This window comes from Trichosurus vulpecula, chromosome 3 (genome assembly GCF_011100635.1).
Source record: "Trichosurus vulpecula isolate mTriVul1 chromosome 3, mTriVul1.pri, whole genome shotgun sequence".
Classification (NCBI taxonomy): Eukaryota; Metazoa; Chordata; class Mammalia; order Diprotodontia; family Phalangeridae; genus Trichosurus; species Trichosurus vulpecula.
This window is the reverse complement of record NC_050575.1, coordinates 171069438-171213616: the sequence shown is the minus strand read 5'-3', so window position 1 is coordinate 171213616 and position 144179 is coordinate 171069438. Positions and strand designations below refer to the sequence as shown.

The 144179-nt window shown below is 41.3% G+C and overlaps 4 protein-coding genes, 1 long non-coding RNA gene and 3 other non-coding genes across 14 annotated transcripts; 2 read left to right on the top strand and 6 right to left on the bottom strand.

Moving 5' to 3' along the window:
- The first annotated feature begins 29470 nt into the window (after positions 1-29470).
- On the top strand, positions 29471-75928 carry DIPK1B (divergent protein kinase domain 1B). Of its 2 annotated transcripts, XM_036748037.1 has the most exons (5): positions 29471-30195; positions 37414-37548; positions 70346-70453; positions 71382-71558; positions 74160-75928. In XM_036748037.1, exons 1-5 carry the CDS (start codon positions 30133-30135, stop codon positions 74970-74972), a joined length of 1296 nt encoding a protein of 431 aa, XP_036603932.1. In that variant the 5' UTR covers positions 29471-30132; the 3' UTR covers positions 74973-75928. The 2 variants fall into 2 exon arrangements, with proteins under 2 accessions (XP_036603932.1, XP_036603933.1); XM_036748038.1 differs by lacking the exon at positions 37414-37548 and having other exon boundaries at positions 29886-30195.
- A 6756-nt stretch (positions 75929-82684) lies between these two features.
- Positions 82685-91675, bottom strand: LOC118840665. 6 transcript variants are annotated; one of them, XR_005009808.1, is made up of 7 exons: positions 91647-91674; positions 90797-90828; positions 89447-89496; positions 88580-88675; positions 87878-87992; positions 84906-84987; positions 82685-82930 (listed from the first exon to the last, which is right to left on the bottom strand). It is a non-coding gene; the product is annotated as an uncharacterized LOC118840665 (long non-coding RNA). The 6 variants fall into 6 exon arrangements; XR_005009811.1 differs by having other exon boundaries at positions 89447-89499; positions 91642-91672; XR_005009807.1 differs by having other exon boundaries at positions 89447-89499; positions 91647-91672.
- Positions 87714-87842, bottom strand: LOC118845191. The gene has a single exon (XR_005010056.1). It is a non-coding gene; the product is annotated as a small nucleolar RNA SNORA17 (small nucleolar RNA).
- On the bottom strand, positions 88215-88363 carry LOC118845189. Its single transcript, XR_005010054.1, has one exon. It is a non-coding gene; the product is annotated as a small nucleolar RNA SNORA43 (small nucleolar RNA).
- On the bottom strand, positions 88754-88886 carry LOC118845190. Its single transcript, XR_005010055.1, has one exon. It is a non-coding gene; the product is annotated as a small nucleolar RNA SNORA17 (small nucleolar RNA).
- Positions 91676-95718: 4043 nt separating the features above from the next.
- MRPS2 (mitochondrial ribosomal protein S2) lies at positions 95719-99949 on the bottom strand. The gene is made up of 4 exons (XM_036749391.1): positions 99852-99949; positions 99098-99220; positions 97620-97749; positions 95719-96399 (listed from the first exon to the last, which is right to left on the bottom strand). The coding sequence occupies exons 1-4, from the start codon at positions 99889-99891 to the stop codon at positions 95790-95792; spliced, it is 903 nt and encodes a 300-aa protein (XP_036605286.1). The 5' UTR covers positions 99892-99949; the 3' UTR covers positions 95719-95789.
- Positions 99950-106959: 7010 nt separating this feature from the next.
- On the top strand, positions 106960-110295 carry C3H9orf116 (chromosome 3 C9orf116 homolog). Its single transcript, XM_036749390.1, has 3 exons — positions 106960-107102; positions 107952-108030; positions 110107-110295. Exons 1-3 carry the CDS (start codon positions 106960-106962, stop codon positions 110293-110295), a joined length of 411 nt encoding a protein of 136 aa, XP_036605285.1.
- A 5109-nt stretch (positions 110296-115404) lies between these two features.
- On the bottom strand, positions 115405-127329 carry PPP1R26 (protein phosphatase 1 regulatory subunit 26). Its single transcript, XM_036749389.1, has 2 exons — positions 126970-127329; positions 115405-121760 (listed from the first exon to the last, which is right to left on the bottom strand). Exon 2 carries the CDS (start codon positions 121691-121693, stop codon positions 117896-117898), a length of 3798 nt encoding a protein of 1265 aa, XP_036605284.1. The 5' UTR covers positions 121694-121760; positions 126970-127329; the 3' UTR covers positions 115405-117895.
- Positions 127330-144179: the final 16850 nt, after the last annotated feature.

The following is a 144179-nucleotide window of genomic DNA, read 5'->3' as shown; positions in this document are numbered from 1 at the left end:
ATGTCTGGAGGATGCAGATTTAAGAAAGATTAACCAGATACCATTGTCTAAATGCCTACAGAGAAATGAAAATACATTAATTGGGGGCAAGGTTAGTCAGTTGAAAAGCAATGTAGTAAGTGGGCAGGGCTCTATGAAGAATAAACTGCCTTTAGACCTCTGAAACTACCATTCAGGGCCCTGTGGGAAGAAGCGCAAAGGCCAGGTTTAGGAGGCCCTGCTGATGATATGGGCACAGGATAAACCTAAATGTCTTAATTAACATGGGGCTTAAAACAATGTCATTTAGCATAAACAACAATATCCATCAAGTGTCTTCTAGGAAAGTGCCTTCTAAGAACCCAGCACCTAGCTATATTCTCTCTGAGATACAAAGCTTCACCAGCACAGGACCTCTAATCTCAGGGAACTCACAATATAAGAGTGGGTGTGATATACATGACATTTTAAAAAATAGTCAAATCAGTTGTTTGGGGTTCACCCAATCATGGGTTGACAGCTGGCTACTCTCTGCCTCCCAAGACACAACTGTGTGTTCTATTATCTCTTAAATTCCTCTCTTTCCAGTAAACATTTAATCTAATAAGCATTTATTAAGTACCCACTATATGCCAAGCACTGTGCTAAGCTCTGGGCTCTGGGGATGCAATTAATAAAAAGGGGGTCCCTGCCCTCAAGGAGCTTACAGTCTAACGGGGAGTGGGGTGGGGGTGGGGGTGGAGGTGGGGGTAGAGAAACAGTACACAAAAGGAAGTAGGCAAAGGAACAGTGTCCCTGGGCAAGAGCATCTTGCTCCATAGAGTTGAAACCAGGCGGAGCAGCAAAAGCAAAGTGAGTGAGTTGAGTCCAGTTTCTGTTTCTTTGAAAGGAAGTTATTGGGAGGAGTTTGGTATTCCATTCTCCATCCCTCCAGCCAAAGGGGAGAGGAGGCTGATGGAGGTGGTGTCCATCAAGACTTTGCCTGGAACAAGCTCCCATTTTTTTTGCCTGCTGAATTCCTACCTTTGTACAATTTTACTTAAAAAAATTATTTTATTGATGTTCTTTTTAAAAAATATCAGTTTCCACTAGCTTCCTTCTGACCCCCACAGAGCTCTACCTTGTAACAAAATATAGTGAAAGGGGAAAAAAATCAGCACATTGACCATGTCTGAAAATGTGTGCCTCATTCTATACCTCCTGTCTGCCACCTCTTGGCAAGATTCAGAAGGTAAGGGTTGAGTGTTCTGAAGTCATGATTTCTACCTATGCTTTAAAGCCCAATCCCTAATTTACCCTATCCTCAAAGCCTTCCCGGACCTCACATGACACTTTCTTTTCCACTTGTCTAGACACAAATCTGGCAGCTAGGTGGTTCAGTGGATCTTGGAGCCAAGAAGACTCATCTTCCTGAGTTTACACCTGGCCTCAGGTACTTACTAGCTGTGTGACCCTGGCCAAGTTGCTTAACCCTGTTTGCCCCAGGTTCCACATCTATAAAATGATCTGGAGAAGGAAATGGCAAATCACTCCAGTACCTTTGCCAAGAAAACCCCAAATGGCATCATGAAGAATCTAATGCAACTGAAAAGCAACTCAACAACAACAACAGGACAGAAATCACACAATATTTTGTATTATATTTCACAAAATCCCAAAATTTCACAGGTGGAAGGAACCTCAGTGACCATCTAGCCCAACCCAAATCTGAAAAAGGATCCCCTTCACAACATATATGATAAGTGGCCACTTCAGGCTTTGCCTGAGTCCCTTCAATCGTTGCGGTAGTGGTTAACACACTACCAACAGCCCATTTTATTTTAGGATAGCTCCAAATTGTAGTAAAGTCTACCTTCTTGCAGCTTCTATTCATTGTTCATAGCTCAAGCAGAATAAAAATAGTTAATAGAAATAGTTAATAGTTAATAGAAAGGACCCCAGAGGATACCAAGTCAAAGCTCTCAACTTATATGTAATTCAGCTATGGGATATGGTCAGATCGCCCATGATGGAGCCACCCATGTGAGAGACACCAGGGATACATTTCTGGGAGAAGATATTCTGTATTCACTTTATTTTGTGGGTAGGAGCAGCCTCTTTCCATTGGCTACATAGCCTGCATAGGCTATGTCTTTAAATTACCAAACTGGTACAGTTTCAGTTTCTCTTCCTGGTCTTGTCTGAGTTCGAAGGCCTCATTTTCTTACGGAGTAGGCACCATGTCCTAAACTGGGTGGGGGGGAAGGGCCACTTCCACTTTTCTTTCCCTTAATCCCTGTGGCCTCAGAAATGGGCTTGGAGTTTTTAGTCTGTTTTGGTCTGTATCAATTGTTCTTTTCAGTTCTGAGTGCATGTGGTAGAGTTTGAGACCTGGAAGCTCCAGCCATGGAGACCTTGGAGCCAGGATCTCAGACCAGATGTTTCTGCCAGCCCAGCAGGGAAGCCTTAAAAGGGAGGGAGTAGGGGGCAGGGAAAAGGAACTTTCTATTTAGAATTTGATGGGACTATCCTATACGGGAACTGAGTTAAGTTTTGATCCTAATTTCTCTCCCCTCCTTGGAAATTGAGGTGATGTAGGTGGAAATATGCCCCCTAGGTGTTGGGGGGTGGTGGTGGAGAAATGTATGTTTCTTCTTGCTTTGCCTTTGAAGTAAAAATTCCTTTGTAAAAGCTAATCTGATTTTTAAGTGGTTAAAAAGAACTAGGGTGTTTTCTAGTAATTTTACAGTTTTGTCCAACTCTTTGTGACCCCATTTAGGGGTTTCTTGGCAAGGATACTGGAGTAATTTGTCATTTCTTTCTCCAACTCATTTTACAGATGAGGAAACTGAGGCAAACCAGGTTAAGTGACTTGCCCAGGGTCACATAGCTAGTAAGTAGCCAAGGCTAGATTTGAATTCTGGTCTTCCTGACTCCAGGCCCCGCACTCTGTCCACTGTGTCACCTAGCTGTAGAACCAAGGTGCTAGATGACGAGGTCAGAGTTGGGAGAGCTGCTTCAAATGTGAAAGAATTCACTTAGACCTTCTCTGTAGCCATTGGGAGCTTTATTGATGGAAAAGCAGCAGGCTAGCCCTGGAAAAAGGACTAGCAATTAACAGAGGGACAGGGGCTTGTTTCTATAAGGACAGGATGAGGGAGAGGGGGAAATTTTATGACCCAGGATGCGGGGAAGACAAGGAATTTTATGGTCCAGGATAAGGAGGAAGTTTTATGAGAATTCAAGATAAGGGGAAGAGACTCCAGGACTCCTTCAGGTTAGGAAATAAACTAGGGGTTTCACAAAATCAACCCTTAATATTATTTTTAACTCTTAGGGCCACTGTTTGAGCCACATCATAGGGAGGCCTAAATTGAGGGCACATAATCAGTGGGGTCTTGAGTCAATGGCAGAGACTAGCTATCCCCTCCAACCCCCTTGAGGGTACCTAAGAATAGTGGAGGAGGGTTGAAATGTAACACACCAGGCCTTCAGGGCCAGAGTAGTCACTGAGAAGAATATAGCTATATATCTCTATTTAGCTATAGCTAATATAGCTGAGAAGAATGAAGTCCAGAGTGGTTTTAAAAAGGTACCCAAAGTCACAGATAATAAGAAACAAAGCTGAGATTAGAGTTCAGGCCCTCTGCTCATAAATGCTTCTTCCATTATGCCAAAGTGAAGACTGATATTGTATCCCCCTAAATCTACTTTTCAGGCTATTCATCTTTAGGTCTATCCCTCCTAGACTCTAATTTCCATGACGGCAATGTGTTGTCTAATAACTCACTTATTAATAACTCACTATCTAATAGCACCTTAAGGCTATCAAAGCATTTGCCTCCCAACTACCCTGAGAGCTGGGTCATTCAAGCATTATCATCTTTCTTTTACAGATAAGAACACTCATGCATGGAAAAGATAAGCGATTTGCCCAAGGTCACACAACTAGTAACTATTAGAGGCAGGATTCAAACCTAGGTCTGGTTCTGGAGTCAGAGAACTTGGGTTCAAATCCTACCCCTGTCACTCACTATCGGTGTGGTGTGATCTTAGATAAATCACTTAGCCTCTCTAGGCATCAGTTTCCTTATTTGTCAAAAGAGGAGTCTGGATTAGGTGATCTCTCAAACCCATTATACTCCAGATCAATGATTCTATGATTCATTGTGGTATCAGAGAAGGAACAATGATCCTGAAATTAGACAGCCTCATCTGTAAAATGAGAGGGGTGGACTAGATGGTCTCTGAGGCCCTTTCTAGCTCTAAGTCTATGTTCCTAGGACTCCAAGTCTAACACTGCTGCCTGATTCTCAATTTTCCCATTTGATTATCTACTGCACAATAGTGCTTGATAAATATTTGTGAAAGCAAATTGAATTTGGCATTGAAGAAATAATAGTTGACCTAAAGCCCAGCAGCCTTCCCACATGGCAAAGCCCTCTATACTGAGAGCAAAAGATTCTTCCAGCCTATGATGGCATCTGAGGACTCCCTGAAGGAAAAAAATGGACTCAAAGTGCAACAGCAAAGCTGCCCACAAGCCCCAAGCCTTGAGCAATGTTGCCTGTGTTGCCAGGGTAGGGAATAAGGAGAAATTGCTACAGGCTCTTAAATATAGAAATATTGTTGAGTCTGACTCTTTGTGAGTCCATTTAGGGAGTTCATTTGGGATTTTCTTGGCAAAGATACCGAATTGGTTTACCATTTCCTTCTCCAGCTCATTTTACAGATGAGGAAACTGAGGCAAACAGGGTTAGTGACTTGCCCAGGGTTACAGAGCTAGTAAGTGTGTGGGATCAGATTTGAACTCAGGAAGAGGAGTCTTCCTGACTTCAGGACCGGCGCTCTATCCCCTGCACCACCTGGCTGCCTAAGACTTCTCTCTTGGTGAGTTACTTGACCTCAAGTCTCCAGAATATTGAGTCCAGGAAAGAAGCCAAAATGGAACTTCCCAATCCCACCACCAGGAGATGATCAGAAATATTCCTGTTGGCCTTTGTATAATCTGCATTTTTTTTCTTGGAGAATATTCAGGTACTGGTCTCCCTCCTTTTTACTGTATTTCACTGCATTACTGTCACAGATTTTATGACAAATTTTTTTTTGCAAAAAAGCGAGGTGCTACCATTATGTGAAGCTTTTAAACATTTGTGCAGGTATTACTTAAAAATCATTTATTACTAAGCTGTCTGGTGCAAGATTAGAATACATAGAATACTTATGAATTATACCTTAAAATTGGGAAGATGCAAGTCTTACGATTATCACATGACTTACTCATGGCAGTGTCACCTGCCTGCCCATTCTCCTTGCCCCTATGGCTCTTCATCGGGTTGATGAACCCAAGTTCTCATCAACTAACAATGGTTAGTACTCCAGCATCTAAACAAACCACCAAATCACCTTTCAGAAATATACAGACAAGGCACGTGGACTGAGAATTCTAGGCTCCAGGACCGCAATACAAGAGAGATAAATGTGTTTCCATAGGCCACTGGTGAATACATTGCTGCTCTATTTACCTTTTAGGGGGAGTGAGGAACAGAATTATATCCTGTGACAATTATGTGATGAAAGGTTATAAACCAATTTTGGGACTGGAAAAAAACAACAAAACAGGTGTGATGATTATGCAGTGAAATATGTTACCTCCCTGCTTCTCTCCTTAATCCCCTCTTTCTTCCTTTCTTTTCTTCCTCCCTCCTTCTCTCCCTGCCTCCCTCCTTCCTTTCTTTTATTTCTTTTTTCTTTTCTTCTCTCCCTCCTTTTCCTTTATTTCTTTTTTTCTTCTCTCCCTCCTTCTTTTCCTTCTCTCTTTCCTTTCTTCCCTCTCTTCCTCCCTCTGAGACCTCAGGTCTTGCTTTCAGCCTGGCCCTGACTGCCATCATCTAGGGAGGCAGCTCCAATGGCCAAGCAATCGCCATGCCCAGGGCCATCAAGCCACCCTAGCAGTTTTCCTAAGGGAGAGGCAGGAGGCAGCATGTACCAGACAAATCAAACCATCACCACCAGCACCTTCCTCACTCAGACTGTAAGCCTAAGAGCCTTGGGAATAGCAATGCTTCTGACCCACTGGCTACAGCTGTCATCCTGGGAAACAATCCCTGGGGAGATGCAATCTGGCAGCTGCTCCTGCAGGTGTTATAGCTGCAGCTATTGAGGACCCAGAAAAGAATGTTTTTACACCCAATTCCTTTGGCTCTGTCAAATGGTTCTACATCAGATACCGATATCATTTTATTAGTGGACACAACCACTGCACCTTAAGGACCATATGATGTTGACATGTGACTTGCAGCTGAAAACTTTCATAAATGTCTTCTCCATTAGAATGTGGCCTCCTTGAGAGCCTGGGTGTCTTACTTTTCTATTTGTTTCTCCAGGGCTTAGCATACTACTTTACTCATAATAAACACTTAATAAATACTTCCCTTCTTCCCCTCTCAGTTCCCTTTCCTTTTTCTTCCTCCTTTCCTTCCTCTGTCCCTCCCTCCCTCTTTCCTTCCTTCCTTCCTTCTTCCCTCCTCCCTCTTTCCTCCCCCCTTATATCATTAAGGCAGAATTCATGACTTCACAGACAACCATGAATATGCCTGAATGGTCCAGAATCGCAGGATATAAGGAATTCTCTAAGTAGAAGGCAGAGGAGTTAAAGCATTTGTTGAAACTCAAAAGTAGCAGACCCACGGACCAGTGTCCCCAATTCGACATCCTGCCAAGAACCTTCCAAAACCGGTATGCCCATCTCACAAGAGTGACCAGGAGGCCACAGAAAAACATTATGGCAGCAAGCCAAGCCATACTGGTGCTTCCCTCCCCCCCCACAATGCCAGGGCCCTCCAGCAAGAAGACCACCCACTGGCCTCAAGCCCCTGCTCAGCACTCTCTGGTCTCCATGAGGGTCAGTCCTGTTTTTTTTTGTAGCGCCTGCTGCTGTTGCCGCCTCTTCCGCTGCAACCTCCAAGCTGTGTTCCAGCTAGCTGACTGCTTCCTCTCTCCTTCGGCTCTTAACTGCTCTCACCAACTGCCTCACCAACTGCCTCTTAGCTCTGCTCCAAACGTTCAGCAAGCTCCTCCCACCACAGACTTTATGTCATCACATGGACCAGAACTCAGGCACCTACCATTGGCTCCAGTCCTAGCCACTCCCCCCAGGACCCTGAGAGCCCCGCCCCCGAAGCCCACTCAAATGGGCGGGAAAGATCTTCCCATTCACTGATTGCCTTTACACCCCTTCTTTCCTTCTCTTCCCCCCTTCCCCAATCTCCTGCTTCTTTTCTTTGTTTTCATTTCATACATAGCTTGCTGGGGAAGTACAACATTCTAAGCTCACCCTTCACCTTTTCCCAGCAGTGAAAGCCCCTTTCTGGAAGGCAATTGCAGGGAAAGAGCAACAACAGCCCTCAATTTCTTGGCAATCCTTATCCCAGGATCTTCAATAATGGAGTCACTCAGATAGAAACAAAGGATCCCTGAAGGCCCCATATTGACTTATAAAATCACATATTAACATTATCTATGTTGTTTTGTATTTAATCACATTTTAATCTGGTTGGGGCCCACTATGGCCTTGGGCAATGAGTTTGACTACTCCAATCTTTGGGATTATATTTTTCAAAAGTATATTTTGTTTTAATTCCACTAGATCTGTCTCCCCCCACCATTGAGAACACAAGAAAAACCTAACCCATTACAAACATGTATCAATCAAAATCATGTAATCAATCAAAACAACTTTCCACATTAGCCATGTCCAAATAATTCTTCTTAATCAGTCTTCTCTTTATCAGGAGGTATGCAGCATGTTACATTATTAGTCCTCTGGAATTGTGGTTGGTCATTCCACTGATAAGCGTTCAGTACAATTTTATTCCAAGACATTTATATATTATAATTTGTTCATTGATTCCCTAATTTATGAGTGCCCCATTAGATTCCCATTCTTTGCCACCTCAAAAAGAGCTGCACTTATTTTAATATTTATTTTAATATATTCTTAGAGTTTGTTTGCTTAAAACTAATCTCTCCCTTTATCTACCTTTCCTCTAATTCCCTTTTCCCTCCTATTTCTTTGTTGAGTGAAAAGTATTCCTGTACACAACCATGCATGTGTATGCATTCTCCTTTCTTTTGACCAGTCCAGATGAGAATGAGGTTCAAGTGTCAACCACTCCTTCCCATCCCCTCCTTCTTGTTTGTATAGAGGTCTACTTGCACACATTGATTGTGTGAAATCATTTTCCTTAACTTTCCTTTCCCTTCTTGTCCTCTTCCCATTTCTTTCCATTTTTAAGATCATCAAGACATAACAGAACTACTTCCGGGCCTTGTCTAATTGGACCTCCCTCTATGACCCTTGAGGACGTTAGGATTCAGAGGTGACATATGTGTCGTCATTCTCATATATAAATGTAAGCAGCTTATCCCATTTTAGTCCATTTGTCATTGTTCATTCATGCTTATCTTTTTATGTTTCTCTTTACTCCTGTATTTGAACTTCGAAATTTCTGCACAGCTGTGGTCTTTTCATCAGGAATCCTTGGAAGTCCTCTATTTCATTAAAGATCCCTTCTTCCCCCCTGTAGCATTATACATTTTTTTTGCTGGGTAAGTCATTCTTGGCTGTGACCCAGTATCATTTGCCTTCTGGTATATTGTATTCCAATTACTCCTCTCTTTTATAAGGTTAGCTACCAGATTATGTGTGATTATGACTGTGGCTCCTTAGGATATGAATTCTTTCTTTCTGGCTACTTGCAGATTTTTCCTTTGACCCCAAAACACTGGATTTAGATTATGATTTTATTGGAAATTTTCATTTGGGTGTTTCAGGAGATAACCAGTGGCTTTTTTTTCTATTTCTACTATGTCTTCTGTTATGTTTTAAAATTTCTTTAAATAGATATCTAGGTTCTTTTTATGGTCATAACTTTCAGATAGGCCAATGATTTTCTATTTTTTTTCTCCTTGATCTCCTTTCTAGGTCAGTCATTTTTGCTATGAAATACTTTAGGATTTTTCCTTTTATCCCAGTCTTTTGACTTCATTTTAATATTTCTTGTTGCTACATGGAGTCCTTGGATTCTTTTGGGTATATTCTAATTTTCAAGGAGTTTGTTGCTTGGGCAAGGTTTTGTACCTCTTTTGCCAAGCTGTTAATTCCCTTTCCAATTCTTTCTTTCATAGCTCTCATTTTTTCCATTTTTTCCCTCAAGTGCTCTCATTTATAAAAACATTTTAAAACTTTTTCTTTTAAAACTCTTGCCTCATCTCTTCCAGGAATTCAAGTTAAGTTTGTGCCCAAGCTGTGTTTTTCTCTGAGGTTTTGCTTGTAGATGTTTTGGAGTCATTCTCTTCTTTTGAGCTTGTGTCTTGAATTTAAAGAACCATAATAGCTCTTTATGATGGAACTCTTTTTTGTTTGCTCACTCTTCTAGCCTCCTGCCTGATGTTAGACTTGAGGTTAGGACTGTGCTCTGTGGCACTTCTGGAAGGAAGGTCTGGGAAAGTTCTGTTGCTGCTTTTTTTGCAGTATTGGATGTAGTGTTATTCCAGAATCTCAGTGACAGGCTGAGCAAGGTTTCAGTGCTCCTAAAGTGGTCTGATCCGGGGCAAGGTCTGATTGCTGGCTCCCTGATCTAAACATTTCAAGTGCTTTTTAAAAAAAATTAATATTTAATTTTCCCCTCAATTACATGTAAAAACAATTTTTAACATTTGCTTTTAAAAATTTTAAGTTCCAAATTCTCTCCCTCCTTTCCCTCTCTGTTCAAAGACAGTAAGCAATTTGATATAGGTTATATATGTGCAATCACGCAAAACACATTTTCATATTAGTCATGTTGTGAAAGAAAACAGACTCTCCCTGCCCCCCCCCCCAAAAAAACACAAGAAAAATAAAGTTTAAAAAAGTATGCTTTGATCTGCATTCAGACTCCATCAGTTCTTTCTCTGGAGATAAACAGCATTTTTCATCATGAATCTTTTGGAATTGTTTTGAATCATTGTATTCCTGAGAATAGCAAAGTCATTCACAGCTGATCATTGTACAATATTACTGTTACTGTGTACGATGTTCTCTTGGTTCTGCTCATTTCACTTTGTATCAGTTCATGTAAGTCTTTCCAGGTTTTCCTGAGAGGATCCTGTACATCATTTCTTGTAGTACAATAGTATTCCATCACAATTACATATCACAACTTGTTCAGCCATTCCCGGATTGATGGACATCTCCTCAATTTCCAATTCTTTGCTACCACTAAAAGAGCTGTTATAAATATTTGTGTACATATAGGTCCTTTTCCTTTTTGCTTTTTATCTCTTGGGGTTACAGACTTAGTAGTGGTATTGCTGGGTCAAAAGGTATGCATGATTTTATAGCCCTTTGGGCCTAGTTGCAAATTGCTCTCTGGAATGCTTGAATCAACTCACAACTCCACAGACAATGGATTAGTGTCTCAATTTCTCCACAACCCCTCCTCTGCAAGTTTTTCACCCGGGTTTAAGTTTAAGGAAGAGTAGTCTGCTGTTGGACTCTGCCCCTATCAACTAACTGAAGCTTAAAGAGTAGCAGAACTGAAGGTTCACTTTTGGTTTTCAGTTCCTGTCCTGGTTATTCCTAACAGACTGGGTTAGATGCAAGAAACAAGCCCCTGCTCTGCATCTGCTCTGCACCTGCCGCCACACCACTGGTAGGGTTGCTATTGCTGGATTCTGAATTTTTTCCTTTCTTGCTACACTACCCAGGGCTCCCCTACTTACTTTGGAAAATCATCCCTATGTACAGGTCCCCTTCTCAGTCTGCTCTGTGACCCAGCACTGGGTAGTGGGCAACAAAACTGTGAATTGGAGCCTGTCCCTCTCACTGTGCCTCGGTACAGGTCTGCTGCTGCCTTGTAGGGGGTCTGAGACCTTCTCCTATATTGATGCAGTCTCCCCCTGGGTGCTGGAGAGCTCTATAAGCAGCAAGTTCCCTGCTTGGCCCATACCAGGTCTACAGACTTCCCTGCCTGTCTATGTCAAGCTTAGCTGGACAGTCATTTATGACTTTTTTCTGGATTTCTCCATCAGGATATCATCTGGTGCATCTCCAAGAACTTTTTTATTTTTATTTTTATTTATTTTTTTAATTAAGATTTTTTATTTTTTAGTTTACAACACTCAGTTCCTCATGTTTTTGAGTTCCAAATTTTCTTCCCCTCCCTTTCCTCCCCCCTCCCCCCCACCAAGATGGAATGGAATCCGATCTATCTTCTACATATAGCTTCGCATTAAACTTATTTGCACAATAGTTAAGTTGTAAAGAAGAATTATGACCAATGAAATGAATCATGAGAAAGAAGAAACAAAATCAAAATAAAAGAGAAAAAAAAGGAGAGCAAATAGAGCATTCAGACCCCATAGTTCTTTCTCTGGATGTAGATAGCTCTCTCCATCATGAATCCTTTGGAGTTGTCTTTGAGCCTTGTATTGCTGAGAAGAACCAAGTCCATCAAAGTTAGTCTTCACAGAATCGATGTATCTGTGGTTGCATATAATATTCTCCTGGTTCTGCTCTGCTCACTCAGCATTATATCATATAGGTCTTTCCAGGTTATTATGAAGTCCGTGTCCTCCCCATTTCTTATAGCACAATAGTATTCCATTACATTCATATACCACAACTTGTTTAGCCATTCCCCAATTGATAGGCATCCCCTTGATTTCCAATTCTTTGCTACCACAAAAAGAGCTGCTATAAATATTTTTGCACATACAGGTCCCTTTCTCACTTGTGTGATCTCTTTGGGATACAGCCCTAGAAGTGGTATTGTTGGGTCAAAGGGTATGCACATTTTTACAGCCCTTTGGGCATAGTTCCAAATTGCTCCCCAGAATGGCTGGACCAGTTCACAATTCCACCAGCAATGTAACAGTGTTCCAATTTTCCCATATCCTCTCCAGCGTTTATCATTTTCCTGTTTTGTCATGTTAGCCAATCTGACAGGAGAGAGTGGTACCTAAGAGTTGTTCTGATTTGCATTTCTCTGATCAATAGCGATTTAGAGCATTTTTTTATATGACTATAGATATCTTTAATTTCTTCCTCTGAAAACTGCCTGTTAATATCTTTTGACCATTTCGCAATTGGGGAATGACTTGTATTCCTATAAATTTGGCTCAGTTCCCTGTATATTTTAGAGATGAGGCCTTTATCAGAGACACTGGTTGTAAAGGTTTTCTCCCAGTTTTCTGCTTCCCTCCTAATCTTTGTTGCATTGGCTTTTTTTTAATACAAAAACTTTCAATTTTACATAATCAAAATGATCCATTTTGCATTTTGTAATGCACTCTGTCTCTTGTTCTGTCATGAATTCTTTCCTTTCCCATAAATCTGATAGGTAAACTATTCCTTGCTCTCCCAAATTGCTTATAGTATCAGCCTTTATTCCTAAATCATGAACCCATTTTGACTCAAGATCTTTTTTAGAGGAGTTTTTTGGTAGGGAGCTCACCACATTGCTTCTTACTACTCCATGACCTTGACTTCACCCCTTATCCACGGGTATTATAGAGAGGAGGAGCTGGACCAACTCTTCTCCATGATCACTGTGGATGAAACAAGAGGAAATGAGGTAGCTGTTCATAGGATCCTAGCATTTGGGTCTGGAAGTGTCCTTAGAAATCACCTACTTTGACTTCCTATTTTGCAGATTAGGGAACTGAGGTTAAGTGAGAAGTAAAGTGACTTGCCCCTGTTCATACATGGTAGTTCTGACAACACCAGGTAGAACTGAAGTCAGACACGAAGAGCTTGCTGAGGATGGAGATTGGAGAAGAACTGTAAGGTCCAGAATTGCCCTGGCTGGGGAACCCTGCACCTCCCCTGTAACCTTTGATACCAAAAGAAGAGGCCACAGAGCTCTAGATTGATTACAGGTAGTAGTTTAATGAGTCATTATGAATACTTACAAACAGGAGCAATCTCCAGCCTGGGGCAGCAGCCAGACAGTTCTATGGATCCTCACTCCAGAACCCCAAAATCCCCATGGTGATTATAGAAAACAAAGGCAAGAGGAGCTAGAGAGTGCATCACGGCTGATTGGTGGATATTTTTGGTTTTCTGCTTAGTAATGAGCTTGGGAGTTAAGCCAATGTTATGCCCAAACATAAGTTTGTGTATTGATCACATTCCAGTCACAATATTCTTGTTTTGGCTTTCATAAGTCGTAGCATCTTAGGCTTTGACTCAGCATCTAAGTTATGGTTTAGTATTTAAGTTATGATTTGTAAACAGGTCACCAGGTTCGGACTTCCACCTTTCATAGCGTTTAAGTTTTTATGGCTTTTCACTTGTTAGCGTATTTTAGGCCTTTTTCCCAATCAGGACCCCATAAGGACCAAAAGGGGCTGTGGAATCTACTTGGACAGTGACCTTGGGCAACCTAGTTTGGGGATGGCTTTGAAGTTTTCTTATGCCTTTGAAATCTATGCTCTTATAATCTCTATACTTCAAAGAGATGTACTTTTTTCAGCTCAAGTGCGTTCTCTCCTGGCACATATGGTTGCCCTCTATGACTTAGTAGATGGACTTTAAGAGTCTTTCAGGCTGAAATATTCATCATTTTGTGACCAACTTTGTGATAAGCCCCTTAGGTCCAGGTGAGTTGCTTCTCTGCTTGACGATCTATTACTGGGGCTCTACTAGCTTCATAGGCTCCAAAAGAACTTATTTTCTCCTGGAACAGCCTTCAAGAACCCAGGAATCATGGAAAGACTTGCACTAAATAATGAAGATTGAAATCAGCAGAAGCGAGAGAACATTATATACAGTAACAGCAATATTGTTTTAAGAATGACTTTGAGTAAGTTATTTTGACTATTAAAAATACCCAAATTAACTATAAAGAACATATGAAGAAAGATGCTATCTGCATCCAGAGAAAACTGATGAATAGAAGTATGTACAGAATAATTTTACATATATACATATACATACATACATATGTATGTGTGTGTATATATATGTATATATACATACAAACACACACACACACACATATAACACACACCTATTCGTGTCTAATGGTAGCCATCTCTTGGGCGGGGGGAGGAGAGAGAAGAAAAAAAGAAATTTACTTGATAATTTTGTTGTTATGTTTGAAAGGAACAGCAAGTTGTGCATAGTAGATTTGCAGTTTCATGTGCAATCATCTTTTTTATTGTACTATGCTATGGAAATGCTTGTTTTATTCCATAAATTAAAATAAAATAATATAAAAAACCCCAGGAGTCACAATAATGCTACAGCTATCTCCTCCTTCATCCCTCTCTTACATGAAAAGGTGGTCCTTCTCCTTGCCATGACAAACCCTCTACATGAATCCTTGATCTCATCCAATCTTTTCCAATACATCTCCCCATTTACCATCCTCACTCCTCTACTCTCTCTGTCTACTACTTGTTGCTTCCCTACTAGCTACAAGCATGCCTGTGTCTTCAGGTTTAAAAAACCCTCATATGATCAGTCCATCTTTGCTATCATCTTATATCTCTCCTCGCTTTCCCTAAACTCCTTGAAAAAGCAGACTATGCTAGGTGCCTCCACTTCTTCTCCTCTCACTCTCTTCTCAGCCTCTGCAATCTGGCTTCCAATCTCATCTTTTAATGCAACTGCTCACTCCAAAGTTACTGATGATCTCTTAACTGCCAAATCATATAGTCTTTTTTCAGTCTTCATCCCTCTTGATCTCTCTACAATCTTTGATACTGCAAACCAACCTCTCCTCCTGGATAATCTCTCCTCCCTGGGTTTTTGATAACATGTCTCACTCCTGGTCCTCTTCCTCTCGTCCAGCCATCCCTCCTTCTCCTTGGATGGATCTTCATCTAGATCATGCCCACTAACCACAGGTGACCCTCAAAGATCTGTTCTGGGTCTTCTTATCTCTATATACTATCTTACTTGGTGATGATATCAGTTCTCATAGATTCAACTATCAAGACTTTGCTGATGATTCTTAGATCCATTCATACAATGCTAACCTCTCTCCTGACCTCCAGCCTCATATCTCTAGCTGTCCATTGAATTCCATCTCAAACTCAAATTCAATGTCAAAAACAGAACTCATCTTTTCCCCCAAACCTTCCTCTCTTCCCAACTTCCTTTTTACTGTGGAGGGCACTGCTGTCTTCCCAGTCTGAGCTCTCAACGTTGTTGTCATTCTGAAGTCTTTACTTGCATTCATTCCACATATCCAGTCTGTTGCCAAGTCTTGTCATCTCACCTTTACAGCACCTCCCCACATATGACCTCTTCTCTCTACCCACACAGCTGACACCCTGGTACAGGCTGTCATCATCCCCTTCTTTATTGCAATAGCCTAATGGATTTTCTCAACTCTACTCAACTGCTGAGGTGATCTTCTTAAAGCACACCTCTGACCGTGTCATTCTCTTACTCAATAAACTCCAATGGTTTCCTGTTACTTCCAGGATCAAATATAAAATCTTCTATTTGACTTTTAGAGCCCTTTATAATCTGTCCCATCTTACCTTTCCGGTTATCCCCTTTACTCCCTTTTATATACTTTCCAGTCTAGTGATATTGGCCTTTCTGCTGTTCCTTGCTGGAGATAACTCTTGCCTTATCATTGGCTGTCTCCTGAGGGAGAAATAAAATAAAACAAACTAGGTAAGGACACAGTAAAGCTAATGAATTCATCCACTGTTGAAAAAACTGTTTGTTGCCCTTGGATGAATGATACCTGTAGCTTTGTAAAAATGGTTACCCTAACCCTGCTATCTTAGATCAGATGGACTTCCTTAACAATTATGAAAGTTTTTATTCATCTATTCCTTCCTGCTCTTGAACAGGAATTTTTTTTATTCTGATAAATACTGCCAGATTCATGGCAAATATTCCTCCAGAAATCTTCCCCTTTCCCTTGACAGATTTCCTCTTTTCTCTGTCTTTCTTATGTAAAAGATATTTTTTTCCTTCTTTTCTTCCTTCTCTCTTCCTTCCTTCCTTCCTTCCTTCCTTCCTTCCTTCCTTCCTTCCTTCCTTCTTTCTTTCCTTCCTTCCTTTCTTTTTTGTAAAGCACTTTGCAAATTTTATTTTTTCTTATAGTGATTTAACTTTTAAAAAATTATTAATTTTAACATTTAAAATTTTTTTTGGATTCCAAATTATTTCCTTTCCTGTGGCTCCTCTCTCACTAATTGAGAAGGCAAATAATATGATATCAATTATATATGTGAAATCAAGCAAAACATATTTCCACATTAGCCGTGTCTCCAAAAAAATCAAGAAAATGAAGGTAAAAAGCAATATTACTTAATATTATTTTAGATCATTTAAAATACACAGATAGTATAAAATATCTGGGTATATACCTGCTAAAACAGACCCAGGAACTATATGAATATAAACATAAAGCACTTTTTAATGCAGATAAACTCAGATCTAAAGAAGTGAAATAATATTTATTGTTCATAGGTAGGTAAAGACAATATAATTTTTAAAATGACAATTTTACCTTAACTAATCTAATTATTCAATGTCATCTCAATTAAAGTACTAAAAATTATTTTACTGAGGTAGAAAAAACAATAACAAAGTTCATTTGGAAGAAAAAAGGTCAGGAACTTCAAAGAGATCGGGGGAAAAAGATGTAAAGGAAGTAAATTCAGCAGTATCATACCTTAAACTACATTATGAGGTGAGAGCACTGTTGAAGTGTAAAAAGGAGAATTTTTATTATTTTAAATTAAAATTTTCTTATATAAATGAAACCTATGTAACTAAGAATAGAAGGAATACAGAAAATTGGGGGTGGGGGGAACTTTCATAGACAACTTCTCAGATAGGAAATGATTGAGTTGGAATATTGCTGCGGTGTAGGAAATGATGACCTGGTTGATTTGGAAAAACATGGAAAGACTTGGACTCAAGAAGGAAGATGCTGTCCACCTTTAGAGAAACAGATGGTGGGAGGAAATAAGCATAGTATGGTCTTACATATATATGGGTACGAGTGTATATTGTGTATATATGTGCATGTTTATAGATATCTATGTATAAGTATACATATCCATGCTTAATTGTAGCTTTCTTGGGGTGGTGGACGGGGGAGGGGAAAGATAAAGTAAAAAGTGCACAGCAGAGTACAAAAGAAGACCAACAAGGAAGCAAAGAAAAACTGGGAAGCTTTGGAAATAAGGTGTAGAACTTTTCATATAGGTTTTCTTGAAATGGAAATGTATTGTTTTATATTGCATCTTCTCTTATGGTCTGCTGTGTACATGGCAATGCTTTTTTAATATTTAATTTATATATATTTTATATATATATATATACACAATGGTTTAATTTTATATTTAAGTTTAAAATAAAAAAAATGCAAGTAAAGAAAAAGAAGGTAAAAAAATATACTTCAATCTGCACTCAGAGCTCATCAGTTGTTTCTCTGGCGATGCATGGCATTTCTGATCACGAGTCCTTGGAAATGTCTTGGTCCATTGTATTGAGCAGAATAGCTAAGGTGTTTCTTATCTATCCTGAATTGCCACAGAATGCTACTGATTGGCTGTATACTCTAAGTGGGCCTGAAAAGTTGTAAAAAACAAAGTAGAACCCTAGGAAGCTGAGCAGCCTTCTTCAATGTGGTGATAAATCTTTTCAGTAGTTGTGTGATCCCTCATCAGCAGATCAAGCTGGTGGGATAGGAACCAAACACCCCATTCCTAGAATGCTCTCCTTCCTTAACCCTGACCTGGCTTCCCTTGCTATCTTCCTTTGACTCAGATCAAACTCCACCTTCTATCTTATCCCCCTGCAGCTAGCGTTTGCCCCGCTGAGATTGCCTCCCATTCACATATTTGTGTGTTCTATCTCTCATTAAAACGTGAACTCCTTAAGGTCAGGAATCATGCTTTTGCTTTTATTTTTTTTATCCCCAGCACTCAGCACAGTGCTTGACACATTTCTATTGTGGCTCAGCTGTTTTTCAGTCTTGTCCGACTCTTCATGACCCCATTTGGGGTTTTCTTGGCAGAAATACTGGAGTGGTTTGCCATTTCCTTCTCCAGCTCATTTTATAGATGAAGAAACCGAGGCAAACAGAGTTGAGTGACTAGATTTGAACTCAGGAAGAGGAGTCTTCCTGACTCCAGGCCTAGCACTCTCTTAGCTGCACCACCTGACTGCCCTCGCTTGACATATAGTGAGTTCTTAAATGCTTATGCAACTGGAAAGGAGAAAAACAATGTTGAATATTGTGTAATTATGATGATCAAGCTTCTCACCTCTCCTAGTTGAGAAAATGCATCTCCCTCCCTTTGGAGAGGAGGACTATGGATGTGAATTACCATGTAGATTGTAAGACTTATTCCATGATGAATCGATCTTTTTCTCTTTTTTTTCATTTTTCTTTACAAGAGAGACAAGGAAGGGATAGATTTGGAAATAAACATGATGTCAAAACAAAAGATATCAAATCTGTAAAGGAAGGGAAGATATAGATACATACATATCTATATGTATATATAGATAAACCTACTAGTCCTGAAAGAGTTAAGTATCTTTTTGCTTTGAAAATAGGGTAGGAAAGCAAAGATTAGGTGATGTAAAATCCTAAGAGTTACAGCTGGAAGGAATTTGAGTGATCCAGTGCAATCCCCTTTTTGCCCAAGCTGAGGTTATGCAGATAAGGTAAAGTGACGAGAAATTAAGTGTGCCCAAAGTTGTATGGAGAGTGAGTGCACAGAGGAGAGAGCTCAGCTCATTATGTCCACTTGGCACACTGTGCTGACTCTAAAAGTGTTAGAGACAATGAGCTCAAGTCTTACAGACTGAAAGCCAGAGGAGAATTTGAGTCAACAGAAGCAATATTTGCCTCTGGTTTCAGGAGGTTCTCAACCCTCACCCCAGGGCATCTTGGCAGAAATCTTTGTGCCAGTTGCACAATCTCTTTTCCTAACCCATGCAAACATTTGCTAAAGTTTAGACTCCCTTAAAAGGACACCAAGTGACTGCCCATTGGTCAAGAAAAGGACGTGACTTGCTTAATGAGCTTGAAGTAGAGATGGTGTGATTATAGTTCACCTATATTAGAGAATATTAGAGAATAGTTCACCTATGCAAGAGAAGACAGAAGTCTTTTTGTTCTGAGGAGCTGATTTTGGGTGCTGATTAACTGGTCAACCTCCAGTTTATCTTCTGGATCTAATGGAGAAAAGTCTGGTTTGAATACAGGGAATGTGGCTTTCTTAATTTATAGGTGTGTAAGAGGCAGTGTGACATTGTGGATAGACAGTCAGCCTTGGAGTTGACAACACTTGAGTTAATTCCTGTGTGACCCTGGGTAAATCATTTAACTTCTCAATGCTCCATGCAATTCTTAGAGAAGTTGCCCACTTGCAATGGGGAATGGAGGGGGAGAGTTTCTTCACAGGTACTTGCCTACAACAATGAAATCATAGATCTGAAATGAAGAAAAAAATCTTGTCTCTGACACCTACTGACTACACAAGTCACTTATTTTCTCAGTGCTCAAAAATTTGTTTTATATATATATTATATACAAAATATTTGTTAGGTGCTAAGCACAGTGCCTGGGACATAATAGGCATTGAATAAATGTTCGTTTCATGTCTCTCTCTCTCTGTCTCTTCCTCACTTTTTCTCTTCTTTTTCCTTCCTTTCCTCCCCTACTTCCTCTCTTGACTATTTCCACTGTACCATACTGTCTCTCAGTACTTTGTTGCTAAGTGGTACAGTATGTAGAGCTGTGGTGTTGGATCCAGGAAGACCTGAGTTCAAATTCTGTTGTACTTGCTAGTTCTGTGAACCCAAGTACTTCAATTGTCTTAGCCTAGGTTGTCTCATTTGTAAAATTGGGGTAATTAATCTCACTACTTCACTTAGTTGTTGTGATGGATCGAATGGCATAATATATATAAGGCACTTTGAAACCCTTATATAAAATATCTATATTATCTATCTATCTAAAAATTTAGCTATTATCTTAAGAGAGGCCTTAGAATCTTTAATAGGCATTTGGGGACTTCATTATTCATGACTGCATTCTGCTAGTTCTGTGTACCCTCAATTATGGCCTGAGGGAAGTAACTATCAAAACTATTCAATTCTTCTTTTGCATCCTCCCCAACTTGGCAAGATACCATACCCTCGCTACTCTGTCAGTCCAATGGAATTGAACTTCAAAGCTTTGTACTTTCTTTTTTTCACTCATAATGGTTAAATGCAGCCATGGCCTGAGGGCCTGGAGACTTCTGGATTGCCTGGCATTATGGAAATCTGACTGCTCTTTCTGGGACCTGGTGAGGCAAGGATTAATTTCTACCATAGGCTGAGGCTCATGAGTGGCCGAAAGTTACTGTTCTAGGTAGGATTAAGTACTGGCAAAGCCCACTGCAGCTTTGATGTGGGAAGACTCCAATGTAAAAATGAGTAACCTTCCTTTTGACCTCAGACCTTCCATCTCCTGCTGACCTGGTCCTTTAGGAAAGAGGAGGAGGAAAGACAGTGAGGACCTGCGATTTCCATCTCCCGTTTTGCAGGTTGGACTGCCATCTACTGCTATACTGTCTCCTAAGTAATCTTTAGCCTTCAGAGGGAAGAGAGAAGAGATAGGGCCTCCCATCTGACTAATCTCCAGGCTTCTTTCTACGTGATGATGAAAATTCTCATATCTGGTCATATCATATGCATGCCAGTAGTTCTGAACCCCGGTAAGTCACCATCCAAAATCCATTCCCTATCCCTTATCATCCAAGTCTTTATTCCTACTTCCCTCAGACCTTCCATTCCAAAGTCCCAGTCAAACATGCCTCCTATTCCTTCCACTATGCTCTATGGAATGCCTGTTCCATAGGCAACAAACCTCTCTTCATCCTAAATCCTTTTCTGTCTCATTCCTTCCATATTCTAGTACTCAGTGGAGGTTTCTCCCCTCTGAGCCTTCCTGGTCACTCTTTCCTCTATTGGCTGCACCTTCTCTTATCCCCCTTGGTGCACTGGTTGGGCAGGGAATACTCCTTGCTCCCATTGCCACTTTCAGGTTCTCTCCCTACTTCTATCACCCAATAATTTCTCCTCCTTTGAGGTTCATTCAAATTATATCAACCACCCAATCAAAATCCTGGTAGCTATTGTCTAAAGACCTCTAAGTCACTCTCTTTCTTTCCTCAGTAAGGTCAGTTCCTGATTCACAATTTTTCTCTCTTTCCCTCGTGCTAGAGGACTTCAGCGTACACACTGACTCTTCCTCAAACACCCTAACCACTCAGTTCCTTAACCTACTCATTTTCCAAAAACCTACTCCTCCGCCTCAGCCACACACAAAGATGGCCATACCCTTGATCTTGTCATCACTCATAAATGTGCCATCTCCATGTACAAGAATTCTGAAATGCCCTCGTCTGACCATAATCTATTGACTTTCCATGTCTTGCGCTGTCTTTCCTTACCAAACTCTATTCTTTGTCTATTCTGTGATCTCCAATCCCTTGACCCCTTAGTTCTCTCATAGGCCATCTCCCCTGCACTAACCACTCTCTCCTTTTCGTCCCATCTTGACTCCTTGGTGAAACAGGTCAACTCTCTACTGCCCTCTTCTCTTGAGTTCCTATCCCCCTTATCATATCACTGATTGTGCCCTGCAAAGTCTCAGCCTTGGATGACTCCCACCATCTTCTGACTTCACTCCTTGTAACCAGAATGGCGGGCTGAATCTAGATGTTGGTAACTATGAATTGTATCGGGTCTGTTTGTTGATATTTGTAATTTGTTTGTATTTGTTCTGAAGTTCAGGATGCTGGATTTTTCCCCTAAACTAAATAAATGTTCTGAACTTCAGGATGCTGGCTTTTTCCCCTGAAGTAAGTGAATGAATCTGTATTTGGTCTGTCTGTTGATGCTTGTAATTTGTTTGTATTTGTTCTGAAGTTCAGGGTGCTGGCTTTTTTCCCCTGAACTAAATGAATGTTGTCTGTGTGCTCCTCTGAACTAACTGAATGCTGGATTAAAGTAAGCTTGTCAACCCCTTCACCGTGCTTTCCTTGTTTAAGCAGATAAAAAGAACCTGTGCTTTTCCGGCATGCCGGCAGCCTCCTGGGTGCTGGCTGTGGGTGGATCTTACGCCCCCACAGAAGCTGCTAGCTGGATTGTTAAAACACTCCTACACATGTGCTTCTGAACAAAGGTAGAGAAAATCATTCAATGGTTCTGAGTCCACTACAAATTTCTGTCACACAATTTTAACTGGGCTCTCACCACTGCTAGGTAATTCTACTACACCTCTCTTATCAACTCACTATCCCACTCTCTACAGTGGCTCTTCTAAACCTTTTCACCCCTTCTCAAATCTACCATGGTTCCCCCCACCCACCCTTAGCTGAGAACCTTGCCTCATATTTTACAGAAAACATTGAGGTCATTCACTGTGAGCTCCCTCTTCTCCATGTCACTCATATGCATTCATTCACTATAGTTTTCACTTCTGTCACACACAAAGAGGGGGCCTTACTCCTTTCCAAGGCCAACCCCTCTACCTGCACAAATGATCCCATTCCATCTGGTCTCCTCCAACATATTGGCCCCTCTGTCATTCCCACTCTATCATTTATCTTCAATCTCTTCTTGTCTACTTGCTCTATAAACATGTTTATGTCTCCCCCATTCTCAAAAAATCTTCCCTTAATCCAGTCATCCCGGCTAACTATCTTTCTATATCTCTAGCTTTTCTGCCTTTTGTGGCCAAACTTTTGTGACCAATAACTACCTCTACTTTCTCTCCTTCTGCTTATTTCTTAATTCCTTACAATCTGGTTTCTGACCTCATCATCCCACTGAAACTGCTCTCTCCAAAGCTACTGCTGATCTCTTAACTGCCAAATCCAACGGCCTTTTCTCAGTCCTCATTGTCCTTGACCTCTCTTCAACTTTTGACATTATTGGTCACTTATCCATGCTCTTTTTCTCTCTAGATTTTTTGAACATCATTCTCTCTTTGTTCTCCTCCCACTTATCAAGCCATTCCTTCTCAGCCTCCTTGTCTGGATCCTCATCTAGGTCATGTCTTCTGACCCTACATGTCTCACAGAGTTCTGTCCTGGACTCTCTTCTCTTCTCTCTTTATGCTATTTAACTTGGTGATCTCATCGGCTCCCAGGGATTTAATGACCATCCCTATGCTGATGATCTACCTGTCCTTCTCCAAACTCTCTGCTGACCTCCAGTCTTACATTTCCAATGGCCTCTTAGACATTTTGAACTGGATGTCCAATAGACATCAACATGTCCAAAACTGAACTTGTTATCTTTGTCTCTAAATCTACACACACCCACCCACACACACCCCACCACCACCACCACCACCATCTTTCCTATTACTGTAGAAGACAATACCATGATCCCAGAAACTCCCCAGAGTTTACTACAGTACCTGGTGCTTAGTAAATGCTTAATGAATGTTTACTGACTCCCTCAGTAACATTAGCTGGTCATTATCAAAGTGCTTGGAAAACACAACCTCATTCTTCACTGGAATATTTCAAGGAAGGAAGTGAGGTACCCCAGAAAACATCCTGAAGACTGACTGGACTTGACTTCTTCATATTGGACTGACAACTTCAATGGAATGCAAACTCCCTGAAGACAGGGACAGTTTTTTCCTTTTGTCTTTATGTTCCAAACAACTAGGCAAAGGACATTCCTTAATCTAGGGAGTTCTTGTCTCTCTGTCCTGTCTGATTTTTAAGATGGGCTCACTCAACTGCTGCCAGTGATTACTATTATGAATTAAATGTCAGGAAAGAATGACACAAGAAGACCTCCTAGAAACATTAGCCTTAGTATTATTGTGAAGAGGCAGACAGACAGCATCCCAGATACCACGTATAGTGAAGGAGAAACTTGTTATAACGACAGCCAGAAGACCAAAAAAAAAAATAAAGTGGTCTGAAAAGACAAAAATCAGCTACAGACAGAAAGAATACCCAGGGAGTAAGAGACCCAGAGTAAAAGTGGCAATGAGTATCAAAGAAGCATAGGGAAAGAGCTATTCTCCCAGGGAGGTACCACCCAGATGTGTGGCCCTAATTGTGGTAGCCAAATTTTTATAGCACTTGTGATTGGATTAATTAATCATTCAGTGATAACTGTTCTTCAGACATTTTAGCATTCAATGCTAATCACTTAATTACTTGGCTTTTTGCTTCTGGAGGAGGTCTGCTTCTCCTAATTAGATTCTTAAACCATGGGTCCAGCAGTCACTGACTCTCCTCATGGTAGTCTGCCGCATGTCAGATCCTGGAGACAGTGATGCCTTCTGACGCCCTTCTGCTTGTTGTCACCTTTCATCATCTCCGTGGCCCTGGAACAACCAATGGTCTAGCCTGTCTTAGGTGGTTCTTGTCTCAGTAATCATGCTATGGGATTTATCTGGGGAGTGGGTCATGTGATAGAATGAGTTCCTATCACAAGCCAAAGGCTAAGAAGGAAAGGTCAGAGTACTATGTGATAGAGAGACAGTGTTGAATTAGGGGAAACAGAACCGGCTTCTGAGCCAGAAAAAACAGGGTTTAAATTCTGCTTCTGACACATGCTGGTTATGTGGGCAAATCATTTAACCTCTAAGTGTTCTAGGAGACTAGACCTGGAGAAGGTGCCATTATCTCAGTAAGGAGGAATATATATCTATACCAATGAAATTAAAGGTCCTGTTCCTCTTTTATTATCTAATGTAACATAGAAGGAAGAGAAACTTGGGTTCTTTTGTCTCCTGGAAGAAGTTACTGTATCTTACTGGCCCCAGCTGAAAATGGGACCATACTACCCCCACTCCCACTTAGAGTTCATAGCTAAATGAACTAAATGCAAAGGGGCTCTAGCTCTCCAGAGGACAGGCATCCACTCATTAGCTATGCAAATGTATGTATGGACTTATTTACCTGGGATGCATGAGTTCATTAGAACTGCAGTAGAAAATTCTTTGGGGGATTCTCAGCTTCTCCTTTGGTGAGAAAGGCTAGCACCTGGCATATTAAAAGATCTTTTGCTACAGGCTAGTCAGGGAGGGGTATCCCCCTTGCTAATTACAAGCTAAATGCAGCCAAGCACATACTGTGGTGCAGAAGGGTCTCCAGCCAGCAAGAACTCAGAGGAGTGTGAAAATAATGATCTTAGCAATTCACAGGTTTTCAATAACATTGCTTGGTAACAGGCTGAGTGTCTTGCCTTGGTGACCCCGTTTCCCTCCCTCCCTCCTCCTATGTAACAAACCAGAGAGCAGACAGACAGCTGAAGGAAAATTGTCTTTGGAGATGTGATGTAGAGAGAAAAGGAGAATGAAAACTTGAGGTTAGCTTTTAGCTTGAGATTAATTCAATTTCCACCACAAAAGAAAAAAAAATGTAGTCTTTAGAATTCAATTTAATGAACAATTAGCAAGCTCCAACTAAAGGGAAAGGCACTGGGGAGACACAAAGATGGAGCCCATGCAGGCCCACAGACTCTCAAAGAGCCTGTGATGTGTGTGTGTGTGTGTGTGTGTGTGTGTGTGTGTGTGTGTGTGTGCTTATCTTCCCTTCTACTGCCCTCCTCATCTTTTCTCACCATTCCTACCAATTAAATCGGTGGGTGATTTTAGCTGGGAGAAAAGACAAAGGGTCTCACATCTCATGAACTTTAAAAGTTTTAGCTCTGGACTTAAGGGAAACTTATCAGCATGATTCTCAGAGTACAGCCAAGTCATTGGGCACTGCCACTAAGCCAGGAACCCAGGTTCAAGATAAGCAGCCTCCTGAACTAAACAGAATGCTCCTACAAAGAGTAAGGAAACATTATGACCATCAAAAAGTCCAGAAACCCTTTCAGATGCTGCTTCTCTTTTCTTGTCAATGTCTTGATTGGAGAAACTATCAGTCTCTACCTAAGTGATCCACATCAGTAGTTTGCTATTGATGGTGTCAAAAAATATTAATATTAATAATGTACTCCATGATTTAGGCTCAAATCTGTCAGGAACAATTTTATTTCATGTGAGTCTATATCCAAGCAATTTTTAGTTCTCAGAAACTTGCAAAGTCCCTCCATACCACTTATGTGACTCTCTGCCCCAAGATTTCAAGTAATAATAGGGATCTTGAACAAGGATCGGATGTTTAAAAATACAGTCTGGGTTAACATTCCAGGATTGAGCAACTGAGTCATAGTCCTGTTCCTACTCCCCTACATTCCTGCTGCTAGGTGGCACAGTGGATAGAGTGCGAGGCATGGAGTTTCATCTTTCTGAGTTCAAATCTGGTCTCAGACACTAGTTATATGACCCCGGGCAAGTCATTTAACCCTGTTTGTCTCAGTTTCCTCATCTGTAAAATGAACTAGAGAAGGAAGTAGCAAACCACTCCAGTATCTTTGCCAAGAAAACCCCAAATGGGGTCATGGAGTCAGACACAACCGAAACCGAACAACAAAAACACATTTCTAGAATTAAATAAAGGGAGCTTCCCCCTTCTTTCTCTACTAATTCTTTCTCAATGGAGAAGGATAGATTCTAGCACTAATAATTTCAGATGCGCAGGGAGGCTCTCAGACGAATGCTACAAGAATTGAATTTGGCTATTACTCTTAATCCATGTCCCTAAGAAAAGCTTTTTATGTCCTGGATCCATCAATCACCTTTCTAAGGATGGAAAAGGCTTTAGAGGAAAATATTATTTCTTAATATTTCTCAAGAAACTAAAAAGGAGGTTTTAAATATGCTTTCACAATGGTCACAGGATTCAGAGCCAGAAGAGGCCTTAAAGATCATCTGTTCCTTCCTCTCTCCATACCTCTTCACTTCTACAAAAGAGGAAGCCAAATCTTAGAGAACTTAAGTAATTGGCCCAAGACCACACAGCTGAGTAAGAAGCAGATTTGTTCGGTCATGTCCTATTCTTTGTGCTCCTATCTGGTTCTGGTTTGTTTGTTTGTTTTTGCAAAGTTACTGGAGTGCTTTGCCATTTCCTTCTCCAGCTCATTTACTGATGAGGAAACTGAGGCAAACAGGGTTAAGCGACTTGCACAGGGTCATACAACTAGTGTCTGAGGCCAGATGTGAACTCATCTTCCTGAGTTCAAATGGCTTCCTGGCTCCAGGGCAGCCCTCTAACCCACCCAGGTGCCCTATAAGTAAGTAGCAGAGCCAGAGTTTGAACCTTTGTCATTCAGTGAATCTTAAGCATTTATTAAGTGCTTACTATGTACCAGACACCTCCCATTATACTGTGCTATGTACATGCTAGAGAATGCTAGGGAATACTATGTGTGACTTTCCCATGGAGAACAGAAAAATACCACCAGCCTTTCTCATGTTACAGACATCGGTGTGCACATAAAGCTAGTGCACTGGTTCTAGACCTGGAAGGGCTCTATCATGTACTCCAGCTATGTGGTATCACCTTCACTGAATCAAACAGTTTGTTGCCAGCAGAAAATAGATTACATAGAATTTTGGGTGGGTGGAGAAAGCAAATGCCCAAATTCTTCACCTCATAAATTCCTTGATCTAAGAAATCAAAAGCTGCTCCAGAACCAAATGGGAATCTTAATGTAAAGGTTTTACAGCACCTCATTACAATGGGAATGGGTCTTAGCCCTTGGGAAAACTGGATTGTTGAAGCAAAGGATGTCAAATTAATCAGACCAGATATCTCTAAGAGATCTTTTGAAAACAAAAGAGAATCTCTAGAACCTCCTTGTTACACGGGGGTTTCCCAAAGGCCTGAAGCAGCACGTCTTTATTTAAACTTTTTCTTCTACCTCTACCCAGCTCTCTTTTTTCATCTTCTTGTCAAATTATGATTTTTATAATAATCGATATGATATGATCCTGTTAACACTCTCAACAGCTCTCTGCCCCCCCCCCCAAATAAATATGGACTGTGGGGTGTGTGTCTGTCTTTAAGATTTTTCTGACCACTTGATTTTTTTAAAAATTGGGCAAAGGGAGTTGGGAGAGGATGTCATCTGTAACTAATGGGCATGAGTTAGGAATAGCAATCTCTTTCTTGGAGACAAGCTAAAACCAAAGAGATGGATAAGGTTGGAGCAAGTCTGCCTGTCACCTCCAGCATTATCATAGAATCCAGACCCCTAGAGGGCACAAGCCCTTGCTGGCCTGTCAGGTGGACCAGGAAGAGATTGAGATGCCCTCCAGAAAGAGAAACTGAAAATTACTGAGGATGGCGGGGTCAGGGAGGGGAGGAGAAGTGACAGAAGCCAGTCTGTGGCCTTGTGGTCTATGATGTAGCCTCTCTTGCCCAAGGACAGAGTCACATCCATTAAGATTTGAACAGCAGGCATAAGGCAACGAAGGAGGAACAAAGATGTACTGTTGCTGGTGCCCCAGCACCTTTGTTGTTGTTTAGTTGTTTCAGTCATGTCTGATTCTGAGTGACTCCATTTGGGGTTTTCTCGGCAAAGATACTGGAGAGGTTTGCCATTGCTGGGCAGCCTACTTGGTCAATTACTGAGTTAGAAAAAATTCTCATCTTTAGAGAGGCCCCTAGAGAGGAAGGGTAGAATGGGGTTTTCCAGAGAAGCTTTTTTGATCCCTTCCTCTTGGGCCCAAACTGATAAACTGCCTCTGGGATTCCCCTTTATCTCCCACTGGGTCCTTCATCCCTGCAGAATCCTTGTGATACGGTGCAGAGATTTCAGGCTCTACTTTGCTCTCTTACAAAGTAAAAGAGCAAATCAGTTACACTTTTGGAGTCTTTTGTTTTCCTATCTGCAAAATGGATCTAATAATACTTGCATTATCTAACTCTGGGGATTGTAGTGAAGATCAAATGAAGTAATCTACCTGGGAGAAAGCACTTAGTAAAAATAAAGGCCTATACAAAGGTAAATCATTACTTGTTTTTCTTTCACCCTAGGCAGAAGAGACACGCTTGTCAGGAAGGGTCATGGGGTAGGTAGCCCAAGAGCCTAAATGGAACTCTGGTCCTTGGACTCCGAATGCTGGGCTCTTTCTTTTGTATCATGCAATAAGCTATTAATGACATTATTAATTGCTTACATTTATGTAGTTCTCTTCCATGATAGTAGCCATTCAAACATACAGGTGGTAGAAGCTGCTCAGGAGAGGGGGTCCGGGGGCCGAAGGAGGGGCGAGGCGGGGCAAGGATCCAATGCTAATGCTGGTCGCTTCACTACTTCCTTAAACCCACCTTCAAACTAGGAAGGAAGGAGGCTATGGCTTATACCATGTGCCTTTGATATGTAAGTGTCCTATGAAAAGGTCAGGGCCATTTGATCTTTCTTGAGGACACCCAGCAAAATCAAAACTTGTGGGGATAGGGGGAGGAAGCCTCAGCAGCCTAGACACCCAAGGGACGATGAGACCTGGTTTAGAAGCAGATAGCCAAATCCCTGCCCCAGGACCCTCCCTCCAGACAGCTCCGCTCATGCCAACCCCACTATCCCTTTTCGGTCGGCAGTCAAAAAGTCCCGGCTGCCAAACTCCCTCCCCTTTAACAGGAGCGCTGCGCCCGGCTCAGGCTGCTGGAAAGCTCCGGGGAGTCGGGGCATCCATCCCCCTGCAGTAGCAGCAGCAGCAGTAGCAGCATCAGCTGCTGCTGCAGCCTCCCCCTCCCCGCTTCTCGCGGCCCGAGCCGGCGGCGTGCGCCCGGTCTAGGGGCCAGCGGGCAGGCTGAACGGCTCGGATGCGGAGGCGGGGAGGGGGCCGGCGTGGCTGAGCCGGTGACAGGCGAGCGGTATTGCAGCAGCGGTGGGGGAGCTGGGGACGCCGCGCCGGGCTGCGGGGCGGCGTTGGCTCTTGCCTCGGCCAGCTCGTGCTCGGTGCCCGCTCTGCGGCCCCGGCGGGCGGCCGGGATGAAGAGGGAGCGGGGGCGCCGGCGGTTGGGGGCTGTCAGCTCCAGCCGGGGCTGAAGGCACCCACCCCTAGCGGGGCTCCCTAGAGCGAGGGGGACTCAGAAAGATAGCAGTCCGGCCAGAAGAAGGGAGGCGAAGTGCACCGAGCCCTCCTCCCGTATCCAAGTCCTCGGGCCGAGCGGAGCCTCCCAGGCCAGCTGTGGGCAGCTCCCGGGGGCTCCGTGCCCTCTTATTGCCTTTTCCCTGCCCCCGCCGTCGGGCATTGCGCCCCAGTCCCTGCCAGGATGAGGAGGTTGCGGCGTCTGGTGCACCTGGTTCTCTTCTGCCCACTCACCAAGGGCTTACAGGTAAGGCCAGGCAAAAAGGGGCACGCTGGTGGCCAGAAGTTTGGGAGGGGTAAGGGTAGTTGGCTGGTTCCCAAGTCAGGGGGTCGGCTCTGGGCATAAGAGGAAGGGTCGCCACAGCTAGGAAAGGACCGTCAGATGGGCTACTTTCCTTTTATTTCTTGGAGCCATTCTGTGGCGTGTATGCTGTGCTAAGGGGAAAGTCATCAATCAACCATAGGATATCCTTAGTTCTCTACCCTCCCAACCCACCCACCCCCTCCCCCAAGTTGGTATCACCCGGGAAATTGGGCACGGCCAAAGTTGTTTGTTCTTATTCTTTCCAGGAAGGGGGAATAAGGAAGGTACATTCTACACTCCCTTCAGCTCCACTCTCCATCCATGGCAAAATCTTCATACCCCCTGCCTTCTTCCAAGCTGTGTAGCTTTGCCAGTCTGCCCAGCCCCACCCCAACCATGATTCTTTCTCAGGCCAAGGAGTGAGGACGGCAAGCCATCACACAGACTAGTTCTGCTGTACCTCACTTAGGAGCTAGATTCTGGATACAAACAGGGAAAGACACCTCAGGCTAAGATGGAAATGCTGCCCCCTGCCAGGTCAAATAACCTTTCCCAGGCTGCATAAAGGGCACAACTATTCATTGGCAGCCTAGAGTCCTCTAGGTTTGCAAGAGATGCTCCCAGCCTCTCACATACTTGCTTTCCTGCCTTCCCTTCTGCCTTGCTTTAGAAAGGGAACCTGTGTTATGTTTCATCCAGGCAGGAGCATGGACCTTTAGCACAGACAAGTACAAGTGGAAGCTTTAACTCTTCCTTTCCCTCTGGCTTAGCTTGTGGGTGGCATTGAAAGAACAGACTCTCTGGAGCAAAGCAGGAGGGAACAGCAAAATAACTGCTGTCATTTGGGCACTTTTGCTCGTAAAGACCGAGTTCAAGTCTATGTTGATGGGTGAGGAAGAAGAGAAAGAAAATGATTTGCGAAAATAATTGTGAGGTATGTAAAGAACAGAAATTGAGGAGGTATCTCCCACTTATCCTAAGTTTGACAGAGAGGTGGATTGTGTGTTGCAGGGATCTGGTGTAGAATATACAATGAGAGAGGACAAACATCCCCTGATATCTAGTGCTTTCCCACAAAAAAGGGTTAAAGCTTTCTGATTTTTACTCTTTGAATCCTTATGATAACTAAATAGCCAGAAATCAACCCAGCTAGGCAGGGTTGGGGGAGGGACATTGTCCAAAAATCAGTTTCAATGAAAAAGCTCAATCTAATATGTTTTATGGACTGTCCCTTTAGGGGCCAGATCATGAGGGAAGTACCCAGTGCAAGAATGATTCTGACCAGCATTCCTTCTGCTTCTCCTGTTAGGGAAGAGAAGAGGGCAGAGGTATAGAGGGATCCAGGGGGCCCTCTTTTGTGCTCCAGATGCCCCAAATACTGGGGAGAGGGCAGATATGGTTGCAGGCTTTAAAATTTTTTTTATTGTTTTTTTATTCTGAACAGCTAACATTAAATAAAGTGTGCATTCTCATATACACTATAGTATAGAAGCAAGAGAAGATTACACATGAAACTCTAAGTCTCTATTATGTAGAGCTTACCTTTCTTTCAAGTATATAATAAATTCAATAAGTAACTTCCAAAGCTGTCCTACTTTTATCAGTGATTCCTTATGACTTTCCTTCTGTTTTCTTTCTACTTTTTTTTTGGTGGGGGAACCTTATCTATACCTTCCCTATCTCTTGTACCACCCCCTAATTGAAGGAAAAGAAAAGTCAAAGGCGTGTAAGAAATATGCGGACAAGCAAAACAAGATTTCATATTGGTCATGTGCAAAATGAATGCCTCATTCTGTACCTCTGTATCTTTGGAGGTTTTCCATTGAAAAAAAAAATGACATGTGTATGTCTATGCTGGGTTCATAAGTCAACAAACATTTATTAAGCACCCATTATGTGTCAGGCACTGTTCTGAGCACTGGGGATATGAAGAAAAAAATAGAAAACAGCCCCTGCTCTCAAGGAGCTCGTATTCTCTCTTTTTTTTTTTTTTTTTGCAGGGGGGAAGGCAGGGCTTGCCCAAGGTCACACAGCTAGTAAGTGTGTCAAGTTTTTGAGGCGGAATTTGAACTCGGGTACTCCTGATTCCAGGGCCGGTGCTCTACTCACTGCACCCCCTACTGCCTCGAAGCTCATATTCTAATGGGGAAAGTAGCATGTACACAACTGGTCTACAAAGGTACATGGCCAGCTAGGTGGCACAATGGATAGAGCACCCAGCCTGGAGTCAGAAAGACCTGAGTTCAAATTTGGCCTCAGTCACTTAATAGCTGTGTGACCCTTGGCAAATCACTTAATCCAGTTTGCCTCAGTTTCATCATCTGTAAAATGGGCTAGAGAAAGAAATGACAAGCCACTGCAGTATCTTTGCCAAGAAACTCCCAGATGGTGTCCCTAAGAGTCAGACACACAAATGACTGAACAGCAATAGCAACACAAGGTACACAGAGAGTCTGTGGAAGGTCACTTTAGAGGGGTAAGCAGCTGGGGGGACCTGGAAAGGCCTGCTACAGGGGGTGATGTAAGAGTCTTGAAGAAAGCCAGGGATTCTAAGAATTGGTTGTGAGGATGGAGATCCAGGCCAGGGCACAGACAATGAAGGCAAAGGCATTGAGTGGAGAGATGAATTGTTATGTGTAAGAACAAGGAGACCATTATAGCTGCTGGCCTTTAGAGCAGGTGGAAGGGAATTACGGGTCAAAAGACTAGATATATAGGAACACTTCACACATACGTAGCACAGGAACCAAAACCCACTCCAGCTCCAGGTTTGAAGAGCAGATGAAACTTCTCTAGGTCAAAGAGGGTGACGAGGGCAACGATGCTGATGGGCATTTAAAGGCCTCCTGCTGTGTCCAGGGCTGAGTAAGCACCAGGACACTTACTTATGCAGATGAAGAGTCTAACAGCTTCCAGGGCCCTGAGAGCCAGTGAGGCAATTTCAGCCTCCCATTTCTGATACCTTTGGTTTCTGTCAGCCTCTGAGTTGCCAACTGTGCAGCCTGAATGGCATGGAGAGGAGCTCTCTTGGTATGTGGGTTGTATGCTTCTTTATCCCTTTGGTATTTCTACCTCTAGTCCCACCCCAGTAGGTTAGGCTACAGGAAGAACAGAGTTCTGTTTGCATTACTCTGAGGAGCTGCCCACTCATCTTGTTTGCTGGGAGGGAAGCTGTATGTAACTGGATATGAATCTGCATAGTCTCAGTCTACCAGTGAAGCAAGGATCTTGGAGGAGTTAAAACCTTGCAATTTTCTGCCACTTTGGACCCTGGCTTCCTGAGCCTCCTGTTTGAGACAACAGGAATGTGTTCCCAGGCTAGTAGTGTCACCTCAGTGATAGTAGGGCTGGGGAGGAGGAAAGAGGCTTGGCAGGCTGATTATCCTAGGCTAAGCCTAATTAACTCAGTCTTTGCCTCCATAATGAAAGACTGAGGGCAAGCTGTCAGGAAGAGGCCTTGGGGATTCAATTGAGTCAGCTAGAGCTACTTGTCTACCAGGAAAAACAAGCAGATAAGGAAAATACACAAGCATCAGACTGGGCAGCACCCTACCCTCTCACCCCTTCCCATGCTCAAGTCCTGCCTTAGCATTTCCAAACTGAGAAGGCAGACAGGTCTGTGCTTAGCCTGACAGGTGGAGTAGAGCTGTGGCAAAAGATAGAGAAGAGACCAGCTGCCAGGAAATACAGTTCAATGGTATGAGAAAACAGCCACACTCCCCCACCCCCATCCCTTTACCCAGTTACAAATGCTCCTTTATGGCTGGCTGCAAACTGAGCACTCACCTAGTGCTAAGTCACTCCACAACACAGGCAAGAGGTACAAGCAGGGGCCCCCAGGAACATCCACATGTGTCTTTGAAGAAGCTACAAACCAAGAATATTAAATTCCCCTCATTTCCTTTAGAGCTCTGACCACCACCAGGGGCTGAATTCCAGGCCTCTCTCTGGCCCACCCAGGAGGAGGGAGTGCAGATCTAAGCTGTGTGAGTCTCTGACCCAGGATAGGTTTTCCTCCTGGCCCCAGTCTGCCCAGTTTTGAATCTCAGCAGCACCGGGGTTCTTGCCACGTTCCTTAGAAGAAAGCCTGCTCTCTAATGAAATGGCTGGCTTTTCTCTGCTCTGTATCATTAGCCACCCCTTCCCATTGCTTGCCTCGTATCATGTTCTTCTCTGGCATTGTTCACAATAACCATAGGCAGGTCAGCTTAGCTCCTTTCTCCTTGGTCAGTTTCCTCAAACCTGAATCTCATTCATTTGTTTAATAGGCATTCATCTGGTGTCTGTGAATGCGCAATGTGGGGTTGGTTTTAGAAGGGGTGGAGCATAAAGATGAGAACTGTCCTAGTCACCTAAAAGCGCTGGCACTCTGATGTCAATCAAACCCTACTTGCCATTGTGCCTGTCCGTAAAGATGCAGCTTCTCTTTGACCCAGGATATTAGTCAGTTTGTCAAGATGCACCGTGCATAGTGGCCCATTTCTCCTGGGTTCTGAAGTAGGACGAGCCACTGAAAACAACAGAAATAAAAGGAACCCTTTCTCCTCCACATAAAATCCTATTAAGCCTCTCTTCCCCCTAGTTTCCCACAGATATTTCCCAGGATTCATTTGACTTCATGGGCAGAGTGTTTTGTCTGCTTTTGTGGACAAAGGGACATAGTGCCCCTTTTGTCCAAAGGGACACTTACCAACTGTGAGTGATAGTTAGTTAATTGGATCCAACCCCCTCATTTTCTAGTCAGGGAAACTGAGGCTCAAAGAAGAAAAATGGCTTCTCCGAGGTCCTATGGGAGGATAATAGTAGAGCTAGGACTAAAACCTATGTCTTCTCTTCCCAGTCAAGGGTTCTTTCCTCCTTTTACCTAAAATGCCAGATAATTTCAGAAAAGTTAAGTGAAGTCACTGAGTATTTATTAAGTACCTAAAGTGCCAGGCGCTTTGCTCAGTACTGAGGATGCCAGGAAAGGCAAAAACAGTATCCCGTTTTCAAGGAGTTCATAGTCTAATGGTGGAGACAATAAGCAAACAGCTATGTGCAAAGAAGATACATACTAGATAAACTGTATATATCCCTCAGTGGGAAGGCACTCAAAGAGGAAATAGCTACTTTGGGCAAATGGAAACTGCTATATTTCTGTCTTCTGATGCAATCGAAGGACTTGATCCTTAACAGAAAATTCTATCTCTTACATAGTGAGAAAGGATAGAAGCAGTGATGTGCTGTAGGCAGCTTATAGAGGCTTTTGAAAGCTGATTATTAAAATTTCAGTGCAAGCATTTTACACTGTGGCAACAGACAAATGCTACAAATCAGGGCTTGATTTATTGGTTTGTTGATTGCTTAGAGTTAAGAAAGCAATGGAGAAAATGTTAAAAATGTAAATTAAATTTAAAAGTGAGTTGAGTATACAATCCTCCACCCTTACTCCCCCACCACCACCCCTGCCCCCAGCCAGTTGTTAAACATTTAGCAGCATACCACTGGATAGAAAGTGTAAATATAACAGCATTCAAGGTTCTTAGACATTGTGAAACTGTGGGCACTTAGCTCCCTGCTCCACCCTATCAGCTCATTGTTTTTAGCCAGTGGGAAGTCAGATTGTGACTCACCAAAAAAATAAAAAAGTGTCACTAACCCCCTAAGCCTCCATATTTCTTGCTTTCCTGTTTTTTGGGAGGACAGAATTGTGGGGAAACAGGAGTAAATGCTCATAGAGATGATGGGGCTGTGGACAACAATTAGCACTGTGCATTGAATCCTAGTGGCATTCTGAGAAGCTTCAAAAGAGGCTGCTCGGCACAGGACACCCTTTGCCATTGCCTGTTGGAGGCACACACTGCCTCTGTTAACCTACACACATCTTTGCCTGTGCTGAGGGGGTGGGTGGGTTTGACTGCTAACATCCTCCCAGAAACTGAAAATAATACAGCTAGGGATTTACCTAGTACCTTTCCCTCAGGGCTCCTGGAGCATACTTCCTGTATCTACAATCTCCTACATCCCCATAGATGTTGATTTTCAACCTCTGGCAGGGATGACTCAGCACCCCCAAAAAGAAGGGGAGGAGGAGGCAGTGACTCAACTTCCCCATAAGACAGACACAGAGAAGGTTAAGGAACTTGTGCAGGGTCACATAGGGCTCAAAGTCAGATCTCTCCTCTCTTTCCCCCAGCTATCTTATTCTGCTTTTGACAGGTAGGCTGGGAGAGGAAATCGAGGGGAAATGAAACTAGAAGCCAGGTTTCAGGCCACCCCATGCTGGCCATCAAGTCCTCCAGGCTTCCTCAGAATGTGATTTGGGGGAGAACCTCATGGTTTGGGTGACATCATCTTGCTGTATTTCTTCCATCTGCCCCTGTCATTTATGCGTCCTTAAGATTTAGAGATCAGGCCAGTGATTGGCAGGGAAGCCAAGCTCTGTGTTTATCAGAACAGGTAGGGCCCGGTGGTAGGTCAAGGAGCTGATGTTCCCTAGCCCTCTGGGGGGAAGCCCAGGCCCCAGGCATCATCAAAACATGATACTTTGGCCAGGTGCTGCTGGGAGAACAGAGGTGGTTTTTCTTTAGGACTTTGAAGTCTTTCAGTCCAAGAAAGTCTGAGGCTTTTCCATTTGACAAGCCCTCTGTGTAATTAGATTCTCCCTTTGGCAGGCGTCAGTGTAGGACACAGTTTCTGGGATAAGGCTGACCCACAATGGCATGTGGTGATTTGCATTTGGAGACTGGAATTAGCTTCCAGTTGGGTCATGATATAATTCCCTCAGGCCTCATGTATTGGGATGAGAGGAGGGAATCTAGTAAGTGAATACCCACTACCTTTACACAGAGAAAAGACTGCTGGGAAGCTCAGTTTGCCCTAGTTACTGCAGCAGGGAGGACCCGAAGCTGATTCCAAATGACAATCCAATCCTGAAGGTCTTTCTTTTTCATTTCCATCAAGGGCAAGCCAATCTTCCTCTCCCCCCAAACAAAAATTTTCCCTAATAGGCAAAGTCCTGCACATTACAGATTATTTCCCTGATGGGCAGGAGTAGTAGTTATCTGGGAGTTTGTGAGGGAGGAGAACTTGGCCCTGATTCTAAATAAGGTATCCATAACTATATAATAAAGAACTGACTGCAGTTTTGTCTATTAAAAATGCCATTTGTTCTTTTTACAGAATCGTCTACCTGGCATCAAGGTGAAATACCTCTTCTTGGCATGGCTGGGCATCTTTGTAGGCAGCTGGGTGGTGTACATGCATTACTCTTCATACTCGGAACTCTGTCGAGGGCATGTCTGTCAAATGATCATTGTAAGTTCTGCTTTCCCCTCACCTTTGCAATTCTCCTGAGCGCTCTCTCTCTCTCTCTCTCTCTCTCTCTTTTTCTCTCTCTGTATCGGGGACAAAGAAAGAGAAGATGGAGTTCTCTCCAGAGAATGGAGCTGTGTTAAAAAAATTATTGGACCCATCTGGTCTATAGACAGCTGCCCTTCCTGGGAGGATAGATGATCTTTGCCAATGATGGTTTGGGGTAAAAATACTGGGCAGGGTCCTTATCATGGCTTTGTCATCGTCTGACCATGTGCTCTTTCCAACACAAGAGATTAAATTGACATCTAGGCACTGATTTCCTCACCTGAAATGAGAAGGTCAAACTAAGGGGTTTTCAGGTACCCAAAACAGGTCATGCTATAGATAGAATATCTGTGGATCTTTCCATAGAATTTAACTATTACATGATATCCTTATGGATAAGATGGAAGGATGTGGGTTACATGATAGTAAAGGGTTTGTTTTCCCCAGACCTATAACTTCATTGATCAAAGAAACTCCTAGGGAGGCAAACTTTCTTTACAAAAACAAATCAGCAACTTGTCTACCATGGATCCTCCTGGTGAGTCGCCTGGGGCATTGAGAGGTTAAGTAACTATTCTCAGTGCTGTGGATCAGGCCTACCTCCAGCCAATCCAGTGATTCCGGCTTGGCATTAGAAACTAATAAGGCAATTGTGGACCATAAAATACAATGAAAATAACTTTACTTGTGATAAGATTAGAAAGGATACAATTCCTAATTAAATTCAAATAAAAAGCCTTTCCCCATAGCAGTCCACAACATTCACTTAGGAAGGCATCCTGCTGAAACCTCTGGAGCACCAATTCACCATAGGCTGGCCTTTTTCTGTCTCTGAGAGGCACATGGAAAAGAGTCATTTGTCAGGGATGTGCCTGCCTGTTCAGATACAGCTTAGACTCAAAGGCCTCCAAGGTCCCTCTGAGGTTGAATAGTCAAGCGATTCTGCTTGTGTGTGCCCTAATGTTGTCCCTCGCCCCCTCCAGGCTCACGTCAGGTTCTGTTTCCTGAAATTGAAGCTTTTCATCCTGCCTTTCTTCTCCTTAGAGTGGGCCAGGCCAACCACTGAGAGAGGGAACAAACATTTACACAGAGCCTATTATGTGCCATCATAATTTGATCCTCATGATTCCCATCTTACAGTTGAAGAAACTGAGGCAGACAGCAGTGAAATGATGATTCTACTAGGGTCACATAGCCAGTAAGTGTCTGAGGTTAAATTTGAACTCATGTCTTCCAGACTCCAGGCCCACTGCTCCATCTTCTGCTCTAGTTAGCTGCTTCTTACTGGATGTTAATGGAAATTGCAGTGTAAAGAGGGTTCCCTAAGCTCCAGGCTCTTGATAAAACCAACTCCCACCGCTTACTTTGTCGACCAGACCAGAACCAGCCTCTGACCTGGAGCTGAAACAGACCAGGCTAGAGACAAGAGAGTCAGGACACAGAAGTTTAATTAATTTCAGAGTGAGGAAAATGACATTTGCACCCTCTCCCCTGCCTCCCCGCCAAGAAAGAGGGCTTAACACGTTGGACCAAAGGCAGGTCTTATAAACATAAAAACCACAAGTGGGCTGGGCCATGACATAAACACTTATTGGTCTTGAATTACTGTTGCCATGGGCTCTATGGAAATAGTGTTGTTTAAAGTCTTGGGGGGTCATGTTTGCTTATGGGGTGTAGAATCAAAGTTCTGTGATGTGAACAGGCATACAGTACCTGTTGGTGACAAGAAACAGGGAACAGGGATTGTGAATATGTGATGATAGATGGCCCTGGGAATTGGCGGGGTTAAATCCATCAGCGAATACCTGGTGCTAGTCCAAGCACTACATTTTGCCGGAGGGTGAGATCATTCCAAGAGCGCAAAGGATTATTGTTATGCCAACCTTAGGGTACAGCCTGCTTGCTGGCCTTAGGTATGGAAAACTAGGTATCTCCGAAGTATTTTGACAAATTAATAAAGCCCAGTCTAGCATGGTCCTTCTAAGCCCCTGCCACTCACACAAGGAAGAGGAGAAATTTCAGGACTGCTTGCCATTGCCCTGGCCCAAAGGAAACTCTAGTTAACATATAGCCTCTCCCTAGAATCTTGCCCAGACTCAGAAAAGTGAGGGAGTTGGAGGTGGGGTGGAAAATGTGTGGAATAAGGTTTAAATGGGCAGCTCTGTGGCTGGGGCAGTGAGGGGGTGGGGCGTGGGGCTGGAATAAGGTCACCTGATGTTAGTGGGTCCATCTAAGGAACACAGAGCAGTACTAGGCTGAGGCACATGCTTACTGCAAGTTTTCTTGGTGTTTATTAATAGACATAATTACAGAGAACACTTTAAAAAAATCTTCCAACCCAGATGCTAACCAGCTCTTCCCATCCCCCCCTCTCTCAGCACTGCAGACTTCCTACCTGCTAAGGACAAACCTACTTAGCATTCACCCCATTGCTGTAATTAGTGGAAAATCAGAGATTTCACATGGCATGGTTAGCATAAAGAAGGCTGGGCAGTAATGTGATGCATCAGGCACAAGCTGAGGGTTTTTGACTGCTTCTCCAACCCCCTTCACTCTCTGCCTGCTTCCAGCAACTATGAGCACCATAGAAATCTCTGTGGGGGACATAATATGATGAGAAAAGGCACTATGAGTACCCAGGGGTGTCGAAGCATGGGGTATGGGGATCTGTGTGTGGGAAAGCTGTGTAGGTGTCAAAATATCAAAATACAGCTTTTATGAGGAAGGTCGGAAAGCCCTTAGAGAAGGTGAGGATCTGACCACAGGAATACCATAGATAACTCATTGTTACTTGGCTGCAATCTTATGAGAACCTGAGTGAGATCAGGGATGCCAGAGGAGGGGAGGGGGGTAGAGAGGAGAAGGATGGAGGAAGGAAACAAGGAAAGAGGAGGGAGGGAGGGTGAGCAGATTTGAGAAAATGTCAGAATCTGTCATCTGGCTGTCAGATGGAATTCTCTGTCTCAGCTGGGCAAGCAGATAAGCCATTTAATATAAAGAGGGATTGATTAAGGGGAAAGAGAAAGAAAATGAAAGGGAAGCTTTCTTTTCATTTAATTTGTCAGTCAATAAACATTTATTAAGTGTCTACTGTGTACCAGGTAGTGTGCTTAGTGCTGAGCATACAAAGAAAACCAAAAGACAGTTCCTGCCCTTGAGGAGCTTATGATAATATGGGAGACCATATATTAACAGCTAGGTACAAACAAGCTATATACAGGATAAATAGGAAATAATCAGCAGAGGGAAGGCACTAGAATTAAGAGGGATTGGGAAAGGCTTCTTGTAGAAGCTGGGACTTGGAGGAAACTAGGGAAGCTAGGCGACAGATTTAATTATTACTAAATGCTAATCCCTGGCTTCTTTCAAGACCCATCTCAATCACCACTTCCTACCTTCCCATCCCACTGCTAGAGCCTTCTCCCCCAGGGTTACCTCCCACCCTGAAACTTGTGTGTGCTTATTTATATACAAGTTATTTCCCTTCTTCGAATATAAACTCTTTGAGGGGAGGCTTTTTTGGCCTTTTCTTTATATCTCCTTCACTTAACACAGGGGATGACACAAAGGCTTGTTGGGTGATTGAGTTAGTGTCAGTAATTGCTTTGGTTCCCTTCAAATTTAGAAATGGCTGCCAGTGAATTACTGCCCAGTCGGTTCAGTGGGTAAGACAAGTGTCTGATCCCCATATCATCATAGCTCTTATGGAATATACTTACAGAACTGATTATACTTATGTATACTTATGATTATGCTTATAAATGTGTAAAATCAAAGTTTTGCTCTGCTCCCTAGCCACAGGCTGAATCCTAATTTTGGTCAGACATCTTGCAAAAGCATGCCAGTGACCATAAGGAGGACCAGTCAATGAGGTATAGATGATTTATAGAGGCAGCATAGAATAATGAACATTTTCTAGCTCTGTGATCATAAGAAAGTAATTTAACCTCTCTGAGCCTTGGCTTCGTCATCTGAAGAGTGGAGAAGAAAGCATTTTGCAAACCTTGCAGCATTTTCTAGAAGAGCAAGTTATGGGTACTATGTATGCAGTACACCCCCATTGCTGGGGATACAGCCTGAAGTGCCATGATGCCCTTGACAGATGCTTGCCCCAGGCCTGTCCCAACTGGCTCCCAGAATGTGAGCTCTACCGGGAATGCTAATTTCTGTGTTCCAGGGCTCAAATTCTACAGGACCACTAAAGACCCGTATCCTCCTGTAGGGCAGGGTACCAACAGGCTATAGGAGGTGAGTGAGTGGTCAAGATAATGGGACTAAGTATTCTTAATTACTCTACTTTAGGTCTAGTGGGACAGATTTTCTGTCAGGAGGTATGTCAGCAACACAGTCAGAAAGTCCTGAGTTCAAATCCAGCCTCAGATACTTGCTAGCTGTGTGACCCCAGGTAAACCACCTAACCTCTTGTCTGCCTCAGTTTCCTCCACTATAAAATGGGGATGATAATAGTACCTTTCCTCTCAGGGTTGTTCCTCCCGGATAAGATAAAATGGTATTTTTAAAGCTCTGTATAAATGTTAGATTTTATTATTTCCAGTTTATATTTTATTCCCCTGCTGTTTATTCTATGGTTCAGTGACTTTGGTCTCCTTATTAACTCCATCTCCCAACACCAGGCATTTTCACTGGCTCTCTCCTTATCTCTGCCCCTGGCTTCCTTCAAATCTCAGCTGAAATCCTGTCTTCTATCAGACGCCTTTCCCATCCCTGAGTGACTTATTTCTGGGATTATCCTCAATATATTCTTGTTTGCATATGGATGTTTGCATTTTGTCTTCCCCCATAGACTTGTGAGCTCCTTGAGGGCAGAGACTGTTTTTTACTTTCATCATATCCCCAGTGCTTAGCACAGTGCTGGGCGCATAGTAGGTGCTAAATAAAATGCTTGTTGACTTGACAATGTCAAACTAGCTAGATTCTGCAGCTAGGAGCTAAAAATTTTCTGGCTACTTGCTGGGAAATTCAGTGCCCTGGAAAGAGAACGAAGGCTTTCTAGGTAGGAGGGGAACGTCATACCCTTCACATCCTTCTCGCCTCCGCCGTACCTGCACTGGCATTACTCCAGCTATCAGACCTGTATCTGTCTCTGCCTGTGCTTCATTCAGCATATGTAATAGATTTGGGTCAGTGTGCCATTATCATGACCACCAGCTTGGCCCTGGCCCTGCTCTATCCCTTACCTGACTTGGGTTGATTTCATAATGAGGATAATAATTAACATTTGCATAGTTTTATATGTGCCAGGCACTATACTAAACAGTTTGCAAACATTACCTTGTTTGATCATTACAACAACTTTGGGGAGTAGCTGCTCCCCAGCTACTGGGGATTAGCTCCATTTTATAGTTGAAGAAACTGAGACAGAGGTTAAGTGATTTGCCTAGGGTTACCCAGCTAGTAAGTGACTGAAGTTGGATTTGAACTCAGATCTTCCTGACTCCAAGCCTTGCCCTCTAATAACTGTGCTGCCTAACTGACCCTGACTTGACTGGAACAGTGCCACACCAAGTAAACTTTCTCACTCAGAAAGAAGGGGCCAAGGGAGAGCCACAGCAAAGTGCAGAAGACACAAATATATAAAAAAGAAAAGAAACAATCCCTTCTCATAATAAGCTGATGTCCTCATAGGGAAGACAAGTCCATACGAAAATATCTGCAGAATACAGTTAATAAATAGAAAAACAAAGCTGTTAAATACAAGGTGATTTGAGAGGGAGGGTACCGGCAGTTGAGGGGATCAAGAAAAGCTTCATGCAGAAGATGGTACTTGAGCTGCATCTCAGGGAATTAAGGGAAGAGGGGCTGTGTGGCAGAGGTGAGGAGGGACCACATTCTAGGCATGGGAAATGTCCAGTGCCAGGCTATGGAAATTGAAGATATAGTGTGGTGAGAAACAGAGGGAAGGTCAGTTTGGCTAGATTAAAAGATGTGAAACAGAGAGTAAAGTCCACTGAAGTTGGGAGGATAGGTTGGGGTCATGTGTAAAGGCATTAAAAGCTAAAGAGAGTAGTCTATGTTTTATCCTAGACACAATAGGAAGCCACTAAAATTGATTGGCAAGGTAAGGCTGAAACTCTTCCCTCTCCAGGCTGGATAAATCCTATAAAGCTTAATTAACTCAGCAAGCTTGTAGGGTAGGGGTTCTTTGCTTGGGATCCATTAACTTATTTTAAAAAATATATATCTTGATAACCATATTTTAATATGGAGCAGCTAGATGGCACAGTGGATAGAGTGCTGGCCCGAGTCAGGAAGACATGAGTTCAAATCCGGCCTCAGGCATTTACTAGCTGCGTGACCCTGGGCAAGTCATTTAACCTTGTTTGCCTCAGTTTTCTTATCTGTAAAATGAGCTGGAGAAGGAAATGGCAAGCCACTCTTGCATTTTTGCCAAGAAAATCCCAAGTGGGGTCATGAAGAGTTGGACATGACTGAACAACAATGAACAACATATTTTAATATAATTTATTTCTTTTGTAATCCTCTCTATTTTAAGCATTTTAAAACACGTTTTTTGAGAAGTGGTCCAGAGGCTTCAACAGACTGCCAGATGAGCTCCATAGCCATAATGAGGGTTAAGAACCTTTGATGTAGAGATTCTTCTGGAATGGGTCAGGGCCCAAGTACCCCATGATCAAGTCTCATTTTGTCTCTAGTGGCCAAGGAGCAAATGTAGGACCTGAGAACAAAGATGATTGGTGGGACAAATAAACTGTTTGGTGGGTTTCCTAATCTCTTCTTCCAAAAGTGTTCAGGGCCCTCCCCTTCCTCCTCTCTGAAATTACTTTTCATTTACTTTGCATATGTTTTGTGTTCACACATCTGTATTACGTTCCATCAGAATGTAAATTCCTGGAAATGAGGGACAAGAGGAACTTGCTTTTATTTTTGTAGAGCTATGTCTTGTATATAGTAGCAGGTGCTTAATAAATGCCTATTAAATTAAATTGCAATCTGTACTGGTAAAGGGGTACTCACATCTATGAGACCACAGATCTATTGGCATACTGGAAGTTTATTAGTTTGTTAGGTCCTTTCCCGAGAGCAGATTTTGATAGGGATTGATTGGGCGAGCTTGGGGAGAGCAGGAAGTCCTTGGGCACCTGAAGAAATGGGGCAGGCTGCTTTGTAGTTTTGCCTAGGTCTAGTCCTGAGGACCTTCTTTAGAAGACTCAGATGATCCTCGTTACATTAAAAAAAAAATCTATGTCTGTCTACGCATACACACACACACACACAGAGCCACTGAACACAAAGAAGACAGGCCATCTGCAATTGAGGGCATTTGGTTGACTGTGTTCTGGACACTGAATTAATCAATCTGTAAACATTTATTAAGCTCCTACTGTGTGTCAGATGCTTTGCTCAATACTGAAGATACAAAGCCAGAAATCAAAATGGTCCCTGCTCTCAAGGAGCTTATGTTCTAAAGGGGGAGAAAGAAATACTTATGCAAATATTGCCATCTGAAGTTGGTTCTTCTGGGATGTGAAATGACATTAAAGGTGAGAGCCATTTTCCTCACCTATGGGTGTTTCTGTGTCATGCATACCAAGGTTATAGAGCCCCTCTTCCATGGCAGCTAAAGGGTTAGGCACACTCATTTTGTTAATCCCTGGCCAGACTATATTGGCTGCATGCTGGCTGGCATAAATGAAGCCTCTGAAGAGAAGGTTTCCTGTATGTTCCATAGCAATGCCAGAAAACTACATTATGAATCATGGTTTCCGTAAACACAGAGAGAATTCACGGCACTGGGAGAAAACATCAAGCCAGCTTAGTTTCCCTTTGCCCAAGTGTCATTTGATGAGGCAGCAATTCAGTGAAGAGTCTCCATTGATGTACTTCTAGATCCAAGGTCTCTTTGGCCCCACTGACACTAACAAGAGAGTCACCAAACCACTGCTGTCATGACATCGACAGACTGGCATGACTGGAAGCAAAATGCATGTATTTAGACTAATGGCCATGTCACAGTGAGGCTGGTACAAAACTACAAGTGAGGTACTCATAACCTAAGTCCCAGAGTGAGAGAATCCCTGGACTTGGATGACTGGCTTGGCCAGACTTTAGATAACTTGTGCCAATCTTAAGTGCCAATACTTTACCCATATGTCCTAGCACCTTCTGAAGATGTATCCTGCTATTTAGTCACTGAAGGCTATGATCTATATAGTGAAGAGTACTCACACCTATGAAACCATGAAGCCTAGAATGATCGAAGTATCAAGTGCCAAGGACTGGTTTTGTTGTTGTTAATTTGTTTTTTTCAGTTGTGTTTTACTCTTTATGACCTCATTTAGGGTTTTCCTGGCAAAGATACCGAAGTGGTTTGCCATTTCCTTCTCTAGCTCATTTTATAGATGAGGGAACTGATGCAAACAGAGTTAAGTGACTTGCTCAGGGTCACACAGCTAATAAGTGTCTGAGGCCAGATTTGAACTCATGAACATAGTCTTCCTGATTCCAAGCCCAATGCTCTATCCACTGCACCACCTACCTACCCTGGACTGGTTTTACTAAGTGGAATTTATGGGCAGGAGAGAATATATGAATTTAATTTATGAGACTTTGATGTAATGAACTAAATTTTTATGCAACTTGATTTGTGTCTAAGGGTAAAATGGTGTAGTGTTTTGTTGGCAGTTGTTATTACAAGCTATTTGAAAGATTGTCTTCAGGTGATCCCCTAGAATGAGTGAAGGACACAATCTGCCTGCTTCTAGAGAATTTAATTTAGCAACAGCTTACTTTCCTTTGAGATCTGGATGGACTGATTTTAAGGGCTTAGGGTCGCTTTGCTGTTTGGCCCCTTGAGCCTAGCCAGGACCTGGCTTTGAAGCCGAGGTCTAATTCCAGAGCTACCTTCTTTTTTGTCAGAGCAGCTGAAGGCTTGGCTCTCTCTCCTGACATTTCTTCCCTTCCTCCTTCCTTAAGTTCTTATTCTTGGAACAGGACATTTCAGTTCCAGAAATACCGTCATAGCAACTGCTGATATCCATTCAAGAATTCACCTAACGCATGCTTTGAACAATGAATGACTTTCACCCAATGGGAGAAAAGGATAGTCGGGTTTTCTCCTAACCCCATCACAACTCAGCCCTCTCTTCTGTGTGTTCAAGAGTCACAGCACAGGCTATGGAGGTGGGGGTGCGGGGGAAGAGGGAGGAGAGGGGTGCAGCTGGGCATAGGGGAAGGCAGATATCGTGGGCTTTCCTTTGCCAGCTGACCCCCATTGGAGGAGAAGCCAGATAGCTGTGTTTCAGCTTGGGGAAGGGGATGCTAATTGTTTTCTACACTTTGATTTGATTACTGTTAAGAGTTTCTTCCTTTGTGCCTAGTTTGGAGAAGGGAGAACAGGGTGACAGCAAAGTAGATGTTCCTAGCGGTTATTCCATATTTTCTGATCTAAATAACTTTGAGACAATAATGAGATAATATTTATAAAGTGCTTTGCAACTAAAATGGTATATAAATGTTAGGTATTACTGTTACTATTTTTGAATATAGCTACCTATCCCATGAGTCAGCTTTGTAAAGAATGCTGAATATGGAGTCATGGGACATGAATTTAAATCTTGATTCTGCCATTTATTACCTTTGCAACCTTGGGCAAGTCACCTAACCCCTCTGGGCCTCAGTTTATCTCATCTGTAAAATGAGGCGATTAGACTAGTTGATTTCCAAGTTCCCTTCTGGCTATGATCCTTATCCAAATCAATTATGAACCTGAACGTATCCCTTTTCCTTCTCTGTGTATGCAGAGAAGTGTTCACTGACTGAAATGTGCTTTATTTGTGTGCTTTGCTGGAGCCTGTGGCCCACACAGGATCTTTTTACTTTGCGGTGTCACCATGTGTCTGTCCTGTCCAGAAATGAAAACAGGGCAATTGTTACAGCCCAGAAGCAGGTCTCTAGGAGATAGGGAGTACCAATCAAAGGAGCCAAGCCTGGGCATCCACCAACCTTGAATTCTCAGAATGGCCAGCAAAACGCAACTCTAAGAGACTGATTCTAGGAATTCTGTGAAGAATCCCAGGTCTGCTCCTTGAATTGGGAGCTATCCGAGAGAGGCTAGGTTGAGGCTAGAAGATCTCTGTAGATGTTTCCTTACCCACCTTTCTGTTTCTAGGCATCCCAGAAAGCCTGATTTATGTCCTTAAAGATTTCTAGCCATCACCTCCTTCTATAACCTGATTTAGTGCCATTTGGTCTCTAAAATGCCTCTAAAAATGTATTACAATGACGATAATATGTAACTCCCACCATCATTAGGGTGAACAGTTCAGTAATGGGGCTGACCTGTACTGAATCATCCATACTCTCACCCAGTTCCCCTTCTGATTGGCAGCCTGCACTTATAGGATGGCCAGTCGTGGTCAGGAGTCGGGCTATGGCTCTGAAGCAGCAAAATGAAGTGGTCCACGTTGGGATAAATCCCATGATCTCAGCCCAAGTCATATATAGTTCCAACTGACTGAGCCAATCTTTACTTTTTTTAACTTAGAAGTTTATACATTTGTCTAATTTACATCTGCCTTGCAGCAACTTGAATAGGGCCAGTTGAGAGTGGGAAATGAGTGAGCTCAAGGTGAGAACAGCACTGCTCTCCATCAGCTTTCCTTTAGCTGTGGAAAACCCATCTTTTCTCTTTTCCTTCTAACTGAAGGGGAGACACAAATCCAAGAAGGTGTGGTGGAGGCTAGCTCGGGATAAGACAGTTTTATAGGATGAAGAGAGAAAGACTAATTTACTTAGATTGAAAGAAGATCATAGAAACTAAGAAAACTTAAGAGAAAACTAAGCAGAAGAGAGAAACCAAAACATGATCAGAGGCCATTTCATAGACAAGAAGCTTCTGAGAGACAACAAGGTGGGGCCGCAGGAGGCCTGGATGAATCTGGTGAGCTGCTCTGCTGGCAGATGGCACTGTCCCTCACCTAGTAAGGAGCTTGTGATAGGACTTGCTGAAGGGATTCCCAGTCTTTGTAGAAGAAGGAATGGAAAAGTATCTGCATGAAGTTGGGTCATGAGAAGAGGAGAGTCTCTTGCTTACAGGAATAAAACCTGAGTTCAGGGTATTCTAAGGGGACCTATCTCCATGGGACCTACCTTGGCAAAATCTGGCTGTCTTAGCAGTCAAGCAGTGATAAGCGTAGGGAGAGTGGGTAGACAGAATGAGAAAACATTATTGAGGAATGTCAGGAGACTTTTTTTGCTCTCTTCTCTGTGCCTTCCCTTGTCAATAGAAGAGCAAACACCACTATCTTCTAGTCTGTTAGCACCTTATAAATCAATGCCTGAAATGTCCAGCTTCTCAGTTTCTCATGCAGTAAGCTAATGGAAAATTTAATGAGCACCTACTATGTGTCAGGCACTGTGCTGAGTGCTGGGGATACAAAGAAAGGCAAAAAATGATTCCTTCTCTCAAGGAGCTCATGGAGTAATGAAGAAGACAAATAGCAAACAATTGTGTACTATATATCTGAATATATGATATAGTATCGCATGCTTAGAAGTTCATACTTTTGTCTAACCTATATCTCTCTTGTACCATTTGAATAGGGAATAGTTGAGTTATACGTGATATAACATATGATGTGACTCTCAATTGTCCCTATATGATAAATTGGAGATAATCAGTAGAGGGAATACACCAGCATTAAGGGGGATCAGAAAAGGCTTCTTTTTTTTTTTGGAGGCAGGAAGGCAGGGCAATTGGGGTTAAGTGACTTGCCCAAGGTCACTCAAGCTAGCAAGTGTGTCAAGTGTCTGAGGCCAGATTTAAACTCAGGTCCTCCTGACTCCAGGGCTGGTGCTCTACTCACTGCACCACCTAGCTACCCCCAGAAAAGGGCTTCTTGTAGACTAGAGGATGGGATTTTATCTGGGACTTGGAGGAAGCCAGGGAAGCCAAAAGACAGAGATAAGAAGGGAAAGCATTTCAGGCATGAGGAATAGCCAGAGAAAATGCCCAGAGCCCAGAGATGGAGTGTTTCATTCAAGAAACTGCCAGGAGGCCATTGTCACTGGATCAGAGACCATAATGGAGAAGCTCTTCTGTCATCTCCACTCCCCTTTCCCATTTGCTCACAGTCCAGTCTTTTCATTTACTGATGAGAAAACAAGCCCAAGGCACTGACTTGCCAAAGGTCATACAGCTTGTTAGTGGCAGACCTGGAACTAAAACCCAGGTTTTCTAACTTCTAGTTCATTGGGGACTTGGGGGGAAGCAAGGTTATTTAAGTATTTTTAATGATAAATCATTTTGGTATATAATTATTTTATGAATATTTAAAAATGTAATTTATTTTTACATCACCCACATTTCCCACCATTTCCATCTTCCCCCTCCCAAAGAGCTGTCTAATATGAGAAAAAGAAACACAGTTTAGCAAAGCTAAGCAATATAATGTTGAACCATGCTCAAGATGATATGCAATATTGCACATCTGTAATGCTCTACTTCTGCTAAGAGGAGGGAGGTGTATTTTCATAGCTCCTTTGGGGGGGCCAAGTTCGGCTTTAATAATCTCAATGTTGGGCTTCCATTATTTTATTGTTTCCATTTATACCATTGTAGTCATTGTGAATATTGTTTTCCTGGTTATCTTTACTTCATTTTGCATCAGTTTATATATATAATATATAATATGTCTTCCTGTTCTCAGCATTCCTCATATTCATTGTTTCTTATAGTACAATCATATTCCATTATGTTCATGTGCCACGGTTTGTTTAGCCATTCTGCAGTCAATGGGCATCCGCTTTGTTTTTAGCTCTTTGTTACTACAAAAAGTGCTGCTGTAAATATTTTAATGTATATGCCACTGACAGTGCATTTTGGCTTTTCTTATTATTATTGGCCTATGTGGGATATATGATTAACAATAGGTTCTTTGTGCAATTCTCATAATTCTGAATAACTTTCCCAAATAATTGTTCTAATTTGCAGTTTCACCAACAGTGTATAAGCACACCTTTCTAACATTGACTATTCCCATATTTTGTCATCTTTGTCAGTTTTCTGGTGTGATGAGAACCAATATTGCTTTCATCTACAACCTGCAAGAAAGTAGAATCTTGTATTTCATGTGTATTTAGGTTTGTGTAGACCAATTCCTCTTAAGAGATTCTCACCCCTGTGAAGTAGAGGAAGGGAAGAAATCATTTCCTCAATCTCCTCTCATTCCTCAGCACCTCCTAAATTTACAATTAAGGACACTGAGTCTTCCCCCTCCCTCAATGACTTGTCCAAGATTACACAGCCTTTTTGTATTTAAGCTGGGGGGTCCTTTTTGACTCATTTGTCTTATTCCAAGCAAATCCCCCCTTTTTTTTACTTAGGCCTCAAGAAGCAAAAGGACACCTAATAGGTTGGGGGAGAGAAATTCCACTTGCCCTGGGACTGACCACCTAAAAAGTAGTGCTTTATTTTTAACTTCAGAATTATTACTGATGTCAGGAGAATAACATCCTAGAAGCATGTCAGAAATGGTTTTCATGTTCGTCATAATATTCAAATTATATTTCTTCCTGCAGCATTTTCCATCCTAAATATTCAGAGAACTTTACTTAACCTTAGGTTTTATTTTTGTTTGAGTTTTCTTTTGGAGGGGAAGGTTGGTGGAATTTGGATCTGTGATTTCACTAATGGAGGGAACTATCAATGTGGAAACAATCTCCAGTGATATAGCTTGTCAACTCTTCTGTAACTTATGGCCTTGGAGAGTTGCCTGGGCACCAGCTGGTTAAGTGGCTTGTGGGTACTTGCACAGCTGGTATGTGCCAAGACTTGAACCTACATCTTTATGACTCTCAGACCAACCCTCTATTCCCTGCATCATACTTCCATCTCAACACTAGGTCCTATAGGCGACAGAGGCACAGTAGTAGAAACACTTGAACCTAATTGGTAGGTATGGGGGTAAGTGGGCAGTGGAGCTTTTCCTTCCCAGGAAATGGTGTTTTCTTGTGTGTGCTAAGGTTGGGGGATGGGGTGGTCAGGGTACATCTCTCTCTCTCAGCACCAGTTGCTATCTTCCACTCCAAAGTTTGAGGACTAAACTAAAGCATAAAAAATGTGCTTGATTATACACCTGCATTTCTCATTTGATCAGTAGACTTCGGAGTTATGGTTCCAACCATCCTGCACGCTCTAGCCCAGTGTGCTGTGGGACAGATGACACATTTTTGTGAAATAGACTACGTATCCCTGGGATAGGGGCACAATCTGTGGCTAGGAAATTGCATGAATTCATTGGCCTGTATGAGAATGGAACCTCTGCCTTTATTCTCACCAGGACCACATGGTAATAAGCCAGGCTTTTGTAGCTCTTATTTGAACACTCCATAGTATCCTTTATTACTCTTTTGAGCTTGCCTAGCCGTCTCATTTGCTGCATCGAGAAAGATGATCTATTCTAGGAATCCCAAATGCCTTCCTACATGATCGTTTTTATCCTGGTAAGTAAATGGCCAGCTAGGGAGCCAAGAACTCATGGAAACAATTGACTCGTGGCCTTTCTCTCACCTTTCTACCAGTTCAGCTTGGTTTTTATCAGGGCTGCCCAGCTCTTGACCTTATGTTTTTGGAAGGAAAAAGAAGAGAGAGAGAGAGAGAGACTGATTTCTCTTTGGTTTAACACTATCTAGAGGGATAGCAAGCTTCCAGTAGCAAGTGCCTGTTAATGTTAGTAAAGTCCCTGGAACAGCTCTTGTATACTGCTAACTTTTGCAAATAGAAATTCCATTCAACAAGCAATTATTAAGCACCTGTTATGTACATGTTGGATACAGTGCTAGGTGCTGGGGACTCCAAGGTAGAAACAAAATAGTCTATGACCTCAAGGAGCTTGCATTCTACAGGAAGGATTACATATACATAAATAGATAAATACAAAGTAATTTGGGGATCATGGAGGAAACTAACAACTGGGGAGATCGGTAAAGGCCTCTTGTAGTAGGTAGCATCTGAATTGAGACCCTGGGAGGAGCTAGGTTTATATGGTTCCTTTTGCTTATGCTCTGGATTTGCTCTGGGAAAAAAGTCTATTTGGAGAATGGCTTTGTAGTTGTGCCACATTAGGACATTGTGCCAACCATCTTGAATGACTTTAGAGCTAAATTGTCCAAGGCTTGGACAGTAAGAACAGCAGATGATTTTTGACTGTTCACCTTGTCTTTTTCCCTCTCTGTGACACCTGCCAGTTTTGGTTCTTGATTTTGCTGTTCTGTGGTCACTTAGGAAAAAGATCTGATAAAGTTTGACTTAATGCTGATTGTGCTTAAAAAACAAACCAACAGCAGGTACAAGGAGAAGCTCAGAGAACTTCGTTTCAAGGAGGAAATCATGCCATATGCCAGAAAATTAGAAGCTACCCTAATTTATAAAAATCTTCAGTCTTTCTTAGTTAAAAAAATATATAATTGGGAGCCTGGTGAGTTCCCTGTGTTTCATCACTTAGCTTTCTTTCTCTTTGTTAAAGAGTGGTAGCTACAGGCAGAAAAGAAAATGAAAAGGTAATTATTTTTTAGATGTGAATTGAAATGCTGATCTACAAAAGTTTCCTTTTAAGACTTTTCCAAACAGACTTTCTTTTCTCTGATTGAGGGGTGATCAGGTTGATCTGCAAAATTTTCCTCCCACAAGAATTAAAATAGCTATGTATGCATCTTACTCGGGATAATGCTGTTTGGGGGGGGATATGTCAAAGATTTTATACTAAATCTAGTAGTGAGATTAATAGAGAAAAATCCCCTCTATAAATGCCAAGGTGAGAGAAATGAATCTACTAAAGTCTAGCAATTTTGTTATAAGCAGATGTATAAAGTGTGTCTGCCATGTCTAGACACCATAATGTTAGAAAAAAATGCTCTTTTGTGCCTAATTTTTAAGCTAAGTTCATTTGTTAATTTAGAAAAAAAATTAAGTTCAGTTATTTTGGTGTCTTTAGTTTGATGAATTTTGATTGAGGCAAACAAATATTTCCCTTAAAAAAATTCCTGCACACCCAAATGAAACGTGCTAGGTATTCTTATTAGTTTTCTTTGTTCTAGCTAAGATAAAGTACTGATAGGTGAGAATTGGGGGAGGGTGGGGGGAGGGCACGGGGTGGTGTGCGTGTATTTGGAGGGGGTGGCCCTTGCCCTTGGTTTGTGGAATTAAATGCTCCTACTTGACTATTGCTGCCTTCATGAGTAAGAGGCTTGTCTTGTCTGCAGCTCCGGTTTGTGTATGACTCGGATATTGCCTCTGTGTTATCCAGATGCAGAAGTAAACCCAGAGACCAATGTTTGGTTTAGATGACCTGATTCTTCTGTCTGGTCTTGGGCTTTTCAGCTGTCAAAGCTTTCACTGTTAGGAGTGATCTAGTCTTCTTTGTTTTAACTATTTCCATTTCCAGAGAGGTTGGACCAGACATCAGGGATCCAGGGTAAAGCTGAGACCTGTCCCTTGATTTCAAGTAATTTTCATTCTGTAGCATAAGGTAGGCAGGCATATGGGAGGGCTGGTGAATAATTATACTAGCAGGAGTCACTCTTGTCATTTGGACCTTTTGCTTTGAATAACAACACCTTCCCTGCACCCCCACTGCCCTTTATAATGAGAGGACGAGTCAGTTTTATAATATGATGTTTAAAGATTCTGCCAAGAGGATCAGCACCACCTTTGTAGCTGCATCAGCGGCTGAAAGTGCTGCCTTTGCCAATCCTAGAGTCCTAGGGTTTGCATCTAATGGCTGCTCACTGTTTATTTTCTCTGATTTTCCTTTTGATCATAAGCAATTATGTTGCCACAGGAGGCTTGGAACTGGAAGATACTTTAGAGATGGGAGCCAGGTCCCCTGGTTTTATTTTAAATTTTATTGATACCTTGGTTCAGGGGTGGGGAACCTGTGCCCTTGAGGCCACATGTGGCCCTCTAAGTCCTCAGGTGTGGCCCTTTAACTTAATGCAAACTTCACAGAACAAATCCCCTTAGTAAAAGGATTTGTTCTGTAAAACTTGGACTCAGTCAAAAGGCCCTAAGGACCTAGAGGCCACAGGTTCCCCACCCCTGCTGGTTGAAGCAAAAATAAGTTTTATAGGGATACGCAGTACCCATAATCCCCCACCTTTGCTGAGAAAAGGGAATTGTTTGCTCGTCTGCTTCTCTGGAACCAGTATTAGACATTGCTATGGTTTTGTTTTCAATTCACATTATTATAGTTGTACAGATTGTTCTCCTGTTTCTGCTTTCTTTGTTCTCCATAAGTCAATAAAGGAGTTCCCATATTTCTCTGAACACATATTTCCATTTCTTATGATTCAACAGTATTTCATTACATTCATATACCACAATTTATGTAGCCATTCCTTAACTGATAGACAACCACTTTGTTTCCAATTATTTGCTACCATAATAAGTGTTATGAATAGTTTGGCATGCACAAGTCCTTTCTTTCTATCATAGACCTTGTAGTATATACCAAGTAGTGAGATTTCTGAGTTGAAGGGTATGAATAGTTTATAACTTTGCTAGCATCATTCTACACTGATTTCCAGAATGGCAGGACCAAGTTAGTACTCCACCAACAAACAGTGCATTAATGTACCTATCTTCCCATGGCATTAGTGGATAGTTTGTTGGACTTCAATTCAGGAAGACTTGAGTTCAAATCCTGTCTCAGACACTACCTGTAAGACTTTGGGCCAGTCACTCAACTGCTCTCAGGCTCAGTTTCCTCATCTGTAAAATTGGGATAATAACAGCCCCTACCTACCTCACGAGATTTTTGTGAGGATAAAATCAGGTATTTGTAAAGCCCTTTACAAACCTTGAAGTTCTATACAAATGCTGCCAAGAAGCAGAAGTGAGCTGAGAAAGAATCCCAGGCTTGGAGGCAGCCTGTATAAAGGCCAAGAGGTAGGAAGTGGCATGTAGCCCAGAGGCTCCAGCAAGTAGGTCATTTTGGTTGGTACATAGAGTTGAAGGGGGGAGTAAAGGGAAATGAGTCTGGAAAGGCAAGTTGGGGTAAGATTATAAAGAATTTAAAATGGCAAGCAGAGGAGTTTCCATTTTATCCTAGAGGCGATAGGAAGCTTCTTGACCAGAGAAGGACATAGCCAGATCTACGTTTTAGGCATTTCAGTTTGGCAGCTTTGTAGTGATGGGTTGGAGAATGAGAGAGGCGGAGACCAGTTGGAAGGCTATTGGCCTGTGACAGTCAAAGAAGGCCTGAACTGGGTGGTAGTATAGCCGTAAAGAAAAAGGGATAGATTTAAGAGAGCTGTGGAAGAAGGCTCCATAAGACAAGGTGTGTTAGGAGTCTCTCTTGGCTTTCCTCCTTCCTGTCTGACCACTCCTCGATTTCCTTTGCTGGATCATTATCCAGGTCATGCCTGCTAACTCTAGGTGTCCCCCAGAGTTCTGTCCTGGATCCTCTTCTCTTCTCCCTCTGTACTGTTTGACTTGGTGATCTCATCAGCTTCTATCAACTCTGTTGTTATCTTTAGGAGGATGACTCTCAGATCTGTTTGTTCAGTGCTATCCAACCTCTCTTCTGATGTCCAGTTTCACCTCTCCAACTGACTGTCTCCTAAATGACTTCAATTCAACGTGTCCAAAACTGAATTATTTTCCCCTAAAACCCTCTCTCTTACTGTTGAGGGCACTCCCATCCTCCCAGTCATCCAAGCTCAAAACCTAGGTGTCATCTTTGACTCATCACTTTCTTTTGCTACCATCCTTCTCCACTCTTTTACCATATCCAATCAGTTAGCAAGTGCTGTTGATTTTTTTAAAAATGTATTTATTTATTTTTAGTTTTCAACATTCACCTTTATAAAATTTTGAGTTCTAAAATTTCTTCCCTCCCCAAGATGGCGTGCAATCTGATATAGGCTGTACATGTATGATCATATTAAACATATTTCCACATTAGTAATGTGAAATAAGAATAAGAACAAAAGGGAGGAACCATGAGAAAGAAAAAGCAAAAAATAACAACAAAAAGAAGAAAATAGTCTGCTTTGATCTGCATTCAGATCCCATCAATTCTTTCTCTAGATGTGGATAGCATTTGCCATCATGAGTTTGTGGCATTGTCTTAGGTCGTTGAATTGCTCAAAAGGATTGAATCTAACAAAGTTGGTCATCTCATGATGTTCTGTTGCTGTGCACAACAATCTCTTGGTTCTCTCACTTCACTCAGCATCAGTTCTTATGAGTCTTTCCAGATTTTTCTGAAATCCACCTGCTCACCATTTCTTACAGAACAATAATATTCCATTACATTCACATACCACAACTTGTTCAGCCATTCCCCGATTGTTGGGCATCTCCTTGCTTTCCAGTTCTTTGTCACCACGAAAAGAGCTGCTATAGATGTTTTGTACATGTGAGTCCTTTCCTTTTTTTTTTTTTAATGATCTCTTTGGGATACAGAGCCAGTAGTGGTTTGATTTTATCTTTGTAACATCTTTTGTATAGGACTCTCCGTTTCCCTTGCCACTGTCACCACCCCACGGCGCAGGTCTTCATCATCTCATATCTGGACTGTTGCAATAGCCTGGAGCTTGTTCTCTGTCTCAAGTCTCTCTTCACTCCAATCCACCCTCCACTCAGCTTTCAAAGTGATCTTCCTAAAATGCATTTCTGACCACATCACTCCCCTTGCCCTCATTTCCAAATCCAGGGGTTCCCTTTGACCTCCAAGATCAAATACAAAATCTTCTGTTTGGTTTCTAAAGCCCTTCTTACCCTGGCCTCTTCCTGCTTTTCCGGTCTTCTTATACGTTAACTCCCTTCCACATAGTCGGTGATCCAGTGACACTGGCCTCCTTTTCTGGTCCTCACATAAGACATTCCGTCCCATTCAGGCATTCTCACTGGCTGTCCCTCATGCCTAGAACTTTATTCCTCTTCATCTCCAACTCCTGGCTTCCTTCGAGTCTCAGCTAAAGTTTCATCTTCTAGCAACAGCAATGATAACAGTAATAAATAACAGTAATGATAGCCAGCATTTGTACGGTAATTATAATGCAGCAGGCATTGTGCTTGGTGCTTTACAGTGATTATCTCATCTGGTCCTCACAACAACCCTGTTATCCCCATTTTACAGATGAGGAAACTGAGGCAAAGGTTAAATGATTTCCCAAGGTCACATAGCTAATAGTGTCTGAGGCTGGATTTGAATTCAAGTCTTCCTGACACTAGGCCCAGCCCTCTATCCACTGCACCAACTAGCCACCTTAGAAGAAGCCCTTCCTGGTGCTTTTTAGTAGTGCCTTTCTCCTGAGATTATCTGTGCATGTATCTCATTTGTACATAGTTGTTTGCATGTCAGCTCCTTGAGGAGGTTCTCTTCTATTCTGTTGTGTTTGGCATTTTTGCCTTTTTGTTTGTTTCTTTTGGCAATGCCAGCGCTTAACACAGTACCTGGCATGTAGCAAGCACTTAATAAATGCTTTTTAACTTGACTTGAGGAGCTGAGGAGAGCAAGATACAGATCTGTGATTACAAATAGCTTACATTTCTTTAGCACTTTAAGGTTAAAGGTAGGTAGTATAAATATTATCACCCCCATTTTAGAGATAAAGAAACTGAGACACAGAGAAGTAAAGTGACTTGCCCATTGTGAGACAGCTAGCATGTGTCAGAATCAGGAACTGAATCCAGATCTTCTAATTCCTACTTCAGTATTTTCTACTGTGCCATCCTGGACTAATCGTGCATTGGGGAGACTTTTCTAATTTGAAGCCTAAAAATCTCACAAATGCCAGCTAAACTAGATTAGGAGGGTGGAGGGTGGGAAAAGAATCTGGACAAAGGAACTCACGCTGCCAAATTTCCAAAATGGCAAATAGATTGGAGGAGAGAGACTGGACACAGGGAAACCAGTTAGGAAGCTATGGTTCCATAAGGAACAGGAGCCAGATTCTGCCGCATCGAAGGGACTGGACAGAGAGGAAAGGGGGGTGGCCTCATCCTTCCCCAGGCAAATAAAGGCCAGCCAGTTGTGACTCTGGATAGGAATTCTATTCCCCTTCTTTCTGTGACTGGGGTAGAAAGGGAGCAGCAGCTGTTTCCTCTGGTTCCAGAGAAGAGAACGTTCTGATTCACAGAACAAGGGTGGGGTTTATGAAGGGGATGCTGAGCAGATTTTCTCCATGATTGTGGAGAACTGAAAAGGAAGAAACAGACTGAAAATGGAAACAAGAGTCAGTAGATGTGAAGAACATTTGACCACGAGCACCACGGAACTGCTATGGTGGCTAGACAGCCAAGGAAGGTGGCTGAGTCTCCGTCCTTGGACCCTAGAGAAAAGAATCAGGTGATTAAGCAGATCCCTGCTTGATGGCAAAGGACTGGAGCAGGTGACTTCAGGGTATCTCTCTCTGCTCTAAATTCATCATCAAAGACAGAAGACTTGCTTTCCAAGCTGCTGCTTTACTGGAACATTGGTTCAGGAACTAGAACCTGTCTGATCTTTTCTCTCTGTCTCTGTCTCTGTCTCTCTCTGTCTCTTTGTCTGTCTTTGTCTCTGTCTCTATCTCTGTCTCTGTCTCTCTGTCTTTCTCTGTATGTGTGTGTGTGTAAGAGTCCAGACTTGTGATTTCATTGACAGCTCAATGGATAGAACCCTGGATTTGGATCAAATCCAGCCTCAGACACTTATTAACTGTGTGACCCTGGCAAATCATTTAACCTCTGTTTGCCTCAGTTTCCTCATCTATAAAATATCTATAAAAATAGCACCTGCCTCCCAGGGTTGTTGTGAGGATCAAATGAGAAAATATTTGTAAAGCACTTTATAAACCTCAAAGTGCTGTATAAATGCTGGTTGTTATCATTAGGTTCATGCGGAATAGAATTCATCTGTAACTTAGAGTTTTAAAGAATTGCTGGAGCATGGAAAGCTTAAGCCACTTGCTTCAGGCCACGCTTAACTATTATGTGCCAGAGGTAAGACCTGAAAAATGGGCGTTCCTTCCAAGCTGGTATGCCTCCTTTCTCCAGTGTGTCATGCACACTGCCTCTCAAAACTCACTTAGAGATGCATAATCACTGGGAGTTTTTAAGCCAATGTGGGGAGGGGAGGAAGAGGAGAAGGGAAAATTTTTCAAAGAAAAAAGTAGTAAACTAGGGGAATAATGAAATATATGGCACTTTTTAAATGTCCTCTAAAGACCATAGGGATTCTTAGCCTTTTATGGTGTCCTGGCTCCCTGTGGCAGTCTGGTAAAGCCTATTACCTCTTCTCACAATAATGCTTTTAAAATAAATTTTTAAAAGGATAAAATAAAATGGGATTACAAAGGAAACTACTTGTATTGAAATGCAGCTATAATTTTTTTTTCCTATTCATAATAATGGAAGCCCTGAAATCTATCCATGGACTCAATGGACCTTAGGTTAGGAACCCATAATCTAAAGTAATTGTTAGTTTAGAAACACAAAACTATATACTGCATAACTTGATTTGCTAATAAAATGTGGCACATGGAATAGAAGGCTGGATTTGGGGTCAGGCAGACCCAAGTTCAAATTCAGCCTCGGATACTTATTAGCTATATGACCCTGGGCAAGTCACCTTCACTCTGCCTCAGTTTCCTCATCTGTAAAATGATGATAATAATAGCCCTACCTGTGTAACATGAGATGATATTGGTAAAGCGCTTCACAATAATTGCTTTATGAACATTCGTTATATGGAAACTTTTTTTAAAAAGAAAGAAAGAAATCTCTCAGTGGGACTTGGAATGACTTTCTTTTTTTCTAAAAGAAAACTGGAAGGGTGAGATATTTCATAAAAAGCTAATCCCTCCCTTCCAACAACCTAGGTTTCTGTTGTTTGTTTGTTTGTTTTGTTTTCCTCCGTGTCTTCACATCTCTCAGCCCAGGGTGCTTGTTTCCTTCTCTTGGGCCCACATGTCCAAGCACTAAGGTCTTTTAGTCGTTTCCCTTTTGGGCATTGTACTTAAGAAATTTCTTTGCCCTATCCCCGTGGACTGGCATATCCAGGTCTAGCCTTCTCCTCAAAGGCTCTTTCCCCCTCTGTCCGGATCTTTCTTTGTTTCCCCCTTTACAAATGTTTTATTGATACTTTCATTTTCTGATGGCTTCCCTACCGGAGCCCTCCCTGGTACCAAAAAAGCCCAGGGCTCTCTTTAAAGCCAATACAGGAAGAGAGGCTAGATACTGGACTTGGTACAGAAGAGCCCTGGTGTCCTCCTACGGTAACACAGGACATTTCATCTAATAGGTCCCAGTGCTTGCCTGGGAACCAAGAACTCCTCCCTTCCTGGTCTGCTTCTGCCCTGGTTGCCTTTGCTTGTCTTGGGTCTCTCACTCACTCTATTACCCTTCTCCCCCCACCCCTTCCCAGTCCACCGTTATTTCCTTTCCCTTGCTCAGAGTAAGGAGACAATCTCCTTCCCTTGAGCCCAGTCGGCCTCAACGAATATTTGGTGATTCCTTGATCTCTCCTAGTTCCTAACCAAATTTGAGAATGGTCATCTCTTTCCTAGCATTTCCACAGCTAGTTCTTTTTTTTTCTTTCAGAATTCTGAACTGAAACACCAAAAAAGAGCCTTTTCATACACAATAGATCATAAAAAGTAAATCCTTTTTAAAAAGTTTATTCACTTTGAGCTTAAATACAAAAAGACAGAAAAGAAAGAACATTTCCATGTACACAGCACAACATAAAAAGATGATTCAATAAGAAAGCATGAATTTCCATTTCACACTATTTACTTGTTTTTGAAAAACTATGTAAGAAATACTATACATTTTTTTAACACGACCCTGCTTTTCTGTGCTTCCAAGTTTCCTATTGTTCTTGCTATGCACTTTTTTTTTCCTTTCTCCCTCCCCACCCTGCTCTAGAGAAGGTTAGCATTAGACACAAATATGTATGTGTGTGTATGTATTTTACATATAGATCTATGTATGTATATGTATATATCTATACATATATATGTATGAGTGTATACATACATATGCATATATGTGTAAAACCATACTGTACATACTTCTATTTACCAATTCTTTCTCTGGCTGTGGATAGCATCTTCTTTCATAGATCTTTGGTAGTTGATTTGAATATTTATAATACTTAAAATCACTTAGTTCTTAAAAAGTAGATCCTATAAAATTGGGAGACCCATTTCATACTAACTACTATTTTAAAAAAAGTATATGATAAATTATACATATTCCTTTCAAAACTGTCCTACTCGTCTGTTCTGCCTTCTTGTGTGTTAAAAAAAAGTTTCAGTGACCCTCTTTTTTTTGACATCACTATTTTCTAACCTTCCCTCCACTTGGCAACTTCTTAATTAAAAAATTAAGAGAAAAGAAGGAGGGAAAATCCTTGTAATAAATAAGCATGGTCCATCAAAACGAATTTATACAACAGCTTTATCTGAAAAAGTGTGTCTCTTTCTGCACCTTGAGTCCTTTACCTCTGTGTCAGGAGGTGACTAGCATGCTTCATCATAGGTCTTCCAGAGACATGGTTGGTCACTCCATTGATCAGAGTCCACAGCTTATCCTAAAAGCTCTTTCAGTTTGCCCTCCCCACTCTCCCTCAAACCAACATCCCTTTGGGACATCTGGTTTCTTTCTCAATTTCACCACAACTTCAGCCAGACACACTAAGCATTGTGGCCCCCTGACTGCACAGAAGCAACATCAGACACTCTGGGGAGAGAGACAAAGGGCCTTGTGTATAACTGTGGGTTACAGGGAGAGGCAGGCGCCATGGGGCAGGGAGCTGTTCTCTTTCATGTTTCCCTTTGGGATTTGCTTCTCACCTTCCCAAATTCTCGTTGACTCCCGATAAAGTTCAAATGGTTGCCCTTCAGTGATCTTTTCCCAAGATCTCCATCCTTTACTCTGGGATTCTCAGACTCTGTTGGGGTTCAGACCACTAGCTAGCCTGGGAGCCAGGATCTGCCTATCTTGGCCAGAGAGGAAAGCCTGGGGATAGCCTGCAAGAGAGCTTCCCTCAGCATTGGTCTTGGGAAGGGGAAGGAACTGCTGGCACACAGTTAGAAGGGTCCTAGGGTGCCAAAAGAACAAGGCAACAGTAAATGGGAGGTATGCACACTGATTTTTTCTCATTCTTCCTTAGGCCCTCCTCCATTTTGCTTTTTCTCTACCTGCAATCAAAAATCTAGATAGCTGAAGCTGTTAGGGTTGAACTGGTGGAAAGAAATGAAGTAAAGGTATGAATGACCAACAAATAGACTTCATCCTCTGAGGGAAGACTAGCTTGTTAACCCAAAGGACTTGCCAACAGGGGAGTGAGAGAGAAGGTATTTGGAAGTCTTCTACCCATGTTTCTGATTTTTTTTTCTGTATCTTCACATCGCTAAGCCCAGGGTGTTGTGTCTCTCTCTCTCGGGCCCAAGTGTCAAAGTAGTGAGGTGTTCTGTAGTTATTAATCACCCTGCACAGGATTTTTAACCTTTTTTGTGTAGCGGACCTCTTTGGGAGTCTAGTGAAGCCTATGGACCCCTTCTGAGAGTGATGCTATTAAATTCATAAAATAAAAGACATTCCATTACAAAGGAAACCAATTATATAAAAAATGAAGTAAGCATATTGATAAAAACATAAAAATATTTTAAAAAATAAATGAAGAAAGATGCTATCTGCATCCAGAGAAAGAACTGATAAATAGAAGTATGTATAAAATGGTTTTCCATATATATATACACCTATTTGTGTCTAATAGTAGCCATCTGTGGGAAGAAAAAAAATAAATTTACGTGATAATTTTGTTGTATATTTGAAAGGAACGGCATGGTGTGCATAGTAGACTTGCAGTTTCATGTACAATCATCTTTTTATTGTATTATCTTATGGAAATGCTTGTTTTATTCCATAAATTAAAAATAAAATAAAATAGTAAGGTAATGAACCTGAGGTTAAGGACCAGGTTCTAAGACTAATGCCAGACTTTCCCTTGCCCACCACCCCAAATAAAAAGGATAAAATACTTGGAATCTGCGTTGTTTAGCAGCATAAAGTTACACACCACTTTCACAGATTTTCACAGTTGCAAGGGAAAAAAAGCTAGAAATTGACTAGTCTCCCCTCCTCATTCCCCCTCTGAAGGCTGACTTGATCCAGGTCTCAAAGCAAGTTAGTGGCAAAGCTTAGGATTAAGGACTTTCAGTCCAGTACTCAACTATCCCGTCCTGTTTTCCTCTCAAGGAAGCTCTCAAATGGTGTCACCTAAGAGAAGATCCTCTGAGTAAAAGCATCTCCCCACCTTTGCTTTGGCTCTGCACCTCTTGGGGTTCAATTAAAACCTTTGGTGGAAGAGAGTATGGGTTGGCACCATAACAGAAAGAAAATGGAGAATGCAAAGATAATGGAGGATTTCCTGAATGCCAGAAGCTCTCGGTCCTGATCCTCATATGGGGAGATTCAGTATAAGGCAGTTGGACTTTGCCTACATGGGTTTGGGTTTAGCTGCCAGCTGGGGTAATCCATGAGGTAATTGACTAGAGGTAGTCTCACATATGAGTTGGTACCACTGCACAGACCCAAGGGACATCATTTCAGTGGTGTTCAATGCTTTTCACATTCTTACTGGTTTTAAGTAAGCACTCTAGGAGCCCAGGGGAGAGAGATGGTCACTGTGGGCTGGAATGGTTAGGAAAGTCTTCCTCAGATGGGCTTACTAGGTAATTCATGGCCGGGTAGAGGAGATTTCCTAGCAGAGGAAATGACCATGAACTAAGTAAGACAACAAATGATGGGAGACAGAAGAGCCTACTTGCTCCTCCTTTCTCTGCTTACTCTCTTAAGCAATTCTGCACCTCGAAATACTATCCTTCCTCCCACCCCCAGTCTTTATCCTTCCCCCCACCCCCAGTCTTTATCCTTCCCCTTCCCACAAGGCAATGGGGTTTTTAACTATCTCTCTCTCTGACCCTAGTGGGTAGTGGGCTCATTAGCACAAGCTCCTTGCAACCACATTTTAATTAAGGTCCTGGCTCCATCTGTCAAATAGAAGCTGTTGGTTGATAACCAAGTATTGACTACCTCCCTGCTGGGACTAATTTATTTATCTTGCTGTTAGATCTTTACTGTTTGTGGCAATGGGGAACCCAGGATGTGCAGCTTTCAGGAGGGTTTAAAGGAGTCACCTGGAGAGACAGTCAGTGGTATCTTTGTTTCTACCCCTCTGCAGAGATTGGAAGCAGGTTGGGAGAAAGGGCAAGGACTTGACCCCTCAGCCCAGAGATGCCTACAGTGTCAGCAGAGGAAGTCTGGATATGATGAATGTGAATGGAAATGTGGGGAATTTGGCTAGTATAATGGGAGCCTGAGATTTGCAGAGATGTTGGGGTCACTTGTGTCCATCAATAAGAATCTGTTAAGTACTTTTTTTTAATGCCAGGCACCATGCTAAGCACTGATGATGATAGAAGGATCAAAAACAAGGTTCCCTCTCTCGAGGAGAAATATTCTAATGAGGGAGACAACAAATCAATACATTCAGCATACACATACACACACATACATGCATGAATATATGGAAAGCAATTGAAAGGGGAGGCATTCACACCTTGGGGGAAGAGGAAAGCCTCTTGCAGGTGAACTATAGGCCGAGTCTTTTTTTTTAAAATTAATTAATCAATTTTTAGTTTACAACACTCAGTTCCACAAGCTTTTGAGTTCTAACTTTTCTCCCCTTCCCTCCTCCCCAAGACAACATGCAATCTGATATAGGTTCTACATATACATTCACATTAAACATATTTTCACAATAGTCATGTTGCAAAGGAGAACTATAACCAATGGAATGAATGAGAAAGAAGAAACAAAACAAAACAAAACAAAAAAGAGAGCAAATTGGATGCTTCAATCTGCTTTCAGACTCCGTAATTCTTTCTCTGAATGTGGATAGCATTTTCCATCATGAATGAGCCTTTTGGAGTTGTCTTAGATCCTTGCGTTGCTGAGAAGAGCCAAGTCTGTCAGTTAGTCATCACACAATGTGGCTGTAACTGTGTACAATGTTCTCCTGGTTCTGCTCCGCTCACACAGCATCAGTTCATATATGTCTTTCCAGGTTTCTCTGAAGTCTGTCTGCTCATTATTTCTTATAGCACAATAGTATTCCGTTACATTCATATACCACAACTTGTTCAGCCATTCTCCAATTGATGGGCATCCCCTCAATTTCCAGTTCTTTGTCACCACAAAAAGAGCTGCTCTAAATATTTTTGTACATGTGGATTCTTTTCCCATTTGTATGATCTCTTTGGGATACAGCCCTAGAAGTGGTATTGCAGGGTCAAAGGGTATGCACATTTTTATATATGCTGAGTCTTTTTTTAAATTTAATTTAATTTAATTTTTTGGTTATATTTTAAGTTCCAAACTGTTTTCCTCCATCCCTCCCCACCCTGCACAAGAGAAGGCCACACAGATTTATAAATATATGTAAACCCCTGCTATGCATAATTCTGTTTATTAGTGTCTTCCTTCATAGGTTCTTTGTAATTGATTCGAGTATTTATATATTCAGAATAACTTGGTTGTTCACAAGTATTCTTCAAACAATATTGCTATTACCGTGTACAACATTCTCTTGGTTCTGCTCATTTCACTTTTCATTATTTCATTCAAGTCTTTCCATGTTTTTCTAAAATAAAGCAGCTTATTTCTTATACACAGTAGTATTCCATCACAATCATATACCACAACTTGTTTAGCCATTCTCCAATTGACTGGGCTGAGTCTTGAAGGAAGACAAGGAAGCTAAAAGGCAGAAGAGAGGAGGGAGGGCATTCCAGGCATGGGGGACAGCTTACGTGGAGGTATGGAGTGTTATATTTGAGGAACTACAAGTCGACCAGTGTCACTAGACCATAGAGAATGAGGGGGAGTAAATCTGTTAAGAAGACTGGAAAGTAGGAAGAGGCCCGGTTGTGAAGAGTTTTAAAGACCAAACGAAAGAGTTTAAATTTCATCCTGGAGGGAATAGGGAGCCACTGGAATTCACTGAGCAGAAGGGGTGACACGGTTATCCCTTCGTATCAGCAAAGGGTATTATTATAACAATGTGGATGATAATTGTCAAAATGCCTATGTGGTTCAGTACCGTAAAATACATAGAAGGTAGAAGAAGTAAACCATTTATTCAGATACCAGAGGTTCATATCCCATAAGCCATCCGCCCAATCCATCCTAGAAGCAAAGAACTAGATACGTAATATCACAGCATGGAGCCTCATCATCGCAAAACCTCTTTACCCCCTGCTGGAGCCTTCCCACAAAACAATCAAAACTTACTGTATAGCTATCACAGGTCGGCTCTCTTTCCCTCAGCTCTCAGTGTCATAACTGCCATAATTGCTCTCTCAGCATTTCCTGTGACACAATTTCCTTTTCCTCTCAGCAAGCTCCTCCCACCACATGTGACTTAGGCTTTCTGTGACGTAAGCATGTCATGTGGCCTATTAATAGGTGGGAAAGATCTTCAAATCTAAATTGAAATTACACTCTTCCTTTAGAAAAATCACTTTGGTAGCTAAGTGAAGGGTGGATTGGAATAGGGAGAAAACTGAGGCAGAGAGACCAATCAGGAGACCCAGGTGATAGTCCAGGTGAGAGGTGATATGGGCTCAAACTAGGCTTAAATGGAGAGAGGGGGGTATATCTGTGAGTGTTGTTGTGATTGGATACATGGAGTGAGTGACAGTTGAGTTATAGATGACCCTGAAGTTGCAAGCCTTGAGTGACTCGGAAAATGATGGTCCCAATAACAGGAAAGTTCAAAGGGGGATTTTGGAGGAAAAATAATGAATTCTGTTTGGGACATGTTGAGTTGGAGATACTTATGGGACATCTGCTTCAAGATGTGCAGGAGGCAGTTGGAAATGCCCAGTCAGTGGTAGAGGATGGTAAGGTTCTGACTCCTCAGGGGTTTCCCTATAACATTATTATAGTATATGATTTGGTATAAAGTGTTTTCCTCTTGCATAATTAATATCTAATATTAGTTTAGCCACTAAAAGGTGCTAACAAAACCTCCTTCTTAAGCACTTTCATATGGGGCATACAGTGCTGTCCACTCCACTTCAAAGGCTCAAACAAGGTTTTCTTCTGAGGCTGATGCTTAGGAAATTTCTCTCTGGAGAAACTAAGTGTCTCCCTCTCCCAGAGTGATTCTTTTGTGAAGGCAAACTAGGCCATCTTTTGCCTCCATTCTCATCTAGCCTTTAATCACTGAATGTGTATTGCTTCCGACAAACTGAGACCTGGGAAAGACCTTAGCTTAAAACGGTCAAGGTCTCCCACTGTGTCGGGGGCCATCTCCAGTTGTCTTGACCTAAGCCTTGTTGCCGGACTCTGATGGTTTTGGAGGAAAGAGTGGGGCTGGTAATTTTGCACTGCCCTGCCTCAATCAGATCCAACACTCTTGGAAGTCAAGAAACTACCCTCCTGCTGTCATTGATCATCTTCGAGAACGAAGGACCACCACCACCACCAACAACAACAGCAACAGCAACAACTAATCTTAGCCACTTTCCTCCCTCTTGAAAGGCTCCCAAGAAGCAAGAACAACCAATTCAGGGACCCATGGTTTATTTTTCCCAAAATAATTCTGACAAGATGCAGTTTTGTCCACTGTACCTATAATCAAATATTTCTAATTAAAAAATTACTTCTGATGAAAGCCCCATTTAACAATGGATGTGAAACTTGAGTTACTTTCTGATATTCTTGGCCAGCAAGTAATTCCACAGAAACAGTCTCATGATGCCTTAAAACAGTCATTTTAACCATCACTCAGCAACCTGAGTGCTTAAGAGAAAGTTAAACAAACTATGTCTACTGCAGAGATGGGAAAACAGAGGAAGAGAAAGCTTGCAGCCCTTGCATATTGTCATATACAGAGCCAGTGGCATAGCTGGACCAAGAATCTCTTACTAGTTCTGCATCAAGGTCTTGACATGAATCTCCCAGGGAACTGGAGAGTGAGGGAGAGTTATCCTCAGAGAGAACAGCAGGATTCAGGACCTGGGGTTGTTGGCCACTGTCTGATGGCACATCCCAGGGACCTCTGCCTAAAGCCCTGTTTCTTTTTGAAACTGCTTTCTCTTTCGACCTTATTAACTTCCCATACCTCTTCTCTTCCTCCTACCATTCCTTTCTCCCTTAACCATCTTTGTCTTGCCTGCTCCAGAATCTTATCCTATTAACCAATTAGTTGATCAGGATGCAGTTGGAACTTAACTCTGCACAAAGTTTTGTTGGGGAGACAAAGAATAACACAACTTGTAGTCAGGAAGATTGGACACACACAACTCACCATAAACAATATGATATAATAAATAAATATTAATATAGAAATATAAATGATAATGATGATAGCTAGCATTTATGTAGCACCTACTGTTAGCCTTCTAAAAGTCTCTCCCTGCTCCAAATCCATCCTCCCCTCTGTCAAGGTAATTTGCCTAACAGGTAGGTCTGATCACTTACCCCATCCCTACCTTGTTCAGTGGCCTCCAGTGATGCTCTCTTACTTTTAGATCAGAAATAGTCTTCTGTTTGGCATTTAATGCTCCTCATAACCCAGCCCCTTGCTTCCTTTCCAATTTTCTTAAACCTCACCACCCTTTACCATTCTATAGTCTAGCTATCCTGGCTTTCTTGAATGGAACTCTCCATCTCTTGTCTCCATACTGGCTATTTCCATACTGATCTGCTCCATCATGTCTAACTCTTGGTTTCCATGCCTTCTTTAAACACTCAGCTCAAATCCCACTTCCTCACAGGAGGCCTTTCTGGTTCCCCCAGCTGCTAATGTTTCCCCTTTAGGATTACTTTGTAGCTTCTCTCTCTCCCTCTCTCTCTCTCTCACACATACACACACACACACACACACACTCCTTTCTCTCTCCTCTCTCCCTCTCCCTCTCTCTCCCTCCCTCCCTCTCTCCCTTGCTCCCTCCCTCTCTCGCATCTACCTATTTACCATATATCTGGAATATGTCTTACTTATTTACATGCTGACTCCCCCCATTAGAATATATGCTCCATGAGGGCATATAGTGGGTTTTTTGTTTCCTTGTTTGTTTCTTTGTATTCCCAGCATTTACTTAGCACTTGCCTGGCACATATAAACACTTAATAAATGTTTGTTGTCTAACTCTTAAGGGCTACCTTGCACATGAGTCCTTTCCTGACTCCTCCTTAGTTGCTAATGCTCCTCACCTCTTTCTCTTTTCTTTAAGTATCTGTACATATCATCTCTCCCAACAGCACAGAAGCTCTTCTGGGGCAGGGGCTATTATGATACTTCTGTCTTTTTATCCCCAGTGCCTACCACAGTAGTGAATTCTCAATAAATGCTTGCTGATTGAGTGGTCTCCAAAGATGTTTGGGAAGGAATGGGAATTGATCTGGGTCTTAAGAGACTGTTAGCTTTTGGAAAGGCAGAGGGGCTGGGGAAGAGTATTACAGGCAGGGAAATGGAAGGGCCAAAGCTTTAGAGGTGGAAGAGACAAAGGTGGATTGCAGATAGTGAGTTGTTCTCCCAGGAAATGTCCTAGGGATCTAGGAGATGTATTCATTTGGGGTAGGAGGTTTGGAATAGTGAGCTTTGTTCCTCCTCCAGTGGTCTTGGCTATAATCCAAATGTGTCTCTATTCTCTACTGCCCTAACCACCCCCCCACCCCCCCCCCCCCCCGCCCCTTCTCTCCTCCCAGTGTGATCAGTACAAGAAGGGGATCATCTCTGGTTCCGCCTGTTCCGACCTGTGTGATGAGCACACCCTGGTGTTCCAGCAGTGTCTCTCTCCATCTCCTACGAAGCAGGTAAGGCAAGATGGGGCCAGTGGAGCTCAGGCTTCTACAAAAAAAAGTTAGCTGCTGATAGCAGGCTTTTGAAACAGGGAAAAGATCAATGCCTGAGGCACAAAAAGTCCTCAATCCCTAACAGATGGGGGTGGTGATGGAAGACTGTGTCAGAACTTGAAAGGATTTCCTTGGCTTTTTGCCCTCAGCTTCTTGGCATGACTAAAGTTAATGGGAATAAGTTTTGAAGGTCATTGATTCAGTCCCCATGTATTTGTACTCCCAATTCCAGAAACAGACTAAGCCCCAAACTCAGATATAGGCTGAGAGTCTTGACTTTGGCCACAAACTAATCCCTAGCTTCAGTCCTATGGATTCTTCACTCTCAGCACAGACTACCTTTCATAATTTTTCTTCATACCACCGACCAAAAGTAGGGTTCTAATTAGAGACCACTGCCAGAAGGAAGTCAAAGCCCATGGCATACTGTCTGATGCTGGATCAAGAGCCTTATTATATTGTAGCCACGATGCCCAACTAATCACAGACTGCTGTTCCAAGAATGAGTCCTGATCCTAGTGGAGTTGGGGACCTAATGCTTTTCACTGGGGATTGCCTCCCACTGTCTTTTTATTTTCCTTACTAGATGCCAGCAGGAGAAAGGAAGGCTGTAGAAGGAGGTTCTTGGGGTCTGAGAGGTTTAGATTTTATACAGTTCCCATATCCTTGCTCAGAGGACAGAAAACTCAGGAGAATCTGTTCTTGATGGCCCCAGCTATCTGTCAATAGTCCTCCTATTACTCTTTATTCAGCTCTGGGGCTGAAAGCTATTAGGAATATATCCAATGATTCTCACAGGTGCTTTTTCTCAAGGCCTACTTTGGTGGGTGTGACGGGAGAAAACTTTTCTACTTGGATGGCTCCTCAACTCTTTTTTACTTTATACCAGGTATACAGTGGGGTTTGGAAGGGGAAAGCGGTGATCATCAAATGTGGCATCACAGAGGCCTTGAAAGCTGAGAACAATCCTGACACAGCCCCCCGAAGAGAACTGGTTCTGTTTGATAAGCCAACAAGAGGCACATCAATGGACGAATTCAGGGAGATGCTTCTGAATTTTCTCAAAGTTAGTGGGTTTGTTGGGGCTGAAGATCTGTCTTTTGCTTTTCTGTTAAGGGCTGAGCACTTGACCCCAGGCACTGGGGTTTGGGGCTCAGCCCCAATTGCCTTGCCTCTCCTCTCAAAAAATGAAAAAGAGAACCCAGGTCCAGGGGGCAGAGCTAGTTGTGTTTGTGCTTGGGGCAAACTCTAAGAATGGCACCCATCTCCTGCTCTCAATCCTAACCTGTACCCTCCACCATCCCTGACCTTTTCCTCTCTGACCTGTGTTTCCTCTGTTCCATCTGTTGTTGGTCTCTTCCCCTGTTGTCTCTATCCCTGACCTTTACAGCTGCTCTGGTGACATTACAAGTTTTTCCACTGCCTGATTCTTTGTCTTTAAATGAATAAATGAATCAATCTCCCAGAACATGTTTAGGCAACACTGACTACATGCAAGGCCAGCAGAACCTAACAGAGCTGATGATCAGAGGCAGAAAGGTCCATCTAGTATCTCCGGCATTGATTGGGGGGTTTCTGGGGAGGCAGATTTATAAACTGTTACAGCTAGAAAGCACTTCAGAAATCCCCATTTTACAGATGAGGAAATGGAGGCCCAAAGAGATAATGTGACTCACCTAGGGTTATATAGTGAGTTAGTGTCACATTTGGAACTGGAACTGGTCTTGAGGGCCAGTCCAGGGCTACTTTTCTGCTACTTTTCCTCCTACTAAAGTGTGCACAATCACTTCCGGTCCTACCTGCCTTGGTAATCTATGGGAAGCATTTTCCCAACAGCAGTTCATTATCATTTTTTTCCATTGAGTATTTATTTTCTATCTCTCCCACCTCCTTCCCCTTATTGGAAAAGGAGGGAAGGAAGGAGAAGGAGGAGAGGAAAGAAGGAGAGGGAGGAAGGATGGGAAGAAAAGAAAGAAGGAAGGAAAGAAAGGGAGGGAAGAAGAAAGGGAGAGAGGGAGGGAGGGAAGGAAGGATGGAAAAGAAGAAAAGGAAGGAAGAGGGAGGGAAGGAAGAAGGGAGAGAGGGAAGAAGGAAGGAAAGAAGGGAGAGAGGAAAAGAAGGAAAAGATGGAAGGGAGCAAAAGGAAGGAAGAAAGGAGAGAGGGAAGGAGGGAAGAATGAAGGAAGGAAACACCTTTGCAACAAATATGCTTATTAAAAAAAAATTCCCACATTAGCCATGTCATGAAACATGTCTGTTCCACATCTTGAGTCCATGACTTCTCTGTTAGGAGGTCAATAACATTCATCATTATTGGGTCCCCGGAGTCATGACTGGTCATTGCATCGATCAGTGTTCTTAAGGCTTTCAAAATGTTTGTATTTACTGTGTTGTTATTATTGTATAAATTGTTCTCTTAGCTCTCACCTCACTTTGCATCAGTTCATGTCTTCCCAGGTGTCTCTGAAACAGCTTCTTTCATCATTTCTCATGGAACAATAGTATTCCATTACATTCATAGATGATAATTTGTATAGTCATTCCCTAATTAATGGACAACCCCTGATTTTCCAGTTCTGTCCCACTACAAAGAGCTCCTATGAATATATTTGGATGTATGAGTCCTTTAGCTCTTTCTTTGATCTCTTCAGGATATAGGCCTAGTAGTGGTAGCAGCTGGTCAAAAGGTTTGCATAGTTTTGACTTTTGGGGCATAGTTCTAAATTATCTTCCCAACTGGTTATATCAATTTACAACCCCTGATCACTTATGTGCCTGTTGGCCCTCTGTCTTTTTCCTTTTTTGATAATCCAATGGGTGGGAGGTAGAACCTCGGAATTACTTATATTTTTCTACCTACAACTATTAGAAATTGGGAGCACTTTAAAATATAATTATTTATAGCTTGGATTTCTAAGAACAGTCCATTCTAAGGACAGTTTTGAGATGTTGGAATAAAATTCTCTGGTGTGGTAGAGAGAGCATTTTATGACTATTAGAAATGGAAGAGACCTTTAAGATTGTCTAGTATGATTAACTAGGAAAGACTCAGCTGTTCTGATCAATATAATGATCCAAGACAATTCCAAGAGACTCATAATGAAAAATGCTATCCACCTCCAGAGAGAACTGATGAACTGAGTGCAAATTGAAGTATAATTTTTTTCACTTTTTTTTGCAAGATGATTAATATGGAAATGTTTTGCATGATTTCACATGTATAGTTGGAGGAGGGGCTGGAGGGAATTTGGAACTCAAAATTAAAAATAGATGAATATTGAAAATAAAAATATATTTTAAAAAATACCACCTAGTATAGTACCCTCATTTTGCAAATGAGGAAATGAAGGTCAAGAGAGGAAGAGGGAGTGACTTACGGGTTTTGTTGTCCTTTTTCCCCTACCAAACTATGAACTCCATGAGGTCAGAGTCCATCCTTTTAATCTCTGTATTTCCCACAATACTGAGAACAGGGGCCTGCTCTCAGTAGGCATGCAAGAAATCCTTTTTACTGGCTGATAGGTTGGGTGAGCCTAAGTTATGAAGGGCCTGGGAAGCCTGGCAGAGGTTGTCTTGCTTGGTGGTTTCTTAATCTTCTTAGGGCTTGTCCACTGCATGTCTTTAACTGCATTAGAAATAATTTGGTTTCTTTGGTTCCATCTGGCAGGTTAACCTTGGAGATCAGCCTTCTCTCACTGGCCTGGTTGGCCAGATCATCACCATGGCGGATGTCAACCAGGATGGGAAAGTGTCTCTTGCAGAAGCCAAGTCCATCTGGGCCCTGCTGCAACTCAATGAGTTTCTACTCATGCTCTCCCTGCATGAGAAGGAGCATACATCCAAACTCCTAGGACACTGTGGAGATCTATACCTCACGGAGAAGATCCCCCATAGCTCCTTGTATGGCACTGAGGTGCCTCCCTTTCTGAGGCCACTGCTGCCCTCTGCCATCCACAGGATCATCCAGCAGTGGTTTGCACCAGCTTGGCCTCGAAGGGCCAAGATCGCCATTGGCCTCCTAGAGTTTGTAGAAGAGGTCTTTCATGGCACCTATGGGGTCTTCTACATCTGCGAGACCAGTTCTGCCAACGTGGGCTACAATGCCAAGTATGACTTTAAGATGGCTGACCTGGGGAAGGTGGCCCCTGAGGCAGCAGTCCGGGCCTTTCTCAAAGGCCGCCACTGTGAGCAGAACACTGACTGCACTTATGGCCAGGACTGCATGGCTCCATGCGATAGACTCATGAAGCAGTGCAAGAGTGACCTGATCCAACCTAACCTAGCTAAAGTATGTGGGTTGCTGAAGGATTACCTGCTGTCAGGCACTCCTGCAGACCTCAAGGATGAGCTCCAAAAGGAGCTCCAAATATGTATGACTCTGAGTGGCCTGGCCAGCCAGATGGAGGTGCATCATTCATTAGTGCTCAGTAACCTCAAGACCTTGCTCTGGAAAAAGATATCCAATACCAAATATTCCTAAAGGGACAAGGGCTTCTTCTAGTCACAGCCCACCTCTGCTGTCCTTTGTGGGTAAAATCTCATTACAACAAAAGTTCTGTAGGACAAACATTTCCACATCCCAGTGGAGAGCCCACGGTAACACAGCTCTGTTGCTTGGGCTACAACAAATTCTATGCCACAAGTAGATTAAGTGCTTTCTTTAATGTCTATCCACACCATAGCTACTTTCTAGCAGGAAAGGTTTTGGTTTTCTACTGTTAGGAGAGAAGAGCCGAACTGTTCACTTTTCTTTTGTCCTGTTGTCCAAATAGCAGTTGTCATTTCTACAACCATGGCAAGCATCTAATGAAACTCATCCAAACTCCCCAAACACGAGTCGAAACAAAACAAGAGTTTGAGGATCTAAAAGACCACAAAGGAAGGGATGGGATTTGTGAACTCAAGCACCACCACCCCATCCTCTCCTTTCTGGTACTGAATACAAAACATTTGTCACTTGCTAGAGGTCAGCTTTCATCTCCAGCTCCAGAAGACATTGATTTTTAACAAAAATTGAATATAACAAAAATAGTTAGGACCCCTTCCTGGCCCTACCCCTCCACAAAAATTCATTATTTACCTGTCTCTGCTTTCCCCTCTTTTCCTTAGAGAAAACTCTCCACCAATAGGAGGTTTTCATAAGTTATAACACCTTTTCATCCATGGAAAAATGCACCTGTAATCCTTACAAGATTATTGCCCTAAGCCCTTCAGACACCAAGGTCAATGGTGTGAGAACTTGGCAACCATAGCTAAAAAGGCTGGTGTAGGAAGTAGAAATCATCTGTGCAGAGGAATTAGTCTTAACTGTGCAATCTTTCCTCATTAAGGAAGGATCTGTATTAGTATAGACCAAGGGAATCATAATGCTGTTTTTACAAAAAAAATTTTTTTGTTGAATATCGATGTAAATAAATAGCTTTTATGTGACTGCCACTGGTATATCTGAGCTGCCACCACTGTTTGGGACAATTGCCCTTTGGGTTTTTCTTGGGGATATCACTGTTCTTTTAATCACTGTGGGTAAGCTATCTTATCCATAGCTAGTTGACATGCCATAATGGCATTCCCTTCCACCTAGTCTTCCCTGTTCTGGGTTATTCAGGGGACTCAGGTGGGTTGGAGGGTTAAGTTGTAACTTTAGGACCCCAGTGTCTTCCCCATTCCATCCCAGTACCTTACTGTTGGCAAATACTTTCCCTCAATTGGGCAGCTCTCTTCAGCTCCCCTTGTTTGACTCACCTACCCAGTCTTTGGGAAAGGTTAACTAGGTACCTTCAAATCTTTCCAGGTTTCTCTGACAAATCTGAGTTGGGTAAATCTGTAGTCTCTTTTTGGGGTAGTTTCAGCCATTGCTAAAAAGGGGCTTATAGATACAACTGGTGTCCGAGCAGCCCAGCATATCCTCAAAAGGAGAGGGAACCACCGTAAGAGGCATTTTGGAGGTGAGGATGTTTGGGGAAGGGACAGGACTTCACCAAGTTTTGCATGAAGGTACAGATAGAAACTTCCTTCCATTAAGCTGAAAGGATTGATAATAGTAAAAATGTTTTGCATCTCTCAAGATATTATACAAATTTGAGTCTTGGTTTTAAAATTATTAGATCCATTCATCTCAACTGCAATCACCTATACAGAGATTGATGGCCTCTGCACTACTTCTTGCACAATAATCTAGCACCAGAGTTGAATGCAAAGCAACGTTATAGATTTGAGCCAGTCTCCCTCCCCCCATTTGCTTTATTAATGGCTCCCCTCCCCCCTCCCACACCCTTCCCTTCTGTGAAGCCTCCAAGTTCTCATTAATATTCAAAATGATTGGTTCCCTGGGATGAGGGACTACACTGGCTACACTCCTACTTATATAGCTTACTGAAATGAGGCTGAGAGTACCATGAAGTAAAAAATCTAAGTTAGGAGCTATTCAAAGGGCGAACTCTCATTTTTCCAAAATCTGCTAAGACCATTATTAAGTACCTTCAGCATTATTTATGGGTTTTGTATTATTGAGAACTCCCACCTTAAATCTACTGGGCAGGAAGTAGAACCAGCTCGATTTGGAAAGATGAGCATTGGAAAAGTAACTAACTCCTCTAGCAAGGAAGGTTAAGAGCGCTGCTTTGAGGGTGATCACCATCTGGGTGATGGTTCACAGCCTTAAGGCTTTCTAATAAAGCCCTGTGTGCTCAAAATAAGGGCCTGGGCCAGGGAAGGGGCCTGCCTAAGGCTGCCTTGGGAAACGTTTGAAAAAGCTGGACTGAGGCAATGAGTCTAATCTCATTATCCCCCTCACCAGACTGCTCTGGCAATCTCTAAGGTAGTGACAAAGAAGCCCTCCCTTTGTCCAAGGAAAACATCGATACGATAAAGAACAAGAAAAAGACAAAAAACCCAAAACTTGTTGGACTTGATACAGAACCTACTTGAGGTGTGATGGAAAGCACTGGATTTGGGTCCAAAGTTGTTGAGTTGTGTCACTAGAGTGGTTTGCCATAAACTTCTCCAGCTAATTTTACAGCTGAGGAACTGAGGCAAAGCAGGGTGAAGTGACGTGCCCAGGGTCAAACAGCCAGGAAGTGTCTGAGGTTAGATTTGAACTTTCCTGCCTCTAAGCCTACTGCTCTATCCATTGTACTACTGATAACTGGGCTCCAAAGACTGGAGTTCAAAACTCCACTCTGCTGCTTCCTGTGTAACCTTGAACAAGACACTTAAACTTGCTGGGTGCTGGATTTCCTCATCTGTAAAGTGAGCTCTAATATCTGAACCAATATTCATTCTAGTAGCTACAACTATTAAACAGCTTCTACATTTTGGATACTGCAGGGTGTCAACCCTTAGTTGATCTAATCTATTTCCTCTGAGGGCAGTTAGGTGGCGTAGTGGATAGAGCTAGGGGCCGGGAGTCAGGAAGACCTGCTCGGAAATTTGACCTCAGATGCTTACTAGCTGTGTGACCCTGGACAAGTCAGTTATTCCTGTTTGCCTCAGTTTCCTCATCTGTAAAAGGAGCTAGAGAAGGAAATGGCAGACCACTCCAGTATCTTTGCCAAGAAAACCCCAAATGGGGGGCCACAGTGTAGGACACAACTGAAACTGAACAACAATCTTCTTTGAAAACCGGCAACCTACATATGATCCAAATTCACATATACCCTCCCCCTCCAACAAACATGTATGCAAAAACATATTAGAATACTCGGATAGTTAGATGACATGCTCCAGGTGAAAAACTGGGTCCTAAGTATTCTTTGATTCTCCTCCTGTATACAGACAAACCTCCAAAACACCCCACACCTAATTTTGCAGTTTAATCTTTCTCTGAACTGAGGAAGCATTCTTTAGGTAATTACTTTGTACTTTTAACTACTAGTTAATGTAAAATTCATTACCCAGGAATACTAAGTACACCTATGTACATATACATGGTGTCAAAACTTTTTTCCCACCCTTCTAATGGTCCTTGAAGGACATTATTTTAGTAAGCTATACTCAAGTAATTCCATGATGCAAGCTTATTTTTTGTTCCCATTTGGCAAACCGTATTTAACTCCTTTCCCAATGAGAAACACACAGATACAACAGTGGGAGAGGTGTGAAGATTACCCCCACCCCATAGAGCAAGCTGTTTCTTTTGCACTGACTCAATTCATCAGATTGTAAAGAAAATTCAATGCGAGATGCAAAGGACCACTTTACTCTCCAGTTTTGCCAACATTAAATATAAATTCTTCTTTCTCGCAGAAAGAATACACTAAGCATATTTCTTCCATTTGCTTTAATACTTTAGATGTAAAGTCCCAACAATTATCTTTGTTTTAAAATCGCATCCCAGGTTTTCAGTGCTAATTTTCAACTCAATATTTTTATCCAGTTTCTTTTTTAAAGAAAATTTAAAAGCTTAAATTTCAACATAATGCAAGTATAAAAATTCATTAGCTACCTATTATATTGAATGCTGGTCAGTCAAAAATTCTGTTTATCATAACAAAAATCAAACATCCTGGCTAGCTACCTGCATTCGAAGGATTAGAAAAGTAGGCTGAGATATGGTACGAGAGAGGTACATTCCTAGCAGAATGGCTTCTTTAAAGCAGATGGGGATATGCATAAATTCTCTCTGTAACTGGCTATCCCATGACACTACGCAGCACCATGGATATTGTGTGTACTCAGATCACAAGTACCAATTGTCACTTTACGCGACTCAGACACTTAACAGTGACCAAGCACTTTTACAGGTGAGGATGCAGATTAGGAAGAAACTGTACTGATCCCTGATATAGCTTAGGAGCTATTAGATAAATCCTTGTTATCAACTTCTATCCTTTGTATAGACTACCGGACATGCGACTGCATGAGCTCCTGGGGAATGTAACAGGATTGCCTTCCTGCAAGCTTGTAAGAATTGCATCAAAAGCAAAAACAGCATCTCCCCAAAGTCATCACTGTATTTACTGTCATCTTTGGGATATGAAATGTAACAGTATCCTCAATGTCACCTTCAGCCCACTGGTCTATCAGTTTCCCGCAGTTTGTCAAGCAGGAGGAAGGATTCTTTTATAATTTCATGGCACTGTGCCAAGACCTCCCCACCCCCAAACCCTCAAATTCCTTTGAAGACATTTCTGAAAACATTTCCGGAGGCCACAATTTCCACCAGACTCTCAAGGTTCCACTTGTAACAAAGTTCCTAGCATAAGCAACATTAAAAATGGCATCTTTTATGCTGTAACAAGATGGAAAGTCTGGCCGACTGCCTTCATAACTTCTCAGTGAACCTCAGGGAATCTTGTAGGTAATAACATTCCAGTCTGAATGATGCCCTGGTCCGTAGGTAGAATCAATGAAGGTACATGGCAGATAAGAAAATGGCTGCACAATGGTGTAGTAGTCTGGGACCTACAAGCAACAGTAGCCAGCCACCCCCAAAAGGCCCATAGCTCTTTCTCAGTGTGGGGCTGCTGTAAATGAGCAATGCTGTGCATTTGGTCTGGGGAAAGGCACCGATGACCGATGAGGTAATGAACTGAGCTTCTAATGGCTCACCTTCTATCTCAGCTTGTGCAAAGAAACCAAAAGGGCTATGGAATCCTCCCAACATGAGGCCAGGTCAGAGGAACAAAGTGGATCTCTGGGGAGGGTGGAAGAATTGGAAATCTCATTGCAACTAGGTAGGAAAGATGGTAGGGGAGTCTGGGAAACTCTGAGGGAGACAGATCCAAGTGTATTGTTCTCCTTTAAGGGTAAAGGCAAATAAAAACTGACTCTCTGGGTGGATGGGATGGCAAAAAAAAGGCATAGCACAAATCAATATTTGAGAATTAGGATGGAATTGGTGGAACAGAATTGTCAAGGGTTTGGGCAGCACAGGGTACATGGACATGGGGACCATGAAGGAATTAATGAATCTGAGATCTTGAACAATGGGATAAACTTGTTTCTCTCCAGATGTAAGCTTTCCAGGTTTGGGGACTGGTAGGACAAGGGTATTACAAGGAGACCTGATCCTTATGACATGATCAGAGTCCCCTCATGGGGCAAAAGATATTGTTTGCGAAATGTGGACAGGTGGTCCTCAAGGATGGCATCTCCTCAGACGTACTTTGTCAGTCTCCCTTGAGGCCCAAAGTGGACGAGGGGAGATCCAGTGGCTCTCTAAGGGCTGGAGAGGAAGAAGAGCAGGGGGACAGAAAAATCTGGGATGATCAGTTTTAAGTCCTCCTTCACACACTGTATTGAAAACCCCAAAAGATCTCATCCCAGTAAATCAATGGCAGTACCTGGGTTAATATGGAATTTTGATTGCTCTTCCTAGGATAGAGGCTCAGAAATGGGGTACAGAATAAGTTGGCCTTCAACTCCATCAGCCAAGACAGAATCATGAAAAAGGGTTGAGGAAGGGAAGTCAGCCATGCACAGAACACCTGGTAGCATTGGTATGCACCAGGTGTGAGGTGTTTTCCCTTGATCTGGATGATAGGTGTGGAGGGGTAAAGGGTGGTCAAGGGGAAAAGCTCTGTGAGGTCATCTCTGCCTGGCTCTCCCAATGAGTTTTCTTAGGATTTAAGGTTATCTCCTCTGTAGGGAGCAATCCTTTTTCCAATGTCTCCTCTTCTTATAATAAGTATGTCTCTAGGGAGAATGGAATGTAACGCACCTGCTTCTTCCTTTACTTTCTCCTCCAGAGCCATCCCAGGATGCATTGGGAAACGCTGGCCCTTCCAGACTGTATTTTCAGGTTCTCACTTTGAGTGAGATAATGCCCATTCAGTGAATAGGCCTCTTTAAGATGTTAATCAATGATGGCCCCTTTAAACAAAAACTGAAGTCTTCCTCAAGCTCCCTTGGACCAGTTTTCAGTAACAAGCTCTGAAGCCCCAAGGAGGATCACCCTTCTACTGGACAAAGTGATTTATCTCACCCCTATCTGCCTCCTGGGGGAATATTTCAAAGAGCTTCAATGAATTTGGCTTGCCTGACCTAAGGTCTCTCAGGTAACCAGCAATTTCTTTGGGCCATCTTGACTTATCCTATAGCAGATCCTAATGATGTAAGTAGAAGTTTCATTTGAACTCTTCATGACCCCATTTGGGGTTTTCTTGGCAAACCGCTCTAGTAATCTGCCAAGAAAACCCCAAAATTACTAGAGCGGTTTGCCATTTCCTTTTCCAGCTCATTTTTACAGATGAAGAAATTGATGCTAACAGGATTAAGTGACTTGCTCAAGGTCACACAGCCCATAATTGTGAGGTCACATTTGAGCTCAAGATCGGTTATCCTGGCCTGGTGCTCTAACCACTGAGCCAGGTGTTTGCCAAAGACAGAAGGTATGCTTCAAATAAATTTGTAAATTTAAATATAATTTATCTGGCATATCCGAGTTTTGGAAGTGATTTTCAGCAATTCAATAGGTGACTAGAATACATAGATGAATGTTTGTGGGGACTCCCTTAAAGGCATAATAGTGACAGGAAGGTTATCTCTGTTCTTCTGTGGCAACTGTTAAGTGTCTTTCAACTGGCCTTTCAGACTAGTTTTCTTTCAGTCTACTCCTTAGGTCTTCTTTCCTTGCAAAGTGGGATTGCCCCTAGTATAAAAATACTGTGAAAGCTATTTCATAATCCTGGGCCACAAAGCTTAAACATCTCCCCTGTGGATGCGCCCAGAAAGATCTAACTAAACTTCCTCCCAGTCTAGCAAAACCTAAGGTGCAATAGGACAAGACACAGAAACACCAGAGGGATCAGAATGGCTACCATCAGCACTTAGTCTCAGACTGCACACCCAGCCCATATTTAATGTCACAGGAGGGTTGGGGGAGAAATGGAGGAAGATTTGCTGGACTACCTGATTGCAGCTTTCTGCCAAGGACCCTTGGGTGATTAATCTGAGGACTACTTATTTGCAAATAAAGGCAGTCAGGAATGCCCAAAGTAGCTCCCTAGTCAGTCTATTAGCTTTCAGGTTACCCAGAGCTGTTCGTCCTGAGGTGACGACTATGTTCCTCCTGAACCCTAGGGCAGTCATTGAATTTTTGCAGATTGGTGCAGGTTGTTTCAACCTGCCATGGTCTTGGGGACTCATTCACCATTTGGGTCTCAGTGGTTCCTTGGGCTGTTTGGTTTGACCATTAGAGATTTTACTTCTGACACTAAGTTATCAGCAGAGAATGGACTCAAAACACGAAAATTTTAGGAAGTTTCCTCCAAATGGTTGGAGCTTTACTATATAGACATTTTAAGTAGGAAAAAGCAAATCAGAAAACTGAGTTGGCACACAGGCCCATCCAAATATGGCATGCTAAACATAAGGCAAATATCATCCTGTTGACAGTTCAGAAATTACTGGGAAATCTCTTATAGTACTTGTAGAGCAAAGTGTTCCTCTTCCAGTTCTGCACTTCTCATAGGCCCATCCTTCCAAAAAGTTCTTTCACTGCAAGAACAAAATCATAATTAGTGCGATCATAAAAGTCTGTTCATCCAAGAACTGCCCTGTGTCTTGTATCTTGTAAACAGGTAAATGTGTAGCACCTTTGAAAGATTTGGATTGGATTTTCCAATCACTAGGAATCTGATCTTAATGTGATCCTAAAGAATTTGAGCACATAAGCAGTCAATCTGCAGTCTGCTATGTTCACTTGCACCTGAAGGGGATGTAATTTTGCAAACAATGGCCGGTTTATCAGCATTAAAAATGTACTCAGGGTACAGAGCCTGTTTAGCAATTGAAATGTTTAAAATGTTTAGTTTAAAACAATCACCACCACCACCACACACACAAAAAAACAACCCAAACATTCCACAAATACTTTTTTGCTTAGGGCCAGATCTTTTCTGTTCACCTGACCTGTGGAGCTTCCTGATGCCATGGTGTAGTTTTAAAACATGCAAACCATTCATTAAGTTTCATCAGCTGCATTCACTTGACATTCTTTGGCCTTCACACTAAGCCAGTGACAGGGGCCTCCTCTGAGAGCTTTAACAAAAGCCATTCAATTGCCTCTAAGGGCAATTTATGGTCATGATTAAACCAGGAATTTTCTCTTCTTTCTATATGGGTGCAGTTCTGGTAACTGGCCTACAATGTTGTCTTACTCAGCTCATAAATGGAACCTACGCCTGCTTGGGAAAAAAAGCAAATTCTGAGCTAATATCTTGAAGCACTGATTATGATAAATAACCATTTGTTGGTTTCAGCAAAAATCCCAACACCTATCTGTAAACTCACTCAACATACTACACTGGTCTCCAAAACACCACTATCAATTTAGCACGTCTGAAGCACACAGGCAAAAAAGCACACTTGAAACCTCATTCACCTCAATTAGAACAGCTAGAATGGTGTTTTAGGTGTGTGTACTGTACCCCAAATCAAACGATATTCATTAAGCGCCTCCATGTGTCACGCACCATACTAAGCACTGGGCAGCATTCAATTAACTTTATTTCACTCAGAATGAGTAAATTATTTGAACAACTGTACCCTCTGGGCCTTGATATCATGTGTTTTGTATAAGCCAACATCACATTCTTGCATCAAGATATTCCCATGCTCCTCATTTTCTAGAAGTAAACACCTATTTTCTCCTTTAATGTCAACACAACTCATTCCACTTCCTCCTTGACTTTTTCCTGGTATCTTGGATATCATAGTGAGATTATAACATGATAAAGAATTGTATTTTATTTTATGATAGCCCTCAGAACATCTAGGTCCTAAATAACTTTAGGACATAGGTTCTGATCACTATTAAAAGATTTGCTGACAAAGTGTTAAACAAGTGGGGGTAGAAACCAGAATGGTTGAGTATTGTCTTTTCACTGATTTCTTTATCTGCAAATTGGAAAGTAAGCCACCTTAAAAACAGTATTAATGCGGAGTAACTATGCAAAGCCTCAAAATACTCAAGCTTACATTCTCCTGGAAGGATACAAACATACAGGCAAATTTCAGACCCATCACCATCTTATGTTAGCCATCCATGAAAGAGCCAAACCAGTGCAGGCTACTACTTTAACCTATATGGCGACTTGACGGCTATCCAAGCTTGTCATTTCCTTAACGTGGGTGAAAGGGTCTCTGGGGGTCTGGATTACAGTAAGATAATCTGGGTAAAGAAGGTGACCCAAACAAACAAACAAAAAAAGGTCATGTCACTTAGCACAAGAGCCCAGCTCCGGAGGCTAAAATTAGATGTAAGTCTGTGGACAATGCAGAGCCCTATTTAGAAATTGATCACAGATCATCTAGGTCACTCCTTTTTTATCTGTCTTGGACACATAGCATTCTCTTCATTGTGATACTTCATTTCAGGGGCACTGCTGACTGGTTGTACCCTCTCCACCTACACAGAAGAGGCCCACTGATTTTAAAAGTGTTTAAAAAAGGACTGGGAATTATTACTCACCTTTGCGTTACCCAGTAGCATGTACTGCTCAAGTTCCAAATTTCCACAGCCCTCTGCTACCTCAAATCTGGAATTTAGTAGTCTAAATGAGCAAAAAGAGGGAAGGCACTTGGGTTACTTTATTACAATTAACAAAGACAAATTAAAATCATAAGGTCAAATTTAGTTTTCTTTTGCGTATCTGAATGTGTTTCTTGATAGTTAGCCGATAGTAGCAACACTACAGGAACACCTGACTGTACTAGCAATTCTCAGAGTCTACTTCGTCTGCATTTGTTAGCAATCACCACATAGGACTGTTGTGGGCTAACATATATACAATGCTTACATTTGTAATGTGGTATAAATGTAAGCTATTATTGGGAACAGAAGCAATGAGACTGAAATTCTCACTATGACTCATACCTAAAGACTCCTATTTTACTGGGTGTAGTTGTTGAAAAATTATATGCAATAGCTTTGTTATGCAAGGCAGTCAACACCACCCTCTTTTATCATCAAAAGGTATGTGTAAATTTAGGAGGAAAAAAAAACAAATCTAACATCTCCCAACAATTTTTAAGTGGAAACTAGTATGTTGTAAAATAATGAAACATACACTGGGGGGAAAATCTTAATGGAAAAGCTCTGCAAACTAGTATGCAAATATAAGATAGTAGACCACAAGGGCTCTCTTGATTATATAACTATCAGTATAAAGTCACAAAATCCCCTCCCCAACCTCCAAAGTCAGTGTCCCGGCTTCTTTGCAAGAAGCACAATTTTATTAGTACTCTCTTAGGAAGCTACTATTAGGCAATGCCTCTGGCTCATTTTCCAGCCAACCAGCCAGCTACCTACTTGGCTAATGGTACTGCTGGTCATAATAATGCCCACTTAATGAGAAAATTTTCCCTGTTACTCAATAAAATTCACAGAAGCCTCTTTCAGGCACCTCACAGCTGATATCCCATAGCAATTACAGGATGTTCCAAAAGTCTTAAATGTAGTTTAAAGATATTAAAACTTTAGAGACACCCAGTAGAGCCACAATATTAGCGTATTCTTCCATTAAATAGAACAAAGGGCATGGTCTTTGGTCCAAGTTAAGTGAGAACTGCTGCGGGCAAAAACATAGTACCTGATAAATCCCTTCTGTATAATCAACACTTTAGTTCTCTAACAATGTTTATTTCCATGCTGAAGTAGCCATTTTCTTTTGCATGTAAAAAGCCACCCCATAATCTTGTACCTTCTAAATTACAGATTAAATGTCCTTTTGTTAACTATCTGCTAACATGTGTTACTATAGCTAAACCCAACTCTGACAAACACTAGTCAAACATATTCATGTCTTACTCAGTATTTAGTCAAATGTAGATAAAGATAGGTCTTACTTCAGATTTTGTCCAAGTTCAGAAAGTCACATGACTATTAACATTCCAGTTCAACTACCACTTCCCCAAAACAAAACAAAAAAGCTCAAATGCAGGAATTAGGGTAATACTGAGGACAAAATGATTCGGGCATGGGGAATGTATATGTTACAAGCATTTTATATTAAATGTATTCAAATACAAATACATTTTCTACTATCCTATGGGATGATATATTTTGCTGGATGCCAAAAATAGTTCATTTCTCCTTGACTCAATAATTACAGAGAATTTTACAAAGCAGGCAGTGCCTGGAAAAGACAACTTATTAAATAGCCAGCAATAATTTCTGGTCTCTAAGAACAAAAACATTCATGCAGTGTAGCTATTACATGTGCTTTGACAAATTCCTAAGTGTATTTGCAAATACAATATCCTGAGGCATAAAGGGAAGACCAACTGAAATCTAAAGTAGTTTAGCTATGCACTGTGGGAAAAACTATCATTTGAACCTAGTCCTGCATGGCTGAGAAAACAGACCTGTTGCTTAGAGACCAGATTCATTTAATGCTTAACTCAGGACTTAGGTTATGCCTACAAGAAATCCAATCAGATCTGAAGACTGATACAAGGAAAGTGAAGTGTTTTTTTCCCATTATACATCTGAAACAACCCACATACATACATGTCTTATCTGGAAACTGTCTCCCTGCTGGCCAATTGGCTCCAGTTCTGTTGAATCCTATTATAAAGTATTATTTACAGCCACATGGGGGTAGTGGGCTACCTTTTTTCTTTTTGGCCTGACCTTCTGCTAGGGGACTTACAACTTCTAAATTATTTCAATTTAGGAATATTTTGTTCTCGGCTTACAGCACTTGTAAATTCCAAGTTCTGTGAGCCACCCTAAATGATCAGATTAGATTCAATGTTCTTTACTGGCATCTTGTTTTCCTGGCTACAAAAACCTTGTTAGATATAAAAATACCATACCTGATGGACAATCATTTCAGAGAAGGAAAAGTTCAGTCCATCACCCTAGTGGTTTAGGGTATTAGAATCTGACATTTGAGTCTAAAAAAGTTTGGGTTAGGTTAAACACAGGCTATGTGGGTCCCAAACACCTAAGACTGCATTCATAAGTTGCCTTTATTATCCAAACCCCCACACCGGTAAATTTATTCCCGAATCAGATCCCTAAGTAAATTTTATTCCTTTGTCTAGTTTCTGAAACAAAACCTTTGTAGGCAATTGCACTGCATAAATGAGTTAATTTTTAAGAGTTACTTTGAGGCACTTACTAGCTGTATGACACTGGGCAAGTCACTTAACCCCAATTGTTCTACCTTGCCCCCCTGCAAGAAAGGAAAAAAAAAAAAAAAAAGAGTGCTTCTCTATCGCCACTGACATCCCTTTGTTTAACTGGGAAAACCAAAATACACTACAAAGAAAAACTCTAAGGCTATTAATCATTCTAAGTGCTCACAAATTAAAGAACACTGGGCTAGACAGTCTTTCTCTTTGCCACCTAATTACAAACAGGACACTGCAGTCCTATCTACAATGCCTCTAGGTGGGCAGAAGAATTCACATACTTGGACCTCATATTGTACTCACCTATGTCTAAAGCCATTAGTTCATCAATCTCTGAAGCACTGATGCCATGGATAGTGTGCTGACAAACAGCAAGGAATCCAACCTAAACAAAAGCCACATGGGCTTCACTTTGGCGCTGTCAACAAGACAAGTCAGATATGCTCATTAATCACCTACATTTCACAGAAGGAAAAAATGAAATTTCTTTTCAAAAGACCCTTTAGGCCTTGTCTGGGAAGCCACAAAACTTAACTATATCATCATGACAACAGCTTAATAAAGGAATGTTTTGATCCCCACCAATTTTTAATAGCTGTAGCATAACTTTGGAAAGCATCTACAATCGGGAAATACAGAAAAATGTCAGGCAATCAACCATTCTTAGTGCTCACAGATTTCTGAACACTGAGCGTAGAAAAAGCCACTTCCTCTTTGCTACCTAAGGACACAGGTACAGCCCGACACTGCAGCAGCAGCAGCTGTATCTGTAATGGTTATGGCAGCAATTTTCATTATTAGCAATAATCCAAGATTTGTTATTTGGAAAAGGATTAACACTGGCAACCTCAGTACTTTTCCAACATGGTGATATTTTCAAATTTACTATCATTGGTACAGTTTATATATCCCCCTTTAAATCTTGAATTTAAGAGGTCTATCAACATAAACTGACTTACAACACAAATCTTTATCCAGATGGAATCCCCATGCATTTCCACTCACCATTTAGACACATCTGCTCAGTCTGGCTTGTTTCTTTCACTTCCTCTTGCCAAAAAAGCCATGAAAACAGTTTAAAATTTTTAGCACAATGAGAACCTGAAAAAGTTGAAAAGCCAAGTTGCATGAAGGTTTAAGTTATCAATAAAACATAAGAAAATGCCAAAATATTTATCAAGTGTCAGGCTATTAATCATTCTGAGTGCTCACGGGGTCAGAGCACTGAGCGTAGACATAGTCTCTTTCTCTTTGCCACCTAATGACACAAATGAGGCACAGCAGCCTCAATTGTAACGCCTCTAGGGGCAATTTATGGTGATGATTAAACCAGGGATTTTCTCTATGAGTGCAGTTCTGCTAACTAGTTGGCCTACAACGTGTCTTATTCAGCTCATAAATGGGATCTAGGCCTGCTTGGGAAAAGGAGCAAATATCTTGAAGCTTCAGAACCATTTGGAATGAATCTTGTGTGGGGCTAGTAGGTGGTTACTAAAATGAATGACAATAATAATCCCAGCACCTATTTGTAAACTCACTAAACACACCATACTGGTCTCCAAAACACCACCAGCATCAATTTAGCACGTCTGAAGCATACAGGTAAAAGCACACTTGAAATCTCATTTTAGTTCTTTAAAAACGAAACACCTGAGAAATCAAACCAAAGGATTATTTCTCTACCAAGTCCAAGGGAACCTCTCTAAGGGATACCAAGTACATACAGATTAAAAAAAAATCTTTTCCATTTCAGAAGGTTGAGTGCGAGTGGAAAGGGGAAGAGAATATCTAATAAAATATCAAAGATTCTATCATGAGGGTCTAATAACTCGTAGTCTATAAAAATCAAGTTTATGGAATTCCTGAACTTACTTGCCTCACTTCCCTGAGGGCAAATTCCTTGAATCCATGGCTTTCCCATTCTGCTAGAGAAAGAAAATCAAGTAAATCCTTAAGACAGTTTCACTAAGAGAAATGAAGAAGTGTATACCAGCAGTATGATGTAAAATAGCATTTTACAATATTTCCAAGTTATCACTCACTAGTATCTAGTAAAAGCACCATAAATTATTTTATATCTTAGGTCCACATTTTAGCTAAACCTGCAATAGAATCAATCAAGGCTATAGATTTTGTAGGATCATATTTAGAGCTGGAATGGATCTTGGAAAGATTTTTCAACCCCATAATTTCATAAATGAGCAAACTGAAGCCTAGGTTTAAAAAAATTTCTCCAATGAAATTTGAAGACAAATCTTTTGACTGAAAAGCTACTTTGCGTTAGCACAGAAATTTTAAAACTACAATTTGATAAGATTTCCAGATCTATAGATCCAGCTCTAGACTTCTGAACAAATGTCACACATCTGCCACCCAGAATAGGATCATCTATACATCACTACCCTGTGATAGAATCAATTAATCCAAGTCAACAGGTCCCAAACTGAACTTATTATCCTACTCCCCCCACCCAATACTACTGCTATAGCCTAACTGATGTTTGCCTCTGGTTTGTCCAGGCCAACCCCTTCTTCAATGAATCACCAAAGTGATCTTTCCAAATCACAGATCTAACCATGTCCTCCCTTTCCCACAAGCTCTAATGGCTTCCCACAGCCACTAGTATCAAATCTGATTTTTTTTTTTTTTGCAATTTAAAGATCTTTATATTCACCTGCAGTTGTTCAGGCAGTGTTCTGCCCCCTCATTCCCTTCTTTCGGTTTCCTATCAGCTGAAGTCCCACCTTGTCTGTACATATCTTGTTCCTACCAAAGGATTCAAGGTTATGGAGGCAAACTAGAGGCAGCTAACTGTATGTTAAACCTTAGGTCTGGAAGACCAGGGTTCAGAGCCCGCTTCAGACACTTATTAGCTGCAAGACCATGGATAAACCTATCTTGTCTCAGTTTCCTCATTTGTAAAATGGAGACATAATAATTGCAGAGTTGTGAGAATCAAATGAGGAATCTCTACAAAGCACTCTGCCTATCTCAAAGCCTCATATAAATGTTAGCTATCATTACTTTTTCTGTCAAATCTTGATCTTGTCTAAGGGAATATAGGTTGCTGGCCTTTGTAAGGGAAAGTTCAATTTTATCATGAAATCTGGTTATTGTATAAAAAGTAATTGTGATCATAGGGCTGTCAGCTTCCTGAGTATTAGTCTCTTCATTTGTTAAATGTATGTTTTGCAAACCTTAAAACATCGTATAAATACTCACCATTACTACTACACAGGGATAAGCGTCCCCACCTACAAGGATGGGAGAATATGTAATAATAAAATCATTTAAATATTGCATTCGGTTATTATTGCAAGCAAGTTGCTGCCATCTAGAGCTAGAAATAGTAAAAGCTAGCAACTTCAAAAATCAAATGAAGAAACCAACTCCTTCAGTGCGTGGCACGGAGAGAAAATGAACTAAGACTGTAAGAAACCAGAGCAGGATGGCAAAAACATAACAGGAAAAGGAAAACGTAAGACTTAAGTATTTAACCAGATTACAGCGTTCTAAGCTGTCTGAGGCCCCTTTCTTCCCTTCTAGAAATGCTTTTAAAATGCATAAAACTCAGAGAACTATCACAGGTAAATTTAAAGCTCCCAAAACATTGCAAAAGCAAGTTCATACTCCCCAAATTAAGAAGCCCCGTCATGAGCGCTCCGGGGTAAATTTAGGAACAAACCAACCATGGGGCCAAATCTGGAAGAAACGCGTAAAGGAGGATACGATAAGCTGGTACTTAGTTTCGCTTTTACATGTTTTCTAACATTTAACTAAAAACGGCCCGATGGGGGTGGGGGGTGGGGAGTGGGGCGCGAGACATGAATTCTGGACAAAATCCAAGGTTGTCCTGGTGCCCCGACTGCCCAGGGAGGAGGTCGGAGGTCAGACACGTGGAGGAAGCCAGGGAGTAGGAAAAACATTTCATCGGGGGTATTACATGTCAGGGCAAAAGCGAGGAAACGATTCAGAGAAAATAGACCGCAAGTAGGTCTGGGGCCCAGGGAATCGGTGGGAGTAAGCAGGGCTGCGCGTCAGCCCAAGGGAGGTTAGGGCCCGCGCACCTTACCAAAAGAGCCGCCTCAACCGCTTCAGTCACTCAGAGAGGATGTGACCCAACTCGCCGCCGCTTTTTATAGACCCTACGGCGGCCTGCATAGGACATGGAAGCAAACGCATGCGCATTGACTTCGGGAAGGGCTCGCTCTGGTCTCTGCCGTTCCGCCCCTCGCCACACTGTTCCCTAGAGCGCCTGCGCAACCGTAAGATCCCTCCCTCTGTAGTTTTCCTGCGATCCCACCGAGAGTGAACCTGTCTGAAGGAAGTTCTAGTAAACATGCATTATGGAATGTGCCTTACTTGGGGACAAATCAGGATCTGGATGCAGCAAAATCTTTACGGACACTTAGGGTTACTTAGTGTTTAGACTAAGAACCGGATGTTTCATTTTTGTTCGGTCATTTCGGACTCTGTGACCCCATCTCGGGTTTTGGCAAAGATACTGGAGTAAGTTTGCCATTCCCTCCCTCCCCCAGCTCATTTGACGGATGGAAAACTGAGGCAAACAGGGTTGAGTGACTTGTCCAGGGTTCAGGCTAATAAGTGTCTGAGGTCAAATTTGAAGGAAGATGGTCTCCCCTGACTCCAGGCCCGACACTCCACGCACTGCGCCACCTAGCGGCTCACGTTTTTACTGTCTCGTTACATATGTATTAATGTTTTGTTTGCCATTTTTGTTTTGATTTCCAACAGGAGTCATCCCCCTTGGCAGAAAAAAAAATAGAAATAGAATTGGGCAGCTCTGCCTTCTCTCCAGTTCCAGTTTTTATCATCCCATCCCTGCCAAGCATAGGTCATATCCTGTTTCTCCTTTTCCTCTAATATAGATAAAAAACAAAACAAACCCACCCTTTTGTCGACCTCAACTTTCCTTACCAGTTTCAGCCCACTCTGAGCTGTAGCATCCCTGACACTTTTAAAAATTTTTTTTAAATGGATATCTTTTTTACACCACCTTCATTTCCTAATTATTCATCGTCTCTTCTAGGGAGCTATCAGTTATAATAAAGAATAAAAAAAATTTTGGGAAAAGTAACAGATACAGCCAAGTCTGACATTATATGCAGCATTTCATACTAGTCGTCCACCTCTGCAAAGGAAGGGAAGGAGGCACTCTCCTATCTTTTCTCTTTTTGGGGATCAAGAAGGTGGGGCAGAGCCAAGATGGCAGCAGGAAAGTAGGGACCTGAGTGAGCTCCTCGCCAAGTACCTCCAAAGACCTATAAAAATGGCTCTGAACAAATTCTAGAACTGCAGAACCCACAAAATAGCAGAGGGAAGCAGGGCTCCAGCCCAGGACAGCCTGGATGGTCGCTGGGTGAAGTCTATTGTGCATGGAGCTGGGAGTGGAGGAGAGCAGAGCCCAGCATGGGCTGCGGCAGGACCAACCAGACCAGGAGCCGGGTGGAACAGGACCTAGCGCTCTGAATCAGTGAGCTGTGGCTGTTACCAGACTTCTCAACCCACAAACACCAAAGACAACAGAGGTTAGTGGGAAAAGCTGCAGGGGGCAGAGTGAAAAGAGTTTGCTGTTTGGCCACCACCCCAGGGGCAGCAGAGGTGGTGCAGCTACAGAAGTACAGCTGCAGTTGCTTCTGGCCCCAGGCCCACCTGGTGGGAGGAATTAAGTGGCAGATCAGAGCAGGAGTGCAGAGCCTGCTTAAGATCTGAGTCAGGTCTGGGTTGGTGGTTCTTGGGGAAGGAGGAGTGCTGCTGTGGCAGAGCTGGCTGTATAGAAATAGCTCTGAAAACAACAGCGCAACCCCTCAAGCTTGGAACAAAGTACTCTTTACCCTACAAGCAGTCATACCCTGACAAAAAAACTCAAGGGTCAAGTAAGTTGGCTGGGAACATGGCCAGGCAGCGAAAACACACTCATATTCAGTCTCAGACTTTGGAATCTTTCTTTGGTGACAAAGAAGACCAAAACATACAGCCAGAAGTCAACAAAGTCAAAGAGCCTACATCTTTTTAGGGATCAAGACTGGCCATCATATTTTCAGTACTGTTTCAGATGTTTTGTTCTTTCCATTTACATTACTGTAGTCATGTTTATTTTCCTTCCACTTTGCATTACTTTATACAAGTTTTTCTTCCCATGATTTTCTATATTCGTATCTGTTGTTTCTTATGGCACAGTAATATTCCATCATCTTAATTTTCATGATTTGACTATTCCCCAGTGGATCAACATCTCATTTCCTTTTCTTTGCCACTACAAGTGCCATTATAAATATTTGGACATTTGTAATACCTATCATTGACCCTGAAATATAGTTTATGCCTGGTAGGTGTATTGGACAAAGGGCATATCCATTTTGGTCACTTTCTTAGCATAATCCTAAACTGTTCCCAGAATGGTCAGACCAGTTCACAGTTCCATCAACAGTGTGGAAGCATACCTGGCTTTGCACAACCCTACCAACATTAATCTTTTGTCTTTGCCCATTTTAGCCATAAGGGGAATATCAGAAGTGTTTCATTTTACACTTTTCTTAGTGATTTTTAGCACTTTTTCATGTGGTTGCTATTATCTTGAAATTTCTTTGTTCGTATCTTTTGACCACTAGTCCATTTGAAAATGGGTCTTAATGTTAGTTGCCTATGAATTGGATATTATTCTTATCAGAAATAGTTGATGCAAAAATTTTTTTCCCAGTCACTTCCTATCTTGTATCAGTTGTATTAATTTTGTTGATCCAAATGGTTTTCAATTCCATGTAACTGAAATAATCTTATTTCATCTTTTGTGATCACCTTTATCACAGGTTTAAGAATTCTATCTAGCCAGGGCTCTGAAGGCATCTGATTTGGTTCTATTGTTTTTTTTTTTTTTTACAATGACCATTAATCAAGCCACATAGCTATTTTTGACCATATTATACTATATAAGATGTTGAACTAAACCAAATTTCTGTCAAACTGCTTTCTGGTTTTCCATTAATTCTTAACCCAGTAGTTGTTTTCTACATTGTTTTTACAGGACTATGCCACGCTATGTTTACCTTATTATCTGTAATTGCTTTCATCTTCTATACATTTCTTTCTAAATCTAAGTCAGCTATTGAGGTCCCTGTGCATTTACTGGTCTTTTCAGATAACTCCCAGTTCCCCTCCTCATTGTAATTATTTCTTTTTGTCTTCTGAATTTAATTTTTGAGTGTCACCTAAACCCTTAGAGTTGACTTTTCCTAAAGAATTTGAGCCAATGGGAGTGGTTACTTCTCCTTAGAGTTCCCATCATTTCAACCTCAGGAACCAGTTCCTCCCTGTTAATGAAAATAAAATCCAATATAAAATTTCTCTTTTTTGAAGGATGAAATTACCATTAAGGCAAATCAAGCAATTAACTGCTCTTCTTTTGATAGAACACTGTGACAGCTATCTGGATAACTTTAGTTCTTTTGAAGATGTCTAGTTAACTGAAGTCTTCCACAACTATTTTGCCTTATTTCTGTGCCAGACTTGTAATGTTTCCCAAACTCAGCTGTTTCCACTTTCTATTCAGACTACTCAGATGATGAAAATTACTTTGTTCTTGCTACACTCATCTCCATGTAAATATTTTCCATCTATGCTTCTCCCCTCTGGTTCCTTGATTTTTTCATGTAGACCACTAATGTGTATTATTGAGGTCCTCAAAGCACATATTATTCTCCTGCTTTCACCCAGTTGGATTTATTCATCTCATCTCTTCCACTGTCATAACTTAAAATATGAGTCTTATTTTCCCTCAAGTGTGGGTCCAACATAACTACTGGAGACATTATAGTGCAAAGCCCACTAGATAAAGAATGAGAAATCTGGATTCTAATCCTGGCTCTGTCATTATTCATCGGATATCTGACCTTGAATAAGTCATTCTTTCACCTGGTAGCTTCCTTATCTGTAAAATGAAGATAATACCACTTTCCCAAGTTAGCTCAAAGGGTTAATAGGACGATCAAGTGAGATAATGAATATGAAAACACTATGAAAAGTATGAAATGACATCTAAGGATGAAACATGACTACTGTTAAGACAGTAAAAAGATTTTCCTTCTTTTTCTGACTACTATACATGGATAGGATTTTGGTTTAGGTACTAGGAGATATTCAGGTCTAGTTTTTATTTTGGTAGATGTCAGGTGACCTTTTACAAAACTCGGCTTTTTCAGTTCATCACAGTCTGTGTCCCCAGCTGAGCAGGGCTAGGGGGCTGCTGGTATGTGTCTCCTGTCTTGTGAGCCATCTGTTTGCTCTGCTGGCTGTAGAGGAATTCCATTTGCTTCCTCTTCGCCTTAGCTCGTTTGATGGTTGTTCCAAAGAGATGGCAGAAGAGCTTGATGGAGTCAGGGGAATCGTCATTTCCAGGGATGGGGTATGAAATGAGGCATGGGTTGCAGTTTGTGTCTACAATGCCCACCGTAGGGATGTTCATCTTGGCAGCATCCCTCACAGCCACGTGTGGCTCAAAGACATTGTTCAGGGTATGGAAGAAGATCATCAGATCTGGGAGACGGACCCCAGGGCCAAATTGGACAGGAGCATTGGTCAGCAAGCCCCCTTTAAAATATCTGGTGTGGGCATACTCTCCACAGTCCACTGCCATTTTTTCTATTAGGTAGGTGAACTGCCGGTTCCGGCTCACGAACAAAATAATTCCTTTCCGATAGGCCACGTGGGCAGTAAAATTCAAAGCCAGCTGGAGATGCTTGACTGTTTGGTCCAAGTCAATGATGTCCTGCTCTAGGCGGGTCCCAAAGATGTATGGTTCCATAAACCTGTAAAGGGCATACCATTTGAACATTAAGCACATAGAGTCAACTCTCAATCACCAGCAGCAACCAATATTTATTAAGTACTAATTATGTGGCTTCTGGGGCAGGTAGGTAGTACAGCAGATAGAGTATTGGGCTTGGAGTCGGGAAGACCGGGGATCAAATTCGACCTCAAATGCTAACTAGCTGTGTGATCTTGAGCAAGTCACTTAACTTATTTGCCTCAGGTTTTTTTTCTTTCCCCATTGTAAAAATGCATTTTATTAGTTTCCAGGCAGTTTACTAAAGACACTAAATACAAGTGATGAGTACTTAGAAGCAGGGGTGTATGGACCTCAACCTCTGGCCAGACCTAATGGAGATGACCCCATGAGTCCTAAGCTAGCTCTTTACCAAATGGTTCCATACACATTCCCTTATGGTCACTACACGGCAGCTATGGATACATTCAACAGTCTCACAAAATTAAGAGAATTCAGGCTACATCTGAAGGTGGAGAAGAAACCATATTCCAACCCAGTTGTCTGAAGGCACCAAAACCAATTCTTCTCTTCTCTTACGGGGCATTATCAGGGCCCTAGCCCCTTCCTTTCACAGGGGCCAGACCAAGGAAAAGGAGCCAACTTCCAGAAACAGGGCACCAGTAAGATGAGTGAGGGTAAGCAATACGACGAACACAGAAACAAAAGTAACAGTGCTTGACCTTTCAGTGCGAGGGGAGACACCTACGTAAAATAATAATGACAAAAGCTAAAATTTATACAGTGCTCCCTATGTGCCAGGCACTGTGCTGTGCGCTTTACAATTACTATCTCATTAGATCTTCACAACTGGGGGGTAGGCACTGTTATTATTATTCCCATTGTACAAATGAAAAAAAACAGAGGCTAACAAAGGTTAGGTGACTTGCCCAGGGTCACACAGCTAGTAAGTGTCTGAGGCTGGATTTTGAACTCAGGTCTTCCTGACTTCAGGCCCAGCACTTCATCTACTGAATTATCAAGCAAAAAAGATAATGATGATAGAAAACAGTATATAAGTGCTCAATGAGTAAAGCAGACAGAAGCTTAATAAATATTTACTGAATCGATCTGGAAAAACTTGGAAAATTACTACAAATGATTAGACCCGAGACTCTAAAAGTACTCCTTGAAATCCCACCTACATACACATTCTATGGCTCTTTTATACTGGAAACACATAGCAAAGAAGGCTGAGCATACCTGTGACGACAACCTTTTTTATGTCCTAAATGTACTCTGGCATCAAAAAGAGTTTTAAGGGAAAATAGTTCCTTTACATTAAAGAAATCAGAATGTCTGAGGGGTTCAGTCAAAATCTTGTCATTGAGATCTAGAGGAAGAAAAATGGACACTGGTGAATTTCAAAATATACAAAACAGATTTGCTTATTACACTAAAATCTATTTTTGAAAACTGACAAGTGCATCCTCTGGTTCCAGAACCATCCCCTGGGTGGAAGCTGTGGCAGGCATTTGACTTGGTCAGAGTTCATATCTTACCTCTAACACAGACTGCCTGTGTGACTTTGGTCTGCTTTATTTCCTTGGGCCTCAGATTCCTCATGTATAAAATGAGGGGGCTCAACTAGAGGACCTCTTAAGCTTTTACCAGATCTAATTCCCAAGATCCCATGGTTTCTAAAACAGGATATCCCACCCCACTGAAAATAGCTCAGGGTAGCTTATTTCAGGAAAATTAATGGCTGGATTCGGAATCTATCAGAAATTAGCTGTTTGATTTAAGGCTAATCCCTTCCCCTTTCTGGGCTTCAGTTTCCTCATCAGCAAAATGAGGGAGCTGAATTACATCATCTCCAAGGTTCCTTCTAGGTCTAAGTTTTAGTATAGTGGAAAGGGCAATGGATTTGATCTCAGAAAACTTGGGCTCAAAATCTGGCTTTGCTACTTAGAGAAGTGTATGTGGTATAATAGAAAAAAGACTAGAAGAGGAGCCAGAGGACTTGGGTTCAAGTCTGAACTTTGTAAATTACTGTGACTCTGGGCAAGTCATGTTAACCTTTCTGTGCCTCAGTTTCCTCACCATAAAGGGGAGTGTCTATTTATGGACTGTCTACTCATGTGCCAGGCATCGTGCTAAACCCTTTACAAATATTATATCATTTGATCCTCACTGCTGTTACTATCCTTATTTTGCAGCTGAGGAAAGAGAGGCATTTAGAGGTTAAGTGACTTGCTCAGGGTCACACAGCCAGTAAGGGTCTGAGGCCAGATTTGAACTCAAGTTTTCCTGACTCCAGGCCTAAGCTCTTATTTACTCTAATATCTAGCTGCCAACATGCCAGGCACTATGCTAAATGCTAGAAAGGACCCACTGGCATGAAGATTAAATTACTCCACTTAGAATTATAGATCTATATGCAACTTTAGGGATGGAAACTAGGGGGAAGAGGCGACTTACCAAGCATCACATGTCTATTAGTGATGGGTCCAGGACTGAGATCTTAGACAAGGCATCTAAGAACACAACCAAGCCCCTCATTTGACAGAAAGGTGAAGTACTAGCAGAATCAGAATTCAAATGCAGGGCTGTGACTCAGTGCTCTCTCCCCTGAACCCACGGTGCCAGCCACTCTGAGACATCCCTCCTTCCCTCCCTCCCTCTTCAATAAGGTGGTTTCTATGGAGGACTCCTGTTTTCCTGGTTAAATGGGACATTACCGCTGTTATCCTCTTGGACAATCCCTGCGGCAGGAACACTTCCATACATCCGAAGGCCCTGCTGTGAAGCCCATGGGGAGGCCTTGCCAAGAAAATCCAACCAATGAAACCTGGACAGACTGCCTGGGGAAGAAACAGATGAGCTGTCTTTGAGAGCCGGCCTAGAACAAGCACTGGGAAGATCTAGAGAAGGGCTTCTTCACCTTTTTTTGGCTCCTGGACACCTTAGTCTGACCAAGCCTACAGACCCCTTCTCAGAATAACGTTTTTTAAGTGCATGAGACACACAAAACCACGAAGAAAACCAACTATGATGAAGTCCAGTATAACAAAAAACCCAAGTCCAGGAGGTCTGGGTTAAGAACCACAGATCTCTAATTAAGCCAAGGGCCCGTGTCCCCCCAGGAGCTGCCCTTCCTCCTCCCTCCTTCTCTTATTCCCTCCCTTTCCTCCGGCTTCTCCCTCTCATTCCCAGCTTCTCTCCTATTTCCCCTCCCCCCTCGCCCTCCTTTTCCTTCTCCCCTCTCTCCCCCTCTCCTCTCTTATTTCCTCCCCTCCCCCCCTCTCCTATTTCCTCCCCTCCCCCTCGCTCTCCGCTCTCCCTCGTTCCCCCCCTCCCCGCCCGCACCCCCGCTTCTTCCCCCCGCTCCACAAGGCCGGGCCCTCCGGCTGCGCTGTGGAGGGAGGGGATAAGCACAGGCGGAGGGCCCGGGGCAGCGCCGAGTAGAAGGCGCCGCTCTGTTCGTTAGCTCACCCGCCCGGAGCAGCGGCAGCGGGGCCTGAGCCAAAGCCATGTTGCGGGACTGGCCCTACGTCGCCGCAGAGGAAGAGCGTCGTGCTGGCTGGCGGGGAGAGAGGGTCCCTTCCCTCGGCCGCGGTCCCGACAGCGCCACCTGCAGCTCAAGCGGAACCAGTGCAGGCTCCCGCACCAAGGAGGGGAGCGTCCTCAAATGATACATGTAAATGTATTTATGTAGAGTAATGTAACAGTAATACATATTATGTAACACAGCATTATGTAAATACAACATAATTATGTATTGTATAATACAATTATTATATAAGATACATTTATGTGTGAAATGAAGATTAAAAACTTTTTCTTAACACCTTACTATAAAAGCACCCACCTCCACCTCCCTCCCTGAGCGATCCCTGCCAATGGAAAGTAAATAATTTTTTCTATAGTAGAAGGCATATATAGCTCCGTGAAAGCGCAGACTTCCACTTTTCCCCCCTCGCCTCTTTTTCCTCTCCCTACCTCCCCCTTCTCCCCTCTTCTTCATTCCCCCCATGCCCTCCTTCACCCGTCCCTGCAGCCTTCTTTGCCCAGAATGCTCTTACTAAAGGTTTGTTGATTGATGATAACCAACGATGTGCAGAGGGACTGCAGATCCAAATCTCATTTCTATTAGGGGCCTGCTTAAATTCAGATGTGAGAGGCTTCCAGCAGGTATGAATTGCACCTGAAAAACCAGAGAGGAGGAGCCCAGGGCTGAGAGGCAAGGGGTTAATGATGCTTCTTCCCATCATCTCCAAATCCCTACCTCCCCCCTTCCCAAATAAAGAGTACTGGCTAATTAGAGGACGTCAGCATCTCCTTTCTCCCCTTATTAAATACTTTACTTAACAGGAGATGCTCATGTTATTTAAGTTCATCCAAGAGTTAGACAGGCCTTTATTAAGCACTTACTATGTGCCAGGCCCTGTTGACTAAGCACTAGGGATACACACACACAAAAAGTAAAAAGCAGGCCCTGGACCCAAGAAGTTCACATTCTAATCAGAGAGACAACATGCAAACATCTATGTACAAACAAGATATATACAGGGAGATTATATCAAAGGAAAGGCACTAGCACTGAAGGGGATTGGAAGGAAAGAACAATAAGCATTTACTAAGCTCCTACTATGTGTCGGGCACTGTACTAAAGGTTTCTTGCAGAAGATGAGATTTTATCAGAGATTTGAAGGAAGCTAGGGAAGCCAGGAATCAGTGCATTTCAGCCAGTCAAAAAGCAAGTAGTAGAGGGACCTAAGAGCGTCTTGTGGGAAGAATAGCTAGGAAGCCAGTGCTGTTGGATCACAGAGTATGTGGAGGGTAGCAAGGTCTAAGAAGACTGGAAAAGTAGAAAAAAGCCAGGTTAAGAAGGGCTTTTAAAAACAAAACAGAAGAGTTTATATTTGATACTGGAGGTAATAGGGAGCCTCAGATATTTACTAGCTGTGTGACCTTGGGCAAGTCACTTAATCCTGTTTGCCTAAGCTTCCTTTGAATGGGGAGAGAGGGGGGACCTCTTTTTTTGAATTGGTGACTTGGCCAGGCTGGTGCTTTAGGAATATCACTTTGGCTGCTGAGTAGAAGATGGACAGAGTAAGAAGGCAAAATATTTTTGTGAAATATTCCATTTCTCACCAATTCAGAAGGTGGTACTTAAAAACAAAATTTTAATAATTGTTTTTTAAAATTATGAACTTGACGTGCATTAACAAGCATGAGCATCTACACAGGACAGAAAATGTATAGGACAGAAAATGTGGAGTGCATATAAAAATTAATTTTGATGAACAGCTTTTTAAAAAAGTTTATGTTAAATTTAACACAATAATATCAACACTATATAATAGTCTCTGTAGAATCATGAATAAAATGATAGGGTTGGGCTAAATTGGCCTTTTATTAAGGGGATTTATACCTTACTCCTTTTATAGAATTTTATAAAATCCCTGTATTAAGAGAATTTGTTTGGCGAAGTTTGGATTCAATCAAAAGGCCACACTTGAGGACCTAGAGGACCACAAGTGGCCCCAAGGCCACAGGTTCCTCACCCCTGGCTAAGTTATTCTTTCTTTAAAAGCTCGGCTTAAGTGCCACATATGCTTCATGAAGCCTTTCCTGATAGCCCCCATTCTTGTGTTACCTTATATTTATTACATATTTTGTATACGCCTTTATGAATACATGTTGTTTACTTAGGTAAACTATAACCTCCTTGAGGTCAGGCAGAATTTCATTTTTATCTTTATATTTCTAGTGCCTAGCACATAGAAGCTTCTTAATAAGTAATAATTGATTAATAATCTCTTTACTGCTCTAGATAGTATGTGGATTATTTGAGAAGCATTGAAGGATGTAAAAGTTTCTACTCTTGGTATATATAACAATATGGTGATGGAACACAGATATTAATTCATTAAACAATTAGAGAATATAAACCAGAAGACAGCTGTCAAAATGTGTAATATAAACAATTAAGACCTATAGAAGCATAGGGAAGGAAGGGGCCAATATGGACAGGAATGGGCAGTCAAAGAACAATTTTTAAGCACTTACTATGTCGAACTGGACTGGAGATGCAAAGAAAGGCAAAATGTGTCCTCTACTCTTAAGGGGCTTGTATTCTAAAGGGGAGACAACATTCAAGATATATGCAATATAAAGAGAAGGCAATCTTAGAGGGGAAAAAACTTGTAGTGCAGGAAGGGAGGCTGGAGAAGCCCTCCTGGTGATAGTGAGATTTGAATGGAGCCTTGAAGGAAGCCAAGAAAACTAGGAATCAGATAAAGAAAAATGTTCTGAACATGGGGATAGCCAATGCAAATGAAAAGGAATTGAGAAAGTGTTCTGTGTGAGGAACAGCAAGGAAGCCACAGTAGTTGGATCATAGAGTATGTGAAAGGGAGTAAAGAATAAGACCAGAAAGGAACAGGCTGTGAATAGTCAGTCAATAAACATTTATTAAGTACCTATTCTTTGCCAGGGTTTGCTAAATGGCACAGTGAATAGAATACCAGACCAAGGGTCAGGAAGACTCAGTTTTGTGAGTTCAAATCTAGCCTCCTATACTTACTAGTTGCATGATCCTGAGCAAGCCACTTAATCCTTGGTTTCCTCATCTGTAAATGAGTTGGAGAAGAAAATGGCAAACCAATCCACTATTTTTGCACAAAGAGTCAGACATGACTGAAAAGTGACTAAACAACATTTGCCAGAAACTGTGCCTAGTTCTAGTGCTATAAAAATGGTCCCTGCCCTCAAGGAGCTCACAGACTAATAGAGGAGAGACAACATGCAAACAACTATGTGCAAAAAAAGCAGGAGAAATTGGAAATGATCAACAGAGGGAAGGCACTAGCATTCAGGGGGATCAGTAAAGAATTCTTACAAAAGGAAAGATTTTAGCTGCGACTTGAAGGAAGACGAAGAAACCAAGAGGCAAAGATGAGGAAGGAGAGAATTCCAGGCATGGGGGACAGCCAATGGAAATGCCCAGAGTAGGAAAATGGCATATCTTATCTGAGGAAAAGTAAGGAGGCCAGTGTCACTGGATTTTAGAGTAGATGCTGGGGGAATACAGTATAAAATGACTAGAATGGTGTTGAGGTACAGGTTGTGAAGAGTTTTCAATGCCAAATAAAAGATTTTATATTTGATCCTAGGGGAAAGAGAGTCTCTGGAGAGAGAGAGTGAAAGTGAGAGAGAGAGAGAGAGAGAGAAAGAGAGAGAGAGAGAGAGAGAGAGAGAAAGAGAGAGAGAGAGAGAGAGAGAGAGAGAGAGAGAGAGAGAGAGAGAGAGAGAGAGAGAGAGAGAGAGTCTGGTGGGGAAGGGGGGATGTGATCAGCCCTTAGCAATTTAAGAAGATCGGTTTGCCTGCTAAATGGAGGAGAGAGTAGAGTGAAGAGAGACTCGAGACAGGGAGAACAACCAGTGGTCTATGTCTGAAGTGATAAGAAGCTGTATCAGAATGGTGACAGCATCAGAGAAGAGAAGGGGGCACATATGTGAGATGTTATGAAGGTAAAATTGACAGACCTTTGGCAACACATTGAATATGTAGGGTGAGAGATAGGGAAAAGTTGAGAATGACACCTAGATTGCAAGCCTGGGTGACTGGGTCGATGCTGGTGTCCTTGACAGTAATAGGGAAATTTAGGAGAGGGGAAGGTTTAAGGAGAAAGAGAATGAGGTCAGTTCTGGACACATTGAGTTTAAGATGTCTAATGGACATCCAGTTGGAAATGTCCAATTTCACTTGGAGGTGTGAAACTGAGAGAGAAGTTAGGGCTGGATATGTAAATTTGAGAAGCGTCAGCACAGAGATGGTAATTCAATCTATGAAAATTTACGAATTACCATGTGGTATGGAGACAGAAGAGAAGAAGGCCCAGGACAGAGTTTTGTGGGACACCCATGGTTAGTGATGTCTGGATGAAGATCCAACAAAGAAGCTGAGAAAAAGTGAGCAGAGGGATTAGAGGAGAACCAGGAGACAGTGGTGGCAAGAAAACCTTGAATGAAGAGATTATCAAAGACAAGAGAGTGATAGGGTATCAAAGGCTGCAGAGGTCAAGCATGGGAATTGAGCAAAGGCAATTATATCTGCAAATTATGAGATCTTTGTGAAGGGCTTAAAAAGCCAAATAGTATTTTATATTTGATCCTGGAGGTAATGCTGAGCCACTGGAGTTTATAGAGTATGTGAGGAGGTCATAAGGTCTGTCCTGTGATTTTGCTCTTTTTGGCAGCTAAGTAGAGAATAGATTGGAGTGAGTAGAGAGTTGAGGAAGATGGACCAATTATGGGACCATTGCAGTGGTTCAGGAGTGAGGTGATAAAGGCTTATACCAACATGGTAGCTATGTAAGTAGAGAGAAGAGCCATATGTGAGAAATGGGAAGGTGAAAATGACAATATTTGACAACAAATTGGATGTGTGGGGTGAGTACTAGAGAGAGGTTGAGAATGTTATCTAACTTATGAGCCTAGGTGACTGGAAGGATGATGTTGTCTTGGATAGTAATAGAAACAGTAAGTTGGGAAGAGAGCAAGGTTTGGTGGGGAAGATTGGAGCAGCTAAGTAGCACAGTGGATAGAGTGCTCGGCCAGAGTAAAAAAAAAATGAGACTCATCTTCCTGTGTTCAAATCTGGCCTCAGATGCTTACTAGCTGTGTGACCCTAAGCAAGTCACTTAGTCCTATTTGCCTCAGTTTCTCATCTGTCAAATGAGCTGGAGAAGGAAATGATAAACCACTCCAGTATCAGTTCTCTTGTCAAAGAAGACCCCAAATGAGGTCATGAAAAGTTAGACACTGAAAACAGCTGAACAGCAAAAACATTTGGAGATGTTGAGTTTAAGATGCCTAAGAGATATCTAATTTGAGGTGTCTAAGAGACAGTCAGTAATGTGGGCCTGGAAAAATTAGGGCTGAATATAGAGATCTAGGAAAGGAATAATTTGCATAGAGATGATAGTTGAACCCATGGAGTTGGTGAGATTACTGAGTAAGACAGGATATATGGAAAAGAGAAACAGGTTCAGGTTAGAGCCATGGGGGATGCCCACAGCTAGGTGGGCATGATCTGGATGAAGGATCAGCAAAGGAAACTGAGAAGAAGCAGTTAGGCAGGTAAGAGGAAACTAGGGAGAGTACCGCCAAAACCTAGGGAGGAGAAAGTACTCAGGGGAGGCTGATTGACAGTGTCAAAGGCTGCACAGGGCTCAAGAAGACTGAGCTGGGTCTTGAAAAGTGAGATTTGGATACCTGGGGTTGGAATTAAAGAACTGTGGAAACTCAGAGCTGGAAGGGACCTTAGAAATTTATCTCTTCATGGGTGACTAGCATAAATGGCTTCAACAAGGCATGCTTAGTTTTAATGAGTTAATGTACCAGCCATTAGAGTATATGGTGAGTTGTAAAACACATAACATATACAATAATAATAAAATAGTGTAGGGAGACAGGTTTTTTGGTAACCAAAGTATAGATATGCATGATAAAAACTAGAATATGGGCTAGGTGGGCAGATAATACAAACCTTATCTCCTTAGGTTATCTTCTGTCCTGGTTTAAATTTATTTGCAGCTAAGCCAGAGAGGACCTTGGGGATCTATCTGTAAGAGTGGCTAACCCTATAAGATTATTATCAGAACAGAAAGCTTTGATCTCTGGCCCAGGGTGCAATCTGCCTGGATTTTATTAACCCCTTGTGGTAACCATCGCTAAAGAACTTGGAGCAAACTCTGGGAGAAATAGTAGAAGGTTCTAGCCCCTACACCATAGCACAGGAATTTTCAACTGAGGGGTTCATGCACTCCTAGATTTCAGGGGGGTCTATGAATGAGGGTGGTTGAAAAATATTTAACCTCTAACTGAAATTTATTTTTTTTCAATTATGAATGTATGCGACAAATATTATTTTGAGGAGGGGTACTCATGTTTCACCAGACTACCATAGGGCTTCATGACACACAAAAAAGTTAAGATCCCCTGCTTCAGCAGAATGAAGACCAGCAGGCAGAAATGTCACATGCAGCAGAAAGGGGCCCCATGAGCTCTGAAGACCTAGCATTTACACCTTCGCTGGATTTCTTAAGAAATAAGGAATTATATTTGGAATATCTATCCAGAGAACTGTTTTAATAGATGTCCATCATATCAACAGGAGAGTTCCACCCTGAAAACAAATGATATTAATGTACGTGGCTATTTGGGCCCATAGAAACATAAAGTCAATACAAAAATGAGCAATATTAATTTTTAAATGGACTTATGGTTCCTTGAGTTCATAAATGTTTATTGGGATCCTATGTGTATTTTCTCCAAGGAACAAAAAAGATTATTACACCATCTTAAGGAACATAGCTTGTCAATCTAAAATAAAAATGAATTCTGTCACATAAATGGAGTTCTGAAAATGGCATGGGATTGTTTTGTACCTTTAAGAACAAGGTACTTTCAAGTCAAGTTCTAGGTTGCTTAGCAACAGAATGTTTGCTGCCCTGAAAAACTCAGCTTAATTTTGCCTCGTCTCTTTCTCGTGTTTCCTCCCAAATTGTTGTTCTGTTACACGGGAGGGGAAATGCCCCAGGAAGCCCCTCAACAATCTTCTGACCAGGATGAACAAAAGGCAGAAGGTTATTTGGAGAAAACCAGTGATTATTACCGAGTGAGCCACAATTTGCCGGCCAGGTTCAATAACCCTGGGTGGTTTCGGGGCTACAGGTGAGAAAGGGAACCTTATGGGGATAATATCATAAAGAGGTGGGAGGTGGGAAGGGTTTACAGAATCGGAACTAGTGGTAAGGCCTTCAAAAGCAAAATGTCATTTTCTAAACTAGAGACTCCCTACCTAACATGCCTAGGCTGCCTAATTAGAAGACACAGAAGTAACACCATCAAAACCACCCGTCTAAATTGAGGGAATTGTTAGGAGCCTCAGCCTGTTTCCATAGTGGCTGCATTTAAGCCACACTATACAGGCTCCAAACATACCTCTCCTTGAAGTAGCCCCTGAAAAGGCTCTGAAATTGAAGGGGCCAATAGATCAACCTGGAAGCCTGTCTAGAAGCTGTGGACATCAGTTCTGACCTGCTGATCCAGAATTCTGCCTCTCCAAGGAAAAATATATCTATGGAGTGGTCCCAGAGTCTTCCAGGAAGATACTGCATTTTATATCCAATACTTGCCCAAGCTAATCAATGTAAATTTAAGGGGTGTGGAGGGAAGGCTGGCTTGGGGCAGGGTGGGGAGAATAACGGGGGCTCTGCCACCTGGTTTGTTTAGGCTGTTGAATTGGGGGATGTGGAAGGACCATAGAAATCAAACCAGGCATAACCAGAGATAGGGAGAAAATGACAGTCCCTTCTAGCTGCCTCCTTTTTCTTCCGGTTAGTCAGGACTGCACAATGATAGTTCTCAACTTCCCTCCCTCCCTCTCAAAGGTATCCCTCTAGGAGATTCTCCTAGTGTTATTCTAGATTAAAAAAAAACCAAACTTGTTTCTAAAATGATCTGGGATATGACTTAAATAAAATAATAGGATGCATAGTAAAATTGTTTTTTATCTAATAGCATTAAGGAAACTCATCCAGTATACAGGACATCTAACCAAACCTATGGTAGCAGGGCACCTACTGTACATGAAATGCCTGTAAGTATGAGATGGGTTCAAGAGAGACAGGCTTCTATGGGAGATTTCTATGGGCATTGGTTTAAGGAGAGACAAATTGGATGGGTGGGTGGGGGGGCAGAGGAGATGGAGGTGGAAACTGCAAAAAGTGGTATGAAAGGAGTGGTATAGTGGGCAAGGGCACAAGATGAGAGACAGGATGTTTAGAGTCTACTCTTAGTTTTGACACTGATTCAATCTGTTATTCATCCTCCTTACCCCCACCCCCAAGAGAAGGCAAATCAGCTCTCCTTGCCTGTTTCTTTGTCTGAATTACTCTCTGCTTTTCAAGCCAAGTTTACTTGTTACATAACAATATATAGACTATTCAATCAATCAAGCAAGCAACAAGCATTTGTTAAATACCTACTGTGTGTGCTATTATTTGAATAATGAAGATACTGAATTTAATGATCTTTGAGATCTCATTTTAGAATTTTTATTGACTACTCCAAGGGATTAAAAAAATGTAAATGGTGAAAGATTCCCTTTTAAAAACTTACATTCACATAGCAGTTGCTCTTTTTTTCCCACAAATATATGGAGGGATAGTGTTGAATAGAGAATTTACTAACAAGCCCAAGTTGGAAAGTATGTCATTTGCTATTGTGCAACCAGGCTGGTGTCATTGTTTTTAAAGTTCTCTTTCTATATGAAAGTAAGAAATAAAAATGTGCTGTACAAGCAAAAAATAGGGCCAGAAAGGGTTGCTCTCTGCTATTTTGAGGCTTGGGAGACTAAATATTATATAGGCTACTTAAGAACCATTAAGAAAGAGAACCAATGATAATGATAACCAATAATAATATAATAGATTGAATAGAGACCACTTTCTTATTCAGAGTTTGAGCTCTTTTGCCTATCATTCCCAGGTTTCTTCTATAATCTGGCATCACTCCACCTTTTTAGACTTAACTGATAGACTCCATCTCACCTTAGTGCCTTTGCATTAGCTTTCTCCCATGTCTGGAATGCTTGGCCTCCTGACCTCTGCTTCTTAGTTTTCAGGCCTCCCCTCAAAACCCAGTTCAACTCCCACCTTCTACATGAAGCCTTTCCCATTCTCTCCTCTCCCCACCCCCAACCCCCTTATGCTTTCCCTTCCATAACTACCATCTTGTATGTGCCTAGTTATTTACATGTTGTTTCCTTCATTAGACTGTAAGCTTCTTGAGGGGGGGAACCATTAAAAATTTTATTTTTTTACCTTTTTTTTGGTAGCACAGTGCCTGGCACATAGTAAGCACTTAGTAAATCCTCTTTGACTGACTTATTGGGAGGGCAGGTGCCATGTTACTTAAACCTTGCATCTCCCTCAGTAATAGTCACAATTGTTCTTAAAAACAGTCTATTGAATATATTGTCTGGGTAAAACATCTGATAAAGGTCAGTGTCACTTACTTTAATAGGTCTAGTAAATAATCAGTCATTTTTCATTCATGTCTGACTCTTCATGACCCCATTTGGGGTTTTCCCGGCAAAGATAAGAGCGGTTTGCCATTTCCTTCTCCAGCTCATTTGGCAGATGAGAAAACTGAGGCAAAAGGGTTAAGTGACTTGCTGAGAGTCACACAGCTAGTAAGTGTCTGAGGCCAGATTTAAGCTCAAGAAGATGAGTCTTCCTGACTCCATGCCTGGCACTTTATCCACTGTGGCACCTAGTAGGCCTAAACAACATTACATAGAATTATATCATGAAGATTTAGAACTAATTTTATTTCTCAAGAGACTATCACTGATACTTGGTACAATGGTATCCCAGTGATTAGCAATGCAGCTATTGAGAGAATTTCATAGAGCATAAAGTATACCAAACAGAGCCAGAAAAACTGGGTTCTGATCCTGGCTTGGTCACTTACTACCTATGTGACCTTGGGTAACTATTAAATGATGAAGGAAAAGTGACTTAACTTTTCAACAGTCTAGTGTCCTTACCTGTAATATCTATCAATGTAGGTACTACATGCCTGGGAGTAAGGGTTGTGGTGAAAGAAGTGCTTTGCAAAGCACTATAAATAAACTGTTATTCTTAGTAATTAAAGTTTTTTTTAATTTCAGAAAAGTTTTCATTCTTCACCACATATGTTTTCTCAACATTATGGAAATTGTGGGATATACAGAAACAACGGTTTTAATGTCTACACTGACAAGAGCATTGTGACGGGCCCTGATAATTTCATCACGTATTATGATCGACTGAACTTCCATCCCAGTTACAATGTTAATAAACCATCAATCTGTGATTAATGAGCACTTTCCCCTCTCTCAATGGTAATCTTGTTTCTAGATTGCAGTATTCTGAACAATCAATGTAATCACTTCCTGTTAAAATGTCTTTTTTTTTTAAATACAGCTATACTGAACTTTCCTAAAAATTTCTTCATATTTTTTAAGGCAGTAAAATGTACAAAGTTATCTCTTGTTTTAACCTCATTGTTATTTTAGGTGTAAAAGAAAATAGCCTTCTACAAAACATTTCAACTAAGATGAGAATCAATAGAAATACATTGAATTCTATGAATCGACTGAAATAGATAAACAAGGCACAGGGTCTTACACAGTGCTTGGTTCTTTAGTTGATAAATGGATATGCAATGATAACTGCTCTCTATAGTGTTACCTGGCAACATTTTCATGCTCATATGGAACTGCCACTGAAGATAAAGCGTAACGGAAAGGTTTTGGATGATTTCCTGCCACTCATATTCAATTTGAGTGCTGCCTCCTAGCATGGAGACAGCCAGAGGGGCATAACCTCTCGTAGGGTTTGCCAAGCTAAAGGCTTGTGTCTGTTGTTGGAAGACCAGCCTAGCCAAGTTTGGAAAGGCTTATCACCAGGTTAACTTGAGGGGGATGGATATTTTTGTCACAGAAAATGGTCTTTCAGAGTTGCTAAGCTGTAGAGAGTTTACAATCTGAATGCCTGAAGATGATAAAATAACAGTTGTATAAAAAACCAGAAGTATGAAAAACAAAAAGATGCAGCATAGGGGCTGGATTTTGGGCTTGAGTTTCATTTGATTGTCAGGGTGACGTTGTTTGTGGTCATTGTCCCTCTAACCAGAGGGACAATGGATACAATGGATAATTGTAGGGGGTGGGAGGGCTGGGAAATGGGGGATGGAAGGGAGCTGATATTATTTAATTTTTTTTGTTTCATATTCTTAAGTAATAGGCAAATGAAACAGTTTAAATTTCTCAAAAAGGAGTCCTTGATTAATACTTTCTATTAATGGCCTCTGATAAATATGAATGTTTTTCTATTATATATTATTATTGTGAATATGATGTTTAAAGAAAATATTTCCTTCAAAAGACTTCTCACTGAAAAAGATGAGAAGAAATCAAACACTGTGGTTGGCCATTTTTTGCTAATCTTTTGTTATACACAGAAAAACAGATTACAGAAACTTTAAAAAGTCCAATATGAGGTAGAAACTGTTTAATTTCTATAAGGTCTGGAGAGACAAAAAGAACTACAATTGTGGGTTATTCATATAGATGATACATAAAAACAGAATCTGAAACCAGATTATATGTATGCATATATACATACACATATATGCATACACACATTATGGTACAAAATAAAATGTGTTCTATTGCTTTCTGGTTGAAAAAGCAGTTCAAACATCAACCATCAAACTAAAATTATTTTTAAAGAAATCTATTTATTCATATTATTAAATAAAATTTCAACACTTCTATTTTTAGTCTGTTGAAATTATAAAGAACAAATATAAAAATAGTTAAGTTACTGTCAGTTTCCAAAATGTTTCCTTTACACTAGAAATCCAAATAGTAACACTGATTCTGAGAACTGTTATCACCTTAAAAGAACAAAGTCAATAGGAAAATCAATATTCTTTTAACCTAAATTGATTAAATAACTATTGTACTGCATTGTGTTGAGGCACAGAGTTGAGGCAGTCTTTGAAATCAAAGCAAAAATAAAAAGTGGTGGTTAAAACTGGAGAAAGATATGGCAAACCACTCCAAGAAAACCCTGAATGGGGCCACAAAGAGTTGGACAGGACTGAAAAAGACTGAACAACTTCTCCCTCAAAATAGTAAAGGCCCTGCTGGAGAGGAATGCTTGATTGTGGGTTGGCTCTGCACTCCTTTATCAGACAAGCATTCTGTCTAGAACAGGCCTGCACAACCTGTGGCTCTTTGGCCTGCTGCTTGCTGCACACCAAAGGATTTTGGGTGGCCCGCAAAAATGTGGAGGAAATGTAGAGGAAATCCTTTGATGTGCCGCAGGTTGTGCAGGCCCGACGTAGAACAATGATTTTTTTCCTTTCCTAATTTAAAAGAGAATCTACATTAAAAAAGTAATATAAAAAATATGAACAATAATCGGTGAAAATGTCATATCCCTGACAGTATAGCAACTGTTTAACTGTCTTGAAGACATGGAGATTAAAAAACAAAACAAAACAAACAAACCTGACTCTATTTGTGACTTCCTGCATGATTATTCTAATTATTCAAAGAGCTTCATTTGGTGAAGTAGAATCTATCTGTCACACTTTCTATTGAGTGGCTGGAGGTTAAACTTCTTACACAGCACCTCTGGGGCAATATGACATAAGACTAGTGTCAATCAGCATCAAGAGAAGAGGGAGGAGAAGAGCTGCAAAACATATAAGGGAAACGCCAGTCATTAGTAAGTATAAGGTCAATATTTTGCTAGCTCTCCATATGCAGAAGAAAGAGTAAACCTTAATTACATAGGATAACTTGTGGGACAGAGGAAGGAAGATCGTGGGACTTTCTTCTCTAAAACAGAGAATTTGGTCAAGGTTGTATCCTCTGCCTTGAAACTTTAACATCTGAAAAAACATTAACTGTGACAGAAGGGGGGGGAAAGTTTGCCATACAATTCAATACAACCATTCCAGTAGTGTTTAATGATGATGATGATGTATTTATATAGTGCTTTATGGTTTGCGAAACCTTAGGCAGCTAGGTGCTGCAATGGATAAAGCTCTAGGCTTGGAATCAGTAAGACCTGAATTCATATCCAGCCTCAGACATTTACTAGCTGTGTGACCTTGGGCAAGTCACTTAACCCCAATTGCCCTGCCCCCCCCCAAAAGAAATTAAATGACTTGCCCAAGGTCACACAGCTAGTAAATGTGTCAAATGTCTGAGGCCGCATTTGAACTCAGGTCCTCCTGACTCCAGGGCTGGTGCTCTACTCTCTGCACCACTTAGCTGCCCCAAGTCACTTAATATCTGCCTGCTTCAGTATCTTCAACTGTAAAATGAGGATAACAGCATCTACCTCACAGGACTATTGTGAGGATCAAATAAGTTGATTTACAAAAAGTACTTAGTATCTGGCACAGGCATGTTGTGGGCACTATATAAATGCTATCTATTATATAATTACTATATAAGTTATCTCATTTGATTCTCACAACCCTGTGAGATAGGTGTAATTTCCATTTTATAGATGAGGAAACTGAGGCTGAGGAATGAATTGTCCTGGGTCGTACTGCTAGTAAATGTCTGAAAGCAGGATTTGAATTTAGGTCTCCTTGACTCCAGATCCAGCACTCTTACCCACGGCACCACCTAGATGCCCTGTGTTGTTAACCAAATGATAGGTCAAAATTTTGTCAAATATAAGGACAACGACATCACCATACCAATGAATTAACTTTTTCTGCCCGAGTTATCACCAAAATCAGAAAGAAAATGAAGTACAAGGGTACTTCAGAGTAGGTAAAAACCCCAATGTATCCATCAGAAGAACAATTATTCCAACATTGTGAGTGGCAATACTTTCATTAAGTGCTATCTAGTGAGAAAGGTAATGGTCCCACCATATTTTCCCAATCTTATCTCCTCCACAGCAAACATTCTATTTAAACTATTTGCTGAACGCTCTCCGCACCATCCTGTCTTAATCTTTTTGTTCATGTTGTTCATTCCACCTAAAATTTACTGTCTGAATATCTAGCTATTCTGTCCTCCAAGAGCCTAATTAAATGCTACCTCCTCCATTATTCCTAGATCCTCTCAATACCCTATGTGATCTCTTTCTCTTGACACCAGTAACATTATATATTTTATGACACTTATCACATCACATTCACCTCATGTGTTGTTCGGCTATCTTAAAAACAACAAAAACCTACTACCCTGAGCTTCTGAGCACAAGTACTTCTTCCTCATTGTATTCCCCCGAAAAGTTAAGATGGTCAATAAAAATTTGTTGAATTGTTCATCATCTATCCAAACTTTACATTTCCTTCCAGACCTAACTAAAATTTCACCTTCCTTAAGTGGTTTTCTTCCTTGATCTCCTTTGGTCTCCACCTCAACCCCAAATCTTTCCCTAATTAATCTTCTTAGCACTAAGATCTTACATAATATTAGCCTTACCCCTGCATATTTTATCAATTTATATAGAACATGACATCTGGAAGACACCTTGGGGTTCATCTACTTTAACTCCCTCATTTTAAAATTCAATTCAATTTTCAAAAAGATTTGTTAAATGCCTATCAGTCAAATCAGACATTTTAAAAGTGCCTACTATATGCTAGATACTGTGCTGTAGTCTGCAGATATAAATACAAAGAATAAAATTCACTCCTCTCAAAGAGTTTACATTCTAATGGGGGAGATAACAATACATGTATAAGTTTATTCAGGATAACTATTAAGACAATGCCTCTGCAAAGGCAAGAAAACAGAAGATGGAATGTCATATACGGGGAATGGGAAATGGGTCAGTTTGATGGCACAGAGAGTATCATAGGCTCTTTATAGTTTGTTTTTCTTATATGACTTTATATTATTAAGGATGTGATGAGCTTATTTTATTTTGGTATTTTAAAACATTTACTTATTAGGAAGATATTGCTTTGTGATTATTCCTAGCTGTTTCATCTATATCTTGCCTCTTTTACTAAACAATGGGGGGAAAAGGACTTTGTCTTTATTTTATATTCTTCCATGTGTCTAGCACAGTGCTGTGCATGAATACATTTTTTAAAAATGCTAGCTGAGTGAAGAAGCAGTGTGCAGAATTAAAGTGATCAATATGAGACAGGGAGAAGTTGGTTTTACCTTGTTTCTTCATTCACTGCACTGGGCCAGCTTTTGTTTGTTTACTATTAAGATCTTAATGTTGACAGACACTAAATAATACTCAAAGCATTATTCTGTTTCTTACTCTATGACCTTTGAAATTGGTCAAATAAGTGAGGTCCTAAGTAGAAAAACTCTTATTCTTATGACATACCTTAATTAACTAGGATTTTTACTTTGAAGTGGATAGGCTTTTAAGGTAAAACTTAAAATTACCTTCTGAGATAACATAAAGCACATAAAAACTGGTTTTTATGGTTCATGAACAGTCCTCAGTTTATTAGTTTTTAAAACTTATGAATTTATACCATTTCTTACATACAAAACAAGTTGATTTTTGTTTTTAATTTAAAAAGTGCTTTTTAAAAATGAAATGACATTTAAAGCACAGATTACATGGATTTATATTTTATTTGGAAGCACTTAAGTGAATCAATATCTTGCCGAAAAAAAAAAGACATAAACACAGACACCAACTGGAGCATCGGATAGAAATTCCAATCCTAAAATTGTTTTACCAAAATTTTTCAATAAGGATACATTCAACACAAATGATACCTTGTTTCATATTCAGGTATTAATGTGAATTACTGCTTAAACTTGTGGAAAAATAACGTAGAGAAAAACTTATCTGAATTTTAAAATACCAACTAACTCCAATTCTAAACTTAGGACAAAACACTGTTCTAGGCACACCATAACTAAGTTAGATTAGAAAAGTTTTTAAAAATGCAATGTTCTTCTACAAAATTCTGGTCAGACAACAAAAGTCTAGTGTTGACTGGTTGATAATACAAGGTTGATAAATGAATAAATGCCCATAATTTAAATGTCCTAATATGTTGATGCCCTGCAGCCCTAAGCTCACAATGGAAGTAGAAAAGTTGCTATGTCTTTCACTATAATACCATATGACTAATACCATTCTATCTCATTTTAACAGTCTATAATCCATTGGCAGAATACCACCCCATAAGAATACATAATGAAACAAAGAAATTCTCTTTGACTCCGTTTCTTTTATTATGGAAGCCCATTGTTCTCATTAAATCTCATTAAACAGTGGAGTCATTGTATAAAGAGCTTTGAAAGGCAATTGCTATGACAATTGAATTATGGTTTGAAAATAAATTTCTAATTTAAGGAAGATATACTTACATATCTGGTTGTAAGTTCCATGAGGGCAAGGATTTTGCCTTAGTTATCTCTGTATCTCTTTCAGCACCTAGCACAGTGCTTTACAGATTGAAGGTGCTTATTAAATGATTGCTAAATGGATGTACAGCGTGTATCTCAAGACAATATATACATACAGCCTCTGTGTGTATGTAGATACACACACATATAATTGACTTGGGACACTGAAAATATTTGATGGTAGCTCATAATGCCCCAGAAAATTATTCAAAACATGTTATATGTGTTTCAAGTGTTCTACGTTTTCTATATCCAACTAGATTTAAGTTCATTTAAAGGGAAGAGCTGAGTTTCCATTTCTTATTAATCCCTCCACAATATCTAATATTGCATTTTGCACACTGCTGGTGCTCAATTAATGTTTGGTGATTGATTTTCCTAAAGCAACTATAAACAGTGCTTATTTTATTGCACATATCAAGAAAAGGGGATGAAATTTAAAATACATACATAACTTTCATATTTTACAACCACTATTAAAAAAGTAGCTCCAATACAAAAAGTAGTTAATTTAGATTGTATAATTGTCCTGTAATGGAACAAGATTATATATTAGAAAACTTCAGATGACTTTTACCAGGCATACTTTGGAAATATGAATTGTATAGTAGATATAATACTGCCACTGAAATAATTTTATTTGGGATTTCTCAGCTTAAAAGTGGAGAGCCCAAACAATTGTTCAACTGTACTTGTGCTTTGAAACATTTACTGTTCAAAAGTTCTCCCTCTCCCACTTTTTTGACCTGTGATTTCATCAGTAGAGGGAAGTCTTGTAAGAGATAAATGAGGAACTCCCCTCATGTCGATTTAGACGTCACATGCTCTAAAACTTAGAGAGCTTTTTTGTTAGTGAAAGAGTTGTCATAAAATACGCTTAGGAGTTAATATTGAGATTAATGGGATCTATATTTAAGAAGTTATGTCCCAAAGTCTGTTTTACTGTAGGTAGAAAAATGTTCCATAAGAAATTTTACTGACATGATACCTTTGCGCTGAACCACCAAAAGAAACTGCTGTTTAGAGAGTCTCATCAATGACTTTTTAGGCCTCCAAAGTTTGATATCTAAAAATTTTCAGCATTACTTAGTCAAATGTTACATATATTTAAAGCTGGCAGTGTTAGTAATTACTGGAAAAGCCTAGATTTGTCTATTCTATTTTGGGTCCCTCACAATCACTAATTTCACATGGGTGTTTTCCCAGCTATAATAATACATGACTACAGAATACTGTAGTTACACATATTCTAGAAAATTAACTACTAGATTAAAAAAAATATTTCATTACCACACTTTAAATAATTTATAAAATGCTACAAATTTATATTTACCCAGGACACACCTGTTAATAGAAACATTTGTTTCACATTAGTATACATATGTACATGTGAATGTATATTAGCAACTCCAGACAATTGCTTTCCCCCCTTTTAAATACCAAGCTCTCTAAATAACTGTTGAGCTCTATTTAGCAGTTCTAGTTCTCTATCTACACTCATTTACTTTATACAAAGATTCATGAAAACTATGGGAAAATGTACTTACAAATTTAAGATCTTCCCCTTTACCATTGAACTTCTGCTTTCCTCTATGGAGGTGCCATTAAATTCATTGGAATCATTCTCTAATGCTTTCTGATCTCGGCCACCTTTATCAACAATCCTTCTATTTCTTACATCTAGTATTTTCCCTCCTGAACTGAACTTCTTTACTTCACGAATGTTTAATTCTGCCTGTGTCTTTCTATTTTGCCAATCAGACCCTTCCTTCTTCAAAAGCAAGTATGAGCTTCCAAATATTCCTGAATCTTTGCTCAATTTGTTCTCTTTTAATGACGTGAAGAGGGGCACCTGCAAAGGAACTGCCTGGTTTGAATCTAAAAGACTTGTTTGTTTGCTACCTTGAGATGTACTCTTCCCAAAATTAAATACTCCAGTTGGAATCAAAGAATGAAATCCAGTCAAATGTAAACTTTGCTGATGATCTACTGCACAATTTGTAGAACTCTTTCTTTGATCCTTTAATCTTTTTTCTCTTTCCTTCCTAGGATTCCCTTTCTGTACTATTTCTCTACCTTCTGTGTTAAGCACACAAATATTCTGGAACACTCCTTCGTGGACAAAATCACTTTGCAGAGTATACTGTCTGCTGTTTAAAAGCAAATGTCTCTCATTTTCAGGTACAAATTTTTGATCACACATGCTTTTGCTGCACCATTTTCCCTGAAAAGGATTAGTCTTTTCTGGAGTGGTAATATCAGTAATACAGTAGTTCTGCAACCTATTGACAACATTTTCTGTATCAGTGGGTTTGAGACTTTTTTGACTTTGGTCTTTGATACAGATAGCTTTCTTATCTATTGATGCTTCCTTTATAGATAAACTGCCACAACAACTTTTAGGTGTCATTGTTTCATGTTTTGTTTTTACAGCCAAAGTAGAATGGAGGTAGATATTCCCAGGACAGGATGTACTTTTCCTACCATCATTTAAAATATTTATTGCACTTTGTATTACAGTTTTATCAGAGATTTTTAGGTCCTCGGCTTTCTGAGAAACTATCTTATTCTTTTGACTTTGGCCAGATAACAAGCCAGGCTGATGCCCCACAGACTGATGCTTCTCTTTTCCACTAACAATTTCAGGCTTAGAAACTTGCCCTATCCCAAGAGCTGTTGTTACACTACCCTCTTGAATTTCTGAACTGCTCATGGAGTATTTGGCTTTTTCTGCCAAAAACTTTCTAATTTCTTGTTCAATGCTATCATCACTATCCACTGAACTACTGTCATCAGAGAGTGAGATTGCAGTGTTCCGATTTTCACTGATTTCTGTATCATTTGAAACTAACATAGGTTTTGAGAAAATTTTTTTCTCTAATTGGAATGCCAGCTGGAGATCTTCCTGCTTTTTCCCCTGTTTCCCTCTTTCTGTTCTGTTGTTATAAGTGTTCAAAGGTTTCTTTACTGTGTTCTCCCTATTGTCTCTTTTAGATCCTGGGAGACAGCTTTTCAGTAAGTGAGGACTCTTGTCTTTCCAGTGTTTTTGGAACTTATTAAATTTATCTAAAAATTGAGTTCCTGTGCTACTAAGCTTAACCTTTTTTTTATAGTGAGGTTTGGGGTCCCTGCACCTTTTCTTTAATTTACGCTTTGATCTTAATAGGTCCTTAATAGCCATATCAAGGTCTTCATCACTGTCCAAAGAACTACTTTTGTCACCAGACCCAGGCCTCTCTTGTTCCAAATTTCTTCCCTGTGCTATTTTATCATGGGCTTGTGATAAACTACTTCTCAGGTCTAAGGCAATGTGCTCATCAATAAGCCCAACTAAATTGGAAGAGAGGAACTGACAAGTCATCTCATCCTCCCTGCTTTCAGATTTACAGATTTTATCCTGACTGCTCAACTCTTTTTTTTCTTGGAACATAAGAATTTTCCCCTGACCATACTCAGTTTCCCTTGAGCATTCTCTTTCTAACCCTTTAGTTTTCTTAGGTGTTAGTTGTTTCACCACTTTCCTTTCCCCTTTAAGTTTCCTTTTGCAACACAGTGATAACTTCAGTGTCTTAGAAAGAGGGCCTTTGGGGCTATTGCCTTGATTACTATGTTCAGGCAATAGTGGTCCCTGCACAGACTTGGAAAGGTTTTCCGGTTTGGCCAGTAAACGTTCTGATTGTGCCTTAAGGGCCAAAAAGGTTCTGATTTCTTGCTCAATGCTATCATCACTATCTACCAAGCTGCTATCACTGTCAGGGTGGGAAGGCACATTTTGGGAAGAGAAGAGAGGGGTTGTAGAAAGTGATCTGTCATTGCTTTCCACATGGGAAGGCATGATTGTTTTGTAAATGTCAAGTATAGCTTCTGCACACATTAACTCGGCAGATGTTTCAGCCTGGAATGAGGGTTGTACTGTAAACTCACATTTGGCAATTGTATTCATAGGAGGTGTAGAAACTTTGGTTTCTTTCAGTGGTTTAAAAAGTTTGTTGGAGTCACAGCTACTGTTGCTCAGTTCTGTAGCCTTTGTAGCAGTCTGTTTCCTCTTGCTAGTCAATGTTTTTTTGTGGCTTTCAAGCAAGGCACTTTTTGAAGAACCAACTGCAATACTTGTAGTAAAATCTGATACTTTGTCATCATCTCTGGGATGTGTTTTTTGCAATAGGTTACTATCCACTGTAGAACTCGCTTCCTTTCTTTTCTCCAATTGGTACATCTGAATGGCTTCTTCAATGCCATCGTCACTACTTGAATCAGATATCTCATATACAAGAGCTGCACTTTTGATTCTTTGTTCCCCTCTATTTGCCCAGGAATGCTTTTTCTCTACACCTTTATATTGTGCTGTTTCTAAAGAATGGCATGTACCTGCCAGTTTAGGAGGTGCCAGCCTTGTATTGGTAAAGTTTTCAGATTCTGTGCTGATTTTAGGCTTGAAGCACTTGGGCTGTACGTTAGTCTTCTCCAATTCTGGATACTGTTTGAAGATTACATCCTTACATCCTTGCTTTAAATCTTGGCGATTTGATTTGACAATGGATTCTTTATTGGATTTAGGTACTCCTTTCACCAAGACTTCTTTTTGCTCTGTTCTTTTGTCCAAAGGGATACCACACTTATGGACCTCTTGTTGCTTCTTCTCATTCAGGAACTGTTCTATTTCAGCTTGTATGCTTTGCTCAAAAGAGTCATCACTACTTACACTAAGAGGAGAACTAGCTCTTGGCTTATCATGGATTCCCTTGGGATTACAAATGACGGCTTCTGATAACACATCAGATTTAAAATTCACAGGAGGTAGGTGAGTGGTCACATTGTTTTGAGGGAAATCTTGTTTGACTCTGTTATTCCCATCTGTTGTACCAAAACAAGTTGCATTGCTGCTGGGTGATGACTGAATAGTGTTGCTTTTCTCCTTTAGATATTCCTGTATTGCTTGCTCTATCTCCCGGTCCACAGAATCATCACTATCTGATTCCAATACAAGAGGTCCAAAATCAGAGGAGTCATCTTCCATGTGGTCAAATTCAGTAGACAATTCACTTTTGGCATATGTAGAGTGCTCCTTAAGCACAATTGTATTAGCAGCTGCAATTCTGGCTCCTTTGTATTTACCTCCCCTTTGATTTTTCTGCATAATGTACTCATTGTTCATACCCAAGGAAGCCTCCTCACTTTGCAGGTTGTTTATGATCATTTGAACTTTTGCACTTACAGATGCTCTAGCAATATCCTCTTCAGATTCTGAGAAACACACAGGAAATCTAAAACTCCCTGACTGTCCAAATGACTCCCATTTTGACTGTAGAGCAATCACAGGAGGGGCATTCATTAGAAACATTCTAGCAGACAATGATGGAGTGTGCAAAGGGATGATTTTTTTTTTATATTTATATCTGTTTCACATCCTGTGAAGAAACAAAGAAAGGGCCATTTATATTCCAAACACAAGAAACCCATGATGTTAATAAACAGCATGACAGAATTGGTAATGCCTTCTTATGGTATTTCAATTTTGCCATAAATATCATAATTTCCTGGAAACACATTGTATTCCCATATAAACAATTCCCTAAAAGTACATCAAGGAAAAAAAATCCAGAAACTTGCAAACTAATATTTGCCTACTGTCATTACCTCCTGTACTCATATTTAATTTGTAAAGATAGTTACCATCAATTCAGCTCAGGAGAAAGTAACACCATTTTTAATCCTGTGGTGGCATGACATACAGCAACATATCAAACTAAACAGCTAGGTGATTCGACTCAGATTCTGGGCTATTTATGTAATCTTATCAAATTGGTGGAGCCTTCCATTGATTCAGTTTATTCGTGTATTTCTTTTAGTTAAAAGTAGTTATATATAAAAGTGACTTGACTTTTTATTTAGTAAACCTATGGAATTCAGAAGTATCAGTTATGTTATAAAAATAGTGTAGGTCACATAAAAATTGAATGTATAAAAACCATAGTGTATTAATGTCAATAGTAAATTTAATTTTTTAATCACTGGGGTGATATATAAATACATGGCAAGGCTGTTATAGTTTATACAGATGTGGAATAATTCGGTAATCTTACTACTATAGGAGGAAAAAATGGTAAATTTTCACTGTGACTCAGCTGAGAATCATAAAATACTGGAACTGGAAGGGAATATTAGAATTCAGCTAATCTGACTTTTTCATTGTAGAAATGAAGAAATAAAGGCCCAGAAAGGGGAAGAATAAGTTACTGACAGAGCTGGGACTAGAGACCAAGTATCTGACTCTTACGTGGGGTGGGGGGTGGGGAACATTCCACTAATAAGTCACATTGCTATCTCCAATGGAAAGGATCTAACATTGTGACCTACAAAATGAATGGGGAAACTGAGCTGAATAGGAAGCAAAATAGCTTGCAGCTACTACTACAGAGTTTGAAAATTTAGGTTTGAGTTTTCTCCATTATGATGCTACATTTCCATTTAAGCTAGTTATCTGGTATTTATAGATCTACAACAGAGACTTCTTCCCAAGAGGAACTGAAATACCCAACATATGTATGTGTGTGTGTGTGTGTGTGTGTGTGTGTGTGTGTGTGTGCGCGCGCGCGCATGTGTATAGGATCATAAAAAGGAGCAAGATGGTCTTAAAAAACAAAAACATTTCTGGAGCAGTGGTTTGGAGTTGGAGGATTTGTATTCAAATCCTAGCTTACTACCCTGTCTCATATGATTTTTGTCAAGTTATTTAACCTTTCTGAGCCAGGGTCTTTTGTGTAAATTGAAGGGATTGGACTAGATGACCTCTAAGATTCCTTCCATCTCTAAAGCTATAGTTCTATCATCCTATGAATAATTAGCAGCTGCAAAAAGAAAATTATGAAGCAAATGAAATGATTTATATTCCAAGTGTGAAACTATAATGTCACAATTTTAACGCAATTAGTTGAAGAGGTTCTCCTCAGGAGTGAATTCTATGACACTGAAAAGTTGATTTAGTTTTAAAAATGCCTCAGACCTGATTCTTAATTGTTTCATCTATTTGTCCTTTTAACTTCTTACCTCTCTCTTTAAAGATTTATCACAGCTGCACCTGTTCAGCATTACATTTTTTCCCAAATTGGAGAATAAAAAAATGATCTATATTAAAATGACATACGAATCACCAGAGTTTAACAACTTGTAATGCAATTTCCCTACAAGCTACCTCCCCTGCAACAAACAGATCATGAAAATTTTCCTTTCTTCTGACATAAGAGCAAAGAAATGGCATCTTTGTGAACTCTGCTGTGTGCTGGAAAGGGAACATTTAAAAAGCATTTAATATTTTGTTATTCTCAAGCATACATTTTTGGGGTCTAAACTTGTGATTTCATTTCACTAGGGAGTACAGGAATCCTTGCTGTGGAAACCCTCTGCAACTAAGATACAAATGTTGCATAAAGGTACTGAGTTATCCTAGGCCACACAGCTAGTATATGCCATGGGCTCCAAGGCTGACGTTCTATCCACTATGCCACAAGGTTCTCAAATAGTTCTTGAGCTCTAGACCTAAGACTACATGGAACTGAATTGAGATTTCACCTCTTCCCTTTTCAGTAAAAGGAGTTATGGTCTGAACTAGAAACCTGAAGAGTCTGCAGGCCAACTGTATGCATTGGATGAGTTAGTATAGTTTGGAATACTAAAGTTTTAGAACCATGGTAAAACAAAGTTTAGTTAAAGATAAAAACAAAAATAAACTGTGGTCAATGAAATTTGGCAGGAAGAATATGCTTGATGAAGATGATTCATAAATGAAAGATTTTTGTAAGAACACACACTGAACTGGTCTAACCACACAGAGTACAGTTTGGAATTATACCCAAAGGGCTGTAAAATTGTGCATACCCTTTGACCCAACAATACTGTTACTAGGTCTGTACCCCAAACAGGTCAAAGAAAAAGGAAAAGGACCTATAACTATAAAAATATTTATAGTAACTTTTTTGTGTTGGCAAAGAATTTGAAACTTAGAAGATGCTGATCAACTGGGGAATGGCTGAACAAGCTGTAGTATATGATTGTGATGGTATTGTGTGGTAAGGAATGACAAAGGAGATGGTTTCAGAAAAAACCTGGGAAGACTTATATGAGCTGATGAGAAGTGAAGTGAGCAGAACTATAACATTCTATATAACAGCAACAACGTAATGTCAATCAACTGTGAACGACTTAGTTTCTCTGATCAATGCAATGATTTATGCAATTCCAAAGGACTCATGATGAAATATACTATCCATCGCCAGAGAGAGAACTTTAGAACTTTGAGAACCGATTTAAGTATTTTTTCTTTTACTTTATTTTTCTTACCCTGCCCCTCCCCCCAACATAACTAATGAGGAATTATGTTTTGCATGACTTCATATATATAATGGATATCTTATTTCTTGCCTTCTCAATTGGTGGGGAAGGGGCAGGAAGGAAGGAGAGAATTTGGAACTGGAAATAAAAATGAAAAAAAAAACACACACTAGAATAAAATGTACTTGTTCACAGTTAACTTATATTATTATGTTTTAAATAAAAATTGACATAAATAGATACATTCTTGGGGAAATGATACAAGTTTCAGTATATAACAGAGGTTTGTGATTTCATATAAAATCTTTGTTTTTTTGTGTAAATGGATTTGTTGCTGTTTTTTAAGTCTATAATAAAAAGGAAAAATTTTAAAAGGGGGAAGGAAAAGAATATGAGCTCTATCTGGCCAATGAGTTCTACTTAAATAAACTATGCCATCTGCTATTCTGATGAAGAAATTGATGTGGATTTGAAGTGTATTTTTAAATGGTTAATACAGTTTGGATTACATATATGACTTTTCTAAACTGTTTAACCATCTAGTTCAAGAATCAGCTTATTAAAAGACAACCCCAAACATCCAAGATGAAATCTCCAAACACATTTCTCTTGGCAACATCTTATTGTTTTGATGTTGTCAACTGTAGTTTAAACAGACCTTAAACGTTAGATGAATCATTCTTTAAAACTGTACCGGGAATTCATGAGTCTTTTTTGAGGCAAAACTAAAAGTGGGCTTTGCCAAAATATAGTACCCACTGTGAATGCAATTGAATTGGGAGCAGAGTGCAGTCACTGTGAATACTGCACATCTGCAGTTAAAAGCAAAATACAAGCTTCAAAAAAATAAATTCTTTAAAAAGGGGGTGGGGGCAAAGGAAGAAAGCACCTTAATCTCATTTCAGCCCAAGAGTTAAGAATAAATGAAAAGATTCGTGGATTAAGGCAGCAACAACAAAATCTAGGAAGGAAAAAACAAAGGTGAAAAAATGCTCCAAATTTTTTATCAAGTTTTTAAAAATCAATTGTCATCACAGGTTACTATCAATCTAGAACCTAGCACAGTGCTTTGTACATAATAAGCACTGATTTAACAAACATCTGTTGAATTGCTGAACCTGGCTCTGTCCCTACAAAGGGATTAGACTTTACACCTCACCAAAGCACTCTAGAATAGGGGTAGTCCAGTTCTGGGCTTTACTATATAGTTTAAGTTTTTTTCCTCATATTTTTAAAAAGAAATTTCGAATTCAGTTTCAAAAGACAAGAGGAAGTTAGTATTATTTCAAGAATCGCCTTGTTCCTAATTCAGGACCATGGTGAGTCAGAGGGATCCATTTCCCCCGACAGTTAGAAGGGTTGCGGTTGCCCTACAAGTAGGGTGTGTACTGTATATTTATGGAGAGTAATCCTGACACTATTAACAACATCACTTTCCTACCTTTAACAAATAAAGCTGCAGTAAGATTTACAGTAACTGTTGTTAGGATGGAGATCACAAAGGAACAGGATGTTACCCTATTTTGGGTTCCTTGAACTTGAAATCTGGATGGTGGGGGGATATTTTCTTGATTCTTGATCTTTACTTTGTCAGTCATTCATTAGGGACCTACTATGTGCAAGAATATGGAGTTCAATATTAGTCAAATGGAATAATTCTTTCATCTCTAGCAATGGCTCCCAAAGAAACAGAAATGCCAAATCTGGAGGATTTACTGTCCACAGAAAGCATGCAAACAGATAATTCCACTTTGAGTGGCTTTTAATTCTCAAAAGGCTGGGACATCTAAGACTTCATTTGGGAGATTAAGGTGGAAGAAATTGCCAAGTCCTTTTTACAAAGGAAGAAACTAAGGTATCGAGAGATTCAATATGTCCCACTTAGGTTCCGAAAATTACGCTCCCTTCATCTCCACATTCCCCCGGCTAATCTCTACAATAGCGGGACAATAAAAACTGTGGTCCCAGAGATTAGCCCCCAACCCTCTTACCCCCTCAAGCCGGGGCAAGAGCTCCTTGAGGGATTAGGCCCCTCCTCTTTCACCTCTGGGAGACCTCTCCAAGGGACCAAACACCTTCCCCCCCCCCTCCCCCGCCTCCCAGGGATAACTGCCCTTCCCCAGGGGGAAGGCCCTCTCTCCGCACCCAGGAACAGGAGGGCAGCCCATCCCCCGGCAGGCCCGGCCTGGCCACCTTCCCAGGCCGCGCTGGACGCCGGCTTCTGGGCCCACTTTCTGACCTCTATCCCCCGGTGCCTCCCCGGGCCCTGCCGCGTTGCCCGAGGCTCACCTTAGACGAGGCCCGGTCCGGCCGGGGTGTGAGGCGGCGCAGAGCCGGCCCAAGGGACTCAGCCTCCAGCGGCCCGGGGCCTCCAGGGCCGCGGCTCCGCCCGCTTGGCCTCCCAGCTGAGCCGTGGCTCGCACCGGAGGGCGCAGGGCGCCGCCTCCTCTCCCTCCGCCTGCCGCTGCCGCTGCCGCAACCGCAGCCGCAGCTGCCGCCACCGCGGACGGTCGGGTCAGCTCCCGAAACCCCCTCCCCTTCCTAGGGGGAGGAGGCGGGAGGGCCACGGGGCCAGAGTGCTCCCCTCCTGAAGTCTCCCCCCGCCCCCAGCGGAACCCCAAGCCACCTCCCCGCGCGCGCGCCCCTTCCTCGCGCCCTACCCCTCCCACAGCCCCGCCGGTCCGGGTTCCATTCGGGCGCGCGCCGAGGGAGTTAGGCGAGAAGGGCCCGGCCCCCTGCACCCGACTCCGCTGGATTTATGCTCTAGCAGCTGGAAGACCGGGAATGGGTGGAAGGCAACCTCCTAGTCCAGCAACGACGATGATCCCTAAGGGCTCTCCCAGTCCTGACATTTTATGAGTTTATGATTCAGGGGCCAGGGTCTCTTACGTTCCACCTCCCTGACCACCTCCCCCTCTCCCCCGCAGCGCTCCTTCTTTCCAGAGTGGTGCACGCCCTATGGACATCGAGGCTTGTGCACGCGCAACGGGCTTTCCTTCGAGGCTAGGGTGCGCGCTATGTGCTGCCAATTGACTCTTTGTACACGCGCTATGGCTTTGGAGGTGGGGTTTTTTGTTTGTTTTTTACATTTTTTCTACTAGGTACATTTGCAGCCACCCTTACTGTGCATACAGCGCTATAGCTTTTGGTGCTGCTCTAAATCCTCCCTCCTTCCCCAACAACACCCGGCGCTCTATTACTCTATGGCTCTACTCCTCTCCCCTCACCTCCCTCCCTGAGCTCATACTATTAGCTGCTCAATACCCTACCGTGTTCCCGAGGGTTGGGTAGGTTGGTGTGCTCACTCGCCGGCGTGGGCGCAGGACGGGAAAGATGCTATCCGTGCATGCGCTGCTGTGGGGTACGGGAGGGGGGGAAAGCACCAGTCTGTTGCCTGTGAAGAAGAGGCTGCGATGTGGCTTTCGAAGTGTGCACGCGCCCAGAGAGGCGGGAGCCGGGTGCTAGGGCTACAGAGAGGTTGGGGTGGCTGGGGACCACTATGGGGTGGGGGCGGGGGAGTGTATGTAGTGCGCCTGTCCAGCCTCTAACCTGCAAACCCCGACCTCAAATGAGGATGAGGCTTGCAAGGCAACTAACTGCTTGCCTCCCGGTCCTCCCAACTATTTCTCACCTACTCTTCAGGCCCCTTCCCTGGTCCCTACGACTTCTTAAGGGGGCAGGGAAGCAGCTGCAGTGGTTGGAGCCTCTGGAAACTGCCTAGTAGTTTGGCATCAAAGGGCGGGCATGTCTGTACTCCAGCAAAGTCCTATGGCCTGGAATTTTGGAACACACCCGCCTTGTACCAGAGCACTGTGCTTGACCCACTCTGGTCACCCAACACCCAACAGAGATCGTTTTTCCTCCTTGATTTGAACTTTTTGGAAATGGCCCAGGGTGTTGTAGGTTGAAATTTTGGACCCTCTGGCTAAATTCCAGTCCTTGGCACCATCCAAGTGAATCCCCTCCTCTACTGGGGTCTCCTTCACCCTGTGATGGCCTAGAAGGTCAAAGGGACAAGAATAACAAAGGGGACCAGGAAAGCCTTCAGGCAGAAGGTGCTGCTTGAGTTGAATCTTGAAAGAAACTATGAATTCCAGAATAGAAGTGAGGAAGGGGAATGGCAGTGTGTTGTGGTATGGCAAGGGCATGGGATACGGAGTCAAAGAATCTGGGTTGAGTTCCCAGTTTTGCCTCTTATTACCTATGTGATCTGAGCAAGTCACTTATCCTCTATGGGCCTCAGTTTCCTTATCTGTAAAATGAAGGCGTTGGAGTTGAAGATGTCCAAGGTCCCATTCAGCTTTAAATCCATGCCTATGTTATGACTTCTTTCCAGGTATGGAAGATAACTAGTGCAAAGATACAGACATGGGAGACTGAGTATTTTGTATCAGGAACAGCAAACCATCCCCAACCTCTTTTAAAGTCCCTCTTTTTCTTTAAGGCCCCAACTCAGATGCTACCTCTTCCATTAAGTGTTCACTGACCACTTCTCTCTACAACCCTTCTGCACCAGAGAAAGTGAGTTCTCTCTTCTTAAATTTCTGATAGTACCTTGCCTGGCCAGCAGCTTTGCATTTATCTCATTCTCCCTTTTCTCATAGCTCACAGAATCATACATTGAGAACTGGGAGGGACCTTAGAGGTCATCCATTCCCTCACTTTACAAATGAGAAAACAGGCCCAGAGAGGTTAAGTGATTTGCCCAAAGTCATATAGGAAGTAGGTGGCAGATCCAGGTGCTCTGACTTCAAATCCAGTGCTCTTTCCATGGTGCCACACTATCTCCCATTGTGTGTGCTTGCCCCCTTAGGCTGTAAGCAGGGACTATGTCATATCTATACTTTATTCTCAACGTGCTGCACAGGGTCTTGCCTATCACAGATTCCTCATAAATGTTCATTTAATTAAATCTAATTGAATTGAAGCACCTAAGCTCTGTCTCTCTTCTGGTGCCTAATAGAATGTTATGAACACAGTATGCTGCAATTTATGTGTGATGTCATCAATGTGGATAGTCTCTCCAGCAATTCAGATAGCAATCCATCCATGCTTGCCTTTCCTGTGCAACTCTTGTATGGATCCTTCTATAAGTTTGCAAAGAGTGGTCTATCCAGTGTAGTATAATGTAGACCAGTATACTAGCTGGGTGTAGCACCTCTTTTGACAACTAAATACCAATGGGAGAGATGTTCAGAGAGGACTAGCACCTCTGGTGTGAGGGCTGGCCGAGCCCTTTTCAGGGCTACTCATCCACCTTTGGTGCCTACCTTCACTCAACTCTCACCTATGACTCCAAGAAGCTATAGCACGCACAATAAAACTGTTTCAGCAGATAGTCTAAACCAGGTTGATGGTAACCAATTTTTTAACCCATTGATGAGTTAGGGAGATGTCTGTTCTAAGCATGTGAAGGCTTCACCCGGCAGAATGGGCAGATTAAAACAATTTGTTCCAATGGCCATGAAGATGGCTGAAGCAGGCACTGTGGGGCACATAGATCTTGGTCAAACATCAAAGATGCTAAGGTCATCCACTGCATCCCAGGCCATTGCCAATCATCTTGACTTTTGACTTGCCACTGGACATCAATGACTCTGGAAGAGTGAGGGTGATGACTTTGCTCAACCTTGCCTCACTTAAATCCAAATTCATGAGCAAGTCGACATCATCTGTACTCCAACATCATCATGCCGTTTGTCCTATTCCAAAAGAAAGGGCAAAACCCAACAAATACCAATGGAATACATGAGCTGCACTTAGTAGCCACTTAATGCATTAATCAAATTCGAGGAGAACACTGGTGAGAGAGACCCAGCCACAGCACCCACAGAGACAGTGCTGAATTCAAAAAACTCCATAGAAAGTTGGTTTCCTGGAAAGGTTAAGGAGGTTGATCAAGGGAATCTGGATCAATCCCCTTCATTGTTTCTCCAAAGCCACTCTAAACCAGGGAATTGGAGAATGTTGCACCTACTTTAACCTTCTTCAGTGTTGTGGGCTATTTGTGATGATGTTGGCTACAACTACTCTCCTGTATAATCTTTAAGTTGGAAGGCACCTCAGAGGCCATTCTTGCTGAACTTGCATCTAACCAACAAGTGGTCATTCAGTCTTTACTTGGAAACCTTGTCCTGAGGCAGGCTATGCTACCTTTGGACAGCTCTAACTATTAGGAAAATTTCCATTGCATTCTAACCTAGATTTATTTCTCTGCTAGATCTATTATCCACTGCTTCTAGCTTTATCTTCTTAGTCTGATACCCTCTTTGAAAAGGACTTGAAATGGTAGGTAGTTCCTAGCAGAGTCTTGGTGAAAACTGAATCACTGACTGACCCCAGGAGAGGATAGTTAGCTGTTCCCAGTAGTTCCCATCTAGTCAAATCAGGCAGTCATTCAAGTCTAGAGATAGCCATGACAAAACTCTGAGTTGGTCTGCCAAGAGGCATATTCCCAAATTGTTGCTGTTCTGAGGATTGGCCCTCTGAGATCTTCTAGCTACCTTGTGAAGTGTTGTTCTTGCCATGAGTCCTTGTATGAATGGATAACAAAGTTTTCCTGAGTTCCAGATATGGAGATGAGTTAATATGAAGGCACAGTAGAAGGAGATGGAATGATGGGTTTGAGGAATAGGTGGTGGCCCTGCTTGGATGGAATGGAGAGTTTATGATGGGAGGTAATATAAAGCAAATTTAGGTCAGATTTGAAAGTCAGGCTGAGAAGTTTGCATTTTTTTCTTGGATGAAATAGGGAGCCAATCCGATAAATATGTGTTAAGGGCCTCCTATGTTCAAAGTATTATGCGTAAGACACTGGGGATAAAAAAGATAAAAAACACTTTTTGTCCTCAAAAAGCTTATATTCTATTGTGGACTTTGTACTGAGCAGGGATACCTTTAAATAATTTTAGTACAAAGAAAATATGTATTTATGTAGATATTATACTTTCTTAATTTCCATTAAATTGCAGTCTCCTTGAGGTAATAGACTACTTTTCTTCTTTCATTTTTGGAAAGGGAGGCAGTGCACTCAGTCATATCTAAGAATATTTTCACCTTGGGTAAAGGTAGGGTAGTAGATATGATCATGCCGCAATAGTGCTAGGAGAAGAATTGGTCTCACTCTCACTCCAGCAAGGTTTGGGAGGAAAGGTGGCACTTTAGAGGCGTGCCATGAAGATGGAACTCTGGGTATGGCAGCCCAATGGTAGTTCTAGCATTTGTTGAGTTAGGCTAGTAGAGGACCTGGAAATAAGGTGGAGATGGCAGTTGCCACAGAAAAGAAGCAGGTCCCCACCCTTGGGATGTTGGTGCCCTAGGGCAAAGTTCTGTTTACTCTATGCTAATTTCATTTCTGATTGTAGTGTAGTGGTAAGAACACAAATGGTAATCTGGTCAACAGAGTCTCAAGTCAAATCCTGCCTCTGACATTTATTAGCTGTTTGGAGATGAACAAACTTGCCTTCTCTTATAATTTCTTTTTTTTTTATGTTTTTAACAAGGTTGTTGTGAAGCTCAAATGAGATAACATGTAATAACGTATGTAAAGTGCTTTGCAAATCTTAAAGTTATAGATATATATGTCAATTATATTATTATTATCAGTATTATTTGTATTTCCCCATTGCTTAGTTCAGTGTCTTAATGGGCAAGGCATTGTTTCAAATAGGAGACTTGAATCTTCATGGTTATTGTTACTTTACTCCCCCCTGCTGGTAAAATGTATCAAGAAAACTTTCCATGAGCAATAGTCATGAATATTTCTATTCATAGGATAAAATAATTTAAAGCTGGAAGAGGCTTTAAGTCATCAAGTCCAACCTTCCTCACTGAGGAGGCCTAGGAGACATTAAGTGGCAGAATTGGGATTTGAACCTGGGTATTTTGAGAATAATCTTGGATTTGAGGGCTTTCTATGGACTCAAGCAGATGCTATCCTAGAAATAACCAATCTCTTTGAACTTGACTTTGGATGATTCAGGGAGTAGGAGGTTGGAAGAGCAGAATTAGATTGTCTATCTTCTGCTGTATGGGAAGAGGTACCACTAGCAGGGTTGAACCTCATCTGATTTGGTTTCTTCTGCCTTTTTCCTCTGGAACTCTAGTGGGATGCCACAGTAAGATGATAAGATAATTTCAACCAACCCCACCCTATTTCCTGCTGATTTAAAGGAGGAAGAAACAGAAATATGACTCAAATGGTATGTGCTCATTTATGTTGTTTACTTTCTCACTGGACATCACTCTCCACATTGTCATGGGTGTACTATCATATTATAAACAAAGATAATCTAGAAGCTACCAAATCCTTGTCTGGCATGAATAATATTGCCTCAGACAGGGATTGGGGGAGGAATTTTTATCCCTTTGGAGAGATAGATGACACATCCTTGTTTCATTGTAGGCTGAGGCAAGAGTGGCCTCTGATCCCTTTGGAATAGCCACATGAAAGAGAGATGCACTAATATCATACTCCTAGGCAAGTATGATTTTCCAATAAATAGGAGAACCTGTAGTTAGAGAGCTAATATGAAAAGACATGATCAATTTCCCATTGGGTATTTGTATTCCATGGAAATGGTACTGCCTCATACATAAACTACCGGTTGGACACCTCATATTTTATTATACATTGTCTTGCTACAATTGGGCCACCCCACTCAATTTCTTCATGTAAAATTTAGGGAATATAGTACTAGAAGTATAGATTGGTGTTAAGGTAGACTTATTGGAAGTTCTGGTTTATGAATATAATGGAATACTATTGTGCTACAAGAATGAGGAACAGATGGACTTCATAATAATCTGGGAAGACTTAGATAGACTGATGCTGAGTGAGGGGAGCAGAACCAGGAGAGCACTGTACACAATTACAGACACATTGTGAAATGAATTACTTTGATGGACTTGGCTCCTCTCAGCAATGCAAGGTTCTAAGACAACTCCAAAAGACTCATGATGGAAAAAGCGTTCCACATCCAGAGAAAGAATTACGGAGTCTGAATGCAGATTGAAGCAAACTATTTGCTCTCTCTCTCTTTTTTTGTGTTTTGTTTCTTCTTTCTCATGGTTCATTCAATTGGTTATAATTCTTCTTTACAACATGACTAATGTGAAAATAAGTTTAATGTGAAGGTATATGTAGAATCTATATCGGATTGCATGCCATCTTGGGGGGGGGAGAGGGGAGAGGAGAGGGAGGGGCAGAAAATTTGGAACTCAAAAGCTTGTAGAACTGAATGTTGAAACTAAAAATAAATAAATTTAAAAGGAAAAAAAGATAGACTTGTTGCATCATCAGTATTTTATCTCTGTGGTTGAAGAGTCACAGGATGCCACAGTGTTTCAATCAGGGGAACTGGGTTCAAATCCCAGCTCTGCTACTGACTCTTTGTTTAGGGTCTTAGTTTTCTCATTTGTAAAATGAAGGGGTTGAACTAGATGTTCTAGAGATCTGTAAAACCTATGAAGCTTGAGTTCTAATCCTTGCTTTGCCACTAACTAGTTGTGTAACCTTTGACTGGTAACATCACCTTTCTAGGTCTCAGTTTCCTTGTTTGTGAAATTAGGGGGTTGGATTAGAATAATAGAATTTAGTCAGAAGAGGTCTTAGAGGACATTAAAGGATTTCAGAGGTCACTAGTAAAAAAATGCACAAAAGTAATCCTGGGTCCTTGCTTACTATGCCATCAGTGGGCAAGCTCTGGAAGCCATCTACCAGGATGCCAGGGCCTCCCCAGCATGGGAATCTTGTTATCTGTCCTGTTGTCATGCTGATCTCTTCCTCTCTTCCCCACCTCTTCCTACCCCATTTGCTTTCAGCCATTTGCTGAGGGATAGGGGATAGGAACTGGACCTGTGATTACATTGGTGTAGGGAATTCCCAGGTGAGGAACCTCCCTCTACTTTTGCAGGTCACAAATTTATCTGCAACGAAGTCTTATGGGTTTGCCAAAAAAACTCCTTGGAGGTTGATTAAATTACTTGCATAGATCCACACAGCCAAGTGTGGACTGATTTCAAGCAGCTTTTAGTCAAGTAGCCTGACTTCAAGGCTAGCTCTCTATCCATTCTGCTGTGCTACCCAACGAGGAGCAATAATCAAATCAATATTACCATCGCTAATACAAAGGACTTGGTAATCTCTTCTCCTATGGCACCATTCATAAATTCTGTGATTGCTAGACCAGAGCTTTCTGCTCTGGCTCTGCTTCCTAATAGTACTGTATTTCTGTAATCTATAGCAGCATCCCAGTAAATATGGTAAAAATAGACAGCTGCATGATCTGCTGGTATACTGGAGATATCAAAAGAATATGAGAGAGAGACCCCACCCCCTCAACACATTGAGTAGACTCCCTGTGTCCAACTTAAAGGAAGATACGGAGAAGAATTTCCTTGAGGTTGGGGACTATCTTACTTTTTGTATTTGTATCCTTACTACCTTGCATAGTGCCTACCATGCAGTAGATGCTTAATGAATGCTTTTTGATTGACATTTCTATCATGCTAGAAAGACTTTGCATATGGTCTTAGCAACAGACCACATAGGCTTTCTGAACAACAGCCTAGCTAAATATGGAGAGCTTAGTACCAGTAGGCTGGCCACCTAGTCATGAATTCAATGACCATGGCAACTCATGAAATAAAGGAGAAACATTTGGTTGTTTTAAGATAGGAAGAAAAGAGCCAAAAGGAGAATTTTGACTAGAATTGGTCATACAATAAGGAGTTTTCAACAAAGAACTTACAGTAAAATATGGTAAAAATGAACAGCTGCATATGCTATTGGCATCCTCAAGATGTTGAGAGAGTATAATGGAGACTCCTAGCATATTGGGGAGACTCTGTGTGTCTACTTTATAAGAAGATATGGAGAAGAATTTCACAGGGTGGGCAGGAATAAACGGCCTGCTGTCAGCATCATTGTTAGGAATGTCCAAATAGATGAGATCAGAGATTCATTGAAGTGTCGAAATAGAGTTTAAATACATTAGGAAAGACTAGAAATTTCTAAAGTATATAGGATTTAAAAATGTTAACTACCGTAAGACTTATGACTTTTTCATTATTTGCCCTTGAATTTCATTAATCTATTTTGGAGAGAAAGAAAAATCACTGTAGAAGATATTATGGACTATCATGTCTTTGACCAAATTGCCATCTGATTTCTGCCATCCCGATGATCCCAGGTTACTGGTTATTTAGTCCAAGGGGAGGAAGCTTGACATAATGGACAGAGTATTGAATTTAGACTTAGAGGCCCGGATTGGAATCTTGGGTATTCTACTTATGACCAATGTGACATTGAGCAAATAACTTAGCCTCAATTTTCTCATCTATAAAATGAGGGATTTGAGCATTTGACTTCTGAGGTCTCTTCCAACTCTAAATCTATGATCTTATATTTTAATGAGAAAGGACCAGGGTAGTTGGAACCAATAAGTGGTGGGAGGCAGATAGTACATAACCCAACCCCAGAGAGGTAGGAGAGGGGAATGAAAAAAGGCTTTTCTGCAGGACCAAATTTAGTTCCCATCCCCTTCACATATGATTTAAAGAGTTTAAGAAGGTCTTCACATAAAAAATAGACCCACCAAGTCCTATGCCTGAAATTCTAGCTTCAAAGATTCGTTCTTTTGCTTTAAGCCTTGGTTTACTATTAACACACAAATTCCATAACATGTTAAGCTATAATTAATTATTTATGTCACAGCATCAGTGATTTGATCCAAATGTCAGGTTCTTTTTTTCTTCATAAGGAAAGGTAGGACAATGAGAAAGCTGGGAACTAGGATGTCTGTGGAGAAGAGGTTATAGAGCTTTAAGTAAAGTAGGTAAGAAGTTGTGGAATTCCTCCTACTCGCCCCCCCCCCCCCCCCCCCCCGCCATTAAATTAAAATGATCTACGAAGAGACTTTTTAGTTTAGATGATGGAGTAGAAGTTTCCAAGACAATGAGATTTCCTCACATAACCCGCAAAAGCAACAATAGAAACATCAAAGAGAATAAAAACCTACACAAGATAATAGAAATCTACCAAAAAAAAATAAGCTACACAAAGAGCACTAATAGTTTTAACAAATATATGGTACAATTGAAAGTTTAAGTACCAGAAGCAATACAGATGAAAAAGAAACAATGTAGTCTATTCTGAGAGACATCTTCCAGTGAATAAATGACACATTTAAAGATGTTAAGTAAGAATCATGCTATTGATGAAATTACAAAAACAAATGAAAGAACTTGTAGAAATTTTTAAAAAATCACAGGAGAGTAAAATTTAAGAGATACTAAAGGATGAGATAATGAAAAAATGACTAATATCAAGGCTGTAATAGAAAAGCAGACAAAATCAATAGATACAACTAACAATAGATTGACTATAGCGGAAAACGAAATTGCAGACAAAATAGACAAAGGGGAAAAACAAGCTCAGAAAATAACTCAGTTATGAAAAGAACTGGAAAACATGCAAACACACCAGGCAGACAAGGAGGATTGCATTGTTTTAGGCAGTGGATTAGATGGTCCCTTCTAGTTCTAAGGTGCTATTTGTCTATGAATCTGAGAACCATCTTTCAGAGAATCATTTCAGAAAATGTTCTAGAATTATAGACACAACCAACAATGTACAAATAGAAAGAATCCAACTTAGAAAAATCCAAGATTTTATTCTCTTAAATACATTATTGTTAAATTTTAGTATTTCATTAACAAAGAAAAAATATCCTACCAATAAAAAGAAGACAAATGACATAGCAAGGGACATCAATCAGAATCAGAGTGAACATATCAGTGAAGATGAAGAGCATTTAAAGAAATTCGAAAAGGACATATGAATCCAAAATTTTCATATCCACCGAAACTCAATATGAAGGTGAAAGACATTTGTGAAATATTTGGACTTTGAAAATTTCATAGAGAGACATATGCATTTCAAGGAAGTCTTCAAACCCCAAGAAAATCTTTAACTGAAAAAGATAGGTATGTGCAATAATTCCTGTTTTCAAATATAGGCGTGAGAACCTTTAAAAATTCTATTTTCCAAGCAATATTTTTGCAAGGGTGTTTCAGGTACAGTGAAGGGGTATTGGTCAGAACTCCCTGCTCAATTGCTTTTCTCTCAGACTTATTGAGGAAATTACCGAAGGAGCAGGTAACAGCAAGAACCAGGCATCAATGTGTCAAATAGTAAATAGACATATCAGGATCCTGTTAACCCTTTACAAAGTGTGAAAAAGTAATCCCTGATGGAACTTGAGGGTAGTTTACTATTTGGCTGGCTGAATATTGGCCACAACATTCAGTGGCTTTTAAAATGTAACTTGATAACTCTGGAGACAGCTGAATCAGTAGAGGTAGCTCCAAGGAGCGGGAACTCTGGTAGCAAAGAAGGGAGCCAATGGTAGATTCAAGAGACAATAAGTTCTGATGGTTGGGAGTTAAGCAAGAGAAAAATTGCCCAGCAGAGGTTCTGTGTCTAGTAGGGTCCAACTTAAGGACACCATGAGAAGAAAAAAGACATCAGGATCTGTTCCTGCAGTGCCAGAGGTGTGAATTGCGTTGGACACATGTGTTTGCTACATGCATACCTTATTACAGCATTATCCTGGATTCCTTCCTCTCCCTCACTCCACATTTGCCAAGCCTTGCAATGTATGCTGTCACAACATCTCTTGTCCCCACCCCTGGGACTTGACCCCTTCTCTCCACTCACATAGCACCCCTTTACTTCATTCCCTCTCCACCTCTCACCTAGATTATTGATATAGCCTCTCTGCTTCCAATTTCTGACTACTACACACTGCAGTGAAAATAATTTGCTTGAAGAGCAAGTCTGACAATATTACTCCCCTACTCAATGAATTGTAGTGGCTTCCCATTGGCTCTAGGATAAAATATAAACCCCACTATTTAGCTTTTAAAGCTCTTCACAACCTAGTCCCAATCTATTTTTTCAATCTCATGGAAAATTACTCTCCCTCTTGCATTCTGTGCTGCAGGCAAACTGACCTCCCCTCCATTCTTCCCACATGATCTCCATTCTTTATATCTTTGCAGTAACATACCTGGAATGTATTCTTTCCTTCAACCCATAAAATCTTTCTCTTCCCTTAAGATCAATCAATGAGTCAGTCAGTCAGTCAATGAGCATTTATTAAACATTTACTATATGCTAGGTAGGGGCAGCTAGATGGCTCAGTAGATAGAATGCTGGGCCTGGAGTCAGGTGAATTCAAATCTGGACTCAGATACTTACTAGCTGTGTGATTGTGGTCAAGTCACTTAACCTTTGTTTGCCTTAATCCTCTCGAGAAAGAAATGGCAAACCACTCCAGTATTGTTGCCAAGAAAACTTCCTGGACAGTATGGTCTACAGGGTCATGAAGAGTTGGACAAGACTTAATAACTGAACAACAATATGTGCCAGGTACTGTGCTAAGCACTGAGGTTACACAAAGAGGCAAAAGATAGTCTCTGCCTTCAAGGAATCCACAATCTACCAGGGGAGAAAATAAGCAAAAAAAAAAAAGTACAAATAAGCTATATAGAGAATAAATAGAAAACACTTAACAGGAGGTGGGGATGGGAGAAGGCACTAGAATTAAAAGGGATCAGGAAGGGCTTTCTGTGGAAGATGAGATTTTAGTTGGGACTTGAAAGAAGCCTGGGAAGCCAGGAAGCAGAGATGAGGGAGAGCATTCCAGTCAGGGAGGACAGTCACAGAAGGTGCCTGAAGAGAAAGAAAGAGAGAGAAGGAGAGGAGGAGGGGGAGGGAGAGGGAGAGAGAGCTAGAGAGCTATGTATCCACTGTATCCAAGAGTGCCTGGTAGGGAGTAAGGTATAAGAAGACTGGAAAGGTTGGGGAAAGACTAGGTTACAAAGGGCTTTGAATGACAAATAGAGGATTTTATATTTGATCCTGGATGTGATAGGGAGCCACTGGAGTTTATAGAAAAGGGTAGTGACACAGTCAGGCCTTATCACTTTAAGAAGATCACTTTTACAACTGAGTGGAGGATGGACTGGAGTGAGGAGAGACTTAAAGGCAGAACCATCAACAGGCTATCGGAGCAATCCAAGGGTGAGGTGATGAGGTGTTGCAGGAACCAGGGTGGTGGCAGTATCAGAAGGGAGAAGGGAGCATGTTCTGGAGATGTTGGGAAGGTGAAACCAATAGACCTTGGCAACGATTTGGTGGGGGGCAGGGGGGGGTGGTGAGAGATCGTGAAGAGTCAGGATGAAACCTAGGTTGTTACATCACTTCACATCACAACCTAGTTTGTGAGCCTGGGGGCTTGGAAGGAGAGCAATGCCTTTGACAGTAATAAGGAGAGATTTAGGGGAAAAGAGAATAGTTCAGTTTTGGACCTGTTGAGTTTAAGGTGAATATTGGACATCCAGTTTGAGATGTCTGAAAGGCAGTTGAAAAGAGGCCAGAAGAGAGGTTAGGGTAGATTTAAAATCATTAACATAGAGATATTAATTATGAGAGTTGATGAGTTCTCCAAGTGAAGTAGTATAGAAGAAGGAAAGAACAGGACATTGTCTTCTGCATGAGGTTTTCCTATCTTCCCAATGGTTAGTGCCTCTCTTCCCCAACTACTTTGTATTTAACTTCTTTGTATATGTTCCTATTTATTCACTGTGTTATCCTATATATATGTACGTATATGTATACACACATACATACATAGATATACATACATATATGTACTTATTGTCTCCCCCATTAGAATATAAGCTTCTTCTGAGTAGAAATCGGTTCATTTATTGTACTCATATTTTTTAGCAGCTAGCACAGTAGCTGACACGTACCAGGGCTTAATAAATATTTTTTGATTGATTAATTAAATGATTTGCTTTTATCTAACTGTGTCCATTGGCTGACTATTAAAAATAAACATACCAGTGGTAGCTTGAGAGCTGTAGTTTTAGGAGTATGCATCCATAATGTACCTTGGAACTGGGATAGTAGCTGCCCTTGCCCTGGGGATACAAATAGGGAAAAATAGATATTATGCACCACCTCTATAGAATAAAAAAATACTCAAAGAAATAAAATGGATAAAAAGGCTCTCCTTCTTAGAAGGAAAAATGAGACAGGCCATTAGAGAGCCATTCTGCAAAAAGGCAAGAGGTCGGAGGGAGTCACAAGCAAATTCTTTCAAACTTTTAGAGGAAAAGCAGTTCCCATGCAACATACCCTCTTTCTAAACCTAGAGAAAGATAGTATTAAAGAAATCTTGGTTGGGGGCCTCGCCCTGGTCAATAAGGCAAACTCTGGAAAAGAAAGACAAAAGGATTTTATTAGCACATGAAGGCAGTAAGTAAGCGGTTAGGTATGGCCTCCGCCATTCCAACTGGGCCCTGCTTTTTATAGATAGAAGTAAACAATTTCCATATGAGGGCAAATGTATTTTGATTAGTACACATAATTATGAGGGAGATGGAATTAGTGCTCATAGGCAAGGATATTTCCGGACTGCCATCTCCTGCAGGCTGGCTGAATATGTACTCAAAGTCTAAACAAGGTTTTTAAAATGGAGTCACTCAGACTGACTCTGCACAAGTAGCTGGCTTTGCATAATGGTAGGTGGCAGCATTCTGGACAAATGAAAAAAGAAAATCATAGGCCACTGTCTTTAATGAATACAAATACAAAAATATTAAATAAAATTCTTACAAATAGAATGAAAACATTCTGTTGTGACAAAGCGGTAAGAATGCAAGGATGGTTTAATACCAGGAAAATAATCGATATAAAAAAATCATGTCAACAAGAGAAAAAATTAACTGCAGGATATCATTAGATGAAGGAATGGAAAATTCATTTATTAAGTGGTTACTATGTGTCCTTCCTTCCTTTCTTCTTGTTCATGTTCTTCCTCTTCTTGTTGTTTTGTTGTCATTGCCCTCCTCCTCCTCCTCCTCTTCCTTTTCCTTCTTCTCCTTTCTTACACAAATAGGGAGGTGATGGCCATGGTTGTAGTTTAGAAAGGTATAAAAATGGTGAGCAGAACCATAGGGGAATAGATTAACAAATTCTTTCGAATAACAATGGCAGTATTGAGTTGATTATGTTTCCAGAACTGGAAAAGAGGAGGTTGGGGAGGGTGTGCATGTGTGAGCTATCCTCCAGTCACGATAGTGGACCTCCAGATTAGAAGTTCCAGACATGAAATAGTTAAGGCCTTTAGGACGTGGGACCTGATCTGGGGGCAAGGCAACAGGTAAAAAGATGCCCAGGGAGTAAAGTGAAGTATATCTGGAGTCTGCTTAGATATAGTAGGCTATGTGAGGCACCCAACAGTCAGAACAGTGGAGCTCCAGGGAGGAAGTCCTGGACACAAAAGGGTTAAGTCTTCCAGGCTAAAGACATGGTTTAAAGCAGGGACTGAAGGGTACTATACCTGTGCAAATCCCTGTGTTGTGCTTGAAGATTGAACTATACCAATATACTTTTTTTTTTTGACCTGTTCGGTCCTATGCTTTATTTATTTATTTAAAGATGGTTTGTTTCAATCAGCCAAGATCTACCTTCTAACTCTCCCACCCCCACCTCCAATTGAGAACATAAGGAAAACAAAACCCATTACAAACATGAAGAGTTAATTAAAAGAAATATCCACATTGGCCATATTAAGAAAAATTATGCCTCATTTTGCACTCTGAGTCTTTCACTTCTCTATCAGGTGTGGTTAGCATGTTTCATTATTAGTCCTCTGGAATCTGAGTTGGTCATTATGTTCATAAGAGTTTGGCACAGCAGAATTTTATCGTATTTATATACCATTATATTTGGTGTTTGGCCATTCCCTAATTTATGGGCACCCTCTCACATTCCTATTCTTTGCCACCTTAAAAAGAACCATAAATATTTTTGTACATTCTTAGATTTTGTTTTGCTTAGGACCAATTCCTACTTTAATCTATCTTCCCTCTTTCTCCTCCCTTTCCTCTCCTATTGTCCTGTTGAGTGAAATATTTTTCTGTATCCAATTCTTTCTCTCTCTCTGTCTCTTTCTCTCTCTGTCTCTGTCTCTCACTCTCTTTCTGTATTCTTCCTTCTTTTGACCAGTTCAGATGAGAGGAAGTTTCCAGTGTCATTTACTCCCTCTGTCTCCTCAACCTTGTTTATATAGATATCTACTTGTGCACCCTGGTTATGTGAGATAATTTTCCCTTTACCTTTCTTTACCTTTTCCACAGTGTATTCCTCTTCTTCTCTCTTCCTGTTCTTTTCTGAAGATCATCTAGATAGATATAACAGAACCACTCCCAGGCCTTGTCTGATTAGACTCCCTTTATAGTTAGGATTTGAAGGAAACCAGGGAAGGGAGGAAGCAGAGATGAAGAGGGAGAACGTTCCAGGAATGGGCAACAGCCAGTGAAAATGACTGGAGTCTGGAGACTGAGTATCTTATTTGAGTGATAGTGAGGGGTGAGGGTGGGTCGGGGGATGCTGTTAGAATGTCACTAGACTGAAGAGTACGTGGGGGTGTAAGGCATAAGAGGACTGGAAAGGTAGAAGGGGGCCAGGTTGTCAAGGGCTTTGAATGCCAAACAAAGGTTTTTATATTTGATCCTAGAGATGACAGGGAGCCACCAGAGTTTATTGAGTAGGATAGTTACATGGCTGGGCCTGTGATTTAGGAAGGCTAATTAGGCAGCTGAATGGAGGATGGGGTGGCATGGAGACCAACAGTAGGCTATTGCAGTAGTCCAGGTATGAGGTGGTGAGGGCCTACACCAGGGTGGTTGCAGAGGAGAGAAGGGGGAATATGCGAGAGGTATTGAAAAGGTAAAATTGAGAGGCCTTGGCAACAGACTGGATATGGAGGAGTAAGAGAGAGTGAGGAGTTTGAGGATGACACCTAGGTTGCCAGCCTGGGGAAGGATGGTAATGCCTTTGACAGTAATAGGGAAGTTCAGAAGTAGACAGGGTTTGGGGGGGGCATGAATTCAGTTTTTTTGGGGGGGGGCTAGGCAATAGGGGTTAAGTGACTTGCCCAGTCATACGGCTAGTAAGTATCAAGTGTCTGAGGCCACATTTGAACTCAGGTCCTCCTGATTTCAGGGCTAGTGCTCTATCCACCTAGCTGCTCCCTATGAGTTCAGTTTTGATCAAGTTAAATAGGCTAATGCCTCAGGTTCTGCATTTATATCTTACAGGCATGGATGAATTCCCCAATAAAATATAATTTACTATGACAGCTTTAGCCTCTATTCAGTTAGATCCATCTTGCTTTCTTTGCATATCCTTAAGGAATTCACTCAGTTAGCATATGGATTAGATACAATTTATTTACTGGAACTCTAAAAATGTAATCAGGTTAACATCCTAAGCAGTTGCAATTAAGCTACGGAAATTTTGTTAGGGTTTGATTTTCCAATTCCCCTACTCTCTCTTTGGTATCCTGTAACTCTGTTCTTTCAGTGGGGAGGTCATTTGGGTAGAGGAAGGTTTCTGAGCACCCTCAGTATTAAGATCA

Bases quoted from the DNA above. Each gene is read 5' to 3' on its own strand.
- DIPK1B (XM_036748037.1), top strand. From the start codon at position 30,133: ATGAGGAGGTTGCGGCGTCTGGTGCACCTGGTTCTCTTCTGCCCACTC. The intron at 70,454-71,381 runs GTAAGGCAAGAT...ACTTTATACCAG, and splicing joins CTCCATCTCCTACGAAGCAG to GTATACAGTGGGGTTTGGAA. The intron at 71,559-74,159 runs GTTAGTGGGTTT...TCCATCTGGCAG, and splicing joins TGCTTCTGAATTTTCTCAAA to GTTAACCTTGGAGATCAGCC.
- MRPS2 (XM_036749391.1), bottom strand. From the start codon at position 99,891: ATGGCTTTGGCTCAGGCCCCGCTGCCGCTGCTCCGGGCGG. The intron at 99,221-99,851 runs GTGAGCTAACGA...TTTCTTCCCCAG, and splicing joins GCTGCCGCTGCTCCGGGCGG to GCAGTCTGTCCAGGTTTCAT. The intron at 97,750-99,097 runs GTAATGTCCCAT...TTCTTCCTCTAG, and splicing joins TGTCCAAGAGGATAACAGCG to ATCTCAATGACAAGATTTTG.
- C3H9orf116 (XM_036749390.1), top strand. From the start codon at position 106,960: ATGCCCCAGGAAGCCCCTCAACAATCTTCTGACCAGGATGAACAAAAG. The intron at 107,103-107,951 runs GTGAGAAAGGGA...TTTATCTAATAG, and splicing joins GGGTGGTTTCGGGGCTACAG to CATTAAGGAAACTCATCCAG. The intron at 108,031-110,106 runs GTAAGTATGAGA...TTTTAATTTCAG, and splicing joins CTACTGTACATGAAATGCCT to AAAAGTTTTCATTCTTCACC.
- PPP1R26 (XM_036749389.1), bottom strand. From the start codon at position 121,693: ATGTTTCTAATGAATGCCCCTCCTGTGATTGCTCTACAGTCAAAATGG.